Genomic DNA, 144,179 nt, shown 5'->3' with positions numbered 1-144,179 from the left:
TATTAGTTCAAATTTAATATTCGCTTCCATAATGTAAGGAAAGTATTTCACAGTTGCAAAACCCGCATCCGACTCACTGTCCTTACATTTAGTCGCTGGCCATAAATTCTAGCTCAAAGTGACGCCAGTTTAAGTAACCTAATGTAGCGAAGACTGTTTGCCAGTGCTCTTTCTCACCGGAAAATATGCAATTCATTCATTGGGCTCCATAAGTACACTGTAACAGTAATTTCTGTGTGTATGGAATGCATACGGATTGTATAATTTAGTGGTGCTCTCTCTTCCACTTTTGTGTACAATATGCCTGACCTAAACGGCCCTTTATCATTACAGACCCTGGGCGGTGCAACATCATATTGACAACAGTAATGTGCTTATACTGACAACCTCTTTGTTCGCTTTACCCGATTTTGTAATCATTTAAGTAAAACAACATGACCTTCGAGTGGGAGACATTTCGTCCCCCTTTTCCTTCTGTGAAATTTGTCAGTAAGCTTTTTGCCTTCGAACCAGCGATATTCGGCAGAGTACGGCTGGTAAACGATTTACAAACCGCGATTTAGTGCCGTTAACACGATTTCTTTAAACATTGGCGTAGCTGAAGGAATTTAGTTTCTTCTTAAATCGTCTTATGCAGCAACGTTCACAGATATCTCAAATAGGAAAAGCTCTTTATCCAGGTACGAAGGTTGTAAAACAAACGTCCCACAGTTTGCGACCTCATTTTAATACCGCGTGGAAGCAGGCATAATACTTGGCTTTTTTAACACCGAACAATAACACACAAAGATAGCAGATGGAAGGATACAAAGAAAAAATCAGACTCATGGGTGTGGATCCATTTCATCATAAGTTCACCATAAGAAGACTAAACAAGAGGGAAACATTACGAAAGCAATGAATACGCTGGTTATTATACATTATTTGTATAGATCTGAAGATGAAAAAGCGCAGACCTGCACAGTGCCCGCATCTGTACTTTGGTCTCTGTCTTAATGGCCTTAATTTTTAGTTTCTTCTCTTCTGAATTAGCAAATGAATTGATTATGACGTGGTACAGAATAATTAGGTAACTGTGTTTCTTACAGCTTCCATTCGCACCAACATTTTTCTTCATTCTCGTGCAATTCATGAAATTCTACTTGTATGATCACAAGACTGCACATAGATGCAATCGATTTCGATGTTCAAAGTGTTTATTATCTTACTTTTCGTGACTGGTTGGCAAAGTTGATTTCCAAAGACTTTTTATTGTACTGAAATAATCTTTTGTAACAAAGTAACAAGGTAAGTGTTTTATTCGTATATATTTTGTGGGAAACTGTAATCGTGATGGAAGATTACATACCTAAATGGTTGACACAGCTGGTAGGAGAAAACGCTGCATATTAACCAAACCCCGCGCCTCCTCTCGGTATCCTCCTATGACACGAGCACAGGATTGTCCTCCTATAACGCTACAGAGCTGTTCCTATCACAGCTGAGAATTGGCAACATCGTTACAAACATTTGGCAACACCGTGACAGTGCAATTACTTCCGCGTATGGTACTGAACGGACTCGCTAAATTCACTTGATATTCCCTTTCCATTTGAATGATTCGTGGTATATAATCCTCACGTGAACTAAGACACTGAGACAGAAATTTCAATTTTTTGGCTTAAGAAATGCTATTCTTCACATAAGTGGCAACTTTTAACATCTTTCACGATGCGTTATGAGGCTGAGCGACCGATACCATGACGAGAGTGGCGTGCTGGCAGCAGTGTGTCCGTAGCCCCGTGGTACCGCCTGTGTCTTGTGTTCCACCGGTTAAGAAAATCGTCGGTTCCAACCGTGGTAGGGGCAGAACGTGCGAGCTTTTTTTGTGTATTATTTCATGGAGCTGCGAATTCCCGGAAAAAATTCTGTAACAAAATCAGAAGAAAATCTTTACACATCAAATCCTCTTGGCAGCTCGACTCAGTAACTTGTGTTAATGGTCATAGATCTCGGCTTTCTGACTGAAAAGCTGCTATACAATACAAGCGTCTCTGAAGAAATTCGAATCTACCCGTCAACGATACGAAATTCGATAATGTTCTTCACTTAAGACTCCCATGCCAGGGTGATAAGTATGAAGGAAATAAATTGATTAGCAAATCGTAAGAAAATACTTTCAGCTCGTAGTGCAATGGTGAAAAACTTACAATGCTGCACAACAGGTAACGCCTCTTTCCGCTGCTGACAAGCAAATTTAAAGGTTTATAGGAATACGTAACTTTATTTATGAAATACCACGTTTGCATACCTGTTGAGTATGACACAGCATACCGTTTAAACACAGACCCAATAGAAATCTAAGTGAATAGTGTTTTACTAATTCGTGCAGATAGAGGCACACTTGTGTACAGATACTCAGTTTTGTTAAAACAGACTTTCGTCGTAAGGTTATCGTGGGTAGTTTTATTTCATTTCTTACAATACAGTGCACAGTTTTCGTAAGGTTTCTTTTAGTGTTGTTAAAACAATGCTAAACATGAGAGAGAAATTAATCATCAACGATATATGCGAATTCCCTGATGTTATCTATAACAGTCTGACGATGCACATACAGTTTTTGATTACATGCATGTAGAAAACTTGTTCTGAGTAAAAGCCGTCAAACAAGGTTTGAAGAAGAATAAAATGCCACTACCAGACGACAGCTCATGTAGAAAATACTTTTCTGACTATTTTCGCACGATGCGCTCTCCCCATACATAATACAAAAGCTTCTAGCGCATCTGCTGCCTGGCCGTCTATTAAACCTGAAAAGAACAAAATGACGCAGAAGTTAGCCTTTTTCCACATGCGACTATTTTGGGTTGAGAAGTGAAGAGAATTATGTTCAAAGTAGCGAATGTAATAGAACACACGACGTCTTTTCAACAGCGCACGACGCTTACTGTTACGCTACTAGCTGTGACATAGGTACAGCACCTCTGGAAGTGAACAACAGTTCCTCCAGAACTTCGGCATTCCCCAGTGCTGTGAGATAATGCATATGGCCGGATGTAGACTTCTGAGAGACAGACAGTTACAGTATTTATTTTGCACTGCACGATGGTTTCAACAAACAGATAGCGCAATAGAGTAGCTCAAATGGAAAGGAACACTCCCTATTTAAATTTCTGCATCCTACACTGTTGGCAGTTCTGTGTAGGTGGCAGTTACGTTATTTTATTTCGGGGATTACAAAATAGAGAAGAATGTATGCACTGGGTAGCCAAGGCAACTAGTTCATGGCGATTCGGTCAACCAAGTAAATGAATGTACTGAAGATACTGGAAACCACTACAGGGAGCCTGTGTGTCGGAATTCTGCAGGCCAGTGTGGCCGAGAGGTTCTAGGCGCTTCAGTTTGGAACCGCGCGACCGCTACGGTCGCAGGTTCGAATCCTGCCTCGGGCATGGATGTGTGTGATGTCCTTAGGTTAGTTAGGTTTAAGTAGTTGTAAGTTCTAGGGGACTGATAACCTCAGGTGTTAAGTCCCATAGTGCTCAGAGCCATTGGAACCATTGTCGGAATTCTCATCTTGTGTGCCGCAACGGTGTTATGACAGAGGAATGAGCCGTAGAGAACTGGGTGTGGTGGTCTGTTGGACTGATGATAGTTTCATATGCTCTTGGTCTCGGTTCGATTCCAACTTCTGCCGATGTTTTTTGATAAGGAGAGGTAAATTCTATTCTCTTCTGGCTACGCCAAGTGAAGAAGGTATAATGGCATTGTGGTCTGAAATTCACATTGAACATGATATTCCTTCTCTACCAAGTAGACGTTAGGTGGAACCACAATAAAGTAAGGAGTGGCGACATGTAGAAACTCTATCACCAGTAACTTTTCTTATAGTAGTTATTTATTTCTAGTGACTAAACAAACCCTGTGTATGGTCACAGGACACTTATTCGGTCTTTTATTTGAGCTTTCGTATGTCGATAAAATAGGTTCTGAACTGAGCATGCAACTCAGACCGCCCTTAACGCGGAATTTGATCCCTTCGTGACAACACAGCTCGACTACAACTTGTTGTTTGTTCAAAACTGCAGATTCCTTAACGTATCGACATATTGCGCATGAATGGGTTGGAATCCTGGCCCAGCACTAAACTTTTCACTATGTATTCTCAAGCTCTAGCATGAGAACACCTATCTGCTGGTGGATAATAATTTTTATTTTTAATGCATTTTCATTCGTTGTCAACACTAACGATATCTGACCTTTTTTACTCCCAGTGAGACACAGAACTATTTGCGAGATCACCGTAAGTTAAGGGATGGTATTCCGAGCTGCTGGTGGAGAAAAATTCGGTAAGTGTCGCCTCTTTGTGTGTAGTCAACAACGATATGTTTGGGGTTCGATTCTCAGTCAGCACTGAACACTTTGTCATATTATTTCTAGTTCAAACATGCTCACATGTCGCTGCTGGTGTAACGAACCCATACTTAACGTTCCGTTTCTCTAGAATATTACAGCGATATGTGCCGGGTTGGACTCCTGGAAAGGAAAAATTAATGTTTCGTCTCGTCATTTCATTTAATACATCTAGCTACTGCCGAGAAAATCCGATATATCAAAGTTGATTGTGCTTCGATAACAATCCTATTAGATTCTGAGTTCGAATCCTTGTTCAACACAAAGCTTTACCTCACTGCATTTCAAGTGAGTTACTTGTGAAGTAGCAATATTTAACATCTCTTGTAGTTCGTTTACAGGGACAATAGATGCTGGGTAGGAATTCGCGACCGTTAAAAATGTTACATTATGTAATTTAAAGTTGATATTTGCTAACTGATACTGTCCAAAAATAGGGATATCACTCTCTTTATGCCTAGTCAGTAATGACTGTTAATTTTCGTCAGCCACGAAATCTTAGCCTGCATGATTGGTTCAAATGGCTCTGAGCACTATGGGACTCAACATCTAAGGTCATCAGTCCCCTAGAACCTAGAACTACTTAAACCTAACTAACCTAAGGACATCACACACATCCATGCCCGAGGCAGGATTCGAACCTGCGACCGTAGCAGTCACGCGGTTCCGGACTGAAGTGCCTAGAACCGCACGGCCACCGCGGCCTAGCCTGCATGGCCTAGGTTTGAATCCATATGCAGAACGAGGCGGTTCGTCGTGGCATTTGAAGTTCATAAATATTCTCAACTAGCAGCTCGGGTTAACGTAAATTTTTAATGACATTTTGTGTTTAATAACAAGTATGGTGTGTTACTTTGAAGAGGAAATCATGAATACGACGAACTTACTACGAGCGTTACCTATCTGACGTAATAATGAGAGTGCTAACAATTCAGGTATGTCAGTTATTGCAATAAATGCGAGCTTACAAGCCTTAAGGACAGTCTTACCCGTGATGAGGTGTTCCCTGATATTTTTAGTATCGTGGTATTACTTTACATCCTGAGTTATTGCGATACAAAGCAGTGTTTTCTAGTGGTGACTTGTTGGAATCATTTTCAATAGCCAAACGACTGTACCAAGGAGCGATTAGAGGACCTGATAGACAGCTGCGTTATGCGGGTCGCATGGGAATCAGGTGAAATGCAATTCAGGTCGTTCGGATACTTTTGAGCACGACTGTACATAAAATCAGAAGTTAAATATCAAATGTTTTCACCAATAGCGAAATGCTGGAACCTTAATTGACGACAGAATTGTTTTTGCCTAACTGGGATTCGAGCCCAGCATCTAGCACCGTCGTTTCCTACCCAAGAACAGACGATAAATAACTATTGTTGGTTCACCAGTAGCGAGATGCACGCTAGTTTAGCTAGACATCAGGCGACGAAAAGTTCTGTGCTGAATGGAATTCAAACCACGCACACGTGGTCATGAAGAAACTTTAACTATCAAATTCTATTCCAATAATAGCTAGGAATGGCATGTTTGTACTGTCAATGATGTGATGGAAAATACTCTGCTGGCTAGAAGTTGAATCCACAACATGTCGTCGTTGGTGATCACAACGAACACAACGTCAAACGCAAATCCGTTTCCACCCGTGGGATGGAGAGGAATTTTTGAACTTGAAAAGATGTAAGGAAACGTTTGATCTTGTAATGTTGTGATAAAACGCTCATCATGTGGCTGTGAGTTGAAACGAACACGTTACAGCTGACAACGCACGAAGAGATGTTGAAAATGCAACTATTTTTCACCAGTAGTTCGGAGTGCACGTGCTAGGGTTTGAAATGAAATAATGAATATTTTGTGCTGATCAGGATTCTAAACCAGATAGGTGCCTTTCGAGGACGCCTAGAAGAGTTTGCAATCTTCGGGAACATAGTGAAATCGAATTCTAATCCCAGTCCAGCACCACAATTTTCAACGTCTCAGTTTCGAATCAATTAAGACCCTTGTGAACTTACATGGCCATTGGTTCATTAAAATGAAATACGTTTTCTAGTTTACGACGGCTTGCTGGTGACAGCGTCTCTGCCTTACGGGGTTTCTCCATCTGTCACAGCTCAAACGAATGCCCAGTCGGCAGCGAAGGGATGTTATCTTTACTGCCGATATTGAACTACGGAGCTTACTGGCGTTCTGCACTTGGCGTTACTAGGGGTGAAGGAGAGCTACTTGTGTGTGTTAAAAATTTACGCCCGACGTGAGATGTGAACCTACACGTTTTACACCTCAATACAAGATTAATCCACCAGACCACAGAACCCCCTGCCAAGCACATAATTATGAATTGCAGAGTATTCATTTAGATGTAGATGCAGATGTCAAGGGGCGCGTAACAGGAAGGAGGGCGGGATCTGGGAATGGATAGAAATGCAGAAGTGCAAAATATAAGCGTGAAATTCTTGCAAAGTATTGCTTATTTAGACGTGTGCCACAGTTCGTTTTATCTTAGGACCGAGAGATAAGGAAGGACTGTTCTCAGTACGAAGAATGGGTTATAGGGAAGGGGAGATCAACGAATACGGTTTCATAGGTGGTGAGAGGAATGATAGAGAGTAAAGACAGCAGCAATTAAAAGTGAAAATGTAGCGTCATTGGAAACCGCTAGATTTGTTTACAAAGTTTTGGGGGAGTGTAATAGAAGGGCACTTGCGGCAATGGTGACAGAGAGAGAGAGTGTGAGAGAGAATAGAAGAGATATTAACAACGAGTAAACATAAATGTTCATATGTGTGTGAAACCTTATGGCACTTAACTACTAAGGTCATTAGTCCCTAATCTTACACACTACTTAACCTAAATTATCCTAAGGACAAACATACACACCCATGCCCGAGGGAGGTCTCGAACCTCCGCCGGGACCAGCCTCACAGTCCATGACTGCAGCACCTAAGACCGCTCGGCTAATCCCGCGCGGCGAGTAAACATAATATGAAATCGTTGACGTATTGTGTGGAGGACGTAGGGTGTATTCATGGATGGAATGGAAGAGAGAGACGTATTTGAAATAATAAAAACTACTGTGACAGAGTCTATCTACGCTGATTAGTTTGTAAGTATGTAGACATGGTATAAATGAAATCAAAATAGAATACTTAACAAACTGTATATTCAAAAGAAACCCACTTGAATTAAAAGGGCAACACAAAGGAAAGCTAACCCATATTGTATGTTTTCTGTTGCCACGCGATCTTCCACTAGCTTCCAATGAGGAAAAATGGCCGGCCGCAGTGGCCGAGCGGTTCTAGGCGCTACAGTCTGGAACCGCGCGACAGCTACGGTCGCAGGTTCGAATCCTGCCTCGGGCATGGATGTGTGTGACGTCCTTAGGTTAGTTAGGTTTAAGTAGTTCTACGTTCTAGGGAACTGATGAACTCAGCAATTAAGTCCCATAGTGCTCAGAGCCATTTGAATTTTGAGGAAAAATGACGAAAAAGAAGACATAACAAAACATTTTAAGAACTCTAATATTTTATCCAGAATCCTTCATTATTTTGTACTTCTATCACGCTTCTTGGCATAGAATGTATAAGCCGTCGGACGTAACAGCCTGAAGAAGCAACTTCCTCCCAGGCTTCCAGGACGCAGTTCCAAAGAGCGTCCGCAGTAGTTGGTTGGTTTCGTGGCCAGTTCTCTGTTAATGTTCTCGCGACCTCAGCCCACATGTTTTCCATGGAGTTCATATCAGCCGCCCGTGGCGGCCAGTCCATGACGTTGACGTCAATCGTGGATTTGGGAGAGAGTAAAGACAATACGTGCTGAACAAATGCAGACTTGTTAATGGGAGAATGGTCCACTTCCAATGTGACGTCCCCTTCTGCGAACAGCATTCGCACTGACGGAAGCATCACATTTTCCAATATGTGGGCATACTGCGTGCTGACCAGAGTTCCTTATATCCTGTGAAGAATTCCTGCCCCTCTCGGAGAATTCCAACTCCAGCAGGTAACAGATAGCCGGCCACTTCTTCTCGTCTTGGTTACATATTCGCGTCGATGGCGAGTCCCTTGCGGTCTGTAAACGATTCGTGGACCGTCGTTATTGGTGGAAAACACCTTCTCATCAGTGAAAATGATGCTGTCCCACGACGCCCTCAAATGGAGCTCCGCAAATGCTAGCCGGTATAAAACGTTGTCTTCGCTGCTCTTGATTCACGGCGGATCGTCGTGCATGCAGTCCAGCGTCCCTCAGCCTTCGGCGAATCGTGTCACTGGAGTCGGGGAAGTTGGTCTCCCGCCGCAACTGCTTCGCGTTCAGAAAGGGATTTTCTCTGCTCCTAGACACTAGGTCCTTGTCTTCCTGCTGTCAGATCACTCTCTTCCTGCCTGAACCAGGAGCCCTGTTGGTGGTGCCTCTTTCAAGGCAGACATCGACCATCTCGTTGCAGTGGTATGTGGTACGCCATACCGCCTGCCAGCTTCTCTGATGAAACATCCTCCTTCCTCAATGAGAGCGACGACTCTACCTCGGCCGGCCGGAGTGGCCGAGCGGTTCTAAGCGCTTCAGTCTGGAACCGCGCGACCGCTACGGTCGCAGGTTCAAATCCTGCCTCGGGCATGGAAGTGTGTGATGTCCTTAGGTTAGTTAGGTTTAAGTAGTTCTAAGTTCTAGGGGACTGATGACCTCAGATGATAAGTCCCATAGTGCTCAGCATGGAAGTGTGTGATGTCCTTAGGTTAGTTAGGTTTAAGTAGTTCTAAGTTCTAGGGGACTGATGACCTCAGATGATAAGTCCCATAGTGCTCAGAGCCATTTGAACCATTTTTTGACTCTACCTCGAATAGACCTCTCCCAGTGAGCCATTACGGCAGACAGCCTGATGTGTATTTCTGCTTGCCGCTCTTATACTGATTCCAGGAGAGGAGGTAAACATATTTACGTCAAACGGACCGGCAGCGGCAGAGGCAGAGGCATGCGGCGCAGCCGTGCTGGCTCGTCCCGGGCTGTTGGCCCACGAACGCCACCGCCAGCTCGCTCACTTGCGCCTCGCCTCGGCCAGCCTGGCTGGCCCGTAGCTCGCGAGCCGCGGCTAGTACAGACCCGAGTCGCAGGGCCACGATCACCCCTTGAAGGATCAAAAGTTACACCCAATCTACCCAAGTCTGTAGTACAAACGAACGCAGCTACAGCTATTATGCTATAACATGTGCAGGCACACCTACAGTTAACGATTTATTCAAATACTTGACGAACAATACTTTCAAAAATACATAGCTACCACAAAATATTTCACCTAGCTAGCAATAGCATGACGCAGGAAACTATACTTTCTTGTAAGCGCTGTGCATTGCATGTAGCCTTAAGAAAACCTGTATTCAACCACGACAACTGTGCGGAATGTAATAGTAAACAGGTTTGGCGGCAGCTTCTCCAAATAATAGTATACACTTAGTATGTAATAAACGTTTTGTGCACTTATAACATGTTCTCAGTGTCTCTGAAACAATACGTGCTGCACGACGGAAATTACTTTATGCTGAGGCACTTCATTTACATCTCAATGATACACGAATACTAGAGAACATTGCTCTTTACGGCAGTCAATCCACTTGTAAATTAACATCATGATATCGCAGATATTAGGCAACACGTTATTAGGGATGAGTAAGGCCTTAAGGTTTGCAACTAAACATGCTACTCCTAGCTACTACTGAATATGAAGTTGATTATTAATGTGTCTTCATAACCACGTGTGCGGCGTTCGACTCTCAGTCAGCATAGACGTTTTCGTCACCTTATTTCTAGTTAAACGTGTGCACATCTCACTGATGGTGAACCAACATTGGACATTTCTCGTCTGTTCCTGGTTAGACAACGACGGCGGTAGGCGTCGGGTTCGAATCCCGGTCAGGCAATACAACTTCAGTCATCATTTAAGGTTCCAACCCCACTACTGGTGACAAACTGTGATATCTACATTTTGATTTTACGTACTTATTCAACAATCCGATTAGGTGCTGGGTTCGCATCCTTGTCCCCAGCATTACATAATGGCATTTCAATTTTAAACATGTGCATCCTTTATTCCTTTACAATGCAACACTATACAACGTCTTTCAAGGTTAATTATCAAGAAGGTAATTGTCATGTTGGGGTCCTGCTTTCGTACAAACATTATCGTCATTTACGTTAAAGTTGAGAATTGATAACTGATACTGGTGCAAACATCAATATTTGATGTCTCTTTCTGCCTAGTGATCGAGTCTCGATAAGGCACAAAGCTTTGCTTCGTTAACAATGGCTTTACGTTCTGGGTTTGCATCCGGATCCAGAACGAAGACGTTGGTCATGTCATTTAAAGTACAACTTCGTGTACAAGTAACTGTTGATGAGTAATGTGAGCAATGATATTACTTGTGATTCGCTGTTGATGTTAGGATTTCCGTAGAGTGGTTGCCGCCGTTAATCACGTTTTTTTTAAACTGCTTAGTATTACATAAAGTTGATGCGAAACCACTCCCTGTTGAACGTTGAACGATGTTCAGCATGTGTTGGGTAATCCTTTCAGACAGCAAAGAACTTGTTTCCAATTGCCATACAACTTTATAAATCCATATACTGTCTCAAATATTTAATTACGCCTAAGGATTACTGAACGATTTATGTGACAAAACTAGTTGTCCCATTGAAAGGTGGCTACACTGAGCCACAGCGCCAGAGATTGCGCCAAAGTGTATTATTCAGCCGCCTCCACTGGCAGTTCTTGTCGAGAAGTCGTAGTAGGCAGTGCTTATCGAGAAGTCGTGGTGGAGAGTGCTTATTGAGAAGTAGCAGTAGGTAGTTCTTGTCGAAAAGTCGCAGTAGGCAGTGCTTGTTCAGATGTAGCAGTGGTGAGTCGTTGTTGAGAGGTTCCCATGGAGAGTGCTTGTTCAGATGTTGTCATATTGTTTTGATGGGCTAGACACCAGATGTTGTTGGATTAGGGATGCTGTAATGTGCTTTTCGTCAATATATATGAAGGTAAAAAAATTCCTTTTTTTGTATTATTTCAATGTCTTGAACAATAATGCCTATTGGTTACAGGTTCAGTCAACAAAGCATCTGGCTCGTGTTCTTGTATTAGACTGTATTTCAGGTTTCTATGTACAATTATAGTATTTCTGTTTTTTTTTAATTACTTCAGAATAAATTATGTTTAAAATATCTGGTCTTATTGAGGAAGAACCGTGCCAGATGCGTACGTTGAATCACACTTCCACACACAGAACAGCTACACTTGTGTTTTGTTGTTTCGTAGGTTTTATAGTTGCTGGGGACTTAATTAATTAATTGTGTTAACGGAAGTTTTCTCTCATTCTTTGTTGATATTCTATGCAGTCAGATTGCGTACAAATACTAGTCAGGACCAAACGGTTACGAGACTTTCGTAATCGGACAGTTAGCTACTAAAAAATTAAAATTATTTGCATAAAATATAATTAAGCCCCCATGCATGTGGCGACTGCTGCTTCGGATCGTCCCTGGGAATTCTTCTGATTGTAAAAATAGCAGATAGTAGTATTGTTGTAGTAATTTGTAGTTTAGTAATTGTAGTCTATATTGCTTGTGTAGATTAGGTAATTGTCATTCTTCTAATGGTATTTTGCAAAATTTAATTTTTGATGTCTTGTATACGGGTTAGACAATTTTATGCAATAATGAAGATTTCAATTGTTCGTTAATCGTGTTTGAGGGAAGCATTTCGTGTGAATGATATTGTTGGAGATAAAGTCTCATTGTGTGTAATTTTCGTATAGAGACGAGTTTTTTATGTTTTGTAAATGATTACGCGATCGATGAAAAAGGCAAAAACGATGAATAGTCAGAATAACGAAATTGTTGACATGGCGAACTCGCCAACACAGGAGAACAGGATGATGAATAATGAAGTGGAAAACAATTTAATAAGTCGGGAAAATAGTCCGGAAACAGTTCAAAATTTTTTACAATCAAAAAATTTTCAGAATACGAGATTAACGACAGAAGATATGGAGCAGTTGATGGGTGCAGTATTAAATTTGGGATCACAAATGGAAGCAATGGCAACACGGTTAAGCTCACAAATAAGAACATGTTTCAAAAACATGAAAGATGAATCAAAGAAAGAAATTAGAGAAGAAGTACAACCTATTTTGAATGCTCACAATAATAGTTTAATTTCAATAGAAATCAGTCAAGAGGAACAGGACAGAGAACAGGAAGAAAGAAATCGCGTGATAGTACAAAAATTTTCAGAGTTAAATTTACAACGTGCACACGATAAGGAAGAAATACTTGAAAGAATCGAGGAATCCGTACCAAATGACAGAATAAATAACTTAACGCAACAGTGTGAACAGTTAACTACTAAATGTGTCAATACTGAAACCCGAGTCGCGACACTTATGGAAGACGTAAATAAACAGAAAGAAAAAATAGGTGACTCATCGGAAAGAGATGAGGAGATCTCAGATAAACTGACAAGTCTTAGTTTAAATGGGGACAGAGATTCAGATGATATAGCTCCATTGCCATTTGCAGAAACCGAAGAGTACCAGAGCATTAATAAACATGTTGAAAATCAGGGAAAATTTAATGAACGCGTTAAAAGGGAATTTGAGGCGTTACGGAAGCAAGTCAAACAAATTGAAGGCGAAATCGTAGGAAAAGACAGCAGAAAAAATTTAGAATCACAGATAGCAGAGGGGTTTGAAGAAAATAATTTGTTTCATTTACGAGATGCAACAAGAGAGCGCCAGGCGCGCGAACTTGACAATAATCGACATTGGGACTGGGACAGACGCGGTAGGTTTTTGTCGCCACGAGGAGAAAACTTTGACTATAAACACTTCTTAACTGTTCGGAAATTTAAGATCTTTCGCAATTCTAAGAATGACATACATCCATGTGCATGGTTAGATCAATTTACGTACGCACTTCCAACAAATTGGCCAATAAGTCAGAAACTGGAATTTATGTGCGGCTATTAATGTCCTCAGGGGATTCACTACACTAAGTGAATATGTGCCGTAGCGTGTACAGGGCCCCGAGCTGTAGTGGTGCTATTTCCCTTTTAGTTTTCTGCACCGCTGCCTACTCTTCTACTATTCTTTGTATCTATCAAAACAACGCTTCGACTATCAATCTATCTAGAGAGTCGGTAAAGAATAACCGGATATGACTATTTTACCAAAAAATGATTTCGGAAATTACCGTTTGGACTTACTGTATCTTCAGCAGCATTCATTCGTAGTTTAAACGAAATTTTACCTGTTTATCTTCGTGACAATATGACTTCATATGTTGACGATATTCTTATTGCTAAACGTTTTTGGAGTGAGCATAACAAAATTTTGGATTCATTATTACGTATTTTTGCAAGAGTTGGCATTACAGTGAACTTGGAAAAATCTGAATTTGGTCGTTCTCAGGTGAAATCTCTTGGTCATACTATTTCTACAGAAGGTATTCTTCCTGATCCAGAGAAACTAGATGCTATTCGTAATTATGCTGTTCCTACTACAAAACGTGATGTACGTAGTTTCCTTGGTGTCTGTAATTTTCTTAGACGCTTTGTTAGATTGGACGATTTGGCCACACCTCGTTTATGTGAACTATCTGGAAAGAATTCTAATTGGTGTTGGGATGAGGAAGCTCAGTCAGAATTTGAACAACTTCGTGATGCTTTAGTTGCTGCTCCGCTTCTTTCACATCCGGATTTATCTAAAGATTTTTGTTTGGCGACGGATTCATCATACAAAGGCCTAGGTGCACATTTATTTCAAGAGATAGAAGAAAACGGCGTTGTAGTACAAAAAACTATTGCATTTGGAAGTCGTGTTCTCTCTAAATCAGAAAAGAATTATTCGATTACGGAACTTGAAGTCTTGGCTGTTATTTGGGCTTTCACAAAATTTCGCGTATTTTTGTATGGCAGACATACTAAGGTTTACACCGATCATCGAGCTCTGGAATTTCTTATGTCAACAAAATTAACACATGGAAGATTGTCACGATGGGCGCTGTATCTACAGGAATTTGACTTTACTATTGTTTACATACAGGGCTCTTCAAATATTATTGCTGATGCTTTATCACGTGCACCTATGGGTTTGAAACAAAGTGCTGAAGAGGACTGCAAAGAAAACAATTATTGTTTGATGTATATTCAAGGTGTTGCGTTTGAGAATTTTATTTCGTCTTCGCTCCAGGACATCGCTAAGGAGCAAAATAAGGATCCAATCTGGAAGGACATTAAGGAGAAGTGGAGGAGAAAGGAAAGCGTAGCGATTAGACAGTATTATTTAGTTCGCAATGATATTCTTTTTAAACGAAAATCGGTCGACAACTCTGTTTGGTTAGTTTGTATTCCTGATGAGTGGGTCAATAAATTGATTTGGTACACACATTTCAGTTATGCACACTTTGGTCCCAGAAAATGCTTTCATAAATTACGAGAAAATTGCTACTTCAGTAATATGGAAAAACGTATTCGATCTGTTCTTGCCAAATGCAAATTATGTCAAAAGGCTAAGCCGCCAACTATTTCTCACAGAGCAGCGATGTTTCCTATCATTCCAGCGAAATTAAAGGAGATGGCTGCAGTCGATTTGTTCGGTCCAGTGGTTCGTTCTACTAATGGTTTTGCGTACATTTTGGTAGCAGTGGAATTGGCATCAAAATATATGTGTTCTACACCTTTACGCAAAGCAACAGCTCGTTCAGTATCTAATGCTTTCATCAAACATTTTCTTAAAGAAGTGGGTCATGTTGATAAAGTTATATCAGATAATGGATCACAGTTTCATTCTAAAATTTGGCTTCGTACTCTATGGCGTCGTAAGATTAAACCAATTTTCATTTCACTTTTTCACCCTCAATCTAACGCTTCAGAGAGATGGATGAAGGAAATCAATAAATTGTGTCGACTTTATTGTCATCAGAATCACAGAACGTGGGATCAGTATCTTCATATTTTTCAAAACATTCTGAATGAACTCCTTAATGATTCAACTTCTTTACCGCCTATATTGATATTAAAAAATAAAGCACCGACAAAACGTATTTCTGAAATCGTTCCTTTTCCGCCTACACGGAAACTGCGGCATTCTGAAGTTGTCAACGTGGCTCTACGAAATATTGCATCTGCGGCTGCTAGAAGAGAGAAATCAGCTAAACGTCTTGGTCGTTTAAAAACCTTGTCAGTTGGTCAGAAGGTGTTAATTAAGTCTCACCGTTTGTCTCACAAAGGAAAAGGCTTGTGTCGCAAATTTTTTCTGCTTTATAACGGTCCATATAGAGTTCGCCAAATTATTCATGACAACACTGTCGAAGTAGAAACTCTTAAATCTCGGCGCTCTAAGGGAATACATCACATATCGAACGTTAAAATTTTTGTGGAATGACATACTTTTGAGAAACTGACAGTTACACGTAAACACACGGAGAGTACAAGGATACCGCGCCGTGTTCCGGCGGCGGCACACACTCAAAGCAACAGTCAAGTCTGCGCGCCGCACAAGGCAGTCGTTGACCGCAAACAATTACTTCATACGTCACGCGTACCTACAGCTGATCGAGCGCTCAGTGCGAATGCACTGACAGCCGTTAATAAATACACAGTGTAATTTCTCCGAATAAATTCAGTATAAAGCTATAGTGACTTGATAAATTATGTTATTAACGTTCAGTATTTTTCAGGATACGGTTGTATAAAATATTTAAGAACTTCAGGTAAATTCTGTGTGTGTCCGACGTTAAGAGGACTTGCTATCGAGAAATTTTCAGGAAGAATGTAATTTCGAAGAAGAAACTAATAAACTAAAAAGGTAACTATTAATTGAGTTTATTTTTCAGGTAACATATTTCCACTTAGGTACGTACTTTAGACGTAATTTGCTGCTCGCGATTACGTGATTTATACTTTGTGTTTACTGATTTTGACAAATATTGATTAATGAACGGGGTTGTTAGTTATGTATATTATGCATCGCTTGGCTGCACTACTTTTTCACTGATGTCATATTTTTCTATTGTGTGCCTGTTGTGCTTATTTATTTAAATTATAATTGTCACCTGATTAATTGTGCTGATGTGGTTATGTATGTAAGTTATACTTTGTGATTTATCTGCTTGCGCCTTCATGTTTACTTATTAAGATCACATATGAACATTTATTTGCTTATGTTGATATGATACTAATGACCTGTTTATTATGTATGATATATATTTGCTGCTTTGCGTATGGATTGCATAACTACTCTTCAATTTAGAATATAGCAATGCTGATGTACAGTGTACGAACATAGAGTTTAGGTCACACTATGGTATTAATTATAGATTGTTTGCTTGGCAGAGCCTCGTTGTAGGGATTGTGCTGCATCCACTTGTTGACATTCTGTTCTCCACTGGTATATTTACTCGCTATTGCATGTTTTGCTTACGCTCACTGCCTTATATTTTTAAGATAAGAAAATGAAGTGCTATAATTCGACGAACGACATTAGTACAAGAAACTTCATAGAAGTCACATGAGCTGGAGGTTTTATGGAAGCTGTATAAATTTATGCTAGTAGGAAGGAAGCTAACGACATGACATACCAACACTAGGTTTAGACCATTGACAGTTATTACACTGTATTCTTCGTGAGCAATTGAAATGGCAAGTGACACTTGACACAACAAATACTCCACATGTTTGCTTCTGTTTTGCCATGATTCTTAAAGTGGTGTACACACTGTGAATTATTACTATCATTCACACTCTGTACTCATACTTACTTATTGAAAGTTATTCAAACTAAAGGCTGTTAGAGGTCATGTAGGCATTTCTTTTATTTTATGATGGACAAGGTAACCAAAATGTATTTTATAATTCATAATGAGTAGAAGATTTGGCTCAGGTGGACTACACAAAGGTTGTGTGTGGACATTGTGTCTTCGGACTGTATGAAATGATGAACTGAAGTTTGCACTTGGATTTTATCTGTACTTGTTCGAGGAGACTGACTAAAGGAAAGAGTTGTTATGGAAGTGAAATGATATTGGTGATAAGGTTTATATGTATCGACGTATTGAAGAGGTATTATTGAGGTATTGAGGTTGTGTGAAGTTGATGATTATTGGAGTTTTGGTGGATTAGAGGTAAGGTAAATGATATTGATGATAAGGTTTATATGTATCGACTTAAGAGGTATTATTGAAGTATAAAGTTTATGTGATGCTGATGATTATTGAAGTTTTGGTGGATAAGAGGTAAAGTAAGTGAGGAACATATTTTTTTTTTGCTTTATATGGAACAAGGAGGATGAAGATGGCAGACTAGAACACTCAAGTGGAAGGAAGATTGTCTACACACACACTTTGTTAAATCACTAAGCAGTATGTACTTTTTTTTGGAGAGAGGAAGTATTTGCATATCTTGGCACACTGATAGTTGTTCAGCAACCGTACATTTTGATTTGGCTTGGCAAACATTGGTCTTGACATGATGACTACGACGTTGACTAACTATTATTGACTGTTATACACTGTTACCACTACTACTTGATACACATGTTGAACATCAAATTTTGCACAGAATTGCATTTACACAGTTAACACTATTCAATTACACAGTAATACTTAATGTGAGTGTGTTTTGTGTGTTTTCCTTTCCTAATCCCAAATAAATGGTACCGACCTACCTCCTAAATATTATTTTACTTGTTTGTTGTGGCTTGCACTGACACCTATAAATATTATAGGTTTACTGTTATTTGTGTATTGTAATAGTTAATATGACAATTATCTGATATCATTTGTGTGTTTACTATTATTTGTATGTTTAGTGTAAGAGCATTGATAATAATTTTGTAAAAGCAATTGTGTGTGCCTTCAAACTGTTGTTCGTGCTTGCACCTATTCAACATTGCTGGGTGCCACTTGGAAATGTTTAATTTATGCTGATGAACTGTGATGAACTGTTTAATTAGTGATAGTGAATATTATGGACTGTTACATGCACCTGTTTAACATTACTGGGTGCCACTGATGGAACTGCTTCTACTGAAATGATGTCACTTGTCGGTGTCTGCACCTGCTCAACATTGCTGGGTGCCACTGATGGAACTGCTTCTACTGAATGATGTCACTTGTTGGTGTCTGTACCTGCTCAACATTGCTGGGTGCCACTGCTGGAACTGCTTCTACTGAGATGATGTCACCTGTTGGTGTCTGCCACTGGTGGACTGCTTCTATTGAAATAATGTCACTTGTTGGTGTCTCCACCTGTTCAACATTGCTGGGTGCCGCTGATGGACTGCTTCTACTGAAATGATGTCACTTGTTGGTGTCTGCACCTGTTCAACATTACTGGGTGCCACTGATGGACTGCTTCTACTGAAATGATGTCACTTGTTGCTGTCTGCACCTGCTCAACATTACTGGGTGCCACTGATGGAACTGCTTCTACTGAATGATGTCACTTGTTGGTGTCTGTACCTGCTCAACATTACTGGGTGCCACTGCTGGAACTGCTTCTACTGAGATGATGTCACCTGTTGGTGTCTGCCACTGGTGGACTGCTTCTATTGAAATAATGTCACTTGTTGGTGTCTCCACCTGTTCAACATTGCTGGGTGCCGCTGATGGACTGCTTCTACTGAAATGATGTCACTTGTTGGTGTCTGCACCTGTTCAACATTACTGGGTGCCACTGATGGACTGCTTCTACTGAAATGATGTCACTTGTTGGTGTCTGCACCTGTTCAACATTGCTGGGTGCCACTGATGGACTGCTTCTACTGAAATAATGTCACTTGTTGGTGTCTGCACCTGTTCAACATTGCCGGGTGCCACTGATGGACTGCTTCTACTGAAATGATGTCACTTGTTGCTGTCTGCACCTGCTCAACATTACTGGGTGCCACTGATGGACTGCTTCTACTGAAATAATGTCACTTGTTGGTGTCTGCACCTGTTCAACATTGCTGGGTGCGACTGATGGACTGCTTCTACTGAAATGATGTCACTTGTTGGTGTCTGCACCTGTTCAACATTACTGGGTGCCACTGATGGACTGCTTCTACTGAAATGATGTCACTTGTTGGTGTCTGCACCTGTTCAACATTGCTGGGTGCCACTGATGGACTGTTTCTACTGACATAATGTCACTTGTTGGTGTCTGCACCTGTTCAACATTACTGGGTGCCATTGATTGAATAATACTTATGTAAACTACTATGTAAAATCATATGTATGGAAACATTTGTATTCCTTACAGTATTTTATATATTAGGATAGGGATCGGTCAGTGCAAAGCCTAAATTTTATCTAGTTATGTGATATTTAATTATTAATATTATCTTTTATTTTTGTCTGTAATTTTTTTTCTTCTTTGGACGAATTTGGTGGTATTTTCACCACCAATGCTGGCAAAAATACCATCAAATTCTGGCCCGTGGAGGAGGGGCATATGAAAGGTGGCTTCACTGAGCCACAGCGCCAGAGATTGCGCCAAAGAGTATTATTAAGCCGCCTCCACTGGCAGTTCTTGTCGAGAAGTCGTAGTAGGCAGTGCTTATCGAGAAGTCATGGTGGAGAGTGCTTATTGAGAAGTAGCAGTAGGTAGTTCTTGTCGAGAAGTCGCAGTAGGCAGTGCTTGTTCAGATGTAGCAGTGGTGAGTCGTTGTTGAGAGGTTCCCATGGTGAGTGCTTGTTCAGATGTTGTCATATTGTTTTGGTGGGATAAACACTAGATGTCGTTGGATTATGGATGCTGTAATGTGCTTTTCGTCAATATATATGATGTCCCTTTTTTGTATTATTTCAATGTCTTGAACAATAATGCCTATTGGTTACAGGTTCAGTCAACAAAGCATCTGGCTCGTGTTCTTGTATTAGACTGTATTTCTGGTTTCTATGTGCAATTATAGTATTTATGGTTTTTTTAATTACTTCAGTATAAATGATGTTTAAAATATCTGGTCTTATTGAGGAAGAACCGTGCCAGATGTGTACGTTGAATCACACTTCCACACACAGAACAGCTACACTTGTGTTTTGTTGTTTCGTAGGTTTTATAGTTGCTGGGGATTTAATTAATAAATTGTGTTAACGGAAGTTTTCTCTCATTCTTTGCTGATATTCTATGCAGTCAGATTACGTACAAATACTAGTCAGGGCCAACCGGTTACGAGACTTTCGTAATCGGACAGTTAGCCACTAAAAAATTAAAATTATTTGCATAAAATATAATTAAGCCCCCATGCACCATAAAATTTGAAATTTCACTTATTGTAATTAAGTTTAGTTTACAAACATTAAGGACTGTCTGATCTCTTCTGTACTATCGTGGTTTTACTTTGCATCTGGACGGACTGTCATAAAGACTGGTGTTCTCTAGTAGTCTCTAGCAGTACCCATTGTGTATCTTACATCGACTGTACTGTGGAGGGTTGCAACTATGTGCAACACAGATATGCTATGTTGGTTGCATACATTCAGGTGCAGCCTACACGTTGGAATTCAGTGGTGACCCACTTTTTTTGCTGTTGAGTGTACATAAGGTGTCTAAACAAATCCATGAAGTGCCAGTTGGACATTATACATGTTTGTATATGGCTTTTTGAACAAACTATCAGCATGAAAAGATTTTCAGTATTTTTCCCTGATTCTACAGGTAATAATGTATGGAAATTGGTACATTTCACATAAAGCTTAAGAAAATTTTCTCTCAGGATGGAAAGGGTTATATACCTGTGGATAATAATTCTCCATTGCGGATAAAATATTGGTTTAGGGAAACTTCATTTCATTATATCCTGTCTACAGAGCATGCTCTGCTACAAGTGATTTTTCTAGTCTCCTAGTTGGCAAATACTTTAATATTCTTTCAGCCGTGCACTCACAGTTCTAATGGTAGTTCCGCTGTAGGTTTTTAACTGAAGTACAAGGAATTTTATACACTCTGCATGCCCACGGAGGAGGGCATTTATTCTTTACAGATCAGAGTGCTCTCCATATTTTTTTAGTTGATCTAAAAATCAATCTGATGTTATGTTTCTGTAAAATCATTACGATCTGATCAGTTACTTTTTCAATAAACGGGAGAGAAAAGTACGGAGTTTCATTTCATAAGAAACTCACTAGCAACCATTTTGTCTGCAAAAGGACATCTCCTCAGAAGTATGGGGCACGATTGCTTTGCGTAACACATTAGGACTCAAACGCCCACAACTGCCGGCGAAAGAGCTGAAAATAGAAGTTCACCTATAAAACACAAAGCTAATACCTCCCACTAATCATGAATATTTCTCACAACATAGCTTTCGACCATCAACTTTGCTGAATAAAATGCACAGAACACAATGAAGCGAGCTTGACATGGCTGGATAAATGAAATCAAGTCGCACTTTCAAGAACTAAGTCGAAAAACATAAATAGTCTACATAAACACAATTTAGCCTTGTATTCCCTTTATAGTTGAATTTAATCACTACATGAATTGCATACGTTATCAAGCAAATTCCAATCCCAAAGAAAGCAGGGGTTGACAGATGTGAAAATTACCGAACTATCAGTTTAATAAGCCACAGCTGCAAAATACTAACACGAATTCTTTACAGACGAATGGAAAAACTGGTAGAAGCCGACCTCGGGGAAGATCAGTCTGGATTCCGTAGAAATGTTGGAACACGTGGGGCAATACAGACGCTACGACTTATCTTAGAAAATAAATCAAGGGAAGGCAAACCCACGTCTCTAGCATTTGTAGACTTAGAGAAAGCTTTTGACAATGTTGACTCGAATACTCTCTTTCAAATTCTGAAGGTGGCAGGGGTCAAATACAGGGAGCGAAAGGCTATTTACAGTTTGTACAGAAACCAGATGGTAGTTACAAGAGTTGAGGGGCATGAAAGGGAAGCAGTGGTTGGGAAGGGAGTGAGACAGATTTGTAGCCTATCCCCGATGTTATTCAATCTGTATATTGAGCAAGTAGTAAAGAAAACAAAAGAAAAATTTGCACTAAGATTTAAAATTCATGGAGAAGAAATTAAAACTTTGAGGTTTGTCGATGACACTGTAATTCTGTCACAGACAACAAAGGACCTGGAAGAGCAGCTGAATCGAATGGACAGTGTCTTGAAAGGAGGATATAAGATGAACATCAACAAAAGCAAAACGAGGATAATCGAATGTAGTCGAATTAAATAGGGTAATGCTGTGGGTGTTAGATTAGGAAATAAGATGCTTAAAGTAGTAAATGAGTTTTGCTATTTGGGGAGCAAAATAACTGAAGATGGTCGAAGTACAGAGGACATAAAATGTAGACTGGCAATGGCAAGGAATGCGTTTCTGAAGAAGACAAATTTTCTAACATCGAGTTTGGATTTAGGTTTCAGGAAGTCTTTTCTGAATGTATTTGTATGAGTGTAGCCGTGTATGGAAGTGAAACGTGGAAAATAAATAGTTTAGACAAGAAGAGAATAGAAGCTTTCGAAATTTGGTGCTACACAAGGATGCTGAAGATTAGATGGGTAGATCACATAACTAATGAGGACGTATTGAATAGGATTGGGGAGAAGAGAAATTTGTGGCACAACTTGACTAGAAGAAGGGATCGGTTGGTAGGACATATTCTGAGGCATCAAGGGATCACCAATTTAGTATTGGAGGGCAGCGCAGAGGGTAAAAATCGTAGAGGGAGACCAAGTGGTGAATACACTAAACAGATTCAGAAGGATGTAGGTTGCAGTAGGTACTGGGAGATGAAGAAGCCAGCACAGGGTAGAGTAGCATGGAGAGCTGCATCAAACCAGTCTTTGGACTGAAGACCACAACAACAACATCAAGCAACACCTCTAACTGGGATCCCAAGTTTTGTCGCAAGTGTGCTCCTCACCACAGGGTGAGACCACGAGAATTTTCCTGCACTTCGAGACGCTCTGAACTGGCACCTCACGCCTGCAGCGGGAGCTACGGAGGCCCAGCCAGTCGTAGAAAAGCGACACCGCGGCGCCAGGTTCCCTCTCCAATCGGAGAATGTTAAAAATGCCAGTGGCCGGACCAGTTCACCTTAGAAAATTTTGAACAAACACTCCGTGGAATTTTCCACTTCTCGCGTGTTGGTCTACCCTACGGATCGCTAGTTGAACTACCTGAAAAGACTAGTACAACTATTGTCTCTAACTTGGTCGCGCCACAACCCAAGTGTGAAAACTAAGAATTCAACAGATGTTACCAACGAAGAAAAGAAAGCAACGCCAACGCAAAACAAGTACTTGAACAACCTAGGCAGTGTGCAGAGCAGTGCTGTGGTCCGTGTGACTGGCGCCTGCTAAACGAAGCAACCAGGTGTCAAGTGCGGAAAGCACCTACCAGGTGCATCCAGCCTTCGATATGAAAGGAACATTGACTGGACCTACTCGCTGTAGAACACCGTTCCTGTGCCCTGACGTTCTTTTCTCGGTTACCATCGACTGATGTAATGTGTTGAGGTTGGATTAGATTAGATTAGATTAGATTAATACTAGTTCCATGGATCATGAATACGATATTTCGTAATGATGTGGAACGAGTCGAATTTTCCAATACATGACATAATTAAGTTAATTTAACAACATACTCAAGTTAATATAACAACTTTATTTTTTGTGTTTTTTTATTTTTTATTTTTATTTTTTTTTATTTTTTTAATATTTTTGTTTTGTTTTTTTCTTTTTTTTCTTAATTTATATCTAAAAATTCCTCTATGGAGTAGAAGGAGTTGTCATTCAGAAATTCTTTTAATTTCTTCTTAAATACTTGTTGGTTATCCGTCAGACTTTTGATACTATTTGGTAAGTGACCAAAGACTTTAGAGCCAGTATAATTCACCCCTTTCTGTGCCAAAGTTAGATTTAATCTTGAATAGTGAAGATCGTCCTTTCTCCTAGTATTGTAGTTATGCACACTGCTATTACTTTTGAATTGGGTTTGGTTGTTAATAACAAATTTCATAAGAGAGTATATATACTGAGAAGCTACTGTGAATATCCCTAGATCCTTAAATAAATGTCTGCAGGATGATCTTGGGTGGACTCCAGCTATTATTCTGATTACACGCTTTTGTGCAATAAATACTTTATTCCTCAGTGATGAATTACCCCAAAATATGATGCCATATGAAAGCAATGAGTGAAAATAGGCGTAGTAAGCTAATTTACTAAGATGTTTATCACCAAAATTTGCAATGACCCTTATTGCATAAGTAGCTTAACTCAAACGTTTCAGCAGATCATCAATGTGTTTCTTCCAATTTAATCTCTCATCAATGGACATACCTAAAACTTTGGAATATTCTACCTTAGCTATATGCTTCTGATTAAGGTCTATATTAATTAATGGCGTCATACCATTCACTGTACGGAACTGTATGTACTGTGTCTTATCAAAATTCAGTGAGAGTCCGTTTACAAGGAACCACTTAGTAATTTTCTGAAAGACAGTATTGACAATTTCATCAGTTAATTCTTGTTTCTCAGGTGTGATTACTATACTTGTATCATCAGCAAAGAGAACTAACTTTGCCTCTTCATGAATATAGAATGGCAAGTCATTAATATATAATAAGAACAACAAAGGACCCAAGACTGACCCTTGTGGAACCCCATTCTTGATAGTTCCCTAGTTTGAGGAATGTGCTGATCTTTGCATGTTACGAGAACTACTTATTTCAACTTTCTGCACTCTTCCAGTTAGGTACAAATTAAACCATTTGTGCACTGTCCCACTCATGCCACAATACTTGAGCTTGTCTAGCAGAATTTCATGATTTACACAATCAAAAGCCTTTGAGAGATCACAAAAAATCCCAATGGGTGGTGTTCGGTTATTCAGATCATTCAAAATTTGACTGGTGAAAGCATATATGGCATTTTCTGTTGAAAAACCTTTCTGGAAACCAAACTGACATTTTGTTAGTACTTCATTTTTACAGATATGTGAAGCTACTCTTTAATACATTACTTTCTCAAAAATTTTGGATAAAGCTGTTAGAAGGGAGATTGGATGGTAATTGTTGACATCAGATCTATCCCTCTTTTTATGCAAAGGTATAACAATAGCATATTTCAGTTTATCAGGGAAAATGCCCTGTTCCAGAGAGCTATTACACAGGTGGCTGAGAATCTTACTTATCTTGTTGAGAACAAGCTTTTAGTATTTTGCCATCAATTCCATGTGAGTTTTTGCTTTTAAGCAAGTTTATTATTTTCCTAATTTCAGAGGGAGAAGTGGGTGAGATTTCAATTGTATCAAATTGCATAGGTATGGCCTCTTCCATTAACAGCCTAGCATCTTCTAATGAACACCTGGATCCTACTACATCCACAACATTTAGAAAATGATTATTAAAAATATTTTCAACTTCTGACTTTTTGTTCGTAAAGATTTCATTCAATTTGATGGTAATACTGTCTTCCTCTGCTCTTGGTTGACCTGTTTCTCTTTTAATAATATTCCAAATTGTTTTAATTTTATTATCAGAGTTGCTGATTTCAGACATGATACACATAGTCCTGGATTTTTTAATAACTTTTCTTAATATAACACAGTAGTTTTTATAATTTTTGATAGTTTCTGGATCACTACTCTTTCTTGCTGTCAGATACATTTCCCTTTTCCGGTTACAAGATATTTTTATACCCTTAGTAAGCCATGGTTTGTTACAAGGTTTCTTACGAGTATATTTAAGTATTTTCTTGGGGAAGCAGTTTTCAAATGCATTTACAAAAATGTCATGAAATAAATTATATTTTAAATTGGCATCAGGTTCACGGTACACCTCATCCCAGTCTAACTGCTGTAGGCTTTCCATGAAATTTGCAATTGTTAAATCGTTGACTGAACGTACTACTTTGGAGGACTGTTTAGTATTGCTGAATGGGGCTATGTCATATATTGTAACTAGCTGCGCACCATGATCAGAAAGACCATTCTCAACAGGCTGAGCATTTATCTGGTTAAACTTATCTTGGTCTATAAAGAAGTTATCTATCAGTGAGCTGCTATCCTTTACCACCCGAGTAGGAAAATCAATAATGGGTGTCAAATTGAAAGAACCGAGTAATACTTCAAGGTCATTTTTCCTATTACCTTCTTTCAGAGAATCTACATTGAAGTCCCACAAATAATAATTTGCTTCCCCCTGTCTGACAGATAGCACAACAAGGAGTCCAAATTTTTCAGAAATAGATGAAAATTTCCTGATGAGGACCTATATACAGTTACAATTATAAATGTGCCTTTATTTAATTTAAGCTCACAGGCACATGCTTCTATATGTTTCTCTACACAAAACTTTTTTGTTTCTATACTTTTTGCACAATGATAACTTTTGACAAATATGGCAACTCCTCCTTTCTCCATATTTTCTCTCATTACATGTGCAGAGAGCTTATAACCACTTACATTTACCTTATCCATATCAGTAACAATGCGATGCTCAGACAGGCATAGTATATCTATTTCATTCTCAGCTTCTAAATCTTCTAAACAAACCAGAAGCTCATCTACTTTATTCTTTAAACTCCCAATATTTTGATTAAATATACTTAAATTATTTTTAATTACACTTTTATGAGAACCTTTCCTTATTCTAACATTTGCAGTACTCTCCTGTCTGAGTTTCTCATTGTGCTTAGGCCTAGTTCCTATACCAGTGGTCACATGGTGTTCAGAGAGGCAGATTATGTCAACTGGGTTGGGTGACTTTAATTCATCAATGCAATTACCTAGGACTGAGATACAACTTGGTGGAGATAAAATTTCTGGTGATTGGTGAAAATTTATAATTGGTAGCTGTGATTGGTGATCCAATGTGCTAGAATTGTGCTGTTTAATTTCTTTCCTAAACTGAAGATTTGTTTCAATCCTGACCTCTCGTAGAACTTGACATTTTTCTGTCTTACCTATCCTATAAAAGGTGCTGCTCCAACACCTGTAACCACTGGTATTTTACCATTCATGGCAGTGCCTCCCGCCCTTAAATTTCCTGCTATTACCCCAGCCAGTTTCCCCTTCCCTTTCCTGTTGAGATGTAGGCCGTGCCTGGTATAGTCCCACCTACTGAGATAATCAACAGGAACCACACCAATATGAGCCCCCGCACCCGACCCAAGCAGCCGTTCCAACTCCAAATTAACTCTCCCAACAGAAGAGTTCAAATGAGGCCGGTCATGGCGTCTCAGGACAGATACAAATTCAACATTGGTGTGTCTCGATGGCGACGCAATCTTTACCAGGTCACACTCTATACTGTACCCAGGATCTCTGTCGATGCTGTTCCCTGGCCCTCCCACAATAACCACGGTGTCTTCCCTGGTAAATCCTTTACAGAGTGAACCTAAATCCTCTGTCACCTGATCCAGACTAGCACTTGGTTTGAAAAAATTTGTGACCTGGTATTCTGGTCCTAATTCCTCCTGCAGAAGTTGGCCTACACCTCTGGCATGAGAACTGCCTAACAACAAAACTTTCTTCCTTTTCGATGACTTTCCTACATTCTTTTCCAATTTCCTATTGAAAGTTTGTTGTGTCCTGTCTACACCTACCTCTGCTTGAGGCTCATCAGTTTCTAACTGAAGCAACAAGTCAAACTTATTTTTGACATTCACCACAAAACTGTCAGACTTAGTTCTAGGCCTGTTCCTTCTGCTACCTGTTGCCACTTCCCACCTCTCTTTGCCCTTCTCCCTCCTTAACCTGCCCAGATCTTCCCTAGCCTGATCTAGCTCAGCCTGAAGGGCAGCAATTTTCGCCTCCTGTTCCACTATCTTCCTATCTCTGCTGCAAATCCTACATAACCACTGATGAGCCTGATCCACTTTCCCAACACCCACGCCACTGCAGTCCCCCCAGTGAATAAAACTACTGCATCCATCACACCAAACCCCGGAACTAACAATTCTACGGCAAGTCAGGCACTTCTCACTCATGGCAAAAATAACACTTTAGCTAGAATAAATCAATTAAATTACCGAAAACCAAAAAAGACGTTACAAGAATTAAGCCTATTCACAAATGTATATAAGCAAGTTTCTGATTTAAAATTCCGCTGTTTTTCTGAGATCTGTATTAAAACAACGAAGGTATACGCTATTTATTATATATTTCACTCGATGGAATGAAAAAAGGACAATTAAACGAGATACTTTAACTTTGATTCTCCAAAAACGTTACGAGAATAGGCCTACAAACAAATGTATATAGGCTAGTTTCTGATATAAAGTTACGCTGTTTTTCTGAAATCTGTATTAAAACAATGAAGTTATACGCTATTTACGGTAGTTTACTTATTTGTTACCGAGAAACTAGTTAAATTACCGTGAAACAAGAAACAAACACGTTTACAAAATTTAAGCCTAAGCGCGACTTCGCGAAGTTACGATCTCTTCGTGTTTTCTGAAAAAATACGCAAAGAAAAGTCAAACCTTTAACGGCAAGACTAAACGATACACTAATGCACGTATTTAATTTGTTGTCGGCGTTAAACTAAATTATATTCCTGTCTAAATCACTTAACTTTCTGGAAATGGTTTCTGGCGTCACTTACTCGGCGGCCATCTTTTGTCTCCTGGCTCCTTTTGAGGTCGCGGTTACTTGCCGGTGATTTAATAGATTGTCGGTCCGGTTTGTGGACCCAGATGAACCTCGCTGGCTGCGTAGAAATTTTGGTTGCCCTTGGTTATTATACAGAAAACAGTTGGTGCCGTTAGCTTAAGAAAGGTACATTGTCTCAACAGCTTATGAGACGGTGGCTGCAATGTTCCTGTTTCTTGTATTCAATTACAACTCAATTATTTGACAGATCGTGAGCAATATAGCATAAGTTTCATTTGCACTGGTAATTGGTAACAGAGTGTTGATAAGTGCTGATTGTTGTTTGGTGAATGTAAAATTTTGTGTAGAGTTTAATGCCACTTGTTTTCTGGTATTATTTTCCATGCCTAGGTACTATAGGATTGATAGATTATGTTTCAAGAATGCTGTTTTATTTAAGAGGTTACGATTATTGTTACAGTGCTTATCATAAATTTATTTTAGCTTGTGTACCTGTGTCTGCTGTGAAAATTGCAGAGGCACAGCTATGTAACTCTTTAAAACTATATTTAACTTTAAATTGTGATAGTGTCAAGATTAGATAAGAGTTTTATGTTAGGAACATTGCAGGTTTTTTTTGAGAAAATCTTTTGCTGTAATAAAATTGAATTAGCAATGTGTTTTTGATGAAATTCAACTTGGAAGAATTGTAGCACACCCACCCTGACCTAGCTCTTCCATTCATTTAACCTGTTCCACTACGGTAGCTGAGTGTGGTGGTCATCAGTAAAGCTCTACTGACTCACAGTTGCACATGCACTGCCATTTAATTACGTCAATCACATGCATTTACATCACAGACCCACCCTTGATTAGGGGTAACATGAGATGCTGATATGCAACAAAACGAAGTAAAAATAAGTAAAGTTGGTTCTCCATGCATTGCTTCTCCCATACATGAAATATGATACGCAAAAGACAGAAAAGCAATCTCCTAAATGTGGCGAATCCTCGTTAATCATTACAAATAATAAGCTCACGAAAGATGTCTGACACATTCATTTCAAAATTATTTTGTAAGAGAAGGTTTGAGGCTAACTGAAATCACTGAAAGTTCATAAATGAATATAGTAATTTTTCTCCTTCAATTTATATTTTGTAGAAATGGTTTGTCAAATTTATGCGGCATCGCGATTGTGTCCAACATGATTCCCGTGGAAACGTCCGAAAACTTCAGCCACACCAGAATAATCGAATGGTGCATGATATGATCATGGCAGAACGGCGTTCGAAGTTGCATAAAATTTCCAAGATTTTAGTGATTTCAAAAGAACGTGTAGGCTAAATTTTACTTGAGGAATTGCAGATAAGAAGGATTTGTGCAAGGTGGGTGCCTCAGTTGCTCACGGCGGATCAGAAACGAATGATCATGGAGGCGTTTCTGTACAAACTAGAGCTAGTTTCTATGACGGTATGTGGCAATGGAACAACAATCATAACAGTGGACAGAAAATGATTCTTCAGCTCTAAAGAAAGACGAAGATGTAGGTGAAAAAATTCGCGAAAAGACACCAGATTTGCGTAAGGAACAAAAACTCATCTGTCATCAAGACAGTGCACCTGCCAAGAAAAGTGTCTTGGCAGTCGGAGATTGAGGGATATGTTCCAAAGCGTTAGAACATCAACCCCCCTCCCCTGATTCTTCGCAGGATCAAAGTATTTCTTGCTGGTCAGCATTTTTTGTTCAGCCGAACTACTGTAGCTGTATACGCGTTTTTTGCAGCACTTCCAGAGTAATACAACAGATATTGATTAACGTCGCTGAATCACGGCTACACGAAGACTAGTAATTGGGGAGGTGGAGCATACGAGAAAATACAAGGATACATATAAGCCAATGAAACTTTGATTGTTTAAGAGATAACTGAGCCAAATTTTATACATGTTTTCATTATGTTATTGACTATAATCCGTACTTTTTCACTTGTTTTGTCACTGGTTTGATCAATACGTTGTTGTATACTTCTAGAATACATACTATAAGATGAGGAACATTTTCTCAAAGGTGCTTTTCTTTTCACTTTCAAAATGTGGTTCTTCGATTAGATAAATTAATATTTGTACTCGTTTTTTAATATCAGTGTTAGAACTCTCGTAAGATTTTTTTAAATTTAAATATATGATACATAGTAACTTTTATTTCACAAAAATTTAAATAAATGTCAAGGCAATGCACTGGTTCACCAAAGAAATGAAAATTGCAGAAAATGCATGACAAAATTTTACTAGCATTTACGCTAGAAACAACTACCTTAATCTTGGCTATAACCATACGTTTAGTCTTTTTTGGCTTCACATAGCTCTTTTCTTCCGGTCTGCTCCTTCTGGCGTGCCCTTTCGGCAATATGGCAATATTTCTTACAGACATTTCAGAACTATTCAATACGCGCATTACCATTCTTCTTCAGTAAGTTTTCAGTGAACCAACCTGCGTCGAATACAGGGCTATTACAAACGATTGAAGCGATTTCATAAATTCACTGTAGCTCCATTCATTGACATATGGTCACGAAACTCTACAGATACGTAGAAAAACTCATAAAGTTTTGTTCGGCTGAAGCCGCACTTTGGGTTTCTGCCGCCAGAGCGCTCGAGAGCGCAGTGAGACAAAATGGCGACAGGAGCCGAGAAAGCGTATGTCGTGCTTGAAATGCACTCACATCAGTCAGTCATAACAGTGCAACGACACTTCAGGATGAAGTTCAACAAAGATCCACCAACTGCTAACTCCACTCGTTGATGGTATGCGCAGTTTAAAGCTTCTGGATGCCTCTATAAGGGGAAATCAACGGGTCGGCCTGCAGTGAGCGAAGAAACGGTTGAACGCGTGCGGGCAAGTTTCACACGTAGCCCGCGGAAGTCGACGAATAAAGCAAGCAGGGAGCTAAACGTACCACAGCCGACGGTTTGGAAAATCTTACGGAAAAGGTTAAAGCAGAAGCCTTACCGTTTACAATTGCTACAAGCCCTCACATCCGATGACAAAATCAAACGCTTTGAATTTTCGGCGCGGTTGCAACAGTTCATGGAAGAGAATGCGTTCAGTGCGAAACTTGTTTTCAGTGATGAAGCAACATTTTTTCTTAATGGTGAAGTGAAGAGACACAATGTGCGAATCTGGGCGGTAGAGAATCCTCAAACATTCGTGCAGCAAATTCGCAATTCACCAAAAATTAACGTGTTTTGTGCAATCTCACGGTTTAAAGTTTACGGCCCCTTTTTCTTCTGCGAAAAAAACGTTACAGGCAACGTGTATCTGGACATGCTGGAAAATTGGCTCATGCCACAACTGGAGACCGACAGCGCCGACTTCATCTTTCAACAGGATGGTGCTCCACCGCACTTCCATCATGATGTTCGGCATTTCTTAAACAGGAGATTGGAAAACCGATGGATCGGTCGTGGTGGAGATCATGATCAGCAATTCATGTCATGGCCTCGACGCTCTCCCGACTTAACCCCATGCGATTTCTTTCTGTGGGATTATGTGAAAGAATCAGTATTTAAACCTCCTCTACCAAGAAACGTGGCAGAACTGCGAGCTCGCATCAATGATGCTTTCAAACTCATTGATGGGGACATGCTGCGCCAAGTGTGGCAGGAACTTGATTATCGGCTTGATGTCTGCCGAATCACTAAAGGGGCACATATCGAACATTTGTGAATGCCTAAAAAAACTTTTTGAGTTTTTGTATGTGTGTGCAAAGCATTGTGAAAATATCTCAAATAATAAAGTTATTGTAGCGCTGTGAAATCGCTTCAATCATTTGTAATAACCCTGTACAAGTCTCATAAGGGTCCTTCCCGTGTTACCATCGTTGAACACCAGAGAAGTATCATATGAGGCAGCTTTAAGAATAGCAGATGAGCAAAATATAGTCTTCAGGCGTCTCTTCTAAATGCTATTACCACAGCTTGCGTTCCGGTTTTGTGTAACACCATGAGCGCATTTCGTAAATAAATCTTAGTTAATCGTGTCGTAAATGGGCTCATAGATTTCTGCAGTCTGCAGATGTCTTCTCTGATGGCAGTAAACAAAAAAATATTACAAACAAGAACAGAGACGTGTAGTAAAGGGAACGTGGCTAGCCGGCCGAAGTGGCCGTGCGGTTAAAGGCTCTGCAGTCTGGAACCGCAAGACCGCTACGGTCGCAGGTTCGAATCCTGCCTCGGGCATGGATGCTTGTGATGTCCTTAGGTTAGTTAGGTTTAACTAGTTCTAAGTTCTAGGGGCTAATGACCTCAGCAGTTGAGTCCCATAGTGCTCAGAGCCATTTGAACCATTTGGAACGTGGCTCCGTGCACTGGTTGAAACACGATTTCTGTTACATCTATTGTAGCACTAATTAAACTCTGAAGATTAGAGTCAGCATTTCTAACACGATACAGAACTATCTGGTGGCAAAAATATTTCAACCGTTTTGACCAATTTTACATACATTTCCCCCTCAAAGGAAATTGTGCTGAATACTACGTTTGTGTGAACATAAATTTCGATTTTGACTACCAACTTGAGAATAATTCGACCACCCTCATACAACGGCGTGACGACATCACAATGACGTAACACCTACTATTTCAGTCCCCGCAGTGGCAGTAGCTTTCTCCCTCCAACGAAACAGCCGGCTGTAAATAAATTGTTCATCATTAAACACGGAATTTGTTGTGTTCTTCCCATCAGTTGTGTCCACAATCACTCGTTACTGTGAACCTGTTTCCAGTCGTGGTTCATTATCGTTATTTCCATCCATGGTGTACAGCATATCAGTGGAACCGCGGGGAATTAGAGTCGTTTCGACTTTTTGGATTGAGACATTATGGAGTCATCAGTTACAGTTGTAGCTGTTTGAAGAAACACCCAAGTTTGAAGCCATGTGTACAGATGTAAGCAACATGTTCGTTTTGCAGAATGCGGTGTTGTTGGTGGCACAGCTTAGAGAAACCCCCAATTCACACAAACAGCTGTTCTTCAGGCAACACCACTTTTTAGTGGTTAAATTTAATAATTTGTCATTCCGAACCTACTCTTACTCGTGGTATTACTGTGGGGAATCTCGAGACCGACAATTGCAAAACTACTCACGTAGCATCTAGTACCTATTATTCACGGCATGCAGTAGAGGTCTGTACTACTGACTGCTTGTGCTTTCAACAGTGCCGCAGGATGGTTACCTGACTGCAGTAGAGTTCCTGATTTATGTGTTCCAATAGCACTGTTGCGCTTATCGGTAAGGGTGACCGCTTGTCACGTGGCAGCTTCGAGTAATTTATACAGCGTGCAGCGCAGCGCCAATGTGGAAATGTTGTTGTTCCGTAGACCTTGACTATAAACGACTGTCAGTCGGCTTGCTTAGTGGTATCAGTGACGGCGCGCTTTTTTTTACAGTAAACTATCATTAGTTACCTGCCAAGAAAGCCTGGACGACTTTGTCACGACTCCAATTGGTACAATCAAAGGGGATTTGCATAAAATAAAGGTTACATGAAGAAGACTAGAAAATACTCTCGGTATTCGAATAACGCAAGAGAGCAAGACTGTAAGGTCTACGAAAAGAAAAAAAATGGAAATTCTACCCCAATCGCGTGATCTCACTCTCTCAGGTTCCCTCTTCTTTCTAAAGCTCAAAACATAAAGATTTCCATTAAATATATGCAGACTGACATACGAAGGAGGTTTTGTGTGCGCAGGGTGACTTTGGTAAATGGGGACAAACTACAGGAAACCATCCGTGAGAGAATGAGCACAAAATGTGATAGGGACATACGGCCGTAAATGTGTTCCAAGGGAGGTATACCCACTTGAAGGTGCAGATAAAAGATCCTTAAGAGTGAACCGGTGTCAGAACTAGGAGGGAAGGGGGGCGGTTGGCTTTGGAAAAAGGAGCCGACCGTGTCGAACATTCTCCACAACCGCCGCTATTCGTGGTCACTCACAACGCGTGCAGCCATTATTACCTATTGACTTGCGTCAGTGGCGACGGTTTCGCCGCAACTGCAGAAGGAAGCGAAGCTTGACCACTGCCGGTACACATCACACATATTATAAAAAATGGCCCCTGCCACATTTTTTCCTTCTGTTTATGAAGGCTGCACTCGAGAACTACTGTGTTTGGTACAGTTTTCGCTAATAGACAGACTGGTTCTCGAGGAAGCTTTGTGTGTATACTTTATTACTACTAAGCCGTACAAACCGTTCGTACGTAAATATTTGGTGCTAGCCGTGTGAATCCTGCAAGGCAGCTAATGTAATAGTGATGGTCTGCCTTCGTAGCTGAATGGACAGTGGAGATGGCTGCTACAAGGAGAACGCGGGTCTGATTCCCATAACTGCCAATGATTCTTCCTTGGCGGGTGGACTGGTATAGGATACACTCAGCATCATGATGTCAGTCGAGGGATTACTTGAATGGACCTTCAAGGCCTGGACAAAGACATCGTCAACAGTATCGAGTGAAACATCCAGCTAGTGAGGAGAAATCGAGTTGAAACGTCATGGGTTGAGAAGGTACCTGATGTTATTTCAGTGACTAAAATATTTTACCAATTTTGAAAAGAAACTGGCTGCTGATCCCACATGTCAATATAACGTTGAACCCGCTCTGCCTTTCATAGGTGCACAGATTCGTTTGGAAACGGTGTTATAAGGCCATGATACCTTATCGTGAAGTAATCTGGTCCACGACTCTTGTAAACGGTCCACTATATCTTGGATAGTGGCATTGCTTCACACCCGAGGTGGTCCCATGTATGTTCTATTGGGGACAGATCTAGCTTCTTGTTGATAAAGGGAGTACCTCAATATAAACCATTTCGCAGGGAGTCCATTACTTGTTCTCGGATGGCAGGTGCACTATGTGAAGGGGTCACGACGTGCCTGGTGCACAATGTGCCGATCCTTCTCTATCCAAAATGGCAACGAAATAAAATGCATTTCGTGCTAGCAAGGCTTCAGCTGCTGAACCAAGCATAAGCAAGTCTGGAACCGCGAATGGCCACTACAACAGATTTTGCAATATATGGTGCGTCTCACCATGCCATTGTAACCATAGAATGTCAGACAATTCCAGTAACAAGAAGCTAGGGTAAGGGGAGCATGAAATGTTCACGCTTCTTGTCGTACTAGGACTCGGCAACGGTGTACGCTGTTGCCTACCACAGTTACAAGCTTGACAATGAGAGGCTATACGAGCAAGTGCAGTATTTGTTATATATAAAATAAATTAATTAATAATAACATGCGCAACTATATCTCTTTACGAGCTCAACACTGAGGCGCCAAGAGAGTTCAATGCTCGTTAGACATCACACAAGAAATTAAAATTAAAATCTGCCAACAAATCTGAACGCTCTGAAGTGTGGACAACTGTTTTTCAACGGGAATACCTTCATAGGAAGACAACAAATTAAATGTGCAAACGTCTCATTATATTTATTACTTACGAGTTGGATAATCAGGATAACCTGGAGTAAAATTAGGTTTGGAAATGTAGGACTAATTATTTGCTTAAAGCTACATCTAAACCACAATCAAAGTGACTTATAATGAGTTATTAACGAAAGGAGCATTAATTATCCTAAAATTTACAGCAAAAGGTGTCTCACAAGAAGGTCAAATGATTTATGAGTGTACCGCTAAGACCTCGGAGGCTACCTCAAAACTTGTGGATAACTGCTTGGAAAACACGATAACATCTCCTAACCTGAGCATCTCGGATATGAGAATTAAACGGATTAGAGATCCATGAAACGGTGCAATTAATGAGGCAACACAAGTTGTGTAGCAGATCACGAAAATTGTGAGCTGCTCAGAAAGCAGTTAGAGCAAATTCAAAGTGCAAAATGTCTTCCCGTGACTGGGTAGCAGACCTCCACATGTTCGTCATACTTCGCTCCACTAGTTTCAAAAAAAATGTTCAAATGGCTCTGAGCACTATGGGACTTAACATCTGAGGTCATCAGTCCCCTAGAACTTAGAACTACTTAAACCTAACCAACCTAAGGACATCACACACATCCATGCCCGAGGCAGGATTCGAACCTGCGACCGTAGCGGTCGCGCGGTTCCAGACTGAAGCGCCTTTAACCGCGTGGCCACACTGGCCGGCTCCACTAGTTTCCACAAAAAAAGTGACCAGCGAAAAATTACCTAAATTCAAATAAATGTAGGAGTATTTTTTTTTAGTCATCAGTGTTCTGGCTGGTTTGATGCTGCCCGACATGAATGTCTCTCCTGTGCCAACCTCTTCACCTCAGAGCAGCACTTGTAACCTGCGTCCTCAATTACTTGCTGGATATATTCCCATCTCTGTCTTCCTCTACAGTTTTTGTCCTCTACAGCTCCCTCTAGTACTATGGAAGTCATTCCCTGATGTCTTAACAGATGTCCTATCATCCTGTCTCTTCACCTTGGCAGTGTTTTCCGTAAATTGCTTTCCTCGCCAATCCTACGCGGATACTCCTCATTCCTTACCTTATCAGTCCACCTAATTTTCAATATTCGTCTGTAGCACTACATCTCAAATGTTTCGACTCTCTTCTGTTCCCGTTTTCCCACAACCCAGGTTTCACTACCATACAATGCAGTGCTCCAAACGTATATTCTCAGATATTCCTTCCTCAAAATTACGGGCTATGTTTGATACAAGTAGACTTCTCTTGGCCAGGAATGCCCTTTTTGCCAGTGCTAGACTGCTTTCGATGTCCTCCGTGCTCCGACCGTCATTGGTCATTTCGCAGCCTAGGTAGCAGAATTCCTTGACTTCATTTACTTCGTGACCATCAGTTCTGATGTTAAGTTTCTCACTGTTCTGATTTCTGCTACTTCTCATTACTTTCATCTTTCTTCGATTTACTCTCAGTCCATATTCGACGTTTCATTCCTTTCGGCAGATTATGTAACTCTTCTTCACTTTCATTCAGGACACCAATGTCATCAGCGAATCATGTCGCTTACCTCTATTTTTCTCAGAATTTCGAACATCTGGCAGCATTTCACTTTGTCGAACACTTTTTCCAGGTTGACAAAACGTATGAACGTGTCTTGATTTTTCTTTTGTCTTGCTTCCATTGTCAACCGCAATGTCAGAATTGCATCCCTGGTGCATTTACCTTTCCTAAAGCCAAACTGACCGTTATTTACAAAATCCTCAATTTTCTTTTTCATTGTTTTGTATATTATTCTTGTGAGCAGCTTCGATCCATGAGCTGTTAAGCCGATTGCGCGATAATTCTCGTAATTGTCAGCTCTTCCAGTCTTCGGAATTGTGTGGACGATATTCTTCCGAAAGTTAGATGGTACGTCTCCATACTCATGTATTCTACGCACCAACGGGAACAGTCGTTTTGTTGCCACTCCAGCCAACGATTTTAGAAATTCTGATGGAATGTTGCCTACCTCTTCTGCCTTATTTGATCGTAAGTCCTCCAAATCTCTCTTAAATTTAGATTCTAATATTGGATCCCCTATCTCTTCTAAATCGACCCCTGTTTGTTATTCTATCACATCAGACAGATCTTCCCACTCATAGGGACCTTCAATGTACTCTTCCCCATCCGTTCTCTCCTCTGCATTTAACAGTGGAATTTTCGTTGCGCTCTTAATGTTACCACCCTTGCTTTTAATTTCGTCGAACGTTCTGTTGACTTTCCTATACGCTGTGTCAGTCCTTCTGACAATCATTTCTTTTTAGATTTCTTCACTTTTTTCATGCAGGTATTTCGTCTTAGGTTCTCTGCACTTCCTATTTATTTCATTCCTGTATTTCCTGTTCTTCCTTATATCATCAATCAACTGAAGTATTTCTTCTGTTACCCATGTTTTCTTCGGAATTACCTTCTTTGTAGATTCTGTAATTGCCCTTTTGAGTGATATCCATTCCTCTTCAACTGTACTGCCTACTGAGCTATTCCACATTGCAGTGTCTAAGGCCTTAGAGAATTCAAGCGTATCTCGTCATTCCTCTTACTTCTGTATCCTACTTCCTTGCATATCGATTCTTCCTGACTAATCTCTTAAACTTTAGCCTACTCTTCATCACTACTAAATTGTGATCTTAGTCTATATCCACTCCTGAGTACGCCTTACAATCTAGTATCTGATTTCGAAATCCCTGACTGACCATGATGTAATCTACCTGAAATCTTTCTGAATCATCCGGCCTTTTCCAAGTACATCTTCTTCTCTTGTTTTTCTTGAACAGGGTATTTGCTATTACTAGCTGAAATTTTTTACAGAACTTAATTAGTCTCTCTCCTCTCATTCCTTGTCCCAAGCCCATATTCACCTGTAACCTTTTCTTCTACTCCTTACCGAGCGAGGTGGCGCAGTGGTTAGCACACTGGACTCGCATTCGGGAGGACGACGGTTCAATCCCGTCTCCGGCCATCCTGATTTAGGTTTTCCGTGATTTCCCTAAATCGCTTCAGGCAAATGCCGGGATGGTTCCTTTGAAAGGGCACGGCCGATTTCCTTCCTCATCCTTCCCTCACCCGAGCTTGCGCTCCGTCTCTAATGACCTCGTTGTCGACGGGACGTTAAACACTAATATCCTCCTCCTCCTCCTCCTCTACTCCTTCCCCTACAACTGCATTCCAGTCCCCCATGACTATTAGATTTTCATCTCGATTTACATATAGCATTACCCTTTCAATACCCTTATACTCTTTCTCTATCTCTTCATCTTCAGCTTGTGATGTCGGCATGTATACCTGAACTACCGTTGTCGGTGTTGGCTTGCTGTCGATTCTGATAAGAACAAGCGTATCACTGAGCTGTTGGCAGTAACACACTTTCTGCCTTACTATGCATAATGAATCCTACTTCTGCTGAACCATTTTCTGCTGCTGTTGATATTATTCTATACTGATCTGTCCAGAAATACTTGTCTTCTTTCCATTTCACTTCACTGACCGCTATTATAGTTTGAGCTTTGCATTTCCCTTTTCAGATTTTCTAGCTTCCCTACCACGTTCAAGCTTCAGACATTCCACACCCCGACTCGTAGAACGTTATCCTCTCGTTGATTGTTCAGTTTTTTTCTCATGGTCACCTCCCCTTTGGCAGGCCCCTTCCGGAGATCCGAATGGGGGACTATTCCGAATTCTTTTGCCAATGGAATGATCACCATGACACTGTTTCAATTAAAGGCCACGTTTCCTGTGGAACACGTTATGTGTCTTTAATGCAGTGGTTTCTATAGTCTGCGGTATCTTCATGCTCTTGATCATTGCTGATACTTCCGCATGTCTACATCTACATCTACATGGTTACTCTGCAATTCTCACTTAAGTGCCTGGCAGAGCGTTTATCGAACCATTTTCATACTACTTCTCTACCATTCCACTCTCGAATGGCGCGTGGGAAAAAGGAACACCTAAATCTTTCCGTTCGAACTCTGATTTCTCTTATTTTATTATGATGATCATTTCTCCCTACTTAGGTGGGTGTCAACAAAATATTTACGCATTCGGAAGAGGAAGTTGGTGATTGAATTTACGTAAATAGATCTCGCCACAAAGAAAACCGCCTTTGTTTCAGTGACCCAACTCGCGTATCATATCAGTGGCATTCTCACCCCTACTGCGCGATAACACGAAACGAGCTGCCCTTCTTTGCACTTTTTCGATGTCCTGCGTCAATCCTGCTTGGTAAGGATCCCATACCGCGCATCAATATTCCAGCAGTGGACGGACAAGTGTAGTGCAGGCTGTCTCAAATGGTTCAAATGGCTCTGAGCACTATGAGACTTAACTTCTGAGGTCATGAAACATGCTGCATAGAAAATTCGCTAAATCCATTTTGTATTTAGGGTGACGTCGGATGATTTCGTGTTGTTCTAGTAGATAATGCCAATAGTCCATGCCATACATCACGGTCCGCGAGAGCAGGTAGTGCGATGCGTGTCCTGCAATCCAGCGGATTGCCAACGTTTTCTGTGAGACGGAAAAGACAGCGTCTGGGAGAAATAAAAAGTCCGTTGTGCGTCGGAGGAATGCCTTGACGGGTTGCGTCAGCCGCCAAACATCCTTTGCCTCACCGAGCTGCAGAGAATGTTCGTCGGTGTCCAGCATGCCACATGTAAGGCAGAGCGGGGAATCTACCATGCGAATGTCATACAGTCGTCGGCGGTTCACTATCTTGCGGTCCATTAAAGTATACCGAGACGATCTCTCTGCCGTTGTGAGGAGAGGCGTATGGACAGCTCGCCAAATCTGTCGGCAATCCCTCGTTGTGTGTTTAAGTTCGACAGCATTGTTGCCAAGATGAGGCCTCAAATATCAATATATCCCACTGGTAGTGGGGATCCTTGCAGAAGGTATCTGTAACTGAACGCAACTAAAATAAACAAAGAATCGCGCGAGGTGAGAAAAAGAAGGCGATATTGTGGCTACCACCACTGACGGTTGAAAGGACGTGGGAAGAAGCACGTCCAGGATCGCCGACTTGTTGGCGTGTTGCCGTTGGTTCCATATCCGTAGCGTCGCTCGCTGTTGTAGAACTAGAGCCTTGTTCTACACATCCTCCAGAATGGCGTGGGAGAGTCTCGTATTTGACCTTAAACAACATCCCCTGGCTGACATAGTATCCAAAGGCCACCATTAACCTGTCAGTAATATCATGTGGCATTGCCAGTACCTGTGCCAGGTGCGCCAGTCACGAGGTCAGATGAACATTAGTCTATTCTACCCTTTGGAGAAGGTCGTGGGTTCGGAGGGAGTTGTAGCGTATGTGCTGTCGGACATGCTGAAGCAGACGTAGGTAGTTCGCCGCCGCTGATTGCGGTAGCGATCGGGTGAGCAGTACTCCTAAGCTTCGCAAGATGTTCACCGTCGTAAACGGACTGCGTAGAACGTCCAGCCCCCGTCCGATGTGCATAATCTTAGTGCTATTCATGTTGACTCTGCTACCCGCCTCTACGTAGTAAGAACGGCAACCACCTTACGTACTTCGTTCTCCGACCGACGAGCATCATCAAGTCGTCGGCAAATGCACGACACGTGAAGGATCTCGCACGGAGTCGGACGCCTGTAAGAGTCCGTCTAAGAGTCTACATCAATGGTTCAAGCACTATTGCAAACAGCACCATCGACAAGGGACATCCTTGCGTAACTGAGCTGCAAATAAGAATCGTTCCTATCTGCCTGCCATTGACTCTCACCGTCGAAGGAGCGCCACGAAGGAGGCGCATAAAGACGGTAACAAAATTCTGTTGTATCGCCATGCGTCGCATGCTCGAGTCAAAGAAATCGCGGTTGATCCTGCCAAAGGCACTATCAAAATCCACTGATACTAACGCAAGCGATAAGCTTACATCAGGGAAATGAAGTCACGGTATTCACCTAGGATAGAATGGATGTTGCTCCGAATCTCTAGACAAGCCTGGTCTGGTGGTAGTGCCTTGGATATCACAGTATTCCCCTAGACCACCTGATGTATGAATTTAGGGTTACCCTGCCGAAATTTCCCACGCGTAGCGTACATGAAAGAAGTTGAGGTGTATGCATTAGCTGGTACTAGCGTCCCCGCCCTTCACACCCCGGCAGCCAAGCATATCGACTTATTTGAGTCGATGACAACGGGTGGAATGAAAGACACCCAATTCTCTCACGTTGCACGGCGTAGCTGCGGCGGCGCTTTCTTACAAGGAAATCCTTGAGCGCGAGGGCGCATGTTCAATCTTTAGCAAGGCTCATTTGAATGTGTTCTGTTTGCAATTATGACAGGAAAATAATAGGTACCATTGACTCACCATGTGCATCAAGAGGGTCACAGAAAATGGTTGGTTCATTTCGAGGAGGGGACACACAGCGAGGCCATCGGTCCCATCGGGTTAGGCAAGGATGGGGAAGGAAGTCGGCCGTGCCCTTTCAAAGGAACCATCCCGGAATTTGCCTGAAGTGATTTAGGAAAATGACGGAAAATATAAATCGCGATGGCCGGATGCGGCATTCAACCGTCGTCCTCACGAATGCGAGTCCAGTGTGCTAACCACTGCGCCACCTCGCTCGGTCGGACGTGCAGAGATCAACCTTCTACGGGATGTACGGTCTATGCTCCACATTTCATAAAACGGACATCGGCGACATTCGAGAAATGTTCAAAACAAACTATTAACTTGCACTGTGGACACTGAATGACGAATGGCATGCCACAGTTATCATAAAGATTCGCACAATCAAAATCGAAGGCGAACTCCTTGGGAGTTACAAACCGTGTAGGACGTTCAGACAGTTAATCACTCTTAAAAATCGATATGGTATAATATTGGTGTATAGGGGTGATGATGATCGATTGTGATGACATGCAACCGACCGCGAAAGAGTCCGTCGTGGAGTTAAACTGGCTATCCTTTTACGCGTAGCCCCATATAGTGCGACAATACGATTTATGTGGCCGGAAAAAACAAATATCCAGAGGCTGAATTTTCCCATTTGTTCTAGGTGGTATCAACTGTAATGTTAGGTACCTTTCGGGAGTGATATTTTGCTCTAAAGTAATATGATTTTAATACGCAGAATCAACCAAAAACAGTCTATTTCCACCAGCTATTGGCCAAAAGCAGACCTCATACCATACTTGTAGTTCTCTTCCGCCCATTTCTCCACTCTTGCTTGCTGTGACGTAAGTATTCCCTACTGCCCTTGCAAGACCGCCCACGCGAGAAAGAATCGTAGGGGCAAAGCACCTCCAACTTCTCGCAGAACAATAAAAAACTTCCCATCGAATATACCATCCAGATTAACAGTCAGCATAATTGTATACGGATGCGTTAAGGCATTGTGTTCGTTGTTCTTCACACAAGTCTCTTGGTGCCTTAATTTGATTGGTTCATTTCACGTGCATTTCTTTCTCAAATCCCGATTGTTCGGAGTTGAAAACACATTCCTTACTGAACGATGGGTCAAGTTTGTTTATCTGATCTACAAATTCACTGGCCGATTCCTCAATTTTCTGTGCATCGTGAAGTCACGCTTTGTTTGAAATTTTGTTACCTTACATCTTTTCAATTCTGCAGCACTGTTTGAAGTTACGCAACTATCCAAAGCTTCACTGGAAATCGCATTATTGTATGTCGCTTACAGTTTGATGTGTGTAACATAGTACGTCACTATCACGCACATTCTATAAACTGTATCGAACAATCTTGAAACGTGCAAACATCGGTTTTTGTAACAAGTGTGCCTTGTCCTCCCTTGAATATCCGTAGTTTTTCGTATGCACTACACGGTCGTATTGCTGCGAACTTAGTCGAAATCTGTTCATACTTTTTTTAAACTATGCTGCAAATGTTTTTCCGTGTACGCAAGTATGTTTAGCAGGCGCTCCTTGGACAACGATTGTCCTTTACTACGCTCCTTTAGAAAAGGGATTTGTGTCTCCCTGACCGACGAGGATCATGAACTACACGGCTCGACACCTGTTTCAATATCACCTACAGTGCCCGTACACTCGCGCGCACACGACACCAAATACTCCACAGAATCATCTTGCAGAAACGCTAATATTTCATCTGCCACTAATTTCTCTGTGAAATTCCTTGGGTTCCTTTCTGACGAACTGTTATTGAAGGTATAACGCGATGTTTGCTTTGTTATCGTTTCCATTGCTCTACTGTGTATCGACAGCACTAGCACTGCAGCATTGTTGCGATTTACTCGTAAACTGAGCAGTGTAACTGCACTCGCGATTGGATACCTCCAGTCCCGTCTCCTGACGCCATTAGCAGCCAATATTGTGGTGCCATGGTAAAAAAGAAGTGGGGTGTCGAACGTCGTAAACATGAATGACCTTTTGCGACTTCGCAGTCAAGTGGTTCCTTGTTTAATGTGCCTACAGGAAGGTGCCATAAAAGCGAACACCGCATTTTCCGACAAAAGCACACGGCTGGCCGAGCTCGCGGACTTTTGCAAAACACAGTCACCTGGGAAGCTGCACTGGTATCCAAAATTAAAGCAACAAACCATTATTTCCCCCTCCTGCGCCTAATTCATGATATAATCATGCAACAGATATTATCGTTTTCTGCAGAGAGGATGGCATTCAGGTCACCAGACAACCACACCAACAATGGTGTCAGGGCACCTATCAGACATCAGACGGAATAGTGTTCGCCAGGTAGTCTCACTTCCACAATAACTGTATACACACTCCAGACGGTACAGTATGGCGCAGAGAAGCACCTAGAAGGCGCTCTGCGGTGGAGGGCCATGGGAAGAATGGAAGCAGGACCGTCGCAAACTGATGTGGCCCGATGGCTTATTGTGAATCGTTCCGTTGTTTTTCAGATGTGGCGATAGTTTATAGAGATCGAAACATCCCGAAGACCAGGGCGGGACCCACCACGTCTAATATCAGAAAGAGAGAAAAGTAATTTGGCTGTAATGGCACGTCAGTACCGCCTTTGTACTGAACGGCAACTGGCGTCTGCCCCTTCAGCATCCACTGGACGTGTTATAGCGAGGCAAACGGTTTACGGAAGGCTACGGCCGAGTGTTCTTTATTGTCAGAGACCTGCTGCATCTATGAGCCGTCTTCGCAGAAGGGAACATCTACAGTGGAGCCGTCAACATGCCACCTGGAGGCTCGAACAGTGGGCCAATGTTCTTTTAATAGATGAGTCTAGATTTGGTCTGGGCAGTGATTATCGACGGATTCGCAACTGGAGGGAACGGGGAACATGATTTCCGGGTCCGCAGCTCGTGGTCGTGCGGTAGCGTTCTCGCTTCCCACGCCCGGGTTCCCGGGTTCGATTCCCGACGGGGTCAGGGATTTTCTCTGCCTCGTGATGACTGGGTGTTGTGTGATGTCCTCAGGTTAGTTAGGTTTAAGTAGTTCTAAGTTCTAGGGGACTGATGACCATAGAAGTTTAGTCCCATAGTGCTCAGAGCCATTTGAACCATGATTTCCGGACCTAGCCGTTGTGGAAAGAGACTAATATCGAGAGCGACACCTAATGGTGTGGCCTTGGATTGTGTTGACCACTCGAACACCTCTTCGTGAAATTGTACGGTTAAATCAGCAATGTTTAACTGCAGTCAGGAGTCGTGACGAGATCCTGGGACATTATGTGTAGTAGTTGCGAGGTGCTGTGGACCCAGACCTCGTATTGTTGGACGATAATGCTCGGTCTCAAAGAGCAAGCGTGTTTGATGTTCTCTTGGAAACTGAAGATATTGCACCCGTGGCGTGGCCTGCTTGCTCTGCCGATTTGAATCCCATAAAGCACGTCTGGTATACACTAGGTACACAGGTTGCATCACGTCAGCATCCACCAAGCACTCTCCAGGGCTGGCGACCAGCGCGGCAGGAAGAATGGGCGTTATTACCTCTTGATGACATCATTCACAGCATGCCTCATTGCTGTCATGCCTGTATTTGTGCCAGAGGTTACTTCATTTCATACTGAGCGCATTAACCAGTTGTCGGAATATGTTTGTAAATCCGTTAAGTTGGAAAAAACGAAGAACATTTTTGTCTACCGTTATGCGTCGTTGTTTACGTTCTGTAGTCCTTGTTTTGTTTCTGCTTTGCTATCACCTGATTATACTGTTCTGTTGCAAAATAAACGCGATCGTGCAAAATTTCGGTTCGTTACTTTAATTTTGGACATCGGTGTATTACCTGTACACAGAGAGCCCAGCGACTAACCGCCAAGAGCAGAAATGCACAATTGGATTTGCTCGTCTCTTCCTGAACTAACAAGCCTCATACTCTCCTCCAGCACAGGGAAAGTAAAGAAATAGAAAGCAATCAAAAACTCCATATGTGAGTGTAAAGTTGCAACTGCCTTACACTAAGTACTGGTCGACACGCTGTTGTCGTGATAGGGAAGCTAATCATTTGACAGCTACAACACGGCGTATGTTGCCCCGGTGCCACTCGCAACCGTTAAAGCACTCGAGGGCGCTTAAAGTTAAGCTGTCCACAACCTGACTGTTATTTTTAAACACTATAGTACTTTACTAGGCATGGTTTAATTGGGCTTTGTATGCCGTCGCCTTCTTTCAACCTTTGACATTTCTAAGCCAGTTATTATGTAAAGACGCTGTTGAAAGTGGAGCGTGACGGTGCTGTAACTTACCATTTTCATACACTAGTATACAGACCATCTCCAGTAGCGAAAGAAGTTCCAAGAACTTTTGATTTGAAGTCTGACAGTTGCCCACTTTCACGATTGTAAATCGTGGCACGTTGAGGAATGCATACACAATGGATGGTCCATTTCAGTATATTTTACACATTGCTTTTCAGTCTTCTCAGTCGTTTTCCTTTCGTCTGTCGTGTAGATGAAACACTCTTCCTATCGGCTGTGGTTGCTTTATTTTCAGGTAATCCTCACAGCCCCTGTGTCACGTTGCCGGTGATTGTGAACTGTCTGCAAAACATAATAGAATTCCCAGAACACATGGTCAGATGTCGATGTAACATACATATACAATCCATCGGCGGATGTACAAATAATCAGAGTTGCTGTTCTCTAATATTGTTCGTGTTTAGTGATAGTACAAAGTCTGGTGGATTATATAAAGTGGCCTGAATAACGTCAAATTTTGAATGACCTCTGTGAAGGATGATAAGATTGCATGCACTCGTGAAGAGACAACGCTATTGGCACCTGACAAGAGTTCAAAGGGGCCTCTGTGGGCCAATTTTTTTGGCTTGCAAATAGTGCGATATCCAGATTTGTGGGGCATTCGGATGTGATAGTGGCCCAGTGTTAGACTGCTTGGGAAGATGAGAGGAAGCATATTCCGTCATTAAGGTATCAGACGACAATGTTTGACCACGACAAAGGAGGACTGCCATTTTGTGCATCAAGCACATCGCAATCCTTTCAAACCTGCGCCTGCCAACCTAGAACAAGAAACGGACTCTTTGCAATGTTTTGAGTCATTCCGCAGCATTGGTTGTGGACTAGCAGCACCCTGGCTGGGGAACTACAGTTCCATACCGTTAATGACACACACTAACGGCTGCATTTGGAGTGGTGCCGTGTCTGGAAAGCATGGGCTGTTGATGACTGGAGTTCAGAGGTTGCTCGCGCTTCTGTGCTACCTAGGACGGCCATCGTCTCTGACTATGGCGGCGATCTGGCGAGAGCTCCGCTCTTCAAATGTTCTGGAGAGGCAATTTAGTGCTATTCTTGGTGCCGTTGTATGGGGACCCCAGTCATATTTCAGGTCATGAGTGGCAGTGATTGAGGGAACTCTGACGGCAAAGCGGTACGTGACGGTCATCTCGTGTCATGAGTTACCTCTCATATGAGAGTATTATAACACCATTTTTTATACCTTCATGTCCAGAAGATCTATCCACAACTGAACTTGTACGTGACCAGCTCGGATATTATCTCTGTCCCAGTGTCAGTATCAGGGATATCAGAGGCCAGTTACACCAGCTATGAGTCAGCTATGCTCAGGAGAATATACAGCGGATTTATGACACCCTTCCGAACCGAATCAGGTCATAAACCCAGGCCAAAGGGAGATTCAGAATCGTACAGATAAGTAGGCTCATTCTGCCAAGTTCTTTGTAAATGTATTTCGATTTTGTAATCAATGAAATAACACCACATATCCTCTCAGTGTGGGGTTGATAGTCCCCCATCGGGCGCCTCCCCAGGTGGCGGATAGGGGAAAGCCTCTCAGATATCAGATATGGCTGGGTCCGGGGAAATGAAATACCCGGGGTGGACCAAAACTAGCAAAATTAGCAACGTGGTGACGTCTGTACTCTAGTGGAGCGGCCTACCAAAGGCGTCTGTACTGCATGTCACGGGCGGCCTGGAAATTATATCGCCAATCCGTTCTGAAGCAAGCGTGGCGATTATGCTTCTCACCTTCGAGTTTTGCTGTGTGACATTAATATTAAATTTTCCGGAGTAATAGCTCCACAGTCTGATCTTCGGGTGGGAGCAACTTTGATGTCCCAAACACCAAGAGATGCTGAGAAGAAGATACAGACTCTTCAAGTCTGTACATATAACTGTCACTCTCTAATAGGCAACGACAGACTAGAAGAGATCGAGAAAGAGCTTACAAAAATCAACTGGAATATTGTTGGTTTAAGCGAAGTACGCCGAAAAGGTGAAGACTGTCTCCGTTTGCACTCTGGCAACTTGTTCTACTTTTGTGGCGACCCAGAAGGAAAACTCAATGGAGTTGGTTTCTTAATCAACAAGACTATGGCTGATAGAGTATCTGTCTTAGAAGGAACTTCCAGTAGGACAGCTCGAATGGTCCTGAAGGTGTCGAATAGGTATAAAATACAGATTGTTCAGGTGTACGCTCGCACCTCAAGACACCCTGACGAAGAAATTGAATCCTTTTACGAACGTCTGGATAGCACCTGTAGAAAAGGTAGCGATTGTCACTTCCAGATGGTCATTGGCGATTTCAATGCAAAAGTTGGCACCAAGAAACAAGGCGACACAGTGGTGGGCAACTATGGGACTGACGACCGAAACGATGGAGGTGAGATATTAGGCCAGTTCGCTGAGTACACCAATATGTTCATCATGAATACGTTCTTTAAGAAGCACCCTGACCGAAAATGGACTTGGAGGAGCCCAAATTTCAGTGTCAAAAATGTGATAGACTTTATTCTGTCAAACATTCCGCAGATTGTAAAAGACGTATCAGTGCTAAATCAGTTCAACAATGGCAGTGATCACCGTCTTGTGAAAGCAAGGGTTGAACTCAATGCAAGAAATGAAAGGAATAAAGTTATGAATGGGAAGAGAAGGGTAATCAACCTCAAAAACCTGGAAGAACATTCCTCGAAATTCCAAGAAGTCCTCCAAGGCAAGTTCCACGTAACTAAAGATGGTGATTTGGCGGAAATGATTGTTTCAAGTGCACAAGAAGTCGGTGGCCTATGCCAAAAAAATAAACAACCAAAGAAATTCAGCGCCAAAACTGAAATCCTTTTACAACAGAGGAGAGAAACGAAAATCCAAACCGATCGTGACATGGTAGCGTATTCCGAACTATGTAAGGCAGTGCGAAGAGAAATGAAAACTGACATACAGAAATTCACTGAAGACACCTTACGAGCAAGCTTGGAGAACAAGACACGCTTAAAGTCAGCCAAACGCACACTCGCAATCGGTAAAAAGCAGATTATCGCACTAGATGGAAATGACAGTCGAATCACTGAAAAGGAGGAGGTTTTGAAGTTCATCAGAGACTTTTATAGCAATTTGTATAGCAATCCAAGGGAAAATTTGAGTGTATCTAAATTAAATGATGTACCTAGTGTTCCAGATATACTCCCATCGGAAGTCAAGTGTGCTCTAGATAGCATGAACAGTACCGGGTGATGATGAGCTCAGTGTTGACATCCTCAAACTGGCAGGAGAGGTAACAACAAATCACTTGGCAAAAGTATTTACTTCCTGCCTGCACTATGCTTCAATCACACTATCGTGGACCAAGGCTAAGATTATTTTGATATACAAGAAAGGAAGTATTCACAATATTAAAAACTACCGTCCTATCAGCTTGCTCTCAATTTTGTACAAAATTTTCACAGAGATCTTGTTAAACCGAATTAGTTCCACCCTAGACTCAGCCCAACCTATAGAACAAGCAGGATTCCGAAGCAATTTTAGCACTATCGACCACATTCTGACCGTTAGTGAAGTGATAAGCAGAGCGAATGAATACCAACTGCTTCTCTGGATTTCCTTTGTTGACTTTGAAAAGGCATTTGAGTCCGTTAGCCATGTAGCTGTCCTCCAAGCTTTTAGTGAGCAAGGAGGGGGAGCAGCATACATTGAAGTGCTCAGGAAAATCTACGACAATTCTTCAGCTTATGTTAACATCGGCGAATCTACTCAAGAATTCCGCATATGAGGGGTGTCAAGCAAGGCGATCCCATCTCCCCAAACCTGTTCACTGCTGTATTGGAAATGGCTATGTCAAAGCTGAGCTGGGAAGGCAAGGGAATTAGAATTAATGGACGAAGGCTTACCAACTTGAGATTTGATTATGATATTGCCTTACTGGCCAAAGACTTCGCAGAGCTCCAAAACTTAGTTACAGATCTTGCATCAGAATATCAGCTGGTTGGCTTGAACATGAACCTTTCCAAAACAAAAGCAATGTCCAACAAATGGGTCCCAGCTGGAGATGAGAAAGTCAAGGACAGTCTATTAGCAGAGGTCAGTGAATATGTCTACCTTGCCCAGATTATAAATATGAAGGGAGACATAAGGCCAGAAATCTATCGACGCATCAAGCTTGGCTGGCAAGCATTTGGGAAGAATTCAACAGTATTCAGATCAAAAATGCCAGTAAATCTGAAGAAAGCAGTATTTGATCAATGCATTCTTCCTGGAATGACATATGGCTGCGAGACATGGACACTGAACTCATTTACAAAAGTGAAACTTAGGACAGCACAGAGAGCCATGGAGAGATAAATGCTGGGCTATACAAGAAAGGATAGGAAAAGGGCAGATGGCATCCGGTCTGTGACGAAGGTTAACGACATCTTAGAGACAGTAGGTTCCTTGAAATGGCAGTGGGCTGGCCACGTCGCAAGAAGAAAAGACAACAGATGGACGCAGCTAGTACTGGAGTGGAGTCCGAGAGAGCACCGGAGGCCTAGAGGCAGACCACCAGACAGATGGGACAAAGACATCAAGAAGATCGCTGGTGACACCTGGCAGAGAACTGCCCAAGGCCGTCCCACTTGGAGAAGACTGCTGAAAGCCTACCTGAATCGACGACTAGAAGGGGCACATCATTCAATGATTGAATTGGCTGATGATGATGATGATGATGATGATGATCCTCTCAACCTGTGAAGTTAAATTTCCTGTCCTTCTCCCATTATGAGTATTTTACTTCTTTTATCAGGCAGTATATTTCACACAAATTGGACTTGAATGGATTATTATGTCGTATCCGTATCTGCAAAACAGCCGAAAACAAGATACACGTTTACGAGAAGAGTTTGACCTAACTAATGTCCGTGCTTGATCGATGGTTGATCCACTTATTAAAACGCTGTGTAGTAGCGACACAGTGCAAGAAAACCCAACTATACCGCCCCTTTACATATAGAAAGAGAATTTTACATAATTACCCGATCCTTCTTTTAATTATCTCCTAGATCATTTTGTTGACAGTACGAGATTGCCAGTTACTTCCCATACATTACGAATATTGCGGTCTATTATGAAACTGGAGATTTCAAAATGGAAAACTGTACACCCCAATTAATACTCTGTACTATAGACTGCGATCCACAATTCAGCATGCAAAACAGTACCAGAGTAATCTTCTCCTTTAGTTAGTTTCGAATAAGGGAAGGCACCATTAATACCTGAGACATACATCACAGTTGGGTAAAAGCTGTGACCAGAATGCGAGTTACTGATGCAGTGAGTTATTATACCAATATCACCATCATCTGAAATTTGACTAGCATTCCTGTTTGTTTACGACGTCGTACGTTATAGCCTCCAGGCATACGTATACATATAGCTCCTAAATGATTTTTCTCATCCACCGACCAGCTATTTGGTCGACATCTTGGAATCCAGCAAAGAATTCCTTAGAACATCTTCCAACCATTCGCCTGGCTGACTGTCCCACCCATTACAACTTCATTGTAACTACAGTTACGTCGACGTTTCCATCTGAGTTCGCTTCTTGATCCACATGAAGGTTTTCCTGTTTGTAGTAGTATTTGATAATACCCATTTCTTTGTTAATCGCCTAGTAACGATTAGTTTAAAAGCTCATTTGTTACTGTCATATGTCAAAATTGGCAATAGATAATAATAGTAAACTTTTCTTTGCAAATGCATCCAAAGTGCTACTTTTGGAAACACTAACCGGGTTGACAAATCCACGGTGTGCATTTGTAGTTTTCCATTGGATTTGCCACCTGAACATCGAATATACACTATGTGACCAAAAGTATCCGGACACCCCCATAAACATACTTTTTCATATTAGGTGCGTTGTGCTGTCAGCTACTGCCATGTACTCCATATCAGTGACCTCAGTAGTCAAAGACATCATGAGAGAGCAGAATGGGGCGCTCCGTGGAATTCACGTACTTCGATGGTGATCAGGTGATTTGGTGTCATTTGTGTCACACGTCTGTGCGCGAGATTTCCACGCTCCTAAACATCCCTAGATCCACTATTTCCGATGTGATAGTGAAATGGAAACGTGAAGGGACACGTACACCACAAAAGCGTACAGGCCGACCTCGTCTGTTGACTGACAGAGACCGCCGACAGTTGAAGGGGCTTGTTATGTCTAATAGGCAGACATCTATCCAGATCATCACACAGGAATTCCCAAGTACATCAGGATCCCTATGACAGTTATGCGGGAGGTGAGAAAACTTGGATTTCATGGTCTAGTGGCTGCTCGTAAGCCACACACCACTCCGGTATGAGCCAAACGGCGGCTCTCTTGGTGTAAGGAGCGTAAACATTGGACGATTGAACAGTGGATAATCGTTGTGTGGAGTGATGAATCACGTACACATCGTAGCGATCCGATACCAGGGTGTGGGTATGGCGAAAGCCCGGTGAACGTCATCTGCTAGCGTGTGTAGTGCCAACAGTAAAATTAGGAGGCAATGGTTTTATGGTGTGGTCGTGTTTTTCATGTAGGGGGCTTGCACCCTTTGTTTTTTGCGTGGCACTATCGCAGCACAGCCCTACATTTATGTTTTAACCACCTTCTTGCTTTCCACTGTTGAAGAGGAAATCGGAGATGGCGACTGCATCTTTCAACACGATAGAGCACCTGTTCATAATGCACGGCCTGTGGCGAAGTGGTTACACGACAATAACATACTTGTAATGGGCTGGCCTGCACAGAGTGTCCTGACTTGAATCCTATAGAACACCTTTGGGATATTTTGGAAGGCCGACTTCGTGCCAGACCTTATCGACCGACATCGATACCTCTCCTCAGTGCAGCACTGTGTGAAGAATGGGCTGCTATTCCCCAAGAAACATGGCAGCACCTGATTGAACGTATGCCTGCGAGAGTGGAAGCTGTCATCAAGGCTAAGGGTGGGCCAACACCATATTGAATTCCAGCATTACCGATGGAGTGCGTCGCGAATTTGTAGGTCTTTTCAGCCAGGTGTCCTGAAACATGTGATCACACAGTGTATGTATCCAAAAGTCCTAAATGAGAAAATTCGTCAACCAGTTTTTTGTCTTCATTATTAATTTCTAGTTTTTCCTTTTCGTTGTAATTTATTTCCACTATAAGCAGACACTAGAGTTCATCCACATAACATAGTTCACATAGAGGGTCTTCAACAAAGGACTCCCTGATTTTAAAATAAAATCACTTGAAAACAAAGATCGATAGAAGAATCCAACAAATGGCACATTCATTGTGGAAGAGGTACAAATTTTATAATTTCGATGTAGTAGTTAGAAAAACTGCTTACAGATGTCGCTGTAATCGCAATACGTGTTGTCGATTATTAGTACTTCGAAACGTGAAAGGACGTTTGCGTACCGAAGGGAAAGTTTGAAATCATCTATTCCATTGAAAAAAAAATGAGTTTATAGCACTAGAATATTACAGGTTGGTACACAGTATTACGACAGCAAGTCACAGTTTTCAGACACTATTTAATGTTGCTAAACGCCTCTATGTGAAAACCTTTAGAAAACTCTTCCCGAAATTCGAACCGACAGGATGTAAGGCTGTTTATCTAGTGTGAAACTCTAGCTACACATTAAAATGTCCCTAGAGTTTTTGGACTGTGCAGCAACAACCGTGGAAGTCTGCCTGAAGAGTTCCAGCAGACTGGTTGGAAGTGTAACAGCAAGCGCACGATACTGACAAACAGTCTACACGCTTTCCACCCAATATTAAAAGTAACAATACAAGCTGTGCTACAAAGGACTGACTTTCCAAACCAGATTCTCACAATAGCTTTACGAAAGTTTCGATGTTGGCTGCATCTGGTTCACAGATAAAGCACTCTTCCATCAGAACTGTTTCGTGAATAAACGAAACTGCTGATTTTGGCGTTCCTAGAATCCCAGTTTGTGTGACGCGAAACCACTACGTCCTCCCCAAGTTGTTGTTTGGGCAGCGGTGCACAGCAAAGACATTATCGATCCTTTTCCAGTTCGAGAATTTATAACTAGTGAACGTCACGTAGCAGTTTTGGAACAATGTGTCACCACCAAGTGTTGGAGGATCGACTACGCCCAGAATTGTTCATACGACTACATCGCACCTAACAAGTGTTTCGCTTTCTTGATGATGACTTCGATAATAGAGTCATTGCTTTGGATTTTCCCATTTTACTGATGAAAGCACGGATTGGTCTCCATGTACATCCGATCTGACTCCTGTGGGAGACATTGAAATGCAACGGCTGCCGCAACTGTTCCAGCACGCTGGACCAGTCTGAACAGTCAGTCGGTATGGAAAGTGAATACATTTCCATTGAGATACTGCAAGAGTTGATGATATATTTCAACGTTCGTACCCTTCTACTGCGGGCGGTGGGCATTTAGAAAAGACTGTGATGTGATTTCGAAAGCTGCTTGCAGAGGACAAATTTATTTATGCAGGCAGATACGAACTGTAGAGCGTACTACGTCATCTTTTAGCAACTTTTGTAACTACTATTTCGAAATGTCTTTATAAAATTCTTGATACTTTCATGTTAAACATGCCGTTTTTGCATTCTGCCTTCAATCTTTTTGTTCGTATTATTTTATTTTGAAATCAGAGGGTCCTTTGAGCTTCTTACACGCTCCATTAATACATTAATACGTATATTTTTTCGCTTTGATCGGTTTAACAAACGAAAAGCTTCCTGTAAGACTGACGAGAATAGCTTTGGTGGTATGGACTCCTCTTGCCCGAATTCTCTTTCAGTTCTCATTTTCTCACTTGTTGATGCTAACGTGTTATATATATTTTTCTGTATAATAAAATATGTTGAACCTTTTCCTCAGTTCTGAAGTGCTGTTGCGAAAGATTTTATTGAAATATAGTGAGAAGCCTTATGAAACGCTAGAAATTACCACCTTTATTCAGAGTTCACAAATGGACAATTGTGGTACAAACATATCTTAAGTCAGCTTGTTCCTTTACCTGATCAAGATCTTTTGTATTTTTATGTGTGATTACTGACTAATTCAGAGAATATCTTGTACATGATACAGGCAACGTAAACTGGAACGATCGCAAAACTAATCTCAAGGAAGGCAGGTACCGGACTGAGATTTGCTGGAAGAGTCTCAGGAAGTGTAGTCGACGCACGAAGGACGTAGCTTAGAAAACCCTCGTTCTGTCTATACCTGAATATCTCTCGTCAGCAGGAATCCGTACCAGCTAGGACTGATAGAGTGAACAGGGATGACCGTAAAAAGAGCAGGACCTTACCTCACCGGTTCATTTAGTAAACACGGACGTTTTACGGAGACAGCCAGCCAACTGCGGTGGTAGACACTGGTAGCGAGGCGTTTTGCTTCATGATACGGTCTACTATTAAGATTCCAAGAGAGTACGTTCCTAGATGAGTCAACCTATGTATAACTCACGAAAAGACAATGAAGGTATAATAAGAGAGATTACACCTCACGCAGAGGGTTACTAAAAATCTTTCTTCCCATGGACCTTTAACACCTCCGAAGAAACAATGGAGCAAGTGGCAGTGATAGGCAAGTCCCTCCGTGGATGCTGACAATTATAAGTTTGTAGATTGCTATGTCTTGTGTAGTTCCTTTCTTCCGAAGTAGAACAATTACAGCATTGTTCCAGTATTGTGGAATTTTCTTCCCCATACATACCGTGACGTGTCCCTTGTTTTGAGGGATACTATTTTACAAATTTTATTTTTGTTGGGAACAAGCAGACAGCCGAGGTCAATTCGCTGAATGAAGCAGTGCTGCAGAGTATAGCCATCAGTCAACAGGGAGCGGGTTCCCGTGGAGGCAGAGGTAGCAGCCGGATCCTTTGACGCGATGATGAGTCTCGAGAGTGGAGAGGTGAGCGCAAACCTGGAGAACGGATCTTACTTGACAGTCAAGGTATGGAGGAACAACTGGAGTTCTGACGTGAAGCGCTGCTTTTACTTTATTAAATATCAATAATTAGAATCGTCTTTTGGCATAACTGGTACTAGTAGGAGCCTACAGGTCATCAGAGCTTTGTCACAGCATTAACACTATGCAGTAAACTAGTAACTTCAGTGAACAAGTGATATTGGTAACCCACAGAAGTTGTAAAATGGGATGCAAAGTGTTACGAAGTAAGCAAGAGGTTTCAGCTGCGCAACAAGCTGTTCATCAGGCGACAGTGAGTTCTCTGAGCCTACTGATACGCTACAGTTACCGATGGAATGCATTCAGACACTGTTCATATATTTTATTCGGCTTTACCTTGCTGTTGGAACTTATTAACGTTGTGAAAGGAACCGTTTCAAAATACTAAGCTGTAATCATTTTACAGTGTTTGAAAATAAACTCATTTTAATGGCATCCCGCGACTCATTTAATAGAATCTGGCTACTTGCAGCACGAATTAGAATCAAAGGTAGCCTATTTGCATCTTATGAAGAAAATAATGCGCTACCAGATTTGCTTTTCGGGACGTCATCTGCGAGAGCTACACAGAGTACAGATAGGAGCAGCCTCTAGTGGTAAGGCTTTAGCAGTATACTGTACGTCACCTTTACCAGTTTGCGGTTGAACTGAGAAATTTCTATGGGGGTTCAAATACGCAGGGGGAGTTTGCTATACTCTGTAGAGTTTTATAACTTTGTTCTGTATTTGTTTCTCTACAACTATGACTGTAAGAGGGTGTTTTGAAATGTAAGCTACACATCATTATGGGAGTCCAGCTACTTTTTTTTAAATACTGCACTACACTTCAGAGTGCCACATGTACATGACACTATTTTCCAGTATAGCCATCAAGTTACTGTAAACAAATGTTCGTAACGATATACGTTTATCTCTATGGCAGAAATCTGGTACTTAGTCACGGAGCTGCTTGACAACCGCTATGTGAACGTCCACATCATTGGAAAATCTTTCCCCCAGACGTTCCTTCAGCTTGCCGTGCAGGTGGAAATCGCATTGTGCAAGAACTGGACTTCTCGAGTATCTGCTGCTTTCTTCATATTTCTGGCACCATTCCACTATTGTTGAACGTGACATTGCAAAAAAATGTTCAAATGTGTGAAATCTTATGGGACTTAACTGCTAAGGTCATCAGTCCCTAAGCTTACACACTATATAAGACATCATGGTCTCCTGACCTTCATTGCTTACATATTCCGCCCTCACAATCATATTCTGCACATCAAGACGCTTCATTCGAACCCGAACTCGATAAGATAAAGTCAATGTTGTGTGAATTCATGTAAACGATATGCAAATAACAAGTGCGCACCGGGGTTGAAATACTCGAGGCTGGCGTGCACACATACATTCCAGACACGACGGTCACAGGAGCTTTTAGTTCGAGAGAGGCAGACCACACACCGGGAGGCCGGTCCCTTCAGAGGACAAGTCAACCTCGGCCACCCATGGAGCAGACAGCACGTGCCCGAGTGATAGGGGGAACGACCCTGTAATCGGCTCAAAAGCAAATTCCACTACATCTTGTGGGAGCGTCTAACCTATGCATTCTTTACACATAGCACGCAGTTTCAGATATTTTCACAGGCAGACAGCAAACGCCAAACGCCGATACTACAGATTTCTGGATTGGTTGCCATACAAGAAACGTCATTCTTCCATTTTAGAAGAGCAATGCTAATTGGCGGACGATATTTCTGAGGCCTTGAGCTGAAGGGGTAATGGAAGAGACTGAAAGATATACACCTTCATGCCTGGCATGGAGAGGCGCCATTCCATTGTCGCTCCTGGAGTGAGGAACAAGTCTCTCCTCAGTACTTCACTGGGAGAGCACCTCAGCTTGCATGCACGCACATTCATCGACCAGTTTCAAGTAGGCTTACCAAACCACTGGAGTGTACCTCAGAAACTTGACTTCATTTGTGCACTAATGTCAGGGACAGTAGCAGAGGTGATGCAAAAGATCGCGGCTACATGTACATCTTACCTACAGTTCAGAACAGCATTTCTTGAAAGATATTGGTCCAAGGAGGCGCAAAACAAAATTAAATACGAGTTACTTCAGATGGCACTATATGAAAACACAGGAGAGAAAAGCGTGGTAAAATTCTTTGCTAAAATGGACAAAAAGAATCAATGCCTAGACAAACCATACACTAACGGAGAGCTGATACGTCTGTGTAGAATGAAGTTACCGGTAAAGTATCAACAGGCGACAATAGGGAAAAATGAAAATACCGAAGAATTCAAAGAGGTTTTAAGGGAACTTGAATTAGTGTTTAAAGAAGGTGAGGTAAAAGAAAAAAGGAAGGAAAGGGAACAGCAAAAGGAGAGGACTAGGAACGAATATTCCAATAATCATAATCGTAATCCTAACACCAATAATTTCAGGCAATTTAACAGACAAGGACAGTGGCACAATGGAGACAATTGGCATAGAAACAATAACCAGAATAATTGGTACCGAAATAGGGACAGTAACGGACATTCATACAGTGGCGGATATGGATTTAGGAATCGAAATGCCAATGGTCAAGGGTACTTTGAAAGAGGTCACGATGTTAGAAACAGCACCGAGCGAAACCAGCACGCGAATATTTACTGAGGAAATTATGGTCCACAAAGACAAGAACAACACAGCAAAGAGAAACCAGATGTGAAGTTAGGCCACCGAATACTGCATAACGTAAAGATTGACGTGAAAAATCCGGGAGAGGTAAGGCAAACTATCTTATACTAACCCTTAAATAAAAGTTAATTTAAGAATCAACAAAATAACACATTAATTAAAAGAAAAAGAGACACATACACACTAACAATCTCTTGTAGTATCAAGCACACTACAACATGCACACAAACAATAAATGGTAAACAACAATTAAAAGAACGAAGAAGTGGTAGGACACAATTAAAATAAAGAAAAGAAATCATATATATACAATAATTTTTGCTACTAACAGAAAATTTTTTGCATTATACAAAATCAGAGATTTTTTTGTAAATAACAAATATATGTAAAACAAAAATTGTAAATATTTCCACGCATCAGAGGGGCATCGCCACCAGCACCAATCACCAGCTCCCTTATCACCAGATGCTTCGAGATAGCGACGGAGAGGGTAGAGACATGTTGAGAAAGCACTTAGGGCAATAACAACAACATGAAGACCAACGCCACACTGGAAATGCAGTTTGCAACAATGTTGGACTTCAGGAGGACAACGCACAGCACGGAAATTTCATATGTCACGACACAGCTACACAACAGAAGAGCGTGGGGAGAATCATAATATGACAAGACGACAATGAAGGTACAAAAAATTACTAAGATCTACAAACTCATCAAGTAACAGTTGGAAAGGCAGTCAGATCCTACAAATCCTATATCACTCCTACACTAAAATTCACATATTCCTAGCCCAAGAAGAACAGAAGAATGCAAGAAAGAAGAGAAGAACAGAAGATGTAGGATGAAGAAGGGCAGAAGACAGCAAGATACCTTTCTTTCCTATCCTACAAAGCAAATTGCTACAAACGTCTCTCCATGAACTTTGAGGCATAACAACTACAACAACCACCTCTCCAAAAATAAGCCTTGAATCGTCAAACAAATACAAGTGAACAGCAAACGGAATATTAAGTAGTATCAACCAACATTATCTAGAAATAGATTCAGCAAAATGAACAGTATTCTCCCTACCACATCATCAAATTGCCGCACCGAACCAGGTGTGAAGTACCAAGACGTCACAGCACAATGTTGGGTGACGATCGGCGGTAGTCAACTACAATCATCAAACTGCCATACCGTCCCATGTGTGACAGCAAAGGAGTACCAAGACATCACTGTTTAGGCAGTAAACCACAGTCATCATCATTGGTTAAAAGTACCACTCCATGATGACAATGTCAACAAATAAGACCCGGCATCGCATGCTAGAGTGCTTCTCTCATGATTTGTGACACCCATACAAATGAGTCGACGCCTTCCAGTATTTCAGTGGGGATCATCGAGCACAGAAACTGACGCAGCAAAAAAGGAAAAAACTCATAAAACACAAATGTATTAAGAAAATGATATATTTGTAAAAGTACCTTTTTCCTTTCTTGTAAAAGTAGTTATTTTTATTATGTATGTAAAGCTCACAATTTATAGAACCCTTAAATGTTTTGTAAAGAAACTTAGTTAGTATAGTTATATAATCTCAGAAACTCATGGAAAGTCTATCTATTTCTTTTATATGTAAAATTAGATAAGGATGTATGCAGGAATTTTCTTCTTTAAGTAACATTCAAAAACACCTTTTTGGGGTAATAATATTAATACCTAGGATAGAATTAAGAGGAAGCACTCCTTCATTCTTACAAAAAAAAAAAAAAAAAAAAAAAAAAAAAAAACAGTGACACGTAAAGGAAAAGATAATGCCTAAATAAATAAAACAAACACAACAGAGCTTTTGCGAACATTTACGCGAAGCTTAACTAAAGAAAAGACATAACCACACTAAAACATAATACACTGTACACTAACGAGTTTAGAAAAATTAATATTGTAAAAACAATTTTTGGAAATGAAAAAGAAAAACAGAGACACGTACTGGCAATGACAAAGAATAACAACCTACGTAAAGTCTATATTTGCCTAACAACAAAACATAAATTGTAGAACTAAAAAATAGAACAATAGCTATAAAGAAATCATTAGAAATAAAATTGTTAAGAGTGGCTGAGAAACGTTTATTGGAAAATCTAAAAGAACAATTTTTGCCTGACTTTGTCAATGTTTTCCTCGGCATTGACGAACCCCAGACAAAAATTTTGTCAGAAGGAGGGAGGTATGTAAGATGTCGTGGCCACCTGACCTTCACTGCTTACATATTCCACCCTCACAATCATATTCTGCACTTCAAGACGCTTCATTCGAACCAGAACTCGATAAGATAAAGTAAATATTGTATGAATTCATGTAAATGATGTGCAAATAACAAGTGCGCACTGGGGTTGAAATACTCGAGGCTGGCGTACACACATACATTCCAGACACGATGGTCACAGGAGCTTTTAGTTCGAGAGCGGCAGGCCACACACTGGGAGGCCGGCCCCAGTGAAAGGGGGAATGACCCGTGTTTGGTTTAAAAGCAAATTCCGCTACATTGTGTGGGAGAGTCCAACCCACGCATTCTTTACACATAGCATGCAGTTTCAGAGATTTTCACAGGGAGACAGCAAACGCCAAACGCCGATACTACAGATTTCTGGATTGGTCGCCTTAAACGAAACGCCATTCTCCCGTTTTAGAAGAGCAATGCTGATTGGCAGACGATATTTCTGGTGCCTTGAGCTGAAGGAGTAATGGAAGAGACCGAAAGATATACCCCTTCACGTCTGGCGTGGAGAGGTACCGTTCCATTGTCGCTCTTGGAGCGAGGAACAAGTCTCTCTTCGGTACTTCACTGGGAGAGCACCTCTGTCGAGAGCAAATCGAAGTGCGACTCTATATTGAGTCCTTGCAATTGAGCGTTGTTCACTGTGTTGGCCGACACACTTATTGTGCGGTGTGAATGGACAGAGTTATAGTTAAACACCTGTGAGCGAATTTTTGAGTGGCATCGCGGTGGACTGGTTATCTGACCGGTGTACCATGCCAACAGTTGGACTAGGGGCGAATAGGAATCCTTGACTTCATCAAGGCGTAGGGAGAGTTTCATTGGCGATGGTCAATCCAGATAGAATGAGAGTTATCTTATTTGTCAGCAGCGAGCCGTGCAGACAGCAGTCATCGCAGCTTACGGTATTGTGCGCTACAGCTATTGCGAGCCCCATATTTCCTCCACAACAGTACACTTCACTGCATTTCACACGTGACAGCCTCGACCGTACCTAACAACATTCTAAAGGATAATTATTCAAGTTGAGTAGGCGCGCCTCTCAGCCATTCTGCCAAGTCAATAACAATCTTAAACTTCGTATAGAAATTTCATTAGCGAATCCTATCCTTGAGAGGTAACTTCACTTTCCGAAAAGAAACAGGACATAACTTGTTCAATTCATAACTAAAAGTGCCATTGTCATTTCTCAGAATTTTTGCAAAATAAATAATAATTTTCGTTGGTTTCATGTTTTTCTTACACTAACTAGCACTACTCCAGTACCAAAGTATTCCACTAGTTACGTAAGAAATTTTGTGAATTTTTGTGTCATTTCCTTACAGCAGACGACTCCAGAAGATATTTATTGCTGAAAGTTTTTCAGGCATTTCTCTTTAGAACGTTAAGAAGCGTCTGTCTGACTTCTGTAGTAGTGTGGGGGTGGAAATTGCATCTTGCAGGAGCCACAGGGTAAAGGGTACATCTCAGATTAATCCGTTGCGCAGAATAACAGAATATTAGATCAACCCCCCCCCCCCCTTCAGCACAGAACTAGGACAAACACACACATCCATGCCCCAGGGAGGACTCGAACCTCCGCCGGGACCAGCCGCACTGTCCATGACGGCAGCGCCTTAGATTGCTCGGCTAATCCCGCGCAGCGTGACATTGCATTTGATCCATATACGGCCAGAATTTCGGGGTGAATCTTTGTATAAGCTAGATGTTTTGTCCACAAGAATCGTAATGTCCTGCGTACTTACCTTTGGAGTATGTCTGCAGTACACACGCCATTTCATTCGCCCACTTTTGATGCGCCTGTTATCCGTGCCGCAGTAGATCCGTGTTGGATGAAACGCTGATCCTGTACTCCCTTCTGACAATGTGCAATGCTTCTTATACAATGGTCTTGGCGCGGGACGATTTGTGTAACTCATTTTCTGAAGTCCCTACGTATCTATTGAAACACTATAATTTCCAGGCGTCTTTCTCTCCTTGATTTCTCAAATGACTTAATATAAGTCAGCGTCCATCGTCTACAGAATGTCGTTATTTTCGCCGTTCAAAATCTGGGTTTCTGATGCATTTCAACTGAACGAATAGTGTATGAAATTTTCGAATGCTTGCACAGTTTTATTCTGTTTTAATTACTGTACCATCTACTACAAAACGCACACACACGTTCAAGTTTTCTCAAAGGAGAAAACTTTGTACGATGTAGGTTGAATAGATAACTTGCACGGGTCGTACAACGGAAAATCGGAATTTTTCTAAAGAATCTCTTACGAAAATGGAATACAACACAGTTACTTTTCAACATTATCTCCCACGCCTATGCCAGCGCTGTACCCTGCTACGTACTGCTGTCTGGACTTCATCATTAGCGGTTCTTGAGCCGCTAAGCGCTCCTTTCAGTGGTTTAAAAGTGCAATAATCTGGATGTGCCAGATCCAGTGTATACGTGGAGCGGGGAGAGCAGATGAATTTCAGTTCTCCCTGCGCACAACCATGCGCCTTTCTTTCATTTCTGATGTCAAATGTTTTCGTCCTACCTCGCACACACTTTCTTGAACATCAGTACGTCTTGAAGAATATGGAGCTCATTCGACACTTATTTCTATCGTTGGTGCAATGTCTCACTGTAATACGCCTGTCTTCCCGAATTAACTCATCAACTCTCGCAATGTTTATTTTATTCATTTATTTCTTAGTTTTAAGAATTATATGAACCTAGGTGTACTGAACATTTAATGTTCGGCGACATGTTACATGTAAATATATTTAAGATTTTGGTTTTGACCCATTCTCCACCGACAAGGGCAATTTCATTTGGGTTCTGTGTAGCGTACAATAGCACATCTGCTCTCAATTTGCAAATATTTATTGTGTACTCTTGTTTACTGACATGTTTCACGTCCCAAAGGATCTCTTCACAATGGATCAATAGGAAGGAAAAGTACAACTAATCTAATCTCCCCCCCCCCCCCCCCCCCCCCAGACGTTGAGTCCTGGGCGTGGCAAATCTTCAACACTTCTTACACCCAATTTGAACATACCTGCCAACTTGTACACTTGTGACCGACTCAAACAACTTTCATCGTATTGCATTGCTTTCGACGGTGAATTTCGATGGACTTCAACCCTTCAACTAACAAAAGTCTTAATGACAGTCCGATACTCCTCGCTGATCCTTACCTGCAAGGGTCCTGCCATGTTGTTTCACTGATTCACAGCATTCCGTTCGCGAGGCAGGCGTGTCAACGCAGTCTGATAACAGTTCTAGGATACAACTAAAAAATAAGAAAGAAGCACAAACTTTGTCGAACTTTTGCATTTTTATACTTTTCCGTTTATTTATTGAATGGACCTGTACTATCGTGGTGTATTAAATGTTCAAATGGCTCTGAGCACTATGGGACTTAACATCTGAGGTCATCCGTCCCCTAGAACTTAAACCTAAGTAACCTAAGGACATCGCACACACCCATGCCCGAGGGATGATCCGAACTTGCGACCGTAGCGGTGGTGCGGTTCCAGACTGAAGTGCCTAGAACCGCTCGGTCACAGCGGCCGGCTGTGGTGTTTTATTTTGGTGTGAAGATCAGTACGACATTATAACACTGTATACACTCTAACCCGTATCACGGATGATGCGCGAGAATTTACATGATATTTAGAAAGCAGTAGAGGAGAGGTGCTGGTGGAACTAAATCTGTGATGGGTACGTGAATGGATATCGCGGTCCGTAAAAGCACTACCCGCGAAAGAAAAGATTCCAGGACCGACACACAGTTTTATTCTGCCAGTGAGTTTCAAAACAAGCACTCTCCTCGGCAGAGTGAAAGATCATCCTGGGAAGATTTTTTATCCTATCCTATCGCAAAGATATTTCTAAAACGGGAAACTCCCTATCGCACCGCCTTCAGATGTAGTGGTAAGACGTCCCGGTGGACAGCACGTCAAAACCTTAACACAGATCAAGCTTGAAAACAGGAGGAAGGTGAACTGTAAGAAAAAGGAAAACACAAACAGTGAACGGCCCAAGAATAAGAAGTGCCAATAAAGAGCAGAATAAAGGGCAGACCGTAACATCAAAAGCGCCGTGGGTAGGTGGTCCCGCTGTGGGACTGCCAAGCGGCCGAGCCATGTTCAGAACCCCCTGGTTAGATACTATGGGACCAAACTACTGATTCAAAACCCTTTCGTGCCACTAAGCCATTTTTTTCACGTGACTATGAACTGTCCGTCCGGTTATGGAAATGTGTATTCTCTTTCTGTAGTGTTGGCAGTTGTCATACTATACATTGGTTATGCACACATCAAAAAAAGGTTTGCATCACCTCGGTTCCGAGAGTTCCGGAACCTGTACAGGAAATTGGAATAGAGATCAACATAAACATCATTTCCACCCTTTTTATTGCTCATGGAAACCATACATTGCATTTTGTACCATCATACAGCGAGATCTTCAGTGGTGGTGGTCCAGATTGCTGTAAACACCGGCACCTCTAATACCCAGTAGCACTTCCTCTTGCATTGATTAATGCCTGTATTCGTCGTGGCATACTATCCACAAGTTCATCAAGGCACTGTTGGTCCAGATTGTCCAACTCCTCAACGGCGATTCGGCATAGATCCCTCAGAGTGGTTGGAGGGTCACGTCGTCAATAAACAGCCGTTTTCAATCCATCCCAAGCGTATTCGATAGGGTTCATGTCTGGAGAACATGCTGCACACTCTAGTCGAGCAATGTCGTTATCCTGAAGGAAGTCATGCACAGGATGTGCCCGATGGGGCCGCGAATTGTCGTCCATGAAGACGAATGCCTCGCCAATATGCTGCCGATATGGTTGCACTATCGGTCGGAGGATGGCATTCACATATCTTACTGCCGTTACCGCACCTTCCATGACCACCAGCGGCGTAAGTCGGCCGCACATAATGCCACTCCAAAACATCAGGGAACCACCACCTTGCTGCACTCGCTGGACAGTGTATCTAAGACGTTCAGCCTGACCGGGTTGCCTCCAAACACGTCTCCGACGATTGCCTGGCTGAAGACATGTGCGACACTCATCGTTGAAGAGAACGTGATGCCAATCCTGAGCGGTTCATTCGGCATGTTGTTGGGCCCATCTGTACCGCGCTGCATGGTGTCGTGGTTGCAAAGATGGACCTCGCCATGGACGTCGGGACTGAAGTTGCGCATCATGAAGCCTATTGCGCTCAGTTTGAGTCGTAGCACGACGTCCTGTGGCTGCATGAAAAGCATAACCCAACATGGTGGCGTTGCTGTCAGGGTTCCTCCGAGCCATAATCCGTAGGTAGCGGTCATCCACTTCATTAGTAGCCCTTGGATGGCCTGAGCGAGGAATATTATTGACCCTGTCTCTCTGTATCTCCTCCGTGTCCGAACAACATCGCTTTGGTTCACTCCGAGACGCCTGGATACTTCCCTTGTTGAGAGCCCTTCTTGCACAAAGTAACAATGGGGACGCGATCGAACCGCGGTAGTGACCGTCTAAGCATGCGTTCAAGTAGAGAGAACACGAGCCGTGTACCTCCTTCCTGGTGGAATGACTGGAACTGATCGGCTGTCGGACCTCCTCTGTTTAATATGTGCTGCTCATGCATGGTTGTTTACATCTTTCGGCAGCTTTAGTGACATCTACGGTCAAAGGGACTGTGTCTGTGATACAATATCCACAGTCGACGTCTGTCTTCAGGAGTTGTGGGAACCGGGATGATGCAAAACGTCTTTTGATGTTTGTAGAATATGAGTCATGCGTCAAGAGTATGTTACCATCGCAAGCGAATATGAAGAATAGTGAGAGGAGGCATGATACCACGTCGATGCCTCACGGAAATGAACAACAAATAAATGAGTGTGAACTATATTACGACAAAGGAATTCATGAGTGAAGACTTCGAAAACCGAACGCAACTTCACAAGCGTTAAAAACATATGTTCTGACAGAGCACAGAGAAGCTGTGTGTTTGTGAAACTGTTGCGTTCATTTGTTGCAGCTTATGTGCAAAACTACTTTGTTTTCATCAATTTCCTGGGAGTGAACACATTCACATTCATACAAACACTTATATCGGGCAAGGTGGCATATCTCACTCTCTTACGAGTCCTACAAATTAGGTGCGTCGGTAAGAGATGCCTATCATGTGACACATGCACTGCACTAACACCGTGAATGACACACCAGTCTTGTTTTCCGATGGAGGATCCGATTTGCTTGTCGCCTTGTCATCAAACGTTTGTGGTTCCCATTCGACAGCCACATCCTTTCGGCTGCCAATAGAGTAGCAGTGCAGAATCGACTATCCTGATAGGTCCTTACATTACACCACGACACAGACACAAATCTGAATAAAGCGAACAGCGGGGAAAAAAAATTGACACGAGAAAGGTTGGAACACGGGTTTAGCATCGTAATCACTTAACGACGACGCAGTTCGTATTACTGTTTGTTCAATGTTGCACTTCTTGTGCTTGGACAATTCTATTTTGCTTTTATTTGCACAGTTCACGCTTGATCTGTGTTCAGTTTTGAACGGGCTGTCCACTGGGCACCCTCACCTCTAAATCTGAGGGAGATGCGATGGGGAGTTTTCCTTGTAAGCAATATCTTTCTTCCGTGCCAGCTAAGCTTACAAGGCATGCAGAATTTCTATGAGATGTTGACAGTAGGGATAGCCGGCCGCTGTGGCCGAGTGGTTCTAGGCGCTTCAGTCCGGAACCGCGCTACTGCTGCGGTCGCAGGTTCGAATCCCGCATCGGGCATGGATGTGTGTGATGTCCTTAGGTTATTTAGGTTTAAGTAGTTCTAAGTTTAGGGATGATGATGATGATTATTAGTGTTTTAGGGCGCACAACAGCGAGGTTATCAGCGCCCGCTAAGTCTAGGGGACTGATGACCTCAGATGTTAAGTCCCATAGTGCTTATAGCCATTTGAACCGTTTTGACAGTAGGAGAGATAAGTACTGACGAAAGTGCAGCTGTGGGTGCGGATCGTGAATCGAACCTGGGTACTTCAGTCGATAAGCACCTTACCTGCAGAAAGGGAAAGTCCCGGGTTTGAGTGCCAGGGCATTTTCTGTGGTTGCCGAGGGTACTCCGTGACATGCTGGGTGATTATAACTAAAATTTCGCTATTTGAGAGGGCTCCCATAAGAAACGAGTAGTCGTACGACAATGAAACAATGTGGAAACACTTATAAGGAAATTCAGAAGAGAAATAATGAAAAAAACGATTGAAAGAAAAACATTTTAATTGCCGTGTGAGAGGGTAATATTTGTTAATTTGCTTTGTTAACGTTCCAGATTACAAACGTTGCACAATGTGACGGCAATCTGCATCCACGACAGCGTGGAACCCCTCTGCAGATTACCCCACCTGCTGCACGGAACAACGGAATGGAATGATCAGTTGTCGACAGCTCGTACACTGCTTGAAGATCGCACATTGCCTCCAGCATTCTCAGCCATGGCAACAGTAATTTCTTCAACAATTTCTTGCGCAATTGACCGTCAGCTTCACATAGCAGTAATACCGAAGTCGCCAACTTCCGAGTCATGTTCTTCAACGCCGGAATGAGGTCCTCTCTCTGTATTCCTTTAATGCATAGATACTCGAAGAGAGCAGCAGCACTATTGCTGTTGTTTTGATAAAATAGCTTTATGCAACTATAATGCACACTGATGATTGTGTTGCAATCCTAAGTCGTCGAACCAGTGAAACGTCCCCTTTGAACAATTGTACATGACTGTGCTTAAACTGATACACAATTTTTTTTTTTTGCGCAACGCAATCTGACTTTCGAAAATCCCTACAAAAGAATGGCCCTGACTAACAGTAACCTATACGTTTCACAAATCACTTACCTCACAAAAATCTTCGTTACTCGAACTACTGCAATACAGCGAGCACCACTACTGCCAGCTAAATAAAAGATTCAAACTACGGAAGGCACTAACTACTGATAGGGATAGTTAGCAAATGAAAGATATTAATAGAGAACAAACAATGTATTTACCTTAATAGTCATAATATATATATCAGTTCATGACAAATTACAAAACTCCGCCATCTCTCTCCCCACATCCATCACTGCTGGCGGCTCACCTCCAACTGCCTAACACTACAATGGCGAGTATTACAACAATGCAAAGCAGCGACAGACTGCACACAGCACAGTCAGTGATTTTCATACAGAGGTGGCGTTACCAATAAAGAACCTAAACAGCCTACTTACACCAGTACCGGCGCTTAATGGCAATTCATGATGCTAAGATTACTAAAAACGTAAATCCTGCAGCCACCGTCCAGTGACGTAGGATACCCGTATGGCATATAATTTTGCGTCTACATTGGCTCCAGTAACGACAGTTCAATTATAACCAGATTTCCCCCCCCCCCCCTCCCCGCCTCAATGAACCATGGACTCTTTCGATGGTGGGAGGCTTGCGTGCCTCAGCGATACTAACGACCGTGCAACATCGACGGAGGGCACCTCTTGAGAAGTGAGACAAACATGTGGTTCCTGAAGAGTGGAAGCGGCCTTTTCAGTAGTTGCAGGATGATTGACTGACCTAGCCTTGTGACATCAACTAAAACAGCCTTCTTGTGCTGATACTGCGAATAACTGAAAGCAAGAGGAAACTAAAGCCATAATTTTTCCCGAAGGCATGCAGCTTTACTGTATGGTTAACTGATGATTTGGGTAAAATATTCCGAAGGTAAAATAGCCCCCCATTTGGATCTCTGACCGGTTACTACTCAGGAGGACGTCATTAACAGGAAAAACAAAACTGGCGTTCTACGGATCGGAGCATGTAATCTCAGAGCCCTCAGTCGGAAAGGTAGGTTAGAAAATTTAAAAAGGGAAATGGATAGGATAAAGTTAGATATAGAGGGAATTAGTAAAGCTCGGTGGCAGGAGGAACAAGACTTCTGGTCAGGCGAATGCAGCGTTATATATGCAAAATCAAGTAAGCGTAATGTAAGGGTAGGTTTAATGAAGAATTAAAAAATTGGAACGCGGATAAGATGCTACGACCAGCATAGTGAACGCATTATTGTAGCCAAGATAGAAACCAAGCCCACGCCTACCACAGTAGTACAAGTTTATACGCCAACGAGCTCCACAGATGATGAAGAGCTAGAAGAGATGTATGATGCGATAAAAGAAATTATTCAGATAGTTAAGGGAGACGAAAATTTAATAGTCTTTGGGGACTGGAATTCCTTAGTAGGAAAAGGAAGAGAAGGAAAAGTAGTAGGTGCACATGGACTCGAGTAAGGAATGAAAGAGGAAGCCGCCTGGTAGAATTTTGCACAGAGCATAACTTAATCATAGCTAACACTTGGATTAAGAATCATGAAAGAAGGCTGTATACGTGGAAGAGGCCTGGAGACACTGGAAGGTTTCAGATAGATTATGTAATGGTAAGACAGAGATTAGGAACCAAATATTAAATTGTAAGACAGATGTGGCCTATGACCACAATCACTTGGTTATGAACTGTAGATTAAAACTGAAGAAACTGCAAAAATGCAGGAATTTCAGGAGATGGAATCTAAATAAATTGAAATAATCAGAGGTTGTAGAGTGTTTCAGAGAGAGCATTAGGTAAAGATTGACAAGAACAGGGGAAAGAAATACAGTAGACGAAGAATGGGAAGCATTGAGAGATGAAATAATGAAGGCAGCAGAGGATGATGTAGGTAAAAAGACGAGGGCTAGTAGAAATCGTTGGGTAACAGAAGAGCTATTGAATTTAATTGATAAAAGCAGAAAATATAAAAGTGCAGTAACTGAAGCAGGCAAAAACAAATACAAATTTCTCAAAAATGAAGTCGACAGGAAGTGCAAAATGGCTAAGCAGGGGTGGCAGAACACAAATGTAACAATATCGAAGCATGTATCATTTAGGGTAAGATAGATACTACCAACAAGAAGATTAAAGATGCCTTTGGAGAAAAGAGAACCATCTTTATGAATGTCAAGAGCTCAGATGGAAAATCAGTCCTAACGAAAGAAGGGAAAGCGAAAGGTGGAAGGAGTCTATACAAGGCAGATGTAAGTTGACGGCATTATTATGGAAATGGGAGAGAACATAGATGAAGATGAAAAGGAGCATATGATACTGCGTGAAGAATTTGACAGAGGACTGAAAGACCTAAGTCGAAACAAGGCCCTGGGTGCAGACAACATTCCATTAGAACTACTGACAGCCTCGGGGGAGCCAGCCATGCCAAAACTCTTTTATCTGGCGAGAAAGATGTATAACACAGGCGAAATACCCGCAGACTTCAAGAAGAATATAATAATTCCGATCCCAAAGAAAGCAGGTATTGACAGGTGTTTAATTAGTCGCAATTGCAAAATACTAACGCGAATTCTTTACAGACTAATGGAAAAATTGGTAGAAGCCGACCTCGGGAAAGATCAGTTTGGATTCCGTAGAAATATTGGAACACGTGAGGCAATACTGACGCTACGACTTATCTTAGAAGATAGGTTAAGAAAAGGCAAACCTACATTTCTAGTATTTTTTGACTTAGAGAAAGCTTTTCACATTGTTACCTAGAATATCTTCTTTCTAATTCTGAAGGTGACAGGGGTATAATACAGGAAGCGAAAAGCTATTTGCAATTTGTACAGAAAACTGATGGAAGTTATCAGAATCGATGAGCACGAAAGGGAAGAAGCGGTTTAGAAGGGAGTGAGACAGAGTTATAACGCATCCCACGTGTTTATTCGATGTGTGCGTTGAGCATGCAATAAAGAAAACAAAAGAAATGTTTGGAGTAGGAATTAAAATCCATGGAGATCAAATAAAAACTTTGAGATTTACCGACGACATTGTTATTCTGTCAGAGACAGCAAAGGACCTGGAGGACCAATTGAACGAAATGGACAGTGTCTTGGAAGGAAGATATAAGATGAACATCAACAAAAGCAAAACGAGGACAATGGAATACAGTCGAATTAAATCAGGCGATGATGAAGGAATTAGATTAGGAAATGAGACTCCTAACGCAGTAGATGACTTTTGCTATTTGGGGAGCAAAATAACTGATGATGATCGAAGTAGAGAGGATATAAATTGTAGGCTGGCTATGGCAAGGAAAGCGTTTCTGAAGTAGATAAATTTTTTAGCATCTAGTATAGATATAAGTGCCAGGATCTCTTTTCTGTAACAATTTGTATGGGTTGTAGCCATGTATGGAAGCGAAACATGAATGATAAATAGACATGACTAGAAGAACGGCTCGGTTGGTGGGGCACGTTCCGAGGCATCAACGGATCACCGGATTAGTATTGGAGGGAAAAGTTGGGGATAAAAATCACAGAGGGAGACCAAGAGGTGAATACACTAAGCAGATTTAGGATATAGGTTGTAGTAGTTGTGTATTGTGTATTGAACCGGGGACCTAGAAACGGTGGAGAGGCTTCATCCTGACTGTAGCCCTCAGGGGATCACAACCCCACAACAGTCATCGTCAGATGTTGAAGTAACTTCCGGTGTGGGCCGGGAAAGAGTGATGGGAACCTTGCTGTTCATGTTGTATATAAATGACCTTGCAGACAATATTAATAGTTACCTCCGATTTTTTCCAGATGATGCAGTATTAAAGCACTCTCTGAAAGAAGCTGCACAAATATTTAATCAGATATCTCGATAAGATTTCAAAGTGATGCGAAGATTGGTAACTTGCTTTAAATGTTCAGAAATGTAAAATTGTGCACTTCACAAAATGAATAAACATAGTACCCTATGATTATATCATGCGTCACTGTTGGAAACGGCCAACTCGTGCAAATACCTGGGTGTAATACTTTTTAGGAATATGAAATGGAATGATCACATAGGCTGTCTTGGGTAAAGCAGATAGCAGACTTCGGTTTTGTTGGTAGAATACTAGGGAATTGCTTACAAATCACTCGTGCGACCGGTTCTAGAATATTGCTCAAGTGTGTGTGACCCATACCAAATTGTCAAACAGTGGACACTGAATGTATACAGAGAAGGGTATCACGAACGGTCACAGGTTTGATCCATGGGAGAGTGTCACAGAGATACTGAACGAAATGAACTGTAAGTCTCTTGAAGACAGACGTGGATGGGATGGGAAGAAACCATAATAATTGGTGCAATAGGACACACCCTCTGCCATGCACCTCACGGTGGTTTCCAGAGTACAGAAACAGACGTCGATGTAGAAGAGGTGAAGTATTTTTAACAGGCAGTGTGACGAAGTTCCCATCGTGTGACACGTCAACGATGGCGTTGTGCGGAATTGTAGTGAAATTTTGTGGCAATATGACCTCATTAACCCATCTTATAGCTCACGTGAACTGAGCTGTGGCCCGTTTTGTGGTGACCTGCCCACTCGTCTCATGTAGTGTGCCTAAGCGATGCGGCTTTCTCTTATAGCTATACAACACTTCAAGCAAATCACGTCAACTTTTTTTATTACAATAAAGTAGATTAACAATACTTAAATTTCATTTACAGTGTCGTGTCGCAAGGTATTGGAGACATGCAAATAATCAATGACCCGCTGCATAGAATGTCCATGCAAGTAATGGATATGGATCACAAGTAACAGCTCTACTGGTGTCCGTCTTCTACTGCCCCCCCTCTCCTGGGGCTGGCAAGAGCAGCAGCGCTTATATTTTTTTCAGGTGGAGGTCGCTCCTGCCGTGGTGCGATCCTAATCAGCAAACTAATGGTTGACGTCGTCTCACAGCCTTCTCCGCTCTTGCGTTCTTCATCTTCGTGCCGGCGCCTGTCGTTACGCCGGAACACTTTTTTTCCTTCAAATATCAACACCTAGCTGCTAGGAGGGTAGCCGAGCCTGAGGGCGACGTCACAAGGAGCCAATCTTCTGCACCATTACAGATTAAGACTGTATACGCCTATGAGCGAAATTTCAAACTTCTGCATCACATTGGGAGACAATTACTGTGTTGCGCAGTGTATCTATGAGGCGCGCGTGGCAAATAGAGGGAACAAAGGTTACTAACAAAATATCGTTTCTGGTCTTCAAAGCAATCACCATTAGCTATAACACATTTCTGACACCGATCGTAAATCATTACAGGTGTTGAGACCTAGAGCTAACAGTACGATCTGAAGACAAAACGATAGTCTGCGGCATTGTGTTCATCGACTCTCCTCCTCCCACAAAAAGACGGCTCACAAAATCCAAGATTAAGACAATGTTGATCGCCTCTTTCGACAGCATTTTCCCATAAGATTTTCTAGACGGAAGGAGGCGGGAAGACGACAGATACCATGCCATTGACTGTCACTTGGTGTTTGGAGCATTTTGGTGCAGGTATACATTATATCTCCTGCAATGATACGGGTACCCAACAACATGTGACCACGGTGCTTCCAGCCTTTTCACAGGAAACGTTTGCTGACAGTTTCCAACAGCTTCACAACCTGTCAGACGAGTGTTGTAGCTCATGGTGATTACTTTGAAGACTGTTAAAGATATTTTGTTGGCAACTGTTGTTTCCTTTATTTTGTGAGACAATTCACACAATTTTAGACACACCTTGAGGAGAAGAGCATCTGCGGTTCTTCATATACTTCATATTTCCCTAAACCAAAACGCCGTTTACTGAAAAGGTAGAGAAGATGATATGAACCTGACTGTGAAATTGACGCTTAGTGGTGGCACTTCCTATACAGAAGGCAGGAATGACGTCTGGAGGAAAAAGAGCATGGCACATTACATAGGCGAGACCACTATAGCATTGTGCTGAAAGTCAAAAAGGGGAATCTGGCACAGGAGGGCTATCAGACATGGAAATTATTAATATAAGCGACATTTTGCAGCACGGTGCACAGAATCAATATCTGAAATTTATACCCAGCTGAGACTTCAGCTACTGGTATAACTTTTATACCTTTTGTACTGAACGTAGATTGTGAAACGCTAGTTCTGGATAGCTGTCACGTTAGCAACCGGAAAGCGAAAAGATGGTAAAGAATCCCTTCTCACAACATGCGCGAAAATTATTCTACGTAGTGGAGGACACGCAGATTTATGTCGACCCTGATGACAATCTGCGTTTGTGTGTCCTGTTCATCCAAGGCTACACACACACAACTTCCCAGGATTTGTAACCTGTGTCCGAAGGCCGCCTCCACGAGGGACATTAAAGATATCTTTCTGAAGCTAGACCTCCATATCCAGAAGGGCGAAGTTTCTGAGAAATACTACACTGCCGCAGGAAATAATCAGTCAGGATGAAGTTCTCATCCAAACAGCATGAAATTTATACTGAATATACCAAATGGTAAAACATTCAATTTAATACAACTACACAGCTACCAAAAAACATATCTTGTCGTTTATCTGAAGCCATCAAACCAGCGATATTTCTGTACCAATCTGTTTCGGTGGGAGTCTATAACGAACTGTTTCTAATTCCTAGATCTTCTTGGTTGTCTCGTACATTTTTATAGTGCGTTTCAAATATAAGGAAAAATAACAACTGAAAAAGGTACTTCTCGTAAGAAAGATAGAGAACACATAATAAAGCATAACTAAGAGCTGGACCCACACATTAGAATGTTTCCTTCGTGTTGGAACACGATTCCTACGCCCTTTCACTCGTTTCTCAGTCCCAGTCCGTCATACACTTTTTATTTGCCAGGAAGTTTCACAGCAGGCTGCACTCTGCTGCAACGCAAAAGAAGCAGTCTGGAAGTAACTTTCTAGGCGAATCCTGTCATCTAGCAATGTGTTCACGAGAACGTCTGAGATCGGCTCGCGAATTGTGCATGAATAGCTCAGTCAGTTCGTTTGCCACGAAAGATAACGGGTCAGGTTCTATTTCCAATTCAGCACAAATAATTTATTTTGAAGAAATTTGAAATGTGTAATGTGTATGCCTCACTTTGGTGTAGCACTAAAAAAGTAATCAACGATTATCTACGCTGGAAGCAACATACCACTGATCAGCCAGAACCTTCTGTCTATCTGCCTAATAGGCGGTATGTCCACCTTTGGGCAAGGATAACAGCAGAGACGCGTCACGGCGTGGAAGCAGTGAGGCCTTGGTAGGTCGCTGAAGGGAGGTGGGACCACATCTACACACACGTGGCCTGCAACCAGTGCACGATACTCTTGGGTCGTAGTGGTGCCTTCGGGGAAGATGATCGTCAAGAGGGGTCTGTAACCAGTGCAGTGTGCTATTCTCTTTAGTCGTCGTGGAGCCTTGCAGGAACTCCACTGGGCCCATGGATGCCCATGTGAATGTTCCCCGGAGCATAATGGAGCCGCCGCCAGCTTGTCTCCGTCCTGCAGTACAGGTGTGAAGGACTAGTTGCCCGGAAGACAAGGACTTCGCGCCCTCCCATCGGCATGGCGGTGAAGAAAGTATCGGGATTCATCAGACCACGTCACTTTCTGCTACTACGCCAACGACCAGTGCCGATGGTCACCTGCCCATTTCAGTCGTGATGTTAACACTGATACTTTCATGGGTCGTCGGCTGCGGAGGCTCATCACTAGGAGTGTTTGGTGCACTGTGTGTTTCGGCACACTTGTATTTGCCCAGCACCACAATCTGATGCTAGTTCCGCCACAGTTCACCGCCTGTCCTGTTTTACCAGTTTGCCAGTCTACGGCGTACGACGTCTGTAATGAGAGGTGACCGCCCAACTCCATGACGTCTGGACGTGGTTTAAGCTTAGTTTCGCTACCACAAGACCTCCTGGAACACACGGAAAGTCGTGTAGTTTCCGAAACCCTCGTGCCGAGCCTACGGGCCATGAAAATCTGCCCTCAGGTAGATAGCGCGCCTTCCTCATTCTACACACGGACAGCACTCTCACTAATACTATGGTATATAAACAGTGCGTCTGTGTGACTAGCAGTCATTTCTCGCCAGGTGACGCCGCTGTCGCCAGGAAGGGTTTATATTATTAGTAGGTCGGTGCTCACTATTTTATGGCTGATCGGTGTAACTCCGATATGCGATGCTCTCAGCGATGATGATGATGATGTTTGGTTTATGGAGCGCTCAACTGCATGGTCATCAGCGCCCGTACGAAGTCCCAATTATTACATACTCCAATTTTTTCACAATACACTCTAGCCACCGCCACAAATGATGATGATGATGAAATGATGAGGACAACACAAACGCCCAGTCCCCAGCCAGAGAAAATCCCCGACCCGGCCTGGAATCGAACCCGAGACCCCGTCATCCATAGACAGCAACGCCTTCGTGTTCCATAGAAAGAGACAGGTAGTGAATACTGTACTTTCTATAAAACTATTTGTGTTGTGGGTTGGCAGGAGAGCCAACACCGGGATACTAGAGGAGGCCGAAAGACACGCGTTTTAGCTCACGCAGGCTGGCGTGAGGTCTGGAACAGGACAGGGAAATTAGACTTTAGAAAAAACGGACGTAGCTGGTGGAATACTTAACTTTAATCCATTAATGATGAGCGTTGCTCTTGACTGTACATTATTCACAGTATCATTAGTAACTGGTAAGGGCGCCTTGCTAGGTCGTAGCAAATGACGTAGCTGAAAGCTATGCTAACTATCGTCTCGGCAAATGTGAGCGTATTTTGTCAGTGAACCATCGCTAGCAAAGTCGGTTGTACAACTGGGGCGAGTGCTAGAAAGTCTCTCTAGACCTGCCGTGTGGCGGCGCTCGGTCTGTAATCACTGATAGTGACGACACGCGGGTCCGACGTATACTAACGGATCGCGGCCGATTTAAAGGCTACCACCTAGCAAGTGTGGTGTCTGGCGGTGACACCACAATTTGTCACCGAGTTCAAACTTGTTAAAACTTTGAAATTTGATGGAAAGACCACCCATTCACCTACAGTGTACCTGTGGGTGAGAGCGTACAAGTCTCACATATACCAGGTTAGGAAGATAATACTGCTCATTACTCTATGGCATCATCCTACTAATGCATGCTGTTTGGGCAGTTTGTAATTTTCATAGGGTTGTCGTGTAGTTTCATCGCGTGCAAATTAATTTTGTATTAGTCACTCTTGATTGACTGCCATTTCCTAAACAGATTCTGTGAAAATAATATGTAGTGAGAGTCTGTGGACACGAATGGGACAAGTATATGCATGCTATCTATAGTTGAAAGTGTGTTTATGTTGAGTACTGCAGCCGTAACAGATCCGAGAAGGAAACAAGGCCAGCTTCTGCCACCGCAGCCGCGTATATTTACAGCTTATGTCTTTGACTTTCGGCCTTAGCTCAGTTTCAGATGAAAGATAGGGCAAATCTGCATAAGTTACGTTACGTCTGTGATTTTGGTAACCTTCGCATGTTCCATTTCAGAATGAGTTGGTGAGGAACTGTTGTGAGAGCAGTAAATATGCGTCAACGAGATGGCTAAGGACGTACAAACTTTGTTCGTTTTCTTCGCCTCCGGAGAAGTTTGACGTGCTTCCATTTCATCGTGTCACTCCATTGCAGTACAGATGGAAAATGATGTTTCAATGGTATTCGACAACATTGACTGTACGAGTATACCTTCATTCTCAGAATATCGATTGGCAAAGTGTTTGAAACATTTATTTATTTACTGGAGGAAACACAGTATATTCGCAGTGCCTCTGGATTTTATATGATGATTTTGTCCAGCTTGAATAACAAACTAACAGAGAAAAACAGCGGATGTAACTATGAGATATAATTATTTACGCTGCGACAACAGTTTCAACAAAGGTCACGATATAATTAATGACACGCACACTTCCCATCACCGTATGACGCAACAGGAAATTCACCAAAGAGTAAAGCAGAAAAGATACTGTGGTGAACGTACTGTAAGACCTTCGGTACACATACCATCAGATTATTTGACTTGTCGCTCTAACGAAGTAGGCGAGTGTCAGCAATATGCCTCGTGGTCTTATCGTGGCGTGTTGATCTTCTGCCTTTAGGTCGGGCGATAGAAATGCCACTTGCGCGCTTAGAGTAGCAGATTGACGGTGACCAACTTTAAACAGAACTTAACTTTCACACACATTTATTAAAATAATAAAAAATCATAGAAATTACTTAACTTGATTCTTGATGCTGTTTACAATTGACAATCTGAAGTTCCTTTAGTCTTGGTACGTTAATCTTATTCTCACATATCTCTGATACTTGACAAAGTGTCTATTCATTTATCTTCATGGCTATGTACAGGAATATGGTAATCTTATTAGGTATAGACTGAAACTTGACTATAGACTGGTACAGACTAATGCAGACTGGAACAGACTAATGCAGACTGACTAGTCGGAGGCCTGTACACTCGTTATAATACCTCGCGCGTTCAGGTATCACTGCGCGAGTATGATCCGCGAGGAGAAAAGGTTCTACGTTAGCAGCAATCTCATTGGCTGCGTTACATATTAATACGCGGATCGGCGGAAGCAGAATTTGGTCCGTCTCTAAGATTGCGCCATCTCGTAGTGCGGAGACGGACGAGCGCTGCGCCTGCGCTATTGTGCTTAGCGGGGCGCCCTCTATTGGGAACTATGTACACAACAGATACACACACAAAATTCTCCAGAACCATGGCACTGCCAGTCCTGATTTTTGGCAGTAAGGCTTGACTAATTAATAACAAAGACATATCTTACATAGCCTAGCAGTGAAACGAGACTTTCAAGGATTCTTTTGAATTTACTAGAAAAATATCTCTGTGCAGAGCTATTGCAGTAACATTAGTCATCTTGCATTGAAAATTTTTTATGTACTCTTGGCTTACTGCAGTTCTTTGGGAAGTTTCTGTTATTTGTAGAAACCGTCAGAATGCCTGCAGCTGTAGCCGAGGTCACAAAGGCACGCCTATGTGGTGGAGCTCGACTCGACTGTAAGCCAGTTCGAGTCATGGTGGTGGATGAAATCTTCACTGCCAGTATTTGGCAGACAAGAAGAGAAGAGGTGGTGGCCTAACGTTCCTTATCACCAGTCTCTGTACAAATTTCTGAACTGTCCATGCCTCTCTGCAGTGCCTCATGAAGTGAAGGCACGTGACACTGTTCATGATGATTCGTCCGCCGCATGCGGAAGCTGTGTTCGACGGACCCCTTGGAACTATTCGAGATTCTGGCGCTGAGACTCATACCCTCCCTTCTCTCATAATCAAGATATAGCTTAAACATAACACTACAATACATAGGCACCCATTACCTCACCCTCACTCTAGAAATGCACATTCGACACCCCTCTCACATACCCGCGAGGAAAGGGGCAAAGTACGCGGAAGAAGAACACCATTTCTGAGAAGCAGTTGAACCCAACTGCTGGAATATCCCAGCTAACAATACCATACGACGTTTACATTTACCGTTATCATTGTCTACAGCAGTTTTCTGGCAGTAGGTGATACAACAACTAATTAAACACATACACAGATAGACGAACTCTTTCAAATGTTCTGAGATAGGTACACGCGTGGAAGAATTTTAAGGGGAAGACTAGCATAGCCACTGCCTATTAGTTGTTTCAACAGTGAAACCTGGGCTGCTGAACAGTGGAATCATATAATGTGATGTGATGATAGTATCATTGCAGTGCTCGCTATTGCACGACTAGTGTATAAATGAAAATATCCAAGTTAATAACTCATACCTCTGTCTCCGATAACGAACTCCTATTGGCCTTACCGTCACATTGGCAAGGTAAGTATCCCAGCTCGAACGGATCAAATCGAATGAAAAGTTTTAAAAACACAGAGCAGTGTCTGTTCTTCCACTCATCAAGGTCATTTGTCCGTAAATCTCTGCATTTGTGTATAACAGATGTTCGAAGGGTAACGACTCGAAAGACTGGATCAGCACTAGTATTTGACGAGACACTACCGAGTAACAGACAACTGTGTTAGCAACGTGTCAACTTGTGGCAAGACCTGGATAACGTGAAAATTGTGGCTTTTGATACTGGGCTACTGCATTACAGATATTACTTAAAATCAAAACAGGTGATATTTTTCTCACGAAAACTCGGAAAAAATTTACGAAAATCAATAACGAGACTTCAAAATTGAGATCGGTATACAACGGTTCAAGGTTTCTCATAATAATCCTAGCATAATAATACAAATGTACTAGAAATATTGTAGATTTGAGGATCGAAGCACCCAAAATAGAGGGAGTGGATGACAACAGTGCAATGAAAAGTAGTGTGATAAGCAGTGACAAGGATAACTATAATTAGTAATATTTTATTTGCATTAATTGTATAATTTCCATCTGTTCCTTAGAAAATTGTCAAACTTTTACTTAACAGCTAGGATGATTGCAGGTACTAGTAGATGGGAACAATCGCGGTAGGGTGTCCACAATGAGGAAATCAAAGAAAAACTGGGAATGAACTCTATAGATGTAGCAGTCAGGGCGAACAGGCTTAGATGGTGGGGTCATGTTACACGCATGGGAGAAGCAAGGTTACCCAAGAGACTCATGGGTTCAGCAGTAGAGGGTAGGAGGAGTCGGGGCAGACCAAGGAGAAGGTACCTCGATTCGGCTAAGAATGATTTTGAAGTAATAGGTTTAACATCAGAAGAGGCACCAATGTTAGCACTGAATAGGGGATCATGGAGGAATTGTATAAGGGGGGCTATGCTCCCGACTGAACGCTGAAAGGCATAATCAGTCTTAAATGATGATGACGATGATGATGATTTTACTTAACATAAACTGAATTTAGTAAAAATGGTAACAGATCTTTAAAAAGTGACAGCTTCTTGTAAGAAAAGGAAAGAAAGAAAGATGCACATACATCAAACTAATGTCAAAAATCGGCTAGGTACTGGATAAAGACTTAAAGTGGAAGAACGTTTTGTAACGCATCTGTTTGAAGAAGAAAGCAAAGGGAACAACAACAAAGGAACAACAAGCTTCAAGTGTTCTTGAAAGACATTTACATTAATAAATACTATGAGGTAGTGGTGATGTACTGAGACGACACCAATCAAAAATAGTGTTTTCGGGATAACTTGTCAAAATTTAAAAAGGATTTTAAAAAAAATGTAGTTGTAAGGTATATGCAGGATCAGATTTGAAAAACAATATAACCGGCGTGAAGTTTCTTTTATAAAACTACTTGTAAGTAGGCAGCTTAGGTTTTTATGTTGGTAACGCCACGTAGCACTCCGTATGAAAATCACTGACTGTGCTGTGTGCAGTCTGTGGCAGGTTGGCATTGTTGGAATATTCGCTATTGTAGTGTTGGGCAGTTGGATGTGAACAGTGCGTAGCGTTGTGCAGTTGGAGGTGAGCCGCCAGCAGTGGTGGATGTGGAGAGAGAGATGCCAGAGTTTTGAGAGGTTACTATGAGCGGACGATCTGGACGTGTGTCCGTCAGAAAAAGGAAATTTGTAAAAATGGTTGTCATGAATTGATAGATATATATGATGACTTTTGAACATTATTAAAGTAGAAACATTGTCTGTTCTCCATCAAAATCTTTCATTTGCTAACTATGCCTATCAGTAGCTAGTTCTTTCAGTGGTTAGAATCTTTTATTTAGCTGGCAGTATTGGCACTCGCTGTATTGCAGTAGTTCGAGTAACGAAGATTTTTGTGAGGTAAGTGATTCCTGAAAAGTATGGGTTATTCTTAGTCAGGGCCATTATTTTGTAGGGATTATTGAAAGTCAGATTTCGTTGCGCTAAAAATATTGTGTGTCAGTTTAGTGATGATCAGAATAAGTAAAGAGAAAACTGTTTGAGTTTTGCTCAGCTGTTTGAAAATCAAATAACGTAGAAGTTTACCAGCACAGTCATTCATAATTTTTCTAAGGGGACGTTTCATACTTACCACCTTGAATCAAGGATAGATTTTGTAAACCTAAGTAATTTACTGATATACTTCCTCAAATATCTTGAACAACTAAGCTTCTAGTGGTAGAAATCTCATTTTATGTATATTTGCTATACAAAGTAGCACTTAAATATATTTAACTCAAATAAAGGTAAGTGATAAATACACAATACGGTAAACAGTTTGGTACTTCGCAATTTTATGATGAATGGCAAAAGTTAACAAGGAAACACGCGGCTACAGTACAGATATAATTGATATACATAGAAAAAGTTGTAAATGTTTGGGAAAATTGACGTGTATGTTTATGTATTGCTTAAATGACTATTTTTGCAAAGTGTTTGACTTTTACAGGTAAAAACGAAACGGGCAAGTAGAGGACAATAAACAAGCATATAATCCTAAGGAACATAGATGCGGAAACCAGTGGTTTTGCACAGTACGAAGTATTGGGACTGAGTTCAGGAAATCCTTATAACACACTCCCCGAGTATTGAAACTGTAGATATGCAGCTGCCAAACACATTACAACAAGTGTTTCACATGGTCACATGACGACAGGCTTCAACGCGTCTCCTAATCGATGCACGTGAATGATCATAAACTTCCACGTGTTCTGAATGTATTGGCAACCATCCACCTCATCAAAGCTTTTAAATATCCACACGCAAGATAAATCCATTGGAATCAAGTGGAGGGACATGGGAGACACTGGCCAGCCATCACCCATACACTTGTTATTGAAGATTAGTGCTATGTAGTCATTTATAGCGTGCCGGTACACCGTCATATACATACCATGTACACATCATGCAAACACTAGTTATTAACAGTGTTGTATCACCGACCCGACTGCTCTTGTGCATACATCGTATATGGAAAACCATTGATTTTCCGATCTAAGTTCATTATGATTATTTTCTTATTTCAGTGTCCTCTCCTCTCTCGTTTGAGTCTGTATAATCAAACACTCTGTTTACTAGTATATGAACTAACTACACTGTTCGACAACTGCTGAGGAAGAGAGACATTATTGGACGGGAAGAATCACAGGCAATGATGGACGACATGAAACTCATTACATCCGTAAGAGAGATGGAGTGGAATATTTGTAACGAAAACTGGTACAGGTTTCACCACGTGGGAAAGTAGGATAACAGACATAAGTAATGTTCAGGTTTGATAAAAGTCACACTCCCAACATGAAGGTCGATATCTGACTCTCACTAAGGAATATGCAATCCTCGGGCAGTAACGCACATTTTACAGCGGTTATTTATGCTTCTGAGGAGTCGTTGGTGAATATTGTCACAATCGTCTCTCAAGGCGGCGTCAAGTACACGGTTCAATCTATACATTGAAGAAGCAACAACGGAAATTAAACAAAGGTTCAAATGCCGAATTAAAATTCAGGGTGAAAGGATATCAATTAAAATTCGCTGATGGCATTGCTGTCCTCAGTGAAAGTGAATAATTACATAATTTGCTGAATGGAATGAGCAGTGTAATGAGTGCAGAATATGAATTGAGAGTTCATCGAAGAAAGGTGGGAGTAGTGGGAAGTAGCAGAAATGAGATCAGCAAGAAACTTGATATCTAGATTGGTGATCACGAAGAAAATTTGGTTAAGGAATTCTGCTACCTAGGCAGCAAAATGAGCTGTGACGGACGGAGCAAGGAGGACTTAAGAAACAGACAAGCACTAGCAAAAGAGGCTTTCCTGGCCAAGAGACGTCTACAAGTATCAAACATAGGCCTTAATATGAGGAAGAAATTCGTGAGAACGTACTTTTGGGGTATAACATTCTATGGTACTGAAACATGGACTGTGGGAAAACCGGATAAGAAGAGAATCGAAGAATTTGAGATTTGGTACTACAGAAAAATGTTGAAAATTAGGTGGACTGATAAGATAAGGAGAGGGGAGGTTTTCCGGAAAATCGGCGAGGAAAAGATTATATTCAAAACACTGACAAAAAGGGATAGAATGGTAGGACATCTGTTAAGACATTGCGGAATTACTTCCATGGTACAAGAGAGAGCTGGAGAGGGCAAGAACTGCAGACGGAAACGAAGATTGGAATATATCCAGCGAATAATTGAAGATGTAGGTTGCAAGTGCTACAATGAGATGTAGAGGTTGGCACAGCAGAGGAATTCGTGGTGGGCCGCGTCAAACCAGTCAGAAGACTGATAACTAAAAAGTGTCGATCCTCCTATGTGCGGTGGTCCGTGTACAGAAATCAGTATTTTTCCGCATAGCATTTCCACATCCAGCGGCCTTCTTTGATCGCGAGGTGCCACAATTGGACTTATCCGTTATTGTAGTCACAGTAGTGACCGGCTTCGATGCGTCCAATTGCTCGTCTGCTAGGGCAAACACTCAAAGGATGTGTTTTAGAAATGTTCCCGTTCCACACGAAATGACACACTAATCTATTCCACAACAACCTTCGTCAAACGCCGTACTGCGTGAACTGTTGAATGCATACAGAGCGGTCGTGCGCAGGCTTCGCCGCAGTTAACACGACCCGACCTCTACATTTCGATCTACTATCATTGTCTGGGTGTTCCTACAGCAACTGTCTGTTGTTCCGTAGCAGTTGCCAGTTGTTCCTTAGCAAGTGTCGTCGTAACTGCCGACTGCGTCACGTTTGCTGTGCAGCGAGCTACGTTAATTTAAGTATTAACTGTATTTTTCTTACTTGTCACTTCTTCTTCCGTGTGTTTTTGCTTTTAGGAAGCTTTAATTTTCGAGTGCTAGTAATAGTGTTCCATAGATTTCGTGTTTGTTTTGATTACAGGTCAGAGACAGTTAGTACTATTTTCATTATTTTCAACAAGAAGTGTCTAGTAACCACAGTTTAGTCAACAATCAACCGCCTATAGTGAATTAGCAGTCTAGTTAACTCTCTACAGTAAATTGATTTCTTAGGATGGATAGGATGTGTGACTGGTGTGTACGGACGCAGGAGGAGCTCGCCACTGTTCGCGAACAGCTGAACGTGTTGATGGCCGCGGTCAGCCATCTTCAGTCTGCTGCCTCGGAGTGTAGCGGCAGTGGGGAGTCTGGTGCGTCGCATGGTGCACCCCAGGTGTTTCATGCTTCACCCATAGTCCCTGCTGCCGAGGCATCTTCGCGGGTACTGGGCGCAGTTGGACCACCCTCCCCCAAGGGGAGTGGCGGGTTCAGCGGCGTTCGTGGCGCACGAGGCGGAGGGTCAATGTGGAGGCTGGCCTTGTGGCATCACCCGCTCTGCCTGTAAGTGGACAGGTGGCCGCTCCTTCAGCAAGGTCTGAGCAGGCACACGGGGGAGGGGTTTATTAGTGATTGGGAGCTCCAACGTTAGGCGGGTGATGGAGCCTTTTAGGGAAATAGCGGAAAGGGCCATAGACACGGGTTCCCAGGTAGATGCCGTATTTCTTGACTTCCGCAAGGCGTTCGATACTGTTCCCCACAGTCGTTTAATGAACAAAGTAAGAGCATGTGGACTATCAGACCAATTGTGTGATTGGATTGAAGAGTTCCTAGACAACAGAACGCAGCATGTCATTCTCAATGGAGAGAAGTCTTCCGAAGTAAGAGTAATTTCAGGTGTGCCGTAGCTATTCGCAATATACATAAATGATCTTGTGGATAACACCGGAAGTTCACTGAGGCTTTTTGCGGATAATGCTGTGGTATATCAAGAGGTTTTAACAATGGAAAATTGTACTGAAATACAGGAGGATCTGCAGAGAATTAGCGCATGGTGCGGGGAATGGCAGTTGAATCTCAATGTAGACAAGTGTAATGTGTTGCGAATGCATAGAAAGAAAGATCCTTTATCATTTTGCTACAATATAGCAGGTCAGCAAATGGAAGCAGTTAATTCCATAAATTATCTGGGGGTAGGCTTTAGGAGTGATTTAAAATGGAATGATCATATAAAGTTGATCGTCGGTAAAGTAGATGCCAGACTGAGATTCATTGGAAGAATCCTAAGAAAATGCAATCCGAAAACAAAGTAAGTAGGTTACAGTACATTTATTTGCCCACTGCTTGAATACTGCTCACCAGTGTGGGATCCATACCAGATAGGGTTGATAGAAGAGATAGAGAAGATCCAACGGAGAGCAGCGCGCTTCGTTACAGTATCATTTAGTAATCGCGAAAGCGTTACGGAGATGATAGATAAACTCCAGTTGAAGACTCTGCAGGAGAGACGCGCAGTAGCTCGGTACGGGCTTTTGTTGAAGTTTCGAGAACATACCTTCACCGAGGAGTCAAGCAGTATATTGCTCCCTCCTACGTACATCTCGCGAAGAGACCATGAGGATAAAATCAGAGAAAGCCCACACAGAGGCATACCAACAATCCTTCTTTCCACGAACAATACGAGACTGGAAAACCGATAGAGGTACTCAAGGTACCCTCCGCCACACACCGTCAGGTGGCTTACGGAGTAAGGGTGTAGATGTAGATATAGATGTTCATCACCAATTGCCATGCAGTGTGCTGCGCTGTTGGCGGGGTAAAGGTAATGCGCTTGCCTCCAAACCGTGTGATCGAATCCCAGTCGAACCACGGAAGGGACACTGCTAAGTGGCTTTGTAGTATGTGAAAGCGAAAATGCCAAATTTTATTCGAGCGATGAAATCTAGGAAGATAGTCTCTGTATCGCCCTGAGAATTAACCATGAACACTACATAAGTAATCTTTTGCTTAATGAAGATAGTACGAGTTTGCATGATATGCAGTAAGTGCAGTCTCCAAACAGCTCTGTTTTTAAATTGTCACGCCTCACCATATGCTACTTCCTGCAGGAAGTCTTCAAAAGGGCAGCTTTCAACAGATATCTCAAGTAACATGCAGCACGAACACACATATGCGCTCGCAAACCAATCGCCTGAATACTCGAGACATGCCGCATAGAATTTTCGATCGAATAAGCAAATTGGACTGTGAGGACGAGAGAAAATCTTTAGCACTTTCTAACGAAGCTGATAATTTTGAAGGGACTAACCTTAAGAGATGTTATTTGTAGCGTACGTAGATAGACATTAGCACATAACTACTGCTCCATCACATTTTTAATATGTGTGTAGCTGTACTAAATCAATTAACAGAACTTGATGTTGACATTTGAAAGCTTTCGATCTCGTTGATGTGTAAGCGAGTTTAGATTTTAAACGGAAGATCAGATATAAATTATCAGTGACTTAGAACCCGCTAGATTATAAACAGAACGTCCTAGATTATCGAATTACGTGAATGAGTGTTATAAACAAACTTGTTGCAAGTAGACAGTTATTCATAACATATTTCTCGGCCAATTTGCTTGATAAAGAGTTTCTCAACACGTCTTCAAACCCGTTAATATGGATTTATAGAGCAATTTTATGAGGTGATACAATATTTGAATCTCCCATGCACTGTTGATCAATAATTATATACTCGTGTTACTTATTTATGGAAAGTAACTTGACGTATTTCCATTTTTTTCATTTTTGTTGCCAACGTAATTTTAGAGTTTAGTTCTTAGTACAACAAAGAGTGCTATACGAAACTCACATAACATTCATACTTCAGTGACATTGACAAGTGCGTTACACTAAGGTCTCACGATAGGTGTTGCTAGCGAACACAACTATGTGTTTGTGATTTCGTTACTTCTTCAAATATGGCTTAAACAATCTAACTCGTCCACGAGGCAGCTTTAATAGCTCTTGATACAAAATTTCACAGTAAATTTTCCTCATCATCACTTATGACACCTACAAATAATTTGAGACGTCAGCTCCAAGCGAATAGTATACCGCTTTCCGGCAACTATGTGAAGGAGCAGCAGTAAAAAGCAAGGTAATGTTAACAGTGGAAGTTACTCTGACATGGAGCGTTACCATAATGTATAGACAACTTTGATACCATTTTAAGTAGATCTAGGACGAGTATTTTGTCAAAATAATGCAAACAATCTTAAGCAGCTGTATATGTGTCAACCGAGAACATGGCTTAAAATTAGGGAAAAGCCGAGAAATAGTATTAGTTGCTAATCTAAGTCACGCAGAAAAATGTGTGCTACCCGTGTTGCGCACAGTGCACTTCCATCCTCTACAAGAGAACTTCTTCTGGTCTTATGAGTAGTTGTTGCAGTATGTGAACTATGAGTGTCGCTTTATAGAATTATTCCACTTCAGATTACTTCATGATATCTTACGTTTCGAAATACATATGATTCGCAGCTCGCATGTATTTCGAGACAACACCACAACATTAAGAATCCATACAAAAAGTATGTTACAAAACAACATTGTAGTAACCTAATATCAGTAATAAGACGACTCGAGGTAAAAGGATTTAGCACATGTCAGCGACCTTTTTCTCCTTACATTCTTGTGTGCAGAACTAGCAGTTTGCGTCACAATAGAATCAAGTAGCTGGGAAAGTATTGTAAACACTACTAGTTACTATGAAAAAGTATATTGCCAAGATTATGTATAGCATTTGTGTCATTCTTATTGACAATCTCCTATTTTGCAGTTGTAATACGGATTACGTATAACATTAATGCTTCTCTGATTGTCTTCACCTCACAGACAGAAGTCGTCGTTTGATGTTAAGCTCCTTTCTGTCAAAAAAAATCCCATCAAAATCTTCCATTATGTCCACGAAGCTGATACAATAGCCAAGGCGCTTGACGCACTACAAAATCACTCACGGAACGTTATTTTACCTCTAATCTCAATATTTGTAATAATTTTATGACTCCTAGCCTACAGTTATAATCACATGATCAACTTATAAGCATAAAGCAAAGCAAGATAATAGTTTTCAGCGATTCCTCATCGATCTATAATAATAATCAGTTAAACTGTCTTGTCTCCCTGTTTAATCTGCTTGAATACACTTGTTCAAAACTACAAGACGAAATTTCATAGGGTTTTGGCAGATAACTTGAGCATATCTTTGGGCACCATATAGACTTCAGCTCATCAACAATGGATGACAGAAAAAAAATATCGTTATTTAAAATTGTACTAAAACCGTCTTCTTTCATGTAAACTGGAGGTGGACTAGGGAAGGGGAAAGAAAGGGAAGGAACTACTGAAGTTAGGTGCATCAGGAATTTGTGAAGAATCAGCTGGATTCGAACCCGGGATCGCCTGCTTACGAGGCAGTTACGTTAACCACTGTGCCACCCCGACGCAATGTTGAGCACACATGCGTGGAATATCTCGGCAGAATCCCCGGCCGACTCGTTCCACGTAGCGACCCCTATCCACAGTCCCCAGCCATGTTCTCCATGGTCACCTGATTTTAGAATCCCGAAGGAGGTTGAACGAAAATGTACAGCCGCATTGAAGGTTTTGAATTCATTGCCCATCGTGGAGAATCTTTTATATGAATGGGTGGTGTTTTTTCTTCCGGAAATATCTGAAAGAACAGTCACCAGGCGAAATCTGCAGCTCTGATACATGTTAGGTAAACTGGTGGTGGAGAGAGGGGGTAGGGGGGAAGGAAAGGAAAGAAAGTAATAATATCAGCTGCATCGGGAAATCAGCTGCGATGACTGAAAATGTGTACGAGACTGGGATTCGAACCCAGGATCTCCTGCTTTTTAGGTGGTTGCGTTAGCCACTGCGCCGTCTTGGCAAAGTGCTTATCGCATATTAGGTTAGATTAGATAAGATTTACTTTCATTCCAATTTATCCGTAGCGAGGAGGACCTCCAGGACGTAGAACGTGTCAGAAAAACAATAATACATGACACATATTTACAACTAAAACAAATAAGCTAATGTACCTTCCATAGGTCCCAAGTGGAATGATCGTTTTTTTTTTAATGAACGCTATATGAAAGGATCATTTAACAACACTCATTTACTGAGATCGCATTAATGCACTGAATTTAAAATTTAAAAAAGAAGATGCTCTTTTTATTTATAAGGAAATAAACATATAATAGAACTACTACAATAGTTATTTACAATTACTACACTGAAATGTTGCAGAATTTATATATATATATATATATATATATATATATATATATATATATATATAAATTCATATACAGAGGGTGAGTCGCCTAACGTTACCGCTGGATATGTTCCGTAAACCACATCAAATACTGACGAACCGATTCCACAGACGGAACATGAGGAGAGGGGCTAGTGTAATTGTTTAATACAAACCATACAAAAATGCACGGAAGTATGTTTTTTAACACAAACCTACGTTTTTTAAATGGAACCCCGTTAGTTTTGTTAGCACATCTGAACATATAAACAAATACGTAATCAGTGCCGTTTGTTGCATTGTAAAATGTTAATTACATCCGGAGATATTGTAACCTAAAGTTGACGCTTGAGTACCACTCCTCCGCTGTTCGATCGTATGTATCGGAGAGCACCGAATTACGTAGGGATCCAAAGGGAACGGTGATGGACCTTAGGTACAGAAGAGACTGGAACAGCACATTACGTCCACATGCTAACACCTTTTTATTGGTCTTTTTCACTGACGCACATGTACATTACCATGAGGGGTGAGGTACACGTACACACGTGGTTTCCGACATGTCAGGCCTACAACCCCAGAGAATATGAAACAACGTATTGTGGCAGCCTGCGGCGACATTACACCAGATGTACTGCGGCGTGTACGACATTCATTACGCCAGAGATTGCAATTGTGTGCAGCAAATGATGGTCACCACATTGAACATCTATTGGCCTGACAGGGCGGGACACACTCTATTCCACTCCGTAATTGAAAACAGAAACCACGTGTATTCGTGTACCTCACCCCTCATGGTAATGTACATGGGCGTCAGTGAAAAAGACCAATAAAAAGGTGTTAGCATGTGGACGTAATGTGCTGATCCAGTCTCTTCTGTACCTAAGGTCCATCACCGTTCCCTTTGGATCCCTACGTAATTCGGTGCTCTCCGATACACACGATCGAACAGCGGAGGAGTGGTACTCAAGCGTCAACTGTAGGTTACAATATCTCCGGATGTAATTAAGATTTTACAATGCAACAAGCGGTACTGATTACGTATTTGTTTATATGTTCAGATGTGCTAACAAAACTAACGGGGTACCATTTTAAAAAACGTAGGTTTGTGTTAAAAAACATACTTCCGTGCACTTTTTTATGGTTTGTATTAACCCATTACACTAGGCCCTCTCCTCACGTTCGTTCCGTGGAATCGATTCGTCAGTATTTGATGTGGTTTACGAAATATATCCAGCGGTAATGTTAGGTGACTCACCCTATATATATTTGGTTCTACTGAGAAATTCATCAATGGAGCAGGAGTTGGCCCCCAATAAATCCTTTAGGCTTCTCCTAAACAAATGTCGTTGGTTGTTAAGCTTTCTATGACTCCTGGCAAGTTATTGAAAATTTGTGTTTCTGAATAATGCACACCTTTTTGTACCAGAGTAAGTGACTTTAAATCCTTGTGAAGATTATTCTTGTTTCTAGTATCGATTCAATGAACTGAGCTGTTGATTTGAAAAAGTTATGTACTTTATTGACAAATTTCATTAAGGAATAAATATATTGGGAAGCAGTAATTGGGATCCCTAGTTCCCTAAACAGGCATCTGCAGATTGTTATTGAGTTCAGACCACATATAACTCTTATTGCAAGTTTTTCTGCCCGGAAAACTTCAGCTTGGCTTGATGAATTACCCCAAAAAATAATCCCATATGACATTATGGAATAAAAGTAAGCATAGTATGCCAGCTTTTTCATTTTTGTGTCCCCTGTGTCTGACAGAATTAGCGTGACAAATAGAGATTTGTTCAGACGCTTCAGCAGTTCTGTGGTGTGCTCCTCCCAGCTGAATTTATTATCAAGCTGTAATCCCAAGAATACAAAGGGCACACTGACTATGTCGACGTGCACGCTGGTCTACTCACATTCCCACTTATGTTTATCTGCAGTCCCCGTCTGTATCCTCCTTGCTCGCTAATTTTAGATTCTATCTCAAGGTCGAATGTAAATGTGCATCTGCACTGAAAGTAGTGGATTCATTGCCCATCGAGGCGAATCCATGATATGAATGAGTGATATCTGTTCTTTCGAACACGCCCATCTTTTCTATCTGTTTGTCTCTTTGGGCACACTAATCTCCAAAACTACCACACAGGATGACGGGAACAAAAGATGCCGTAATTGAAAGATTTATCCACACTAATATTATAAATGCAAAAGTAACTTTATGTGTTACACTCTCATGACCAACCATCTGAATCGACTTGTATGAAGTTTGGTATGGACATGGCTTTCATCGTGAGGAAGTATAGAGGCTGCTGTAGGAAGCGTGTAGTACAAGATAAATATTGATTTGACGAAGAATACGCGAATAAATTTCGTTTACTCTTTGAATGTTGATCTTTATCTTATTTGTGTAATTGCTTTTATTAGTTGTGTGTACTACTGGATACTATTCAAAGTAATAAACACAATACTTGTGCAATCTTCATTGTGCTTAATCGATACTTCCACGCTGCTTGTTGCATAATGAACACATTGTATCAGGTATAGCTACCTCAGTAGCACGATGCATAAATGAGCACTCCTGTCCATGCCCCTCTGCATGTGCTGCGCATACCGATGCATCGTGCATCGGGACAGCTTGGAAGCGGGGAGAGTGAGGAGCACATCACCAGGTATGCTTATATGAACAGCCAGACACAGGTGGGCAGCTGATGTTTTTGGACATACAGTAGCTTAATTGTCCACAATCACTCATCATAACAAAACTTCTGATTGGCGAGCGCAGCTCTGTGTAATATCTCAGAAACTACTACACGATTTTTCATGGGATTTTCGCAAGTAACTTCAGATTCGCTTAAGGAATGAGTAGGTATGTCCAACTGGAGAGGGTAGAGACAATAGATTTATCAAAAATTTTTATTAATGCTTCGTCATTCCTTGTTACAAGCTTGGATGCTTGGAAAACCTCTCACAGACTCTCTCGCCTTCAGCATGAGATACTGGTCTGTAAACGTTTTCATGATAAAGATCGTTGAACAAGGGACGCACAGTAGACTTTGTTCGATCTGCTCGGCCGAAGTGGTAGCGTTAGAGGGGTCACGTGGTGCCACAGTCATAGACGCAGAGGGATGGTGCCAGTAGGCGTCACGATCTGGCTCTCCAGCGTCTGAACTGCCAACATGCCTCTCCCCCATCACTTTCCATGCCGTCACTTGCATTTTGGTCGTAGTGGCTTCCTTTCCCTTTCTAAATGTACACTCTAAGATGAAAAAAAGGATCGCCACGATTGAGCTTGCAGCATGGGACAGAAATCGGTAGATGTGATGTCCGTGTACTGGCAAATAAATGATTACAATTTCAGAAAAAAAATGGATGATGATTGATTCACGAGAAAGAGCTTCACAAACTGAGCAGGTCAGTAATGCCTGGTCCACTTCTGGCCCTTCTTCAAGCAGTTATTCGCCTTGAAATTGATCGACACAGTTGTTTGATGTCCTCCTGAGGGACATCGTGCCAAATTACGTGTAATTCCTGATCGAGATCGTCAAAATTAGTGAGCCCTGCCCATAATCCTCCAAAAGTTGTCAACTGGGGAGAGATCCGACGGCCTTGCTGGCCAAGGCAGGGTATCGCAGACACGAAGACGTGTGTGGAGTTGACGGGCCCAAGCGAGACGTAAAGCTTTTTGTAGTGCAATCAGCAAGGGCACACGAGTGGGACTTCGGCTCTGATAACCAATATCAATGATGTTTCGTTGAAAGGGTCACACGCTGAAACTTGTTAATGGCCCTGCATTGAATTCTACAGCAATTTTCGGAAGAGTTGCACTTCTGTCACGTTGAACGATTCTCTTCAGTCGTCGCTGGTCCCGTTCTTGCAGGATCTTTTTCCGGCAGCAGCGATGTCGGAGATTTGATGTTTTACATGATTCCTGATATTTACGGTCACTCCTCAAATGGTCGTAAGGGAAAATCACCAGTTCATCGCTGCCTCGCAGACGCTGTGTCCCTTCACTCATGCGCCGACTATAACACCACGTTCAAATTCACTTAAATCGTGATAACCTGCCATTGTAGCTCGCCTCGGCCCGTCACGCCGACACTCGACTGTTGAAGACTCAAAACATGTTGCCTGGTCGGACGACTCTCGTTTCAGATTGCATCGAATGGCTGGACGTGTACGGGTATGGAGACAACCTCGTGAATCCATGGACCCTGCATGTCAGCAAGTGACTGTTCAAGCTGGCGCAGGCTCTGTAATAGTGTGAGGCGTGTTGGAATGATAAGGGACCCTTGATACGGTTAGATGCTGCTCTGACAGGTGATACATACATAAGCTTCCTGTGTAATAACCTGCATCCATTCATGTCCGTTGTGCATTCCGACGGACTTGGACAACTCCAGCAAGACAATGCGACACCCCACACGTCCAGAAATGCTACAGAGTTGCTCCAGGAACACTCTTTTGAGTATAAACACTTCCGCTGGTCACCAAACTCCCCAGGTATGAACATTATTGAGAATATCTGGGATGCCCTACAACGTGCTGTTCAGAAGAATCTCCACCACCTCTTCGTACTCCTACGGATTCATGGTGTAACTCCCTTCCAGTACTACTTCAGACATCAGTAAAGCCAATGCCAATCGTGTTGCGGCACTTCTGCGTGCTCGCGTGGGCCTTACACGATATTAGGGAGGTATACCACTTTCTTTGGCTCTTCAGTGTAAATGCTACACATGTAAACAACTTGTGAATCAGTTTGATATGGGCGTGAATATCCTTTAGCACATGGAGGTGAAGTATAGTGATTGCCAGTTAAATGCTTAGCTGTCGGCGTATCGGTAGTTAGTAATTTGGTGTGCAGTCTGTTCTAAAGTGATACGTCAGTAACATAGAAACATTAAATGTATCCGCAGCCATTATCAAAGATGTGTATGGGAGGGTCTGTAATGATTGCCTATGTCCGTGGTTTGCAGTCTGGAAATGCACACCAATGAAGAGCTCGCGACTGTAGATTAGATGTATCGTTTGGTGGATGGCAATGCATTGGATGCACGTCACTTGTACCACAAACGTTACCAATGCTACCCACTGTGCATATTATCAGACAGAAAGACGTTTTAAGGGATTCATCGCTTCCTCTGTGAATACGGGAGTTTCGGACGTCCATCTAGCAGCGGGTGTTGGCTAAAATATACAACACCAGAGGATGAGGAAGATCTACTCATTGCTGTGGCTGAAAGTCATGGAATCACCACAAAGCGGCTAGGCTTGCTGAGGAAGGTGCCGCTCGTGACGATGTGGAGACGTTTACGTGAAAACGTGTTGTGTCCATACCATCTGCAGCGTGTACAAGCCTTGTCTCGCGCGGATTATCCTCCAAGAGTAACGTTCTGCCAGTGGTTCATGGAGCAGTGTGCTATGACGCTAAACTTAGCAGCTATTCACACACGAGACGACGTCCACAATGGACAACATCCAGAATTTGCATAGTGAGCACCAGTGGGCGGACAGAAACGCACTTTTTCCTATGTGCTGGATAAGTAGACGTGGACTGATTGCTTGGCCACCCAGTTCGCGTGAGGTCATCTGTGGGCAGCGCCGGATCTACGATATTTCCGAAACGGGGAAAAAACTTGATAGTGACGTCCCCTACCCATCCCCAAGCCCTCGACCATTTGAGATAGGACTCAAAATTTTTTAAAAAATCGATTTTTCAAAAATATGTCCATTTTGTAGCACGCATCTTTCTGAGAGAAGGTAATTGCCGAGAGAACATCAGAGGCGCAATCGACTTACGTCCTCCAACAAGTCAGTAGTCACCGAGCACTATCTGTCATAAAATCACGAAATGGACTACCAACATAACAGGCTCTTGGCACAGACGTCTAAATACTGGGACAGCGTCGCTAGAGTGACTATCGAAATTCCAACCAGGGACGGACTGCCCACAGATGACCTCACGCGAACTGGGTGGCCAAGCAATCAGTCCACGTCTACTTATCCAGCACATAGGAAAAAGTGCGACTATAACCTCAGCAAGGCATGGGGACCAGCATTGAGTCTAATTAAAAAGACGCTTAGCAAAGAAAATGAATTGGCGACCACTGCGGACGAGGCAATTACACCGACGCCAGCGTTTCAGCGACGGCCAACGCGCGGCCGCGGGCCCGGACCGCGGAGAGAAAGCCTCTCAGGGGGAGGGGATTAAGACGGTCACCCGCCCTTAGGAGCTCAGCTCGTCGCGCACCTGACGTAGGTGACATTATACCCGTTGGACACTATGGGCCGGCAGTACACCTGTGGACTGTGCAAACAAGAAGTACGCCGGAGAAACTGAAGAATCACACCAATATCCCGCGTTTATTCTCCGGTTAGGCGCTGTTACGTGTTCGTACAACGCGCTATAGGAGAATAGAACTTAAGCGGCTGCTAACTGGGAATTGTACAACTGGCCCTTAGTAGCGTAGCGATCTGGCAAAAATTTTCTGTCAAAATTTCATTATCTTGGATACACCTGTTATTCCTGTTAGTTGTTTATTTCTACTCTGGTAGTCTGAATCTATGGATTTGGCTAATAATTTTAACAACGCTGGTCATTTGCGCACCCAATCAACCACATAAACCAAGAACAATTGCCATTCACCCATTCGGGTTTATTCGGTTCAACTAGTCTAGCTTCGTCCCTTTTGTGTGTGGGAAAGTTTATTATTTCTAGATGCGATGTGATTCCCCCTGGCAGAGACATCATATAGACTGTGCACGCATTCAAAAATCAACTTATGATACTTTGAGAAATCAACTTAGAATGTGTTCAAAATTATTCAAAAACCTACGGGAATGCGTTTCAAAATCATATGAATAATCGATTGATCAACGTGTGCTGGATGCATGGCGCTTTGTGAAACAAAGTTTTTTCCTTAAAAAATGTGAACTTAGCGCCCGCTGAAACTTCTGCCCGTGGCAGATAATCCGGTTTCCCTCCCTCCCCCTTCTCCCAAGATTCGGACCTGTCTGTGGGGACACGCAAAACGTCTCGGCATTCGACTGCTATTGTGGATGTATCTACTCTCCACGCATGCAGTATGGTGGAAGCTCAAAATGGTTCAAATGGCTCTGAGCACTATGGGACTTAACAGCTATGGTCGTCAGTCCCTTATCACTTAGAACTACTTAAATCTAACTAACCTAAGGACATCACACAACACCCAGCCATCACGAGGCAGAGAAAATCCCTGACCCCGCCGGGAATCGAACCCGGGAACCCGGGTGTGGGAAGCGACAACGCTACCGCACGACCACGAGATGCGGGCATGGTGGAAGCATTTCAGAAATTACGAACTACGCCAGGCTTTTTGAATGTGTGTGGAATTCAGTCACATGATGGGGGAACCTGTATTCAGCAAGGAGGAGGTTATTTTGAATATTTCCTCTCATAGGTAACAAAAGTGTACCACGTGGCGTGACAGAGGTACAGTGGAGTGTGTAGGAACTGAAGGTCGAATAAATAAATGATGCATTTCCATATCCATGTTGACACAGCCCTTTTTTCTTGTTGTTATATGAAGAACCCATTCCTGAAGTCTTGCTGTCAGGATTTAAAACACATTGTACAGTCTCTCCATTAGCACGTACTTTTCAACTGGCGATCCTGCCATGATAGTTTTCTCATCATACGACTTTCCGTGTCCAAAGTAATAGATACGTTTGAATGTTCGAAATTCCGTCCTCTGACAGCAAAATACAGGACAAGGCAAAAAATGCAGTGTGGCACAAGAATCACAGTGTAACACAGAAACAGGTTAGTCGGAGAAATCCGTCCTGCTACACACCTCCATTAGCATATGTGAGCCGTGCGTGGCTCGTGTTCCAGCCATCATGTGCGTTACACTGTTTTTAACGTACTTCCACCTCACTACGTTAGTTTAAATTGCTATTGTCACTCAGTTGCTCCTTTGCCTGACCGTGAGCGGCGTTAGCAGCGCGTATCGATATATCCTCTCTCGTAGCATCTTTGCTGGACTGCGATTACTTCTCGATCGTTGTCTGTCGAAGAGGAGTTCGGATCGCCAATTCGCGTCGCGAGTCCGGGTCGCGAGTTCGGGCTGCCAGTGAGTTGGAACGCGTCTGGAGTGCAGTCCGGACCTTCCAGTCAAGGATTTGCAATGTGGCACTAGTGGAGTCAGGTTGGAGCAGCAGTGAGATCTGCGTCGAAATGGCTCGCCCGACCATTGCCGCCACCCATCGCTTGAGCCGGGCCACGGCCTTGGTGGATCGTCGGGTCGGTGGTCCTACCGGACGACACGTTTTGGCTCGCCGATCGTTCATGAGTTGGCTGTGCGTGTGTGCATCGACTCCCGATTTGTCTTCGTGCGTGCTTAGTTACTGTTGGGTATCGTTCAGGTCTTTGTGCAAGTGTTCGTCAGGTCGTGTGTGTAGTTTGTGTGATTTTGATTGACAAGTTATTTTAAATGTTGTCGACGCATTGGCTCTGAGAGGTCAGTCTTCACATCGGGCGACGTGTGATTGGTTCTCTGAGCGCTTCTGGGCCCCTTCAGTTAGCATCTTGAGGAACTTGGGTTGGTCCTTTCCTGGTGCAGGGATGTCGAGTAGCCAGACGGCGTGTTTCCTCTGCGTGGTTAGGTCCAATCCAGTATTTCCGCCGTCGTGTGTCTGGAAGTGAGTCGGAGACGCACCAGTAGTGCAGTCGCGACGGTGCAGCAGTCGCGGACGGATCAGCAGGCAGTTGGTCGGTTGTTGGGGACGAGGGAAGTTATCTCCGCACGGTGCAGTCGGCTCGGACCGCTGGCAGCCCCTGTGCAGTGTCGGGGCGTGTGTGGAGCTGTCAGATCGCTACGAGCTTCGTGGTTCATCGAACCAGGACGTCAAGGTTGAGTAGTGGTTTCAACTACCCAAGCCGCTTCCATTCATGTTATGGTGGTTCGTTTCGGTGGTTTGCTGTTGGGGAGGTTTTCCTGTGAGCAACACCGAGTGTTTCTACTGCTGAACGTTAGCCACCTTTCGATACAATTAATTATCTTGGTTGACTACAATTCGACTGCACCAGTGGAATTTTCTGCCTTTTCACCTTTAGTGTTCTGGTTACCTGCCCTGGGCACTGATGTAAATTCAGGCAGTGTTCTTTTGGGTGAAGTTACCTATGTTACCGTGTTTCAGATTCAAGTGTACCAGCGGAATTTTCTGTCTAGTGGTCGTTAGAGTTCCGGTTACCTGCCCTGGCCACTAACGTAATTTGGACGCTGTCCAACATGGTGTGTAGTTTTGACAGCTAATGCATACTCCACTGTGGATTATCACGTTTGTAACCTTTTCTGTTTGAGTTATCATGTACTGATTGATGGGAAGCAAGTCGTTGTGTCAGTCAGTCCGTGGCTGTACCCTGGCTGTGTTCCGACGGATCAAGTGTAATTGGGCTCACCACCTGTCTCGAGGACAAATAACGAAATCGGTCGTAATGAATGGGATTGATTTGAAATTTCGTTAAAGAAGAATAATATCGTCAATTTGCAAAGAAATGTTAATAGTCAGCAATACTATTTAAGCACAATGCATTATGTATTCTTTGGTCTTCTCTGTTCAGAAGTCATTGCGGTAGGACACTGTGAAAGAGTTTTTTACGAATGGGTAGACTTCTTTTGTCTCTGTCTGGACTTAGCCACCATTAGACGATGCGTTACGAATTAATGTGAGTTGTATTGTTGTTTGATCTAAATATATTAGAGTTTATCAAAAGTGTGAATTATTTATGTAAATTAGCTTGCCCACGTCATCTATAAAATTTCTTTAAGAATTTTTCAGCATTTTTTAGCGGTGTTGCTGGGCTGTGCCGCGACCAACAATAGCAAACCCGTAAATCGGGAACAGATGCATAAAAATCAATGGTGAATTAAGAAATTGTTCTTCTTTTTCAGTGATCCTGTGGCTGATAAAATTTGAATTAATTATACGTTTGTGCATTCGTAGGCGGATAGCTAATGTTAGTTAACATTGAAATTTAAACAGTTTGGTTCTTTCAAAATATCTTAAATGTGTAATGAAGTAGGTTTGATCAGTGATAAATGTCGGCTTGGCAATAATTAAAACATTTTCTGCTAATAGAGGTAATCTTGTGTTCTATGGCTAGTGCCGGGATAAAATTCAGTAAAAATATTTAACAAAAAATCCACTGCATCAGGAAAGTGTATGCCAAGGCCGAATGATTTAAAGGACCCAATTCTCAACCTAATATTCTTAACCAGTTCATATGAGTTCACGTAAATATTATTTTTTCTTTAAATGTACGTAATAATTAAGTAAGTAAAAATTTTTTATTACCACACGAAAATAAGAGAGTGGTTCTACAACAAAGTTCGCACGAAAGAAAATTAACTTAAAAACAACAGATAAATTTTATTATTCTTCTTTAACGAAATTTCAAATCAATCCCATTCATTACGACCGATTTCGTTAAAATACTCCATTGTGGATTATCACGTTTGTAACCTTTTCTGTTTGAGTTCTCATGTACTGATTGATGGGAAGCAAGTCGTTGTGTCAGTCAGTCCGTGGCTGTACCCTGGCTGTGTTCCGACGGATCAAGTGTAATTGGGCTCACCACCTGTCTCGAGGACAGACAGACCGACCTCCCTAGAGGCTTCTGAGTGCCACCGGTGTTTAATTATCGGTTTTCAGCTACTTAAAATTTCAGGCATATGGTTATTTTTCTTTTTCTTAAAAATTTTGCAAAATTAATTCTTAAATTTATCTTTCAAGCTTAAACATTGTGGCCTTCTGCCTCTAAAAGGTTATGGTAATATATTTTAAAATTTTGAAACTTAATTGTGGCCTTCAGCGATTGGTATTGCACCTTGCATGTGTTTGTTCTGTCTGCTTTCCCTTGTGGCTTTTCACTTAGCCGTGATGTGTTTTTGGTATTTATTTTATTGGCCTTTTAATTGTATTTTTATCTTGTTGGTTTTTAGGATTTCTTACTTTTAAACATTGCTACCTTCTGCCTTTAAAAGTCCATCGTAATATATTCTAAAATTCTGTAAAATTTTGAAACTTAATTATGGCCTTCAGCCTTTGGTATTGCACCTTGTATATGTTTGTTCTATGTACTTTGCTGTGTTTCTTTTTAAATTATTTTATTGCTATCTTAATTGGATTTTTATCTTGTTGATTTGTTAAGATTTCTTGTTTGGAGGCCTTCAGCTGTGAAAGAGTTGCATTCGGTAAAGGTACGGCTATGTGCCGCTTTGGTTGTAAAAGTGTTATTAAATTACAATAAATTACAATTAGAAGGTGAGACTGACCCCAACCTTATTTGGCCCTTTCCACAATCCTAATTACCTGTTCTTCCCAGAGTGTTTAGTAGATGTTTCAATGTGGTTGCTGGAACGACCTTCAGGTCGCTCCTCTATGATTGGCACTGCGAAGCAGCGTTTCCTATTGTTATATGAAAATTTCGCTCCATTCGACGTCCTCTAACCTACTTTGAATTTTTTATCAAGTTGTCTTTCTGTACCATGCATAATCTAAAACCTATTGCCGTCTATAGGTCTCTTCTAAATTCGTAATTTTCTTTCATTATTCTTAAACCAACTGTTAGGAACGATTATATTACGCTCGATGCATTATTCCACAAGGTGTCGTCTCCTTTCGTTGCTTCCTGTCAGTCCATTTTCTCGTACCATTTTTGCTCCTCTTCGTTTCCCTTCTTTCGAATTCCAGTCTCGCTCCCCACCCCAACCGAAATTATCGTCCCACTTATAGCACAGAATAATTTTTTTTAAGCTCATCATACATTATTTCAATCTCTTCATCATGCAGAACTCCTAGGCATATAAACTTGTCCGAGGGGAGCTAAAAAGTAATGACTCCGAATTTTTTATTTTGCTCTCAATAAAGGCTGAGATATTACACATCATGCATATTACTGCGTCGGATTTCCCGCTTCGCTGACGCTAGTTGCCTTCCTCTGCCGCAAGTGTAACATTGCGGTGCGTAACATAACGATGTTGCTGTATGAGAAACAGTGTACTGTGATCTAGTTTCTAACCGTAAAAAACGTGTCCCCAACTGAAGTCCGTAGAGGATGATTTTATGGACGTCAGTAAAATGCGATATTCTGTTGTTTGTGCTCATAATGAAGGAGACGCTGGTGCTAACCTGAACGTGTGTGTCAGAGCTCCATCTGTTTCTAGAACTTAAAGAAGACCTTCAAGGACTTCACTTTGACAATGGTGAAGCGGTGCAAGCAGAGGTGGTGCGGTGTCTCCCTCAATACACTCAAACGTTCTACGCTGACGGTATCAACAACCGATCTCTCGTTGGGAGAAATGAGTTCGTCGCCAGGGTGACTATATTGAGAAATAAATATGTAGATATGAAGAATAAAGATGAAGAATGTTACTAAAGTTTGTTTTATTTAAAAAAAACATAACGAGTTTTCACATAAAAAAATTTAGATACATTGCTTTTCAGTCGCCTCCGTACCATAGGGGTGGGATATTACTTGTGGCTACGATAATGGGATCACTATGCCGTTTATAGGAACTTACTGCAGTCCTACTTTGTTGTTCGTTATTATACCTACAGCTACATTATGTATGTCTGATTTTGTGTTTGTAACACTTGTGACTAGAAATCCTGTTTTTCCTATCACCGCTCTTAGCTAATTCATGCGATCTCTTCCTTTTCTTAGTCACTCCAAAAAACCTACCCGATTAAGGAATCAAATGTTTGAAACTCTCACCCGTCGAACACCATAATTGCTTTCCCCGATGATAACACCCGTCTGCACGTGGAGATACGAATGGGGGACCACTTACGGACTGACTTATCCAAGACGGTGTCATCATCATTAAAGTCTACAGTAGAGCTGCGTGTCCTCGGGAAACAAACTGGCGGCTTCTTCATATTGCTTTCAGCCATTGCCAGTACGAGTATAGCAACGCCGTGTTAATTTCAAACCAAATAAATCATCTAAGGATGTTTCCCTTTAACTACTGAAATGGCAGTCGTCCCGCTTCAGCATAACCTGGCGTCTTCGTAGATAAACCTATACGATGTGGTGGCGCATGCTGTACGACAATCTGCGTTGCTAATGCACACGATGCATCCCACCTCGTCAAAGTTCTTGGGCGATGAAGTGTATATAGTGATAAACCCCTCCGCTCACACGAAAAAAGCGACTTTATGTAGTCGTTCAAGGCCAATGTCGATGCAACGCGCTATGATTAAGGAACACTACCAATTTACAAACAGACGCCTCACTGCCATAGTCACTGAAGACCTCGTAGCCGTCTGGAGTATCATTTACCAACCATTCGTTCCCCATCTCTGTATATTCAATCTAGAATACTCAGTTCACCGTATAATTACGACCCAAAAGTTTTCAGACATGCTGTATATAATTTTATAGGAAATGATTGCATCAGTCACTGTTGATGTCATTTCTCTCTTCGCGCCACTCTCCGCGCTATGCTTCTCCACAGAACCAGTTTGTCACGAGTACATTAACATGGAATGGTTAAACAATGTCTGATGAAGTCTCATGGATATCGTATAAGAGCAACCAAAAGAAAACGATATAAATGGAAGTAAAGCAAGGCCACTGGTTATTATTTCAAAACTAATCGGCATGAACGTTAATACATACGGTCGCAGGTTCGAATCCTGCCTCGGGCATAGATGTGTGTGATGTCCTTAGGTTAGTTAGGTTTAAGTAGTTCTAAGTTCTAAGGGACTAATGACCTCAGATGTTAAGTCCCATAGTGCTCAGAGCCATTTGAACCATTTGAACGTTAATACATTTATTCCGCTGTGAGAGAAGACTATCAAGGCCTTCATGGTTGTCTAAGTAACCGTGATTGTATCTAAGCGTGCACCTCTTCCTCCGAAGCAAACTGACGTCCACTAATGTCTCCAAAAATATGGAAATTCCATGGGGAGGGGTCAGCAGTGTGTAGAAGACGTATGAGGGCTTCCTAGCGAAACTTCTGCATCGTTGCCGAAATAAACTTGGCAAAAAGTGGGCCCACCCATTTTTCGGGCACTGAGGAAAGACTTTCGTAGGCGTCGATTTGCTTCGGGCGAAGAGATACATGTCTGGGTATAGTCATGGTTCCGTAGTTAACAGAAAACATTTTTCCATGAAGGCACTGACCATCTTGACTCACGGGTGGGATGAATGTATTAACTGTTATGGCGATTAATTTTGGTATAACGAAGAGTTTAGTTGCTTTTCCATCTGTCTCGTTTTCATTTCGCTGTCCCTCATTCATAATCTTTTGCGTAGTAGTATTTCCAGCAAGCTGCTACTTCGCGAAATTACTTCCTCGGAAGCTACACATCCGACCTTTTTGTGACTCGGATGTGATTACTGTGTGCGTCAGTCTGTTACCTGGAAACGGTACGCGGACGTCAGTGCTGAGTGGCGATGAGGACAGCGCTCCGAGTGCCTGCCCGGAAAGACGGGTACTAGATACAAGTGGATACTGCTACATGTCAGTTGATATATGCGTTAGCGGAGGAAGTCATTTGACCTCGGTCAAGGACTGTCCATGGCATTACAGTAGCTAGTATGTAAGAGCGAATCTGGTATTTTTCATTCGGAATGTACTTTCACTGTGCTGAGCAGTGGGCACTGATTTGAAACTTCCTGGATAGATTAAAAGCGTGTGCGGGACCGGGACTCGAGCTTGAGACGTTAAGTTTATTGCGGGCAAGTGCTCTACCGACTCAGTTATCCGAACGCTTCTGACCCGCCCTCCAGGTCAGGGAGCCATAGTTAAGTCATTTGATATTTTATATAATCTAACTCTTTTCAAATAATTAACAACTACACTTATGGAAACAAGCGGTCTTGCTACTGATGACATTCATGACATCCAGATTGAAGAGCTCTTGTCTAAATACAGGATGACGCAAAAACGCATTAACATTCGAAAATTCAGTATTTCATGGACTGATGTTCGTAGAGAGGTAAAAATCGAGACACATGCGTGAAATGACATGGGTCTGTACTGAAAAATGACCATCAGAAGGCGCCTCATATGATACGAAAGGAATAATTAGCGTAATAACTGATTTGTAGCAAGAACTATGCTGACAAACTACCTGTTGGCCTCAGTCTCAGGTTCTGCGGCCGGCGTTCGTCTGACGGTTTTTCTGACGTTTCGCCAGCACGAGCGACTGGCATTGTCAAATTTTCTCCCTCCATTGCTAATGGTGGACTGCAGCCGAGCTCGCGGTCGCAAACTATGCGTACCTGGCGCGCCATAGTCCATGGGCTTTTCCGCGATTTCCGATGCGGTCGTTTGTTGTAGGACGGAAAGCTAGGATCCGTTTACCTTGAAGCTTTCTTCTTTCTTGTCGGCGCTATTCTCGTGTTTATGTATTTCTACAGCTACTCTGAACAAGCGGGTGTGATAGTCCCTCTCTACAGCCAGAACTTCCGTGTCGGCGAATTTTACTACGTGGTCATTCTCACAAAGCGTGTGCTCTGCCATAGGCGATTTCTCCACTTGCCCCAATCTCCGATGTCGCTTATGTTCTGTGATATTGGAGTTGATTGATCGTCCAGTAATTCCAACATAAACTTTTCCACATGTGCGTGGTATGCTGCATAATCCCGATATTGCAAGTGGCTCCCTTTTCTCCTTTGCCGATCTGAGACACTCTTTGATCTTCTTTGGCGGTTTACCTTTCAGCAAATCTAGACTGTTCACATTGTGTCGTTTGGAGTTCGTTGTCGGCTGTTGGGATATTCCCGCGAGCAACAACGTGGTTTTCAACTTGGAAAATTCTAGTCACCCTACCGTGGAGTTTCACTGTATTTGGTTGTTTGAATTGAAGTGCACCTGCGGCATCTTCTGCCTTGTGGCCGTTAACGTTCCGATTACCTGCCCTGAGCGTTGACGTAAATTTCAAGCAGTGTAGTTTCCTCATCGTGTTGTTGCTGTCCAGCACGAGGTGCAGTTTGACAGCTCCGTGTATGATTGGTCGTGGACGCCAATATCTTCTACGTTGTTCCGTTGAACTCCCTGTTGTGCCCTGGTCGGGTGAAGTGGAAGTTATCTTGTCGGTGGGTCCGCTGACTGTCGGTCGGTTGGGTTGTCGTCGGATCGTGAATGGTTGGCCCGACAGCCTGTCTCACCTAAGCGATCGTTAGTATTTGAATTACATCTGGACGCCCGTGTGTGTAATGCCTTGATTTTTTAAAAATTTGTTCTTGTTGTTTAAAGTTAATGTAATGTTTCACGTAAGCCCTTTGGCATTTGTTTTTTTTTTTTAATTTTAAGTCTTTGGCCGTCATCCGATTTGAATTTAACTTCCAGAATGAGATTTTCACTCTGCAGCGGAGTGTGCTTGGGTAGCTGAGTTGGTGGAGCACTTGCCCGCGAAAGGCAAAGGTCCTGAGTTCGAGTCTCGGTCGGTCCAGCACAAAGTTTTAATCTTCTTCTTTTTGAATTTAACTTGTTTAGTTCAACCTATTTAATTTTTACGTCTTCGGCCTTCAGCCGGTTTGAGTTTCAGTTGTTTGTTCTAAAGGCCTTCAGGCTAAATTAAAGAACTGTTTCACGCAAGGACTTTGGTATTTAAAAAAAAATTAATGCTTTGGAGTTTTAAGTGTTCGGCTTTCAGTCGATTTGAATTTAACTTGTTTAGTTCAGCCTAACTAAAGAACTGTTTTAAGATAAGGCTTGCCTTTTAAATTTCTGATTATGCTTGCGTTTTAAGCTATTGGCCTTCAGCCGTTTTTAAATTAAAGTGGCTTTCAGCCGGTAATTAAGTCCCAAAGATTAAAGCTGTGTGTTTAAAAAATTTTTTGGGCTCTTGTAATGTTTCATCATGTAATAAAGTTGTATGTTCGAGTGTAACTGAGAGCCCCTTATTTTGGCCCCTTTCCACAATTTATTGTATCTGTCCTGCCCTGCTGGTTAAGCAGGGTATTTCACTTTCTCTGATCTGTCATTTTGCCGAGTATTTGGCTCCGTTATACTTCTAATATAACATGTGGAGTACCCAATGCTCGTCAGAACACAAGTGTTGTATTTCCCGTCTGAGGTGTTGCGGCTCACACAATCGCCTTGCTCGCGCTATGAGCGTAATTAATACGCGGAGAAGCCCTTGGACGTTGGCGCTCCAGCTACATATATTCCGCGGCCGCGAGCTCGTTTCCAGTCCATCACCAGCAGCAGAGGGAAAAGCTTTGACAATACCAGCCGCTCGTGCTGGTGAAGCGTGAGAAAAATCATCAGACGAACGTCGGCAGAAGATCCTGAGACATAAGCTAACAGGCAGTTTGTCAACAGGTGGCCACGAAAGCCTTAAAATTAAAAAAAAAAAAAAAAAAAAAACGATGCTCTTTATAACAAATGCTCAGCATCTCTGCTGTGATTAATCAAGAACGACTGTAGTCGCGCAACATTGTTGTGAAGAGCGCTGTACAGCATATCAGTAGGTGTGGTGAGAAAATGCCGTCAGATCTCGTCTTTCAGTATCTCTAATGAGGTCGGACGGTCGCGGTAGACTTGCGACTTCGGGTTACGCCACAATGAATAATCACACCGACTGAGGTGTGGAGTCATTGGAGGCAAGGCAAGACGGACGTGATGGTTGAGCATGCGATCCTCACCAAGCGATGTCTGAAAGAGATCTCTCACTCGTATAGCAATGTGGTGCGGAGCGCCATGCTGCATGAGATTTTGAATGTCCATCCTTTTGATTGGACGTTTGAGGGACTTCGGGCTTTCACTTTTTGTAATAAAATGGAATACCTACAGCCGTCCTTACTATGTTACTTATTATATCGCTATCAGTTTCCGTGCTTCATTATACCATCTTCAGGCCTTAACTGGCGCTGAGGCGTTTAACTCCGATCCATCAGTGGCCAACATCTGTGAACTGGTTTTCTCAGGCTACCTGTAACAACGATGTTGAGTCTCCAACCATCAACTACCAGTCTTGCATAAGAGCCGTACCTTTTAGCAAGTGTTTATCTGCCAGGCTAGGGATGATCTGACTCCCTCTCTCACTACAGCTCTAATTATACACGATTCTCATGAATCGTCACTGATTTGTTGCTGTCCAGCACCATCTGTTGTCCAGCCTTTTCTCTCGTTTTTGGTGCCAATAAAACAACATATCATTTCAGGCATGTGCGTCAAGTTATACCTCTCTACGTACATTATTCTGTGAATTAGTGCATTTGCAAATGTTAACAGGATTTTGGGCCACCCTGTACACTTGGTTAAACTACAAGAGTAGTAAATGAAGAATGAAATAGTAATTTTAAAATGTGCTTGTGAAATACAGACCGGGAAGATGTAGACAACGTACTTGATGTTAAAGAAAAACGTAATGTTTTGTGTAACACAGTCTACAGTTCCCGAGAAAAACATTTCAAAACAAATTTCATAAATTTAGATCCCCTTTTATGTTACTATTTTTGGTTGAAATATTTGTCGATACACGGAGATCGACAGCCACCAGTGATAAATATCACTGAAATGACAAAAGTCTTGGGATAGTAATACGCGCGTATACAGATGGCAGTAGTATCGTGTGCACAAGCTGTAAAAGGACAGTGCATTTGCAGAGTTGTTATTTTGCACTCAGGTGAAAAGGTTTCCGACGTGATAACGGCCGCATTACGGTAATTGACAGGCTTTGAACTTGGAGCTAGACGTCTGTCACGTTACACTTCAGAAATTGTTAGGGAATTCATTATTCCGAGATACACACTGTCAAGAGTGTGTCGATAATACCAAATTTCTATCACCACCTCTCACCACAGACAACACAGTGGTCCACGGCCTTCACTTAACAACCGAGAGCAGCGGCGTTTCCGTAGAGTTGTCAGCGCTAACAGGCAAGCAACACTGCGTAAAGTAACCGCAGAAATCAAAGAGGGACATACGACGAACGTATTCGTTAGAACAGTGCGGCAAAATTTGGCGTCAATGAGCTAAGGCTTTTCTAACAGCACGACATCGCCTGCAGCGCCTCTCCTGTGATCGTTACCATATAGGTTGTAGCATGGACGACTGGAAAACCGTGGACTGGTCACATGAGTCCCGATCTCAGTTGGTAAGAACTGATGGTATAATTCGAGTGCGGCGCGGACCCTACGGAGCCATGGATCCAAGTTGTCAACAAACCAATTTGCAAGATGATCGTAGCTCCATAATAATGTGGGCTGTGTTTACATGGAATAAATTGGGTCCTCTGGTCCAAATGAACCGATAATTGATTGGAATCGGTTATGTTCGGCTATTTGAAGACCATTTGCAACCACTCATGGATTTCATGTTGACAGACAACTATGGAATTTTTGTGTATGGCACTGTGTTGTATCACTGGGCCAAAATTGTTCGGGATTGGTTTGAAGGGCGTTCTGGACAATTCGAGCAACCTAGATCACCCGATATGAGCCCCATCGAACATTTATGGGATATAATCGAAGGGTTAGTTCGTGCACAAAATCATACACAGACAACACGTTCGCAGTCATGGACGGCTACAAGGGAGCATGGCCCAGTACTTCTGCAGAGGACTTCCAATGACTTCTTAAGTACATGCTACACTTCGTCTGGTAAAAGGAGGCCGACATGATATTAGGAGGTATCACACGCCTTCTGTCAGCTCAGTGCAATTCACGACACAGCGCTGTTCCAAATCTTCTTCTTCTTCTTCTTGGCATTAATCCGGCCTAGAACGGAGTTCACTGTACTCAATATTTCGCACATCTGTTTTATTTAAATTTTGTTGCTGGATGCTCTTGCTTTCTCCACAGGCGTGAGTTACCTAAGACAGCGAAGTCGTGTGCACCACCAATCTGTGAATTGTGTAAACTTTGTTCTGTTCAAATGTTTCGTATGGCTCTGAGTACTATGGGACTTAACATCGGAGGTCATCAGTCCCCTAGAACTTAGAACTACTTAAACCTAACTAACCTAAGGACAGCACACACATCCATGCCCGAGGCAGGATTCGAAACTGCGACCGTAGCGGTCGCGCTGTTCCAGACTGAAGCGCCTAGAACCGCTCGGCCACAACGGCCCGTCTTTGTTCTGTGTTCGGTTATATTTTGAACGTTGATGTATGGCATTTTCTGATGCATATATCACAGACGAGTCCAGCATTTGCCTAAATGAGAGTGGGAAACTTCCAAATAATCAAACCCGGGCTGACCGATCCGCCAGCCAAGGTCGGTAATACGGCGCGCGGATTCAATGCTAGTCTGGGTCGACTACCTGTCTTTCAAGCGTTACGCTATACGAGTAGGTGAATGGTTTTCGAAATAGTGGTTGAAATTTCTGGGTAAATTTCTGTTGCATGGCTAGTTCAGTGCGACCAGGTGATTGCTGACAATGGGGCTGGCGATATTGCTAGCGACCCATTGCCCGTCTTGTGTGGCCCACAACTAACACTCACCAGAGTCGATGACTCGTTGGTTTCTGCACTAGCAATTGTACTTGTAATTAACATTTTATAACAATAACAAGCCATAGGATTATTTCCAAGGTAATCAAACCTAACTTTTCATCATTAGCCAGTTTCTAACCCTTTGCTGTCTTCCTGTATCAAAACTCATTGTTGAAATATTATAAAGCAAAGTACTTTTCGACAAGAAATTACACTCATTGCCATTGAATGCTGTATAACAGTACTGTACAACAGTACATTACACTTGTTGTACTTCACTCCCTGATGTCAGTGGGGAACAAAGAGTTTACGACGACGTGAGTTCATATTAACGACTAAATTATGGAGACATCGTTATGGCGTTGTGTAATTCATTTTGAAAACCCATATGCTCACCAGTTAGTGACACAGATAACTCGTTATCTGAAGTGATCGATTTTGATGATTTAGAGGTACTGGGACTGCAGTACAGTTTTCTTGCCACTGTGATTTATCCCAGAGTAACTAATGGCCTCGGATACATACAAATAATGAACATCTGTTGTATTGTAACGTAGATAACAGTATGCATTCACTGAATAAATATGCCTTAATGCATGTCCACATCATGGATTTCGTTTTAACAAATTTAGACTGTCAGCTTGCAACTGCAAGTGAACCTCATTACATTTAGCAAACAAATTTGTTAAGTAATCAACTCTGACTTTTGTAATTAAATTTTCTTAAATTAGATCTTTAACATCTGAAAAAAGCAGTCTCAAAATGACAGAAAAATCTCGCCAAACATAAGCCAGCCTACTTCATTGTCAAAGAGTAATCGATCGAAGTTATTGTCATTTTTTTCTTATAACTGCGCAAATAACCTACAATTAAACGGGTTGTTTTCCATATTGTTTACTGTGTCAATGACAAACTGAATGGCTCTGAGCACTATGCGACTTAACTTCTAAGGTCATCAGTCGCCTAGAACTTAGAACTAATTAAACCTAACTAACCTAAGGACATCACACACATCCATGCCCGAGGCAGGATTCGAACCTGCGACCGTAGCGGTCACGCGGTTCCAGACTGAAGCGCCTTTAGCCGCACGGCCACACCGGCCGGCAACAAACTGAAGAGATTGATGCAGCTACCTCTAAGATCTTTTTCACCTGAATGTTATCGATGGGTTACGCAGTAAGAGATTCTAGTCATACATAAAGCACACCAGTGGCAAGACGCAATCAATACCTTCACTCCGCGATAACAACAGTGAAGTCACTGATGACAGTCCCACTAAAGCAGGATTATTAAACACGGTTTTCCGAAACTCCTTCACCAAAGAAGACGAAGTAAATATTCCATAATTCCAATCAAGAACAACTGCCAAGATGATAAACATAGAAATAGATGTCCTCGGTGTCGCAAAGCAGCTTAAATTAATAAAAGCAAGGCTTCGGTCCAGATAGTATACCAGTCAGGTTCCTCTCAGAGTGTGCTGATGCAATAGCTCCATATTTAGGAATTATATACAACCGCTCGCTCACAGAAAGATCCGTACCTAAAGACTGGAAAATTGCTCAAGTCACACCAATACCCAAAAGGAAAGTAGGAGTAATCCGTTGAATTACAGGCCCATATCACTGGGTAGATCACATAACTTATGAGGAGGTATTGAATAGAATTGGGGAGAAGAGAAATTTGTGGCACAACTTGACTAGAAGAAGGGATCGGTTGGCAGGACATGTTCTGAGGCATCAAGGGATCACCAATTTAGTATTTAAGGGAAGCGTGGAGGGTAAAAATCGTCGAGGGAGACCAAGAGATGAATACTCTAAGCAGATTCAGAAGCTTGTAGGTTGCAATAGGTGCTAGGAGATGAAGAAGCTTGCACAGGATAGAGTAGCATGGAGAGCTGCATCAAACCAGTCTCTGGACTGTACACCACAACAACAACATCATTAACGTCGATTTGCAATAGGGTTTTGGAACATATACTGTATTCGAATATTATGAAGGACCTCGAGGAAAACGATTTATTGACACGTAGTCAGCACGGATTCAGAAAATATCGTTCTTGCGAAACTCAACTAGCTCTTTCTACTCATGAAGTAATGAGTGTTATCGACAGGGGATATCAAATTGATTCCATATTTTTAGATTTCCAGAAGGCTTCCGACACCGTTCCTCACAAGCGTCTTCTAACCAAACTGCGTGCCTATGGAATATCGCCTCAGTTGTGCGACTGGATTCGTGATTTCCTGTCAGAAAGGTCACAGTTCGTAGTAATAGACGGAAAGTCATCGAGTAAAACGGAAATAATATCCGGTGTTCCCCAAGGAAGTGTTATAGTCCCTCTATTGTTGTTGAACTATATTAACGGCATAGGAGACAATCTCCTTAGATTGTTTGCAGATGATGCTCTCATTTCCGTCTTTTAAAGTCATCAGATGACCAAAACGAATTGCAAAATGATTTAGATAAGATATCGTATGGAGCGAAATGTGGCCATTGACCCTGAATAAGAAAAAGTATGAAGTTATTCACACGAGTACTAAAAGAAATCAGCTAAATTTTGATTACGCGATAAGGCTGTAAATTCAACTAAATACTTAGGGATTTCAATTACAAATAACCTAAATTGGAACGATCATACAGATGATATTGTGGGTAGAGCAAACCAAAGACTGCAGAACACTTAGAAGGTGCAACAGGTCTACTAAAGAGACTGCTTACACCACGCTAGTCCGCCCTATTCTGGAGTATTGCTGTGCGTTGTGGGATCCGCATCGGGTGGGACTGACGGATGACATCGAAAAAATACAAAGAAGGGCAGATCGTTTTGTATTATCGCGAACTAGGGGAGGTAGTGTCACAGACATGATACGCGAATTGGAGTGGCAATCATTAAAACAAAGGCGATTTTCGTTGCGGCGGGATCTTCTCATGAAATTTCAATCACCAGTTTTCTCCTCCGATTGCGGAAACATTCTGTTGGCACCCACCTACATAGAGAGAAATGATCATCACGATAAAATAAGAGAGATTAGGGCTCGCAAAGAAAAATTTAAGTGCTCGTTTTTCCTGCGTGCCGTTCGAGAGTGGAACGTTAGAGAGACAGCTTGAAGGTGGTTCATTGAACTCTCTGCCAGGCACTTTATTGTGAATAGCAGAGTAATCATGTTGATGTAGATGTATTGAAACATTCTAGTCATCCACGAGAGCGTGCAAACGAAGTGGGTGCAACATCTACTGCCGCTAATAAAAGAGCATCGCTCTTCCCCATGAAATAATCTTTCAAAACGTTAAATATTGATTCACGTCCACTGTCAGTTGTCACTGTTCTTGAGAAGAGCATGAATTTCTGGATCCATAGCAAGTCGAACATATTCCAACGAAAATATTTCATTGCTAGGCAAAGTTGAGTCGTTTAGTTGTACGGAGAAATAGGTCCCTTGCAAACAATTACACACGATGCTTTCAATATGATAAACCATTTTATCAATACTTCTTTGAAATGTGTTGTTGTTCAAGGGAATTTTATTGAATATGTAATAAGCAGATTTGTGTAGAACAGTTTTTAAAAGCTTCTCAGTGGTTGACAACATTAACTTTTCGTGGGTAGTATGCGATTTTCGGGATTCTGCTGTAAGTAGCGACATACGGCGGTATTCTTTTTTAGTTTTTCTTTGTTTTAAATCTTCGTCTATTTTATTAGGCTTCTCAGATACTCAGATAGTCCTCCAGCTTGTATGGTTTTTAGCGTCATTGCTTAATGCTTCGTTGTATAAAGACACGAAGGTAGTCGTTTGTCCGACAATGATGGAAAGAAGCCAAACATTTGAGATTTCACTGCACTGTCCGCATTTCTTCTTACAGGCGAACATGTTTAGTATCAGTCATCTGTAGAAAAAAATTAAGCTGTTTAGTTAAATATGAAAGACAGACCAACCAAAACCATTTTCCAATATGATCTCCTTTTAATGCCACGGCCTTGCGACACCTTACTCGTCCGCGCGGGGTAGCCATGCTGTCTAGAGCGCCTTGTCACGGTTCGCGCAGCTCGCGCCGTCGAAGGTTCGAGTCCTCCCTCGGGAACGGGTGTGTGAGTTCTCCTTAGCGTAAGTTAGTTTACTTTCGATTAAATAGTGTGTAAGCCTAAGAACCGATTACCTCAGCAGTTTGGTCCCTTAGGAACTTTCCGCAAATTTCTAAAATTTCCACCTTACTTGAATGGTCTGTAAGCCCGCACGATACCACTCTACTGCTCGACGTCTGAGCCAGCGTCTTGCTGCATCGTCAGTAACCTCCCCTACCATTCACGTACTGCTTCCCACGGATACATCCTTCATTGGGCCAAACAGATGGCAAGGTGCGAGATTCGGGCTGTAGCGTGGATGAGAAAGAGTTGCCCAATAGAGGTTCGTGAGCTCCTATTGGCTGCGCAGACTTGGATGAGGACTAGCGTCGTCATGGAAAAGGAGAAGTTCGTTTGCATTTTTGTGGCGGTAATACGCTGAAGCCGTTTCTCCAGGTTCCAGAATGTAACACATCACACTACATAGTTATCGTTGCACCATAAGGAAGGACATCAAAGACAATAATACATTCAGAGTCAACATGACTTTACCGGCTGAGTGTGCTGCTTTGAACTTTTCCTTGAGAGGAGAGGTGGTGCGCGGCCAATCCAAGGGGTTTCCGTTCCGTTTCCGGATCGAAGTGATGAGCCCATGTGTCACCATAAGCCTCGTAAGTCGAAAGCTATTCCACACAACTGGTCCTTCTTTGCTCTTTATCGTCTTCTGTTAGGTGGCTAGGAACCCACTAAGCCCACACCACTGAATACCTAAACTGGTGGCCAGATATGCCAGTACTACCAACAGAGACGTCCATTTGGGCATCGAGGTGTTTGATTGTGCTCCATCGATCACCTCGAATGAGAGTGTCTGCACGTTCCAACATTGCAGGAGTCACAGATCGGACAAGCTTGAACGGCTTGTTGCGAAGATGACAGACGCCTCGCCTAAAGTCTTGCCTTCCTTGCCTGGTCTCCATAGACATTCTGCAATCTCCTATGAATAACTGCGATGCTCTGGTTTTCAGCCAAAAGAAACTCAATGTTTCTACTTAGAATGCACCTCAGTTACAGACGCCATTTTGAAGTGTACGTATAGAACCGCCACCTACCGGAACTTCAGTAAAATATAGAAGGCGATGCGGGAATATTCCACAATGTCACACAACAAGTTCTGCACTTTTTCAGCCTAAATTGGCGGACTAAAAGAGGGTTGCGTTACTTACTGAACGCCCCTTCTTCCAAACTACCTGACATTTATTCATTTTAACACGTATGGTGCCTAACTTTAGTCTTTTCACAACGTGATGAACGAGGGATCCATAGTTCTGCATCGCCAGAAGTTGGTAGAAGGCGGTCGATTTCGACCCGCTCATCTTTTGTGTCCGACCGCTGCTAATCTCAGCCGTACGGGATTAGCCGAGCTGTCTACGGCGCTGCAGTCATGGACTGTGCGGCTGATCCCAGCGGCATGGGTGTGTGTGTTTGTCCTTCGGATAATTTAGGTTAAGTAGTGTGTAAGCTTAGGGACTGATGACCTTAGCAGTTAAGTCCCATAAGATTTCACAAACATTTAAACATTTTTTGCTAATCTCACTACGTAACACAGAACTCTCCGTTTTCGGTCAACAAGAAGTGAGTATTCTGCCATGTTGTGTTGTTTCGCAAATTAATGCAGTGATTGATGACCGACGAATAATTCCTGGCCCTTCACGGGCAGCGTCACAAGCTCTTTCAACCGCTCGGAAAGGAAAGGTGTAGTACTTTACGGAGTGGCGCTAGAAAAATTTTAATAATGTCGCTGGATGTTGCTAGCAGGAGATCGAAAATAAAACTTTGTTCCGCCCCTTCTCTTAGCCGATGAGACGAACAGTGATATACAGTGTGTGGCGAAGCGGTTCTAGGCGCTTCAGTCCGGAACCGCGCGACTGCTACGGTCGCAGGTTCGCATCCTGCCTCGGGCATGGATGTGTGTGTTGTCCTTAGGCTAGTTAGGATTAAGTAGTTCTAAGTTCTAGGGGACTGATGACCTCAGAAGTTAAGTCCCATAGTGCTCAGAGCCATTTTTTTTTCTCAGAGCCATTTCAACCATTTAGATGTACAGTGCCTAAATGGGATCCACTCTCGTGGTCACCTTTTACATCTAGTGCGTCTCCCAATAATTTTCTTCTTTGCAACGGACCCCCTGCGGGTTACAATCGTCCATACTTCCGGAAATCACAGTTTTACACAACAGGTAAGGTCGTCAGGCATAGAGTGTCTATTCTCATGTTCATCCCTTTCATCAAGCTGAGGAATGCCTTCCCTCTTGCCTTTTGAAGGAAGCCTAAAAATACTTTCAACAGAAACTATAAGCGTATTCAAGAAAAATTATCACATACTACTAGCTTAATTTATCTTTAGTCGACATCCATAAATACTATTTTCAAAGAACCAGTCTTCTTTTGGACGTCGACATTTAACTGAATGACAGGCACAGAAACCATTCAGATAACTATTTTGGGGACCATCGCCCGAAGCATTAAAAAATTCTTTCTTTCATTATTCATGATTTTATTTGAACATTTTGGTGCACAAATACGGTTCACAATTCGCAAACTTGTGGCAGGAATAATTTTACCAGTTTTAGTAGTGTATGACTCTCCAGTGTTTCTTTTCCGAGTTTTTTGTTCATGTTGTTGTTCTTGTGGTCTTCAGTCCTGAGACTGTTTTGATGCAGCTCTCCATGCTACTCTATCCTGTGCAAGCTTCTTCATCTCCCAGTACCTACTGCAACCTACATCCTTCTGAATCTGCTTAGTGTATTCATCTCTTGGTCTCCCTCTACGATTTTTACCCTCCACGCTGCCCTCCAATGCTAAATTTGTGATCCCTTGATGCCTCAAAACGTCTCCTACCAACCGATCCCTTCTTCTAGTCAAGTTGTGCCACAAACTTCTCTTCTCCCCAATCCTATTCAATACCTCCTCATTAGTTACGTGATCTACCCACCTTATCTTCAGCATTCTTCTGTAGCACCACATTTCGAAAGCTTCTATTTTCTTCTTGTCCAAACTGGTTATCGTCCATGTTTCACTTCCATACGTGGCTACACTCCATACAAATACTTTCACAAACGACTTCCTGACACTTAAATCTATACTCGATGTTAACAAATTTCTCTTCTTCAGAAACGATTTCCTTGCCATTGCCAGTCTACATCTTATATCCTCTCTACATCGACCATCATCAGTTATTTTACTCCCTAAATAGCAAAACTCCTTTACTACTTTAAGTGTCTCATTTCCTAATCTAATTCCCTCAGCATCACCCGATTTAATTTGACTACATTCCATTATCCTCGTTTTGCTTTTGTTGATGTTCATCTTACATCCTCCTTTCAAGACACTGTCCATTCCGTTCAACTGCTCTTCCAAGTCCTTTGCTGTCTCTGACAGAATTACAATGTCATCGGCGAACCTCAAAGTTTTTACTTCTTCTCCATGAATTTTAATACCTACTCCGAATTTTTCTTTTGTTTCCTTTACTGCTTGCTCAATATACAGATTGAATAACATCGGGGAGCGGCTACAACCCTGTCTTACTCCCTTCCCAACCACTGCTTCCCTTTCATGTCCCTCGGATCTTAAAACTGACATCTGGTTTCTGTACAAATTGTAAATAGCCTTTCGCTCCCTGTATTTGATTCCTGCCACCTTCAGAATTTGAAAGAGAGTATTCCAGTTAACGTTGTCAAAAGCTTTCTCTAAGTCTACAAACGCTAGAAACGTAGGTTTGCCTTTTCTTAATCTTTCTTCTAAGATAAGTCGTAAGGTTAGTATTGCCTCACGTGTTCCAACATTTCTGCGGAATCCAAACTGATCTTCCCCGAGGTCCGCTTCTACTAGTTTTTCCATTCGTCTGTAAAGAATTCGAGTTATTATTTTGCAGCTGTGACTTATTAAACTAATAGTTCGGTAATTTTCACATCTGTCAACACCTGCTTTCTTTGGGATTGGAATTATTATATTCTTCTTGAAGTCTGTGGGTATTTCGCCTGTCTCATACATCTTGCTCACCAGATGGTAGAGTTTTGTCATGACTGGCTCTCCCAAGGCCATCAGTAGTTCTAATGGAATGTTGTCTATTCCCGGGGCCTTGTTTCGACTCAGGTCTTTCAGTGCTCTGTCAAACTCTTCACGCAGTATCGTATCTCCCATTTCATCTTCATCTACATCCTCTTCCATTTCCATAATATTGTCCTCAAGTACATCGCCCTTGTATAAACCCTCTATATACTCCTTCCACCTTTCTGCCTTCCCTTCTTTGCTTAGAACTGGGTTGCCATCTGAGCTCTTGATATTCATACAAGTGGTTCTCTTCTCTCCAAAGGTCTCTTTAATTTTCCTGTAGGCAGTATCTATCTTACCCCTAGCGAGACAAGCCTCTACATCCTTACATTTGTCCTCTAGCCATCCCTGCTTAGCCATTTTGCACTTCCTGTCGATCTCATTTGTTTGTATTCCTTTTTGCCTACTTCATTTACTGCATTTTTATATTTTCTCCTTTCATCAATTAAATTCCATATTTCTTCTGTTACCCAAGGATTTCTATTAGCCCTCGTCTTTTTACCTACTTGATCCTCTGCAGCCTTCACTTCTTCATCCCTCAGAGTTACCCATTCTTCTTCTACTGTATTTCTTTCCCCCATCCTGTCAATTGTTCCCTTATGCTCTCCCTGAAACTCTCTACAACCTCTCATTCTTTCAGTTTATCCAGGTCCCATCTCTTTAAATTCCCACCTTTTTGCAGTTTCTTCAGTTTCAATCTGCAGTTCATAACCAATATATTGTGGTCAGAATCCACATCTGCCCCTGGAAATGTCTTACAATTTAAAACCTGGTTCCTAAATCTCTGTCTTACCATTATGTAATCTATCTGATACCTTTTAGTATCTCCAGGATTCTTCCAGGTATACAACCTTCTTTCATGATTCTTGAACCAAGTGTTAGCTATGATTAAGTTATGCTCTGTGCAGAATTCTACAAGGCGGCTTCCTCTTTCATTTCTTCCCCCCAATCCATATTCACCTACTATGTTTCCTTCTCTACCTTTTCCTACTGACGAATTCCAGTCACCCATGACTATTAAATTTTCGTATCCCTTCACTACCTGAATAATTTCTTTTATCTCGTCATACATTTCATCAATTTCTTCATCATCTGCCGAGCTAGTTGGCATATAAACTTGTACTACTGTAGTAGGCATGGGCTTTGTGTCTATCTTGGCCACAATAATGCGTTCACTATGCTGTTTGTAGTAGCTAACCCGCACTTCAATTTTTTTATTCATTATTAAACCTACTCCTGCATTACCCCTATTTGATTTTGTATTCATAACCCTGTAATCACCTGACCACAAGTCTTGTTCCTCCTGCCACTGAACTTCACTAATTCCCACTATATCTACTTTAACCTATCCATTTCCCTTTTTAAATTTTCTAACCTACCTGCCCGATTAAGGGATCTGACATTCCACGCTCCGATCCGTAGAATGCTAGTTTTCTTTCTCCTGATAATGACGTTCTCTTGAGTAGTCCCCGCCCGGGGATCCGAATGGGGGACTATTTTACCTCCGGAATATTTTACCCAATAGGACGCCATCATTTAATCATACAGTAGAGCTGCATGTCCTCGGGAAAAATTACGGCTGTAGTTTCCCCTTGCTTTCAGCCGTTCGCAGTACCAGCACAGCAAGGCCGTTTTGGTTAATATTACAAGGCCAGATCAGTCAATCATCCAGACTGTTGCCCCTGCAACTACTGAAAAGGCTGCTGCCCCTCTTCAGGAACCACATGTTTGTCTGGCCTCTCAACAGATACCCCTCCGTTGTGGTTGCACCTACGGTACGGCCATCTGTATCGCTGAGGCACGCAAGCCTCCCCAACAACGGCGAGGTCCATGGTTCATGGGGGGTTTTTGTTCATACAAGTTAGTTTTCCTAACATCTTTATCGCTTCGAGTACGCTCTTTTTCTTTTTACACTGAATATTTGCAGCTGTGCCATCCTCACAATTATCAGTAACGGTAGGCCTATCTACGGTTTTGTCATTTCTGGTATTTTCATCCGAAAGGTCGTCTGCATCAGTTGTCACTATTAAGGACATACTTTGGTTGCGGACATAACCTGATCAGCCAGAACACTACGATCACCGACGTACTATCGATATAAACCAGTCCAGACGACTGCACCTTCACCGGGGAGGAATGAATGGAGCCAGACACACGCGTGATGCATGTAGTATCAGTGAGAGTGCTGTCCGCGTGTAGAATGCAGAAGTCGCGCGACCTATCTGAGTTTCACATAGGTCAGGTTGTAATTTCCTGGAGGCTCGGTGCGAGGATTTCGGAAACTGCACGATTTATCGGGTGTTCGAAGAGAGCTGTGGTGAGTGTCTTCAACACGTGGCGAAACCAAGGTGAAACAACGTCCAGATGTCGTGGGGTTGGGCGGGCACCCTTCAATACAGATGTCGGACGTCATAGTCTGAGCAGACCGGTAAAACGGACAGGCGGCGAACTGTGGAAGAACTAACATCAGACTTCAATGTTGGTCAGAGTAAAAGTGTGTCAGAACACACAGTGCATCGAGCACTCCTAGCGGTGTTCCTCCACACCTGACGACCCATACCTGTGCCAATGTTAACACCCCGACGTCAGTAACTACAACCGCAATGGGCACGTGAACATCGCTGGTGCAGTAGCAGAGCGTACATCGTCTGATGAATCCCGATGTCTTCTTCATCATGCCTATGGGAGGGCGCGTCTGTCGTCTTCGAGGCGAACAGCTCCTTGTCACCTGTACTGAAGGATGGAGATAAGCTGACGGTGGCTCCATTATGCTCTTGGAACCATTCACGTGAGCATCCATGGGTCCAGTGGAGCTCGTGCAAGGCATCATGAAGGCAAAGGACTTTCGTATGATGACGACCATGTTTCCTGATGGCAATGGCATTTTTCAACAAGATAACGCGCCACCTCACAAAGCCACGAGTATGATGGAGTAGTTCGAGGAACACAGTACCGAGTTCCAATTGATGTGCTGCCCCATCAACTGGCCCGATCTAAACGTGACCGAACAAATCTTGGATGTCGTTGAATGTGACGTCAGAGGTCGTCAGCCGCTCGCAGGAACTTACTGGAATTAGGTGACGTGTGTGTGAAGACGTGGTGGTAACTCCCTCCAGCGACCCACCAAGGCCTCATTGCTTCCATGTTACGACGCGTCGCTGCTATTACCGGTGCCAAGTGTGGAAATACCGGCGATTAGGTAAGTTGTCGTAATGTTCTGGCTGATCAGTGCATGTGCTACACATCAGCGTCAGAGAGAACGCTCCAAAGCGTCGACGTTATGCAGTACGAAGCCTTACGTATAGTTACTACGGCATTCAAGTCCAGCCCAATCAAAGCATTACTGATTGAAGCGAATGAGTTGACAAAAAATTTTGCTGATCGGTCTCGTAACGCGCAAGCAATTCCATTCCCCATAGGCGCTCTTCCGTTGCCCTTTAAGTTCTTCTGTTACACCTCTGAGTACCACAAAGTGTTCCTCTGAAGGAAATTCCTCCTTGCGGCCCTTTCTCGATGAATATGGGCCCCTTAACTAAAAAATCCGGGAGTTAGCATCATACTGTTGCGCAGGAAATATTGGATAAATAATCGTCTTCCACAGTCACAGCTGAATATATGGAGATGCAGGCATTAAGACGCAAAGTTCTCTAATGCCGACTCCGCCGACTGTTACCAGGACTATTCTAACGTTTCAAGACAAGGGCGCAACGGCAATGGAGTTCCTGTCTCACTATCACGATGCATGCATGGTGTATACACATGGGTCTAAGTGTAGTGACGGCGCTGGTAATGCCTATTGGGTAACCGGAAAGCAAACGACAAGGCCTATACAAATTGGATCCAAACTCCACTATTATGACAGCCAAGCTGATTGTCATCGTGGAAGCCCTGCTATTTGCACAGACGTCCACAACAGACGCAGCACTCATCACCTCTGAAAGCATTTTAGTCCTACAACTGATTAGATATCATCGTAAAAGTTATACCAATCCCACAGTTACGGCAGCTGTCGCCGTTGTGTTTCGGGTGCAGTGGATATATCGCAACGTATGATGGTATGTATCAAAGGCCACTCTGGGATACCTGAAAATGAACAAGTAGACGTCCTAGCAAAATCACTCATCTTTACATGGAACTGTTAAATGTGATAATCTCCTTCTCACAAACATGATTCCAATTCTCAGACAGTGTTTGTCCTCAGACTGGCAAGAAGAATGTCCGTGTTCATCCAAAATCAAAGGCAGCCACTATGCAATAATTCATCTCACGATTCCAAGAGTACCATGGTATAATAAGACGCAGACCTCAAGGGGACTGACAACAGTTATACCAAGGCTGAAATTTAATCATTAGAAATTCAACAAACATCTCTACCGTCTCAAATTAAAATGGCTCTGAGCACTATGGGACTTAACATCTGAGGTCATCAGTCCCATAGAACTTAGAACTACTTAAACCTATCTAACCTAAGGACATCACACACATCCATCTCCGAGGCAGGATTGGAACCTGCGACCGTAGCGGTCGTGCGGTTCCAGACTGAAGCGTCTAGAAACGCCCGGTCACACAGGCCTTTACTACCGTCTCAATCTCAAGGTTATTCCCCAATCTGTTTGCGAACATAAGAAGGCCTAGACTATATACACTCCTGGAAATTGAAATAAGAACACCGTGAATTAATTGTCCCAGGAAGGGGAAACTTTATTGACACATTCCTGGGGTCAGATACATCACATGATCACACTGACAGAACCACAGGCACATAGACACAGGCAACAGAGCATGCACAATGTCGGCACTAGTACAGTGTATATCCACCTTTCGCAGCAATGCAGGCTGCTATTCTCCCATGGAGACGATCTTAGAGATGCTGGATGTAGTCCTGTGGAACGGCTTGCCATGCCATTTCCACCTGGCGCCTCAGTTGGACCAGCGTTCGTGCTGGACGTGCAGACCGCGTGAGACGACGCTTCATCCAGTCCCAAACATGCTCAATGGGGGACAGATCCGGAGATCTTGCTGGCCAGGGTAGTTGACTTACACCTTCTAGAGCGCGTTGGGTGGCACGGGATACATGCGGACGTGCATTGTCCTGTTGGAACAGCAAGTTCCCTTGCCGGTCTAGGAATGGTAGAACGATGGGTTCGATGACGGTTTGGATGTACCGTGCACTATACAGTGTCCCCTCGACGATCACCAGTGGTGTACGGCCAGTGTAGGAGATCGCTCCCTACACCATGATGCCGGGTGTTGGCCCTGTGTGCCTCGGTCGTATGCAGTCCTGATTGTGGCGCTCACCTGCACGGCGCCAAACACGCATACGACCATCATTGGCACCAAGGCAGAAGCGACTCTCATCGCTGAAGACGACACGTCTCCATTCGTCCCTCCATTCACGCCTGTCGCGACACCACTGGAGGCGGGCTGCACGATGTTGGGGCGTGAGCGGAAGACGGCCTAACGGTGTGCGGGACCGTAGCCCAGCTTCATGGAGACGGTTGCGAATGGTCCTCGCCGATACCCCAGGAGCAACAGTGTCCCTAATTTGCTGGGAAGTGGCGGTGCGGTCCCCTACGGCACTGCGTAGGATCCTACGGTCTTGGCGTGCATCCGTGCGTCGCTGCGGTCCGGTCCCAGGTCGACGGGCACGTGCACCTTCCGCCGACCACTGGCGACAACATCGATGTACTGTGGAGACCTCACGCCCCACGTGTTGAGCAATTCGGCGGTACGTCCACCCGGCCTCCCGCATGCCCACTATACGCCCTCGCTCAAAGTCCGTCAACTGCACATACGGTTCACGTCCACGCTGTCGCGGCATGCTACCAGTGTTAAAGACTGCGATGGAGCTCCGTATGCCACGGCAAACTGGCTGACACTGACGGCGGCGGTGCACAAATGGTGCGCAGCTAGCGCCATTCGACGGCCAACACCGCGGTTCCTGGTGTGTCCGCTGTGCCGTGCGTGTGATCATTGCTTGTACAGCCCTCTCGCAGTGTCCGGAGCAAGTATGGTGGGTCTGACACACCGGTGTCAATGTGTTCTTTTTTCCATTTCCAGGAGTGTATTCCTACAACGTCACAGGAACAAGTATCATATAAACGTCCTTGCAAGTAATCTCCGAGCTTTTGTTCATCAGTTCCCAAACACCCTCCAAACATTGTTGACATCCAAACATACATCAACATACAGACTACTGTACGAGTTTGTCAACAGTGCGCTGCGCTGCTAATCTAAAGCTTTTGCCAGGGAACGACCAACTCTCCGTTAGCTGACTATATTCCCACGTGCTACTCAGCAGGACATGGAGTGCGCAGTCTCTAAAGGCATGTCACTGTGTAAGTCCTACATGTAGGTGTCTGAATACTCGCGTATCTATACGTGTGGCCAAGTCTGGTTTTATGTTCTGTTGTCATGTTCTACCTAGATGGTAAGGCATCTGCAGACATGCACAAATATTCAATTCTTCATCTGCACCTTTTGAAACAACTCTTATCGGACATACAAAAGAAAATATTAAATTAATTCAGCTATATAATCAATGATAATGTGTACCAACAGCGATTTATCTTATTGTGGTACCAGTAAGATTCTTATAGCATTCTATCTCTGTGTATCCTGGGTAATATTTTCGTATTGTTAACTCGTTACATTATACTGCGGTTATAAGATTTGTTTTGCGTCAAAATCAGTCCTTTGTTAAGCCTATGTAACTTCATGCTATGGTACGACTGTAATTAATGTCTACTCGAAAGTGTCACAATAAACTGTTATATACTATTTCCAGTGCTGGGATGGTTGTATGAACACATTTTCAAAGCCAATAAATTTTTGAAAAGAACTTCATCAGTACTGGTAACTAAAATCTAAAATCCCACAAGTCCAAACGCTCGTCAGTGCCGTGTGAGACAGGCAACGGCGTGAAGTACGGGACTGCTGCAGGGGTGAAATACAGTGGTAGTCATTGCGTCCCCCGACACTGCTGCGGCAGCTGTGAAGGCTTTACAGGGACCCAGAAAAGTGACGGCCAACGGGGTTCCGGTGAAGCTACGATACAACCAACAAGCCAATGGATAACCCACTTGCTTTCAACAATCAAATGTGCCTCAGATCGAAACCAGTACCGAAAGTAATAGAGGTTTTGAGCAGATCTTCCAGGTATGATCTCCAACATGGCCCAGACGAAAAAAGAAATTAGGGCTATTAAAGTCGTACGCTTAGAAAATGATAAAAGAATCCATGAGCTCAAGCGGATAACGGCAGAAAGGAACATGCCGATAATGGGACTAAGGGAGGTGAGAAAGAAAGGGAATAGTAGAAAGGAGGTGGGAAAAGAATATAAGATGTGGTGGTCAGGAGGAGAAAAAAGAAGAAATGTTGTCGCAATAATAGTTACTAAAGAAGAAGCGAACAAATTACCTAATGTGGAGAACGTAAGCTACACAATAATGCTTGAGAAATAAGTGGATAGTTAGTAATGACTGGTAAAAAAAAGATATAGTCACAAGATTACCAGATACAGTTGGAGTTAGGAATAGAAATCCATAAAAGACTACATGATAATAACTGCAGAAATCATATGCCTGACAGAAGTGAAAGTGACAGCAAGCGTTAATCTCGGTGGACACTACAGACTATTGTTCGGAAGTTTGAAGATAAAGTGGCTTCATTCTGTTTCAAAATGATACATCCAGGCTGTGGCTGCCCTGACTACAGAGTCTGCTGCATACTGGTAGGGAAAATGAAGAAATTGAGAACAGATACGAAGGAGGAAATAGACACACAACGATCAAGTGCTGCAAACTGAGATACAGAGAAACTAAACAGGTATACAAGGAGTAGATTAAGACACAGCTTCCTAAAGACGAGAGGAAGGACATAGAGGAAGAATGCAGGAGGTTCAAACAGTCCCTAGTTAATGTCGAAAAAGAAACACGTGGAAAAGGTCAAACACAAAGAACCTGTATGGAGAAATGATAGTATTGGCTGGAGGTTCAAACAGTCCCTAGTTAATGTCGAAAAAGAAACACGTGGAAAAGGTCAAACACAAAGAACCTGTATGGAGAAATGATAGTATTGGCTGAGAAGATATCTTTGGGAAAATTCACAAAAGAAGCACAAGAAAATTTTAAGGATAAAAAAAGATATTATACTGGACGTTAGGTAACAGAACAAAGCAGAGAAGAAATACTTAAAAGTTCTTAACAAGCAAGGAAAACTCTTATGGAAGGAAGCAGAAGTTTTGTAAATATGGAGATACTTCCGAAAACTGTATGAAAGACAGGATGAAACAGAGACACGTGAGCAGATAGAGGGAGAAGAAAAAAAATAACACCATCACAGAGGAAATATGAAGAGAAGATCTTCAGACGTTGGGTGTAGAATATGCTGTATTAAAAACGAAAAATGGCAAAGTTCCTGGAGTACATGACATCACAGTGAAGACGATCAGAGCTGCAGGACGTATCTGAATTCATTGACTGTATAGAAAAATGAGGATATTATGGACATATGAAAAAATTCCTGAAAATTGGACAAAGTCAATTATGTATCATTTTTAAGAATGGTAACAAGGCACTCTGTGAGAATTACAGAAGAACAGCACTACCGCGCTACTGCATGAAAATTTATGAAATGGAAATTTTATAGAAAATCAGGAATAAGATGAAACCACAATTAAGAGAACAGCAACAAGGATTTCGACTTCGAAGATCAACTATAGACGTCATATTTATAGCCAGACAGGTTGCAGGAAAGACTTGGGAATTGGGGAAAGACGTCGTAGTTGCATTCACAGATATGAAAAAGGACTTATGACACTTTTGGAAGGGAAGAGATATGGCAAGGTCTTAATAGACTGGAATTGTCAAAAAGAATGTAACTGGAAATCAAAAACATGTACAAAAATGACTGAACTGTGTTAGAATAGACAACAAAAAATAATAATGGTTTATCACAAACAGAGGGGTTGGCAAGGAAGTGTGCTCTCATCAGTCCTACTTAATACAGTAAAATCGTTGCATATGCAGACGATGCGACGGTTTGGCAAGAAAATGAGCAGGAATTGGAAGTACAACTAAATACCTAGCAGTGAATAATTGAAGAAGCAGTCATGGAAGTAAACTCAACAAAAAGAGAAGTAATGAAAATCAGCACGAAAAATGAAAAGAATGAGGGATGTAAGTTGCAATGGAAAAATTATTAAAGAATTAGATTCCTTCAAGTATCTAGGAAATAAATTAAGCAAGAAAGGGAACATCAAGGATGAAATATCAGAGAGAATAGAAAATTTCAATCCCATATCTAGTAATAGTGAACCTAAATTTCACATTAAAGATTAGAAAATTATTCAAAGCTTTATTATTGTGTAACATACATTGAAATTGGAAAATACCTGCCAAAGCAAAGGTCATGATAAGTTAATCATTATCTATTTAGACGTTTCGATCAGAATACTGGATGAAGACAGATCTGAGCAGAATACAAGCAACAGAGATCTTTCTCCAAGCGATCCTGAGTAAGACGAGAAGGGACGGCATAAGGACTGAAGCAATACGAAACACTGCAGATCAAGCCCCTAAAAGAAGTTATAGAGGGAAATAAGCTTAAATTCTTTGGCCACATTTCATGAATGGGACCAGAAAGACTTCAAGAAGAGTCATAGAATGGACAGAATCTGGACAAAGTCCAATTTGAAGATCACTGACAATATGGAGAGACGATGTGAAAGATGTGAACTGAAGAGGACTGAAATGAGAGGAGATACCGGTACTGAATGATAGATTGTGGGAAGAAAGAGAAACTTAGAGGGGGCTCTATGACCGACCTGGATAGGCAAAATCGTCTCGGGAATAAGAAGAAAAAGACAGTGTTTCGGTTTATAATATGGCACCCGTTTATTGTATATATGTATACAATGTAAATGCATGAAGCAAGAAATCTTTTCCTGTCGTTGTTGTCAAAAAGGCCCAACTTTGTGAGCACATTTTCTTATAAAAATATGTCTATGTAGCCTAGAAATTAATTTTGTTTATTATCATTACCTCAAATAACTTGATAATCTGGATGGTTAGTCTCATCAGAGCCACTTAACACCAGGCATCCTTAAAAAGATTCAAAACACATCAAAAGATTGCGAAGCACATGAGGCAGTACCGCTACTGAAATGATTTCCTACTTGGCTTCTCTAACTTGTATGTATTGTGGTGCACCCTGATAGCAGAAGAATGAAGTTGGAGTTGTATCACTTTTAAAATAAGACATAAATGACTTGTGTGAACATGGAGTGCGATCAACTCCATTTTTGTAAAAAAAAAAAAAAAATGCCACAGGAGGCACAACAAAAGAAAATTCTGGAAGAACAGTAGCATCAGAATATACTGTAGCAGCACATCAAATGCAAAACAACCACCACAATTCGCAGCATACGTAAGCCAATGACTGAAGTAGTACGTCAATGCACTACCTGGTTCACTTTTGTTTACATGGGTGACTCTGGTGCAGTTTATTTAGCCAATATGATCTAAGACATTCACCTCTCCTCGACCATAAACGAATTACGTAACCATGCCCCTTCTTCTCCACGTCTCCTCTTAGGGTAGTAATAAAGTGAAACAACCAGTCAAAATCCAAGATGATGAATATAGCTCAATTGTGTTAGCATGATAATTAAAAATAAAAGAGCAAACTCCCAATTTCACCCTCGCCCTCCCACTCTCCAGCCAATCTCAATGTATTAAAATGAAGCATAAAAATGGCAAGATCAGAGACATTATAGCATAGATATTTCACACACACACACACACACACACACACAAAAGATTATATCAAATACTGTAGCCTCATCAGTAAATTTCGTGGTTTTGATGCCCTACACGTTTTCATACTTAATATTTACCTAAAACGCTGTACCATTTTGCCAGTAAATTTCATCTCTCTCTCTCTCTCTCTTCATACTACACTAATGTTTATAGCGAAATAATGTACTGCTATGTCATCAGTATATTTCGTGTCAGATACTGTACTGCCTAAAATTGTCAGTCTCCGTAATGTATTACCGTAGGAATGGGGAAAAAATCCCAAGCACATGAATAGGTACAAAATTTATTACATTCCATAGAAACTTAGAACCACACTTGGTTGGCTGTGAATAATTATATACAAGAAGGTACAGTCAGAGTTTGAAATGTTACGTTTCTTCACACTACAAAAATACTTTTACAGTGTGGTTCTGCATGAGCAGGGACTGCCGCTATTAGATACACAGTTCTCTACTAGCCAAATATTGTTTTTTTTTTATCACTATTTTCGAAATCAACTACGTCCATGTTTTTCAGTCTTCCAAGATATGTCATGGACACATTGCATCTGTTGAGGGAGTGAAGTTCATCTTCGCTGATAGCTGAGACCTTGATGGTGGATATATTTCGCAGTTTTTCAGATAGACGATAACGGCTGCTAACAGTTGGTAACAATGCATTTGCACTCAAGATCGAGATAATGCTCATCCTTCTCCAATGCACTTCCATCATCACAAAGATGCTTCAAGCTCTGCAACAGGAAAGCAAAAGAATCTCTACATTTCTGAACTATGACAAGTAACTGATAAATTACAAATTTTATTACTAATAGTGCTTATTAGACTTACACTTTTCCTAGTTCAGTGATGCACACACAGAGGACAGTAGCAGCAACAGAAACAGCACCAATGACTTACTAGTTGTCCCATATTTTACATAATTTCCTGCTGAGACAGCATCTGCTTGCAGTTTCCCACGAGCGAAAATACCTAGACCACGAGTGAATACTTTCCTAATTTTCAGGCTTGTTCTATATAAACGACTACACAAAAATGCATGTGTGCTTTAGTCAGAACAATTTAGGGCTTGCAAAAATGTATAGCATGCGAGTTCAGGCTTGTCAATGCATAAATTACTCATTATTGCACTGACTCCAGATGTTCCATACAACCAGATTATGTCGGAGAGTTCCGGCATGGTCTGCCTAGTAGACATCTGTAATATTACGCCAAGGTCAGGCAAATACGACGTCAGAAAAGTATAGAATCATCAAGCATTATTTCGTCACGTTAACCTACATTCATAGTATGGTGAACAACGGGGTTGCATTAACACATTTTAATGAAATGTGGACATATTAAATTGACACAGTCGAAACCTCCTTCCACATGTTTCTAACAAAAATTTGGATTACGGAAAAATTCTTGAAACACTGGACCACAGCCCTCACCCACACACTACACGAGAGTGGGGACAGTAGCAATCTGGATACTACAGATGAATCTTTCTCCTGGACTGCACATACAAGATTTTATCCAACATCCCAAACGGAAGTCTCAAGAGGCAACTAAATCCGGAACAAGGGGAGTACCAGGAAGGTTTCAGACCCTGGAGAAACTATGCAGAGCAGATCATTATTTTTAATTTAATTATGACGTACTACAGGAAATGAAGCAAACATCTGGCAATAACATTTGTAGACCTAAAGCAGGCATATGCCTGTCTCAGTTGATCTTCAGTATTAAAAATTGTGAGGAATCTATGACTCGATCCAAAACTAATTAAACTTACTCTGGCCAGTACCAAATCGAAAGTGAAGTTTAGAGGGCGAATTTCTGAACCATTCATCATAAAATCAGGCTTAAGATAACGTATCTGTCCAAAACCATTACAGTTAAATTGTGAACTGGAATACATAACGAGAAAATTCGACAAGGATAACGTAAAGAACATAAGAACTGGAAGTGCAGAAAAAAGATATAAGCTTAAATTGCCTGGGATTTCATGATGACCTTGCTCTTCCAGGAAATAATGTTCAAGAAGCCAGACAACAATTTAAATCGCCATTAAAAATAGCACAGATAATTGGCCTTAGAATATCATTTGAAAAGATGGAGATTGTGGTAACTGGCCTACCATGTTCAAGAAAAAAAAAAAACTTGCAATAGATGAACAGGAAATCAAAATTGATGATCAAGATAAGCATGTAGGTGAAATCATAACATTTATTATAAGTGAAACAAAACAGAATAAAAAAGTGAACAAATCAAGATACATTACAAAAAACACTTACAACAAAAAAGCCTGTCTACAGCTGCAAAACTAACAAGTGATAAAAAAAGTTACAAAGCTTGAAATAACATACTGACGAAATACTAAAAATATAAAAAAGAATTATTGGGTCATGCATAAATAAACAATATCAGTAAATGGGCATTGGAGAATAACTTCAAATGAAACTGTATACAAGAAAATAGAACCAGTAAGGAGCACAATTAGGAAGAAATGCATCACATTCTTTGGATGTTTGGCTAGAAGACCAGAGAACAGAATTAGTAAGAGGGTATAGAAGAATTGTTGAACAGTAAGACCAACATTAAATGTATCACAGATTACAGAAGATATTTAGAGAAGTCCAAATTACAATAGATGACCTAAAAACCAAAACAGAGGAAAGCAGAGTACTGCGAGACACACAGACCAGATTGCAAAAATGCCAATAAAAGGACTACAAGAAGAGTGATCTCAGATGAAGACAGAAAGAAAATATCTGAAAGAGTGAAGAATTATTAGGCGGAGAAGAGGGCAAAGCACTGTCCGTATAATAATGGATTATAACAATCCTTGTATAACAACTGTTTTATTGACTTGTCTTATTGAATTATTATTGAACTAAATTCTGTTATTGTGAACAACAACTACGTGGATAAGCCTTTGTGTAACTGACTAGAGCAGCCCAAAGAAGCCCATGAAATAAATGATAATAATTATAATAAAACAATGAACAAATCGTTCAGGAAACTTTTGAACATAATGCAATACTCAGATACTTTTTCTCGTGACTGCCTGCCAGACGCGAATGATTACATAATACGTCCAAGGTCAAGGTCAACGTCATGGTCAAGTGGACTACATTTTGTGTTGCTTTAATACAAGCTGTTAGACCCAAGGTGTAGGGGTTCTGTCTTTGAATAGTAATTGAAACCTCCTCGGTCACTGTTTCCAAACCCGCTATCTTTAAATTTTGAAGACTAATCAAAATGAAGAAACTTATGTTCGTATTGAAAAGGAATTTTAAACATGTGCAGCCAACTCTTTTGCATTTAATTTATTTATGCAACCAGTTTCGGTATTCCACTACACAGTCTTCAAGCCTCTTGACCAATATAAATTGAGAAGAAACCAATCTCGTGTGCAGTCATAACAGGAGCCAGTATTAAACAGTAAGTGCCCATAGAACTCTGGTTTACTCGACACTGTCGCTTTACCGGTTGTTTAATATTGGAGGACTTTTAATTTTCATTTCGAACCAGAGAAGCAGCTACTGCCGTATCAACCGCATCAATGATACGGGGCCCCGACATGTGTTAGCAAAAATTCGTAAAATGTTTTCCACACTCTCAGTCAAGGCGAACTCTTAAGTCTGAGGACGTACCCTAAACGCTTAATTAACTGGACGTCCAAATACTGGCCACACTGAACGTCTCAGATTCCCCGCGGTGCACGTCAGTCAGCACACAACAATACGGTGTTGCTCCTTTTCAGTTGAATGAGAACAACCAATACCCGTTTATTTCAGTCTGTGCACGCGGTTCGTAACGTTCCAATGTCGTAAATTTAGTGATTATTTGTTCAGTAATAAGTTTAATAGTGAAATAAATGAGCGAAAGAAAGAGATATTACACCAGTGGAGCTACGAAAAGAAGAAATAAACGGAAGAAGGAGGAAGTTATAAGGAAGCCGCCCCAAAATTTCTTAATTTTTGCAACAAGCAGATTCTGTAAGTGATTTATTTTGCAACTCTAAGTACTAAAAACTTATTTATCGCCACGGAAAAAAATACTTCTTGTTTATAATATTGGTCACGTTATGCAGCGTTCTATGCTGTGTAATGTAGGAGTCGTATCATTGCACGTTGTCGTGGAAACGTGAAACATACATAATTTTATTTGGATTATGGTAACAAACCATAGAGGTAGATTAAGGGCGCAGTTGTGATGCAATATCGCTCGAAAGCAGCGGCGTGTGGGAAGTTACATCTACTCGTAGGTCTATCGTTTAGTCGAAAAAACTGCACTAGGTAAATACATGTAGGCACCACGTTCGCTAGATTTGTACACACGCAGTATGCACCTTTATAAGAAAAGGCATTCCATGAATTTATATACACAAGTTTTCCCACATTAGGTGTATGTTCATGCATGTTTCATCTTACGCACTTCGTGCAGAATGTATTAACTAAATAAATTTTTTATCGTGCACACTTAACAAGATAGTGATACACTACATTTGTTTATAACAGTGAGCGTATATCAGGAAGAGAGCTCTTCCAACCAACATATCTGGTGTGGGAAGGGCGATGAAAAATAAAATCAGTCAATGAAGATTTTATTTAGTATATATTTAATAAAATAAAAACTTAATCAGTATAGTACGGCGTTACTATTTAACCTCATTAGCGCGAAATCCATGAAGACTAACTCATGATTAACGTGAAAAAAAAATTGGTCCTGGCAGGAATCCATTAGTTCTAATAGTAAATTTTATCGGTTAACACTAATTTCGGTTAAGGTGAATTGCGAAATCTTTTTCTGTCCCAAGCATAATTAAATGTCATTTTAACACATACTTCCAATGTTACAGTAAGTGTTTTCCTGAAATGAATGCGAGAAATATAACTACAGGGCTAACTAGCCATGTTGACTCGTTTCTAACGTATTGTAGGTCGGGAGTCGATATTACCAGCGTGTGCGGTACATTTATCCAAAGATTATAAAAGTATTTGTTACAGATATTTGCGCTTTGTCACTCGTAATCAAAACAAAATAAGAGCTGATACTTCCAATAGCAAAAAAATCGTTCATTGGGAAAAGTGGCCTGATGGAAAATTCGTTAAAAGTAAGGACATTAATCGAACTTTTCGAGTAAAATCCACGAATTTGTGGACTATAGGCTGGACGTAAACTCTGAATCGGCGATATAAATTCCAGGATGGCATGTTAGACATGTTGACTTTACTGGTTACATATTCCCCAAGACCAATAATTTCGTTTTAGAGCTGCTACAAATCTACATCAACATTTACATGGATACTCTGCAAATCACATTTAAGTGCCTGGCACAGGGTTTATCGATCCACCTTCACAATTCTCTATTATTCCAATTTCTTATGGTGCGCGGAAAGAATGAACACCTATATCTTTCCGTACGAGCTCTTATTTCCCTTATTTTATCTTGGTGATCGATCCTCCGTATGTAGGTCGGTGTCAACAAAATATTTTCGCATTCGGAGGAGAAAGTTGGTGATTGGAATTTCCGTCGCAACGAAAAACGACTTTCTTTTAATGATATCCAGCCCAAATTCTGTATCATTTGTGTGTCAATCTCTCCCATATTTCGCGATAATACAAAACGAGCTGCCTTTCTTTGAACTTTTTCGACGTACTCTGTCAGTCCTATCTGGTAATAATCCCACACCGCGCAGCAGTATTCTAAAAGAGGACGGTCAAGCATAGTGTAGGTAGTATCCTTAGTAGATCTGTTACATTTTCTAAGTGTCCTGGCAAGAAAACGAAGTCTTTGGTTAGCCTTCCCCACGACATTTTCTATGTGTTCCTACCAATTTAAGTTGTTTGTAATTGTAATACCTAGGTATTTAGTTGAATTTACGGCTTTTAGATTAGACTGATTTACCGTGTAACCGAAGATTAACGAGTTCCTTTTAGCACTCATGTGGATGACCTCACACTTTTTGTTATTTAGGTTCAACTGCCACTTTTCGCACCATTCAGCTATCTTTTCTAAATCGTTTTGCAGTTTGTTTTGGTCTTCTGATGACTTTATTAGTCTATGAACGACAGTGTCATCTGCAAACAACCGAAGACAGCTGCTCAGATTGTCTCCAAAATCGTTAATATAGATAAGGAATAGCAAAGGGCCTATAACACTACCTTGGCGAACGCTATAAATCACTTCTGTTTTACTCGATGACTTTCCGTCAATTACTACGAACTGTGACCTCTCTGACAGGAAATCACAAATCCAGTCACATAACTGAGACGATATTCCATAAGCACGCAATTTCACTACGAGCCGCTTGTGTGGTACAGTGTCTAAAGCCTTCCGGAAATTCAGAAATACGGGATCTATCTGAAATCCCTTGTCAATAGCACTCAACACTTCATGTGAATAAAGAGCTAGTTGTGTTTCACAGGAGCGATGTTTTCTAAACCCATGTTGACTTTGTGTCAATAGACCGTTTTCTTCGAGGTAATTCATAATGTTCGAACGCAATATATGTTCCAAAATCCTGCTGCATATCGACGTTAACGATATGGGCTTGTAATTTAGTGGATTACTCCTACTAACTTTCTTGAATATTGTTGTGACCTGTGCAACTTTCCAGTCTTTGGGTACGGATCTTTCGCCGAACGAAAGGTTGTATATGATTGTTAAGAATGGAGCTAATGCATCAGCATAGTCTGAAAGGAACCTAATTGGTATACAGTCTGGACCAGAAGACTTGCTTTTATTAAGTGATTTAAGTTGCTTCATTACTCCGAGGATATTTACTTCTACGTTTCTCGTGTTGGCAGCTGTTCTCGATACGAATTCTGGAACATTTACTTCGTCTTCTTTTGTGAAGGTATTTCGGAAGGCTGTGTTTAGCAAATATTTGTTTTTAATCTTGATGCGCCTTGGAAAACATCATAGGTCAATTGCTTACATAGTATTTATTAGAATATCCATTTGCCGCGAATGGAGAGTACGAAAAAATAGCTCACCAAAGAAAAGAAAGACAAATTTTGTATCGGAAAAGAACAGGAACACTGCAGCATACGTACATAAGTGACACTTTGGAAAAGTGTAACATAAACGAACAGAAATATCTTTCGATATACGCCAAACACACAGATGATTACAAATGGGAAGAGCACAAATACAGAGAGGTCAGTCAACGCACATCACAGTTTTGTAGCTGTTGCAAATCGATACTCGTGTGGAATGTTTTCTGTAAACAAACTGTTAACACTCTTTCGTAATACACAGGCCAATCACTGTTACGTTCACCGCTGCCGGCGAGGAGGCGAATTCTGTTTTACATTACGTTTTAAAATAAATGTACTACTTTCAATTTCCGGTGCGAACTTGGTCCACTCAGTTACAAAAAATCTTATCTCGTTCCAATTTGAGTCCTGCACTCCACTATTTTATTCACATTTTGACTTTTGACTTCCCTAAGTTCTGAAGGAATCTCACCCGTGATGCTTAGAACTTCGTACTGCTTTTAAACATAAGCTAGTCTATGCAGTGATCATCTGTGTTGCGCTGTAGTATCAAATGGCTCTGAGCACTATGCGACTTAACTTCTGCGGACATCAGTCGCCTAGAACTTAGAACTAATTAAACCTAACTAACCTAAGGACATCACACACATCCATGCCCGAGGCAGGATTCGAACCTGCGACCATAGCGGGTGCTCGGCTCCAGACTGTAGCGCCTAGAACCGCACGGCCACTCCGGCCGGCGCTGTAGTATCAGTTACGCCGTGTATGTTTTATTGTTGTTATTATCACTTTGTTGAGCGCTAAGTTGAATTTTTAATATTACTATATGGGTGTGGAAAGTTTTCCTGGCACATTATTACCCAATGCCTCAAGGGTACGTAACAGGATTGTATAAGTTTAATAAGTACCGTATTTTAAATGTCAGTCTTCTCTTACTCATGAAATATCTGTATCAGAACCGGCTTATTTTAACGTCATATTCTTTGGTAGAAAAATGTACTACATACGACTATCAATGACTCTGCAAAGAAAGTGCTTCCAAGAAAAATATCTTGTATTCGTCGGATCTCCACCATAGCAGTCGGGCAGCAGGACAGGAAAATGGTGTGCGTGTTGCTTGCACCAGAATAAGAAGGCGCAAATAATGCCAATATATTTCACTCCTTCCACCGTACCGTTGTTCGTCCTCCTTCTACAACTCGCGAACCCCACATCGCAGCGATTTTAAGAATGAACGACCTATAGGACATGGCCTGCTTTGACGTTGCACGTCATCAAGAGGCCCGTGAATCAATTTGGATTCGCCTGGCCTGGTTTAAAGATTAATTTAAAAAATTACAATGAAATCAACACTCTTAGCTGCATACAGGCGTTGATATGTCAACGGGGACAGTCGAAAATGTGTTCCCCGACCGGGACTCGAACCCAGGATCACCTGCGTACATGACAGACGCTCTATCCATCTTTTTTTTCTAAGAAGTACCTGTGACTCATTTCTTTCTTTTTTTCGCTATTGTTCGTTGCGTTTGGTCTAGGCGAACGTCGCAAGACATCCGTTTAAGTTTATCGTTGATTCCTTTACTCAGTTTGTTTATCACAGTGGGCGAGGAGCCCTCTGACATAACACGCTGAGCTACTGTGCCGGCTATTTATCTCTGGCACGCCGCCAGTGAGACCCACATTAGCAACGTATTGTCCCGCACTATATTCATAGTGCCCCTGCTCATCACACTCATAACTCGCGGCTTTAGAGCCGATTTCCGTAAGAGTTCGGGCACTGTTTGTGCATCCGCACAGAAGAAGATGGTGAAATTGCCGATGAGCCTTAACTATACCGGGTGGTCCATTGATCGTAACCGGGTCAAATATCTCACTAAATAAGCGTCAAACGAAAAAACTACAAAGAACGAAACTTGTCTAGCTTGAAGGGGGAAACCAGATGGCGCTATGGTTGGCCCGCTAGATGGCGCTGCCATAGGTCAAACGAATATCAACTGCGTTTTTTAAAATAGGAATCCCCATTTTTTATCACATATTCGTGTAGTACGTAAAGAAATATGAATGTTTTAGTTGGACCACTTTTTTCGCTCTGTGGTAGATGGTGCTGTAATACTTACAGACATATGGCTCACAATTTTAAACGAACAGTTGGTAAGAGGTAGGTTTTTAAAATTAAAATGCAGAGCGTAGGTACGTTTGAACATTTTATTTCGGTTCTTCCAGTGTGACACTCGTAGCTTTGCGAACTTATCATTTCTGAGAACGCGTGCTGTTACAACGTGATTACCTGTAAATACCACATTAATGCAATAAATGCTCAAATGAAGTCTGTCAACCTCAATGCACTTGGCAGTACGTATGACGACATTCCTCTCAACAGCGAGTAGTTCGCCTTCCGTAATGTTCGCACATGCATTGACAATGCGCTGACGCATGTTGTCAGGCGTTGTCGGTGGATTACGATAGTAAATATTCTTCAACTTTCCCCACAGAAAGAAATCTGGGGACGTCAGATCAGGTGAACGTGCGGGCCATGGTATGGTGCTTCGACGACCAATCCACCTGTCATGAAATATGCTATTCAATACCTACATCTACATCTACATCTACATTTATACTCCGCAAGCCACCCAACGGTGTGTGGCGGAGGGCACTTTACGTGCCACTGTCATTACCTCCCTTTCCTGTTCCAGTCGCATATGGTTCGCGGGAAGAACGACTGCCTGAAAGCCTCCGTGCGCGCTCTAATCTCTCTAATTTTACATTCGTGATCTCCTCGGCAGGTATAAGGAGGGGGAAGCAATATATTCGCTACCTCATCCAGAAACGCACCCTCTCGAAACCTGGCAAGCAAGCTACACCACGATGCAGAGCGCCTCTCTTGCAGAGTCTGCCACTTGAGTTTATTAAACATCTCCGTAACGCTATCACGGTTACCAAATAACCCTGTGACGAAACGCGCCGCTCTTCTTTGGATCTTCTCTATCTCCTCCGTCAAACCGATCTGGTACGGATCCCACACTGATGAGCAATACTCAAGTATAGGTCGAACGAGTGTTTTGTAAGCCACCTCCTTTGTTGATGGACTACATTTTCTAAGCACTCTCCCAATGAATCTCAACCTGGTACCCGCCTTACCAACAATTAATTTTATATGATCATTCCACTTCAAATCGTTCCGCACGCATACTCCCAGATATTTTCCAGAAGTAACTGCTACCAGTTTTTGTTCCGCTATCATATAATCATACAATAAAGGATCCTTCTTTCTATGTATTCGCAATACATTACATTTGTCTATGTTAAGGGACAGTTGCCACTCCCTGCACCAAGTGCCTATCCGCTGCAGATCTTCCTGCATTTCGCTACAATTTTCTAATGCTGCAACTTCTCTGTATACTACAGCATCATCCGCGAAAAGCCGCATGGAACTTCCGACCCTATCTACTAGGTCATTTATATATATTGTGAAAAGCAATGGTCCCATAACACTCCCCTGAGGCACGCCAGAGGTTACTTTAACGTCTGTAGACGTCTCTCCATTGATAACAACATGCTGTGTTCTGTTTGCTAAAAACTCTTCAATCCAGCCACACAGCTGGTCTGATATTCCGTAGGCTCTTACTTTGTTTATCAGGCGACAGTGCGGAGCTGTATCGAACGCCTTCCGGAAGTCAAGAAAAATAGCATCTACCTGGGAGCCTGTATCCAATATTTTCTGGGTCTTATGAACAAATAAAGCGAGTTGGGTCTCACACGATCGGTGTTTCCGGAATCCATGTTGATTCCTACATAGTAGATTCTGGGTTTCCAAAAACGACATGATACTCGAGCAGAAAACATGTTCTAAAATTCTACAACAGATCGACGTCAGAGATATAGGTCTATAGTTTTGCGCATCTGCTCGACGACCCTTCTTGAAGACTGGGACTACCTGTGCTCTTTTCCAATCATTTGGAACCCTCCGTTCCTCTAGGGACTTGCGGTACACGACTGTTAGAAGGGGGGAAGTTCTTTCGCGTACTCTGTGTAGAATCGAATTGGTATCCCGTCAGGTCCAGTGGACTTTCCTCTGTTGAGTGATTCCAGTTGCTTTTCTATTCCTTGGACACTTATTTCGATGTCAGCCATTTATTCGTTTGTGCAAGGATTTAGAGAAGGAACTGCAGTGCGGTCTTCCTCTGTGAAACAGCTTTGGAGAAAGGTGTTTAGTATTTCAGCTTTACGCGTGTCATCCTCTGTTTCAATGCCATCATCTTCCCGGAGTGTCTGGATATGCTGTTTCGAGCCACTTACTGATTTAACGTAAGACCAGAACTTCCTAGGATTTTCTGTCAAGTCGGTACATAGAATTTTACTTTCGAATTCACTGAACGCTTCACGCATAGCCCTCCTTACGTTAACTTTGACATCGTTTAGCTTCTGTTTGTCTGAGAGGTTTTGGCTGCGTTTAAACTTGGAGTGAAGCTCTCTTTGCTTTCGCAGTAGTTTCCTAACTTTGTTGTTGTACCACGGTGGGTTTTTCCCATCCCTCACAGTTTTACTCGGCACGTACCTGTCTAAAACGCATTTTACGATTGCCTTGAACTTTTTCCATAAACATTCAACATTGTCAGTGTCGTAACAGAAATTTTCGTTTTGATCTGTTAGGTAGTCTGAAATCTGCCTTCTATTACTCTTGCTAACCGCAAGTGAGCTATGTGCCGCACACCCATCATGTTGGAAGCACCTCGGCATTCTGTCACGTAGTGAAACATCTTGTAGTAACATAACGTAGGAAATCAGCATACATTGCAATATTTAGATTGCCATCGATAAAATGGTGGCCAATTATCCTTCCTCCCATAATGCCGCTCCATACATTAACCCGCCAAGGTCGCTGATGTTCCACTTGTGGCAGCCATCGTGGATTTTCCGCTGCCCAATAGTGCATATTATTTCGTGAGATATTTGGCCCGGTCGCTATCAATGGACCACCCTGTATATAACATATGTCCATCTGTCCTACGACCCTTCTTGAAACCGGGAATAACCTGAGCTTTTTTCCAGTCGCTTCGCACCTTTCGTTGCTCCAGCGATTTACGATAAACTGCTGCTAGAAGGGGAGGGGGTTCTTTCGCGTAACCTTTGTAGGAACTTACAGGCATTTCATTTGGTCCTCATTCCTTTCCACTAATTATCGATTGTAGTTTTTTTCGTACACCGCGATCGGCTATACCAATACCTGCCATTTCAACGTTCGTACGACCATTAAAAGGAGGGACCGTGTTACGCTCTTCCGTGGTGAAAGAATTTCGAAAGACCTAATTATGTATCGCGGCCTTCTCCCTGTTATCTTCTGCTTCTGTGGCAGTATGGTCAGTGAGTGAATGAATAGACCATTTTGACCCACTTACTGATTTTACAAGCGACCAAAACTTCTTAGGGTCTCTACCCAGATCTGTTGAAAAAGTTTTAGTTTGAAAGTCACTGAACTCTTCCCTCTTTGCTCCCCTTACCCTCATTTTACGCCAATGTTTCATTAGTGCTTGTTATATCTTACTCATTCAGAGTTTCCTCTTATTCTGTAAGTTATCCAATTGTCGGTATGCATGCAACAGCATGCGTACCTAATGTTTTCCACAACTCTGCGCATAAAAACTGGATTTTCCGGAGCTCATATTTCGGGCTCTGTTGGTGGTAAGAAGGTAGGATCAAGTGTTTCGCATAACCCGTGGGCTAGGAACCATTTGTATACCCAACAAAAGGATCGTCTTATTGATACTGTCCTATACTACGGGTTCAAAGTATGAATATTACACGTTTCCCCCTGTTCAGAAAGTTGTGCAGTTGGTTTCCTGTGGTCTACGGTGCGCTTGATAGGACTTATGGAGCCACCATTAATTCTTGGGGTGTTGCACGTAAAATCGTCACCAACCGTCAAAACCCAGGCAGGAATTCCGA

The sequence above is a fragment of the Schistocerca piceifrons genome, chromosome 7, assembly GCF_021461385.2.
Source record: "Schistocerca piceifrons isolate TAMUIC-IGC-003096 chromosome 7, iqSchPice1.1, whole genome shotgun sequence".
Lineage (NCBI taxonomy): Eukaryota > Metazoa > Arthropoda > Insecta > Orthoptera > Acrididae > Schistocerca > Schistocerca piceifrons.
This window is presented reverse-complemented; position numbering follows the sequence as displayed.